The sequence below is a fragment of the Daucus carota genome, chromosome 4, assembly GCF_001625215.2.
Source record: "Daucus carota subsp. sativus chromosome 4, DH1 v3.0, whole genome shotgun sequence".
Classification (NCBI taxonomy): domain Eukaryota; kingdom Viridiplantae; phylum Streptophyta; class Magnoliopsida; order Apiales; family Apiaceae; genus Daucus; species Daucus carota.
In genome coordinates, this window is record NC_030384.2 from 48,509,464 (window position 1) to 48,650,343 (window position 140,880).

At 33.5% G+C, this 140,880-nt stretch overlaps 19 protein-coding genes, 1 long non-coding RNA gene and 1 pseudogene across 41 annotated transcripts in view; 14 read left to right on the top strand and 7 right to left on the bottom strand.

The window, feature by feature from the left end:
• Positions 1-365, top strand: part of LOC108216362 (fasciclin-like arabinogalactan protein 9) — a 921-nt gene extending 556 nt beyond the window's left edge. The window contains exon 1 of the mRNA XM_017389115.2: positions 1-365. This exon is cut by the window's left edge and continues 556 nt beyond it. Coding sequence (XP_017244604.1) covers positions 1-214 — 214 coding nt within the window. The 3' untranslated portion in view covers positions 215-365.
• A 5,943-nt stretch (positions 366-6,308) lies between these two features.
• On the top strand, positions 6,309-10,983 carry LOC108219433 (prohibitin-1, mitochondrial). Its single transcript, XM_017392886.2, has 6 exons — positions 6,309-6,447; positions 7,047-7,231; positions 7,400-7,516; positions 8,549-8,719; positions 9,831-10,043; positions 10,389-10,983. The coding sequence occupies exons 2-6, from the start codon at positions 7,055-7,057 to the stop codon at positions 10,575-10,577; spliced, it is 867 nt and encodes a 288-aa protein (XP_017248375.1). The 5' UTR covers positions 6,309-6,447; positions 7,047-7,054; the 3' UTR covers positions 10,578-10,983.
• A 4,605-nt stretch (positions 10,984-15,588) lies between these two features.
• On the top strand, positions 15,589-16,370 carry LOC108217800 (glutaredoxin-C9). Its single transcript, XM_017390690.2, has one exon. It carries the CDS (start codon positions 15,762-15,764, stop codon positions 16,170-16,172), a length of 411 nt encoding a protein of 136 aa, XP_017246179.1. The 5' UTR covers positions 15,589-15,761; the 3' UTR covers positions 16,173-16,370.
• A 5,045-nt stretch (positions 16,371-21,415) lies between these two features.
• LOC108219230 (F-box/kelch-repeat protein At3g23880-like) lies at positions 21,416-23,276 on the top strand. The gene has a single exon (XM_064091865.1). The coding sequence runs from the start codon at positions 21,623-21,625 to the stop codon at positions 22,868-22,870; it is 1,248 nt and encodes a 415-aa protein (XP_063947935.1). The 5' UTR covers positions 21,416-21,622; the 3' UTR covers positions 22,871-23,276.
• A 20-nt stretch (positions 23,277-23,296) lies between these two features.
• Positions 23,297-32,735, bottom strand: LOC135152097 (CBBY-like protein). 20 transcript variants are annotated; one of them, XM_064091870.1, is made up of 14 exons: positions 31,949-32,605; positions 31,632-31,742; positions 31,012-31,153; positions 29,679-29,727; positions 29,304-29,434; positions 29,010-29,167; positions 28,775-28,855; positions 28,136-28,386; positions 27,654-27,838; positions 27,381-27,488; positions 27,203-27,270; positions 24,511-26,436; positions 24,273-24,379; positions 23,297-24,192 (listed from the first exon to the last, which is right to left on the bottom strand). In XM_064091870.1, the coding sequence occupies exons 3-7, from the start codon at positions 31,038-31,040 to the stop codon at positions 28,851-28,853; spliced, it is 372 nt and encodes a 123-aa protein (XP_063947940.1). In that variant the 5' UTR covers positions 31,041-31,153; positions 31,632-31,742; positions 31,949-32,605; the 3' UTR covers positions 23,297-24,192; positions 24,273-24,379; positions 24,511-26,436; positions 27,203-27,270; positions 27,381-27,488; positions 27,654-27,838; positions 28,136-28,386; positions 28,775-28,850. The 20 variants fall into 20 exon arrangements, with proteins under 20 accessions (XP_063947940.1, XP_063947938.1, XP_063947943.1 ...); XM_064091868.1 differs by having other exon boundaries at positions 31,663-31,742; positions 31,949-32,604; XM_064091873.1 differs by adding an exon at positions 32,616-32,735 and having other exon boundaries at positions 31,012-32,515.
• On the top strand, positions 23,439-24,182 carry LOC108219231 (secoisolariciresinol dehydrogenase-like; annotated as a pseudogene).
• Positions 32,736-42,433: 9,698 nt separating the features above from the next.
• LOC108217903 (zinc finger protein MAGPIE) lies at positions 42,434-45,469 on the top strand. Its single transcript, XM_017390808.2, has 4 exons — positions 42,434-42,647; positions 42,745-42,873; positions 43,040-43,436; positions 44,052-45,469. The coding sequence occupies exons 2-4, from the start codon at positions 42,762-42,764 to the stop codon at positions 44,929-44,931; spliced, it is 1,389 nt and encodes a 462-aa protein (XP_017246297.1). The 5' UTR covers positions 42,434-42,647; positions 42,745-42,761; the 3' UTR covers positions 44,932-45,469.
• Positions 45,470-47,558: 2,089 nt separating this feature from the next.
• Positions 47,559-51,211, top strand: LOC108215688 (uncharacterized). The gene is made up of 2 exons (XM_017388233.2): positions 47,559-48,292; positions 50,286-51,211. The coding sequence occupies exon 1, from the start codon at positions 47,597-47,599 to the stop codon at positions 48,269-48,271; it is 675 nt and encodes a 224-aa protein (XP_017243722.1). The 5' UTR covers positions 47,559-47,596; the 3' UTR covers positions 48,272-48,292; positions 50,286-51,211.
• Positions 49,200-52,381, bottom strand: LOC108215687 (methyl jasmonate esterase 1). The gene is made up of 3 exons (XM_017388232.2): positions 51,897-52,381; positions 49,815-49,973; positions 49,200-49,631 (listed from the first exon to the last, which is right to left on the bottom strand). The coding sequence occupies exons 1-3, from the start codon at positions 52,254-52,256 to the stop codon at positions 49,350-49,352; spliced, it is 801 nt and encodes a 266-aa protein (XP_017243721.1). The 5' UTR covers positions 52,257-52,381; the 3' UTR covers positions 49,200-49,349.
• A 3,275-nt stretch (positions 52,382-55,656) lies between these two features.
• Positions 55,657-57,436, bottom strand: LOC108216370 (methyl jasmonate esterase 1). Its single transcript, XM_017389122.2, has 3 exons — positions 56,996-57,436; positions 56,579-56,743; positions 55,657-56,299 (listed from the first exon to the last, which is right to left on the bottom strand). The coding sequence occupies exons 1-3, from the start codon at positions 57,350-57,352 to the stop codon at positions 56,018-56,020; spliced, it is 804 nt and encodes a 267-aa protein (XP_017244611.1). The 5' UTR covers positions 57,353-57,436; the 3' UTR covers positions 55,657-56,017.
• A 1,268-nt stretch (positions 57,437-58,704) lies between these two features.
• Positions 58,705-59,996, bottom strand: LOC108216369 (methyl jasmonate esterase 1). Its single transcript, XM_017389121.2, has 3 exons — positions 59,468-59,996; positions 59,274-59,393; positions 58,705-59,155 (listed from the first exon to the last, which is right to left on the bottom strand). Exons 1-3 carry the CDS (start codon positions 59,894-59,896, stop codon positions 58,874-58,876), a joined length of 831 nt encoding a protein of 276 aa, XP_017244610.1. The 5' UTR covers positions 59,897-59,996; the 3' UTR covers positions 58,705-58,873.
• A 2,719-nt stretch (positions 59,997-62,715) lies between these two features.
• On the top strand, positions 62,716-75,614 carry LOC108218305 (chromatin-remodeling ATPase INO80). Its single transcript, XM_017391206.2, has 23 exons — positions 62,716-63,025; positions 63,344-63,422; positions 63,605-63,974; positions 64,108-64,543; positions 65,002-65,202; positions 65,377-65,487; positions 65,724-66,124; positions 66,252-66,360; positions 66,455-66,535; positions 66,640-66,812; positions 67,638-67,763; positions 68,403-68,564; positions 68,651-68,708; positions 69,538-69,768; positions 69,998-70,144; positions 71,241-71,801; positions 71,908-72,162; positions 72,268-72,375; positions 72,752-72,846; positions 72,975-73,131; positions 73,979-74,176; positions 74,302-74,451; positions 74,940-75,614. The coding sequence occupies exons 1-23, from the start codon at positions 62,966-62,968 to the stop codon at positions 75,168-75,170; spliced, it is 4,500 nt and encodes a 1,499-aa protein (XP_017246695.1). The 5' UTR covers positions 62,716-62,965; the 3' UTR covers positions 75,171-75,614.
• A 116-nt stretch (positions 75,615-75,730) lies between these two features.
• On the bottom strand, positions 75,731-79,392 carry LOC108218306 (receptor-like protein kinase HSL1). The gene is made up of 2 exons (XM_017391207.2): positions 76,556-79,392; positions 75,731-76,409 (listed from the first exon to the last, which is right to left on the bottom strand). Exons 1-2 carry the CDS (start codon positions 79,173-79,175, stop codon positions 76,018-76,020), a joined length of 3,012 nt encoding a protein of 1,003 aa, XP_017246696.1. The 5' UTR covers positions 79,176-79,392; the 3' UTR covers positions 75,731-76,017.
• A 3,363-nt stretch (positions 79,393-82,755) lies between these two features.
• LOC108216391 (protein DMP7) lies at positions 82,756-83,484 on the top strand. Its single transcript, XM_017389144.2, has one exon. The coding sequence runs from the start codon at positions 82,822-82,824 to the stop codon at positions 83,482-83,484; it is 663 nt and encodes a 220-aa protein (XP_017244633.1). The 5' UTR covers positions 82,756-82,821.
• A 1,496-nt stretch (positions 83,485-84,980) lies between these two features.
• LOC108216392 (uncharacterized) lies at positions 84,981-88,861 on the bottom strand. The gene is made up of 5 exons (XR_001806084.2): positions 88,662-88,861; positions 87,490-87,600; positions 86,763-87,015; positions 85,977-86,136; positions 84,981-85,752 (listed from the first exon to the last, which is right to left on the bottom strand). It is a non-coding gene; the product is annotated as an uncharacterized LOC108216392 (long non-coding RNA).
• Positions 88,862-99,444: 10,583 nt separating this feature from the next.
• Positions 99,445-103,255, top strand: LOC108215613 (probable transcription factor GLK1). Its single transcript, XM_017388127.2, has 6 exons — positions 99,445-100,156; positions 100,447-100,587; positions 101,344-101,706; positions 101,866-101,922; positions 102,095-102,199; positions 102,726-103,255. The coding sequence occupies exons 1-6, from the start codon at positions 99,686-99,688 to the stop codon at positions 102,888-102,890; spliced, it is 1,302 nt and encodes a 433-aa protein (XP_017243616.1). The 5' UTR covers positions 99,445-99,685; the 3' UTR covers positions 102,891-103,255.
• A 7,155-nt stretch (positions 103,256-110,410) lies between these two features.
• Positions 110,411-118,943, top strand: LOC108215798 (uncharacterized). Its single transcript, XM_017388372.2, has 17 exons — positions 110,411-110,695; positions 110,779-110,868; positions 110,962-111,073; positions 111,276-111,303; positions 112,047-112,145; positions 112,284-112,353; positions 112,438-112,475; positions 112,600-112,674; positions 112,774-112,869; positions 113,950-114,013; positions 115,061-115,114; positions 115,444-115,529; positions 115,618-115,678; positions 115,784-115,848; positions 116,024-116,129; positions 116,931-117,019; positions 118,484-118,943. Exons 1-17 carry the CDS (start codon positions 110,630-110,632, stop codon positions 118,644-118,646), a joined length of 1,362 nt encoding a protein of 453 aa, XP_017243861.1. The 5' UTR covers positions 110,411-110,629; the 3' UTR covers positions 118,647-118,943.
• Positions 118,944-119,618: 675 nt separating this feature from the next.
• LOC108219240 (protein NUCLEAR FUSION DEFECTIVE 6, mitochondrial-like) lies at positions 119,619-122,317 on the top strand. 3 transcript variants are annotated; one of them, XM_017392569.2, is made up of 3 exons: positions 119,619-119,842; positions 119,956-120,065; positions 121,464-121,822. In XM_017392569.2, exons 1-3 carry the CDS (start codon positions 119,691-119,693, stop codon positions 121,469-121,471), a joined length of 270 nt encoding a protein of 89 aa, XP_017248058.1. In that variant the 5' UTR covers positions 119,619-119,690; the 3' UTR covers positions 121,472-121,822. The 3 variants fall into 3 exon arrangements, with proteins under 3 accessions (XP_017248058.1, XP_017248056.1, XP_017248055.1); XM_017392567.2 differs by having other exon boundaries at positions 121,545-121,822; XM_017392566.2 differs by lacking the exon at positions 121,464-121,822 and adding an exon at positions 121,981-122,317 and having other exon boundaries at positions 119,620-119,842.
• Positions 122,318-123,619: 1,302 nt separating this feature from the next.
• On the top strand, positions 123,620-124,279 carry LOC108219239 (VQ motif-containing protein 22). The gene has a single exon (XM_017392565.2). The coding sequence runs from the start codon at positions 123,620-123,622 to the stop codon at positions 124,277-124,279; it is 660 nt and encodes a 219-aa protein (XP_017248054.2).
• A 2,210-nt stretch (positions 124,280-126,489) lies between these two features.
• LOC108216623 (nicotianamine aminotransferase 1) lies at positions 126,490-130,524 on the bottom strand. The gene is made up of 7 exons (XM_017389439.2): positions 130,124-130,524; positions 128,681-129,020; positions 128,316-128,534; positions 127,820-127,879; positions 127,185-127,340; positions 127,003-127,096; positions 126,490-126,767 (listed from the first exon to the last, which is right to left on the bottom strand). The coding sequence occupies exons 1-7, from the start codon at positions 130,390-130,392 to the stop codon at positions 126,616-126,618; spliced, it is 1,290 nt and encodes a 429-aa protein (XP_017244928.1). The 5' UTR covers positions 130,393-130,524; the 3' UTR covers positions 126,490-126,615.
• A 5,638-nt stretch (positions 130,525-136,162) lies between these two features.
• LOC108217832 (ethylene-responsive transcription factor 4) lies at positions 136,163-137,318 on the top strand. Its single transcript, XM_017390722.2, has one exon. It carries the CDS (start codon positions 136,467-136,469, stop codon positions 137,070-137,072), a length of 606 nt encoding a protein of 201 aa, XP_017246211.1. The 5' UTR covers positions 136,163-136,466; the 3' UTR covers positions 137,073-137,318.
• Positions 137,319-140,880: the final 3,562 nt, after the last annotated feature.

The following is a 140,880-nucleotide window of genomic DNA, read 5'->3' on the forward strand; positions in this document are numbered from 1 at the left end:
TGACAAGGTTTTGTTGCCGGCTGAGTTTTACGAGGCCAAGCCGCCGGCTGCGGCGCCGAAAGCGAAAGGGAAGGGGGAAGTGGAGGCGGCGCCGGCGCCGAAGCCGAGTAAGGAGAAGCCGGCGGATGATAGTAGTGATTCGGGTCGGATGATGAATGTCGGGTTTGGGTTGGTTGGTGGTGTGGGCTTGTTTTGCATGGGAATGCTTTTTTGATTTAAACATGCGTTCACTTCATTCGCCGATCACGATGAACGTACATTCATTATGTCAATAATTAGTTTTGTATTGTAACTTTATTTTTTGGTTTCGAATTGTTTGAATGTTCTTTCTAATAATATTGATTGATGCGTTTCTATTTCTTTCAGTCGCTGGAGTCTTTAGTAATTTTACTCGGTTTTAATGGTGTGTTGGTTCATAGTCTGGTTAATCAAAACTTGATCTGGCGTAAATTGAGCGAGCTCAATATGTGCTTGATTGCATATCCGGGATTAAAAAATCTTTACATAAGAGTATCTTTAAATGAGGATTTGTTGGTTAAATTGGACCGATAATATATTATGTAGAATTTGTTGAACCTGTAAGATATTATGTTGATATTATGCTTCAATGATATTTGCTATATTGATTGGTTATAATTTAAAAATAGTATGTTATCAATATTTTAAATTACTAAAATAGAATATGATCAGTTCAATATGATAATAAATGATTTGCAATCAACCAACATATTTTCTGCAGACCTGTAGAGAGACAATTTTAGCCATTTATAGGATATGGTTGGAATGTGAATTTTTCGATATTTTTTATTTTTGATATGGAAATTAATATTTCATTGCAGGATAATTTAGTTCGCGCATCTGGCATGAACACATCAATTTTTTTTAATATTAAATAATTAAGAATTGATCAAGCATTAATTAGATACATCAAAAAGATATGATAATATCCCGTTACTTAAATCTATCTTACTAGTTTTAAATATTTTTTAGCGAGAAATTAGAAAATCTTATCAAATACAGTGATTAACCAATTAAATTACTATTATAATAATAATCCCAAATTATGATTAGGTCGAAAAGTTTAGTCTGAATAATTAAAGGCTTTCATATTTATAGGTTGAAATTTCATTTTCGACGTCAAATTATCAACCAAAAATATTGATGAAAAAGATGTGGATGAATTTTGTATTCATTTTGCCGACTCAATGAAATTTCTAGAGCACCAGATTCACCCATGTCACAAAATAAAAATAAATAAATTAGGGTGATTCTAGATTCTTTGGCAATTGCAGTAAACCGAATCAAACAAATAATAATTCTGTCGTAAACCTAATATCTCTTGTCATGCATGTTGCGGGATAAAAAGACAAGTTAGATTCACATTCCAATTTCCAAACCCAAACCCATCCCCATAATTTAAGAAAGACTAGTAACTTTTGTAAATACATCCCAGACCCCAAAATAGGGTTTGATTTTGAGAACTAGAAATAAATCTCTATATATGGGGTTCCACTATTCATCCCTCATACACTATTCATCCTCAAGTTCATTGACTTTTCATTATTATTTTATTAAACATCAAGTCTTATTTTATACTTTTATGGAGATAGGGATTGAATATGGGGAATGGGATGAAAGAAATTTTTAAAAAATTATAATTTTTTTGAGAAATTACTATATTTAGTAAGTTTTTGGGGTTGAGGACTAGGGACCGGATGTGAATGCTCTTAATTGATGCTAAGTTTTGATTGCATATTTGTTTTCTTTGATAATTTTTTTTTTCAGGAGTGAATTTTTATCTTCTTAGTTAGATTTACGATAGTGGAGTTTATGATTTACTTTTTCAGGAGTGAATTTTTATCTTTTTGGGGTTTGTTTTTCTAAATCTACGATATTGGAGTTTATGATTTATTTTTTTATTCAAACGGAACTTATCATATTCGAGTGTTAATTGCTTATATTGTTTCTTCAATTATCAACTCCAATTTTTTTTCTATTTTCTTTTGTTTTCGGTTTGGTATGCTTTTGTTTCGATCTTTGGATTGTATTTTAAGATTATTTTATTTCCTTGATGAGAGCTTAGTTTTCACTTATTACAAACGAAGGTTTTGATTTGAAAAAATTTGTTCAATAGCTTAAACGATATATTCGCCGGATCACGATGAAGAGGGTATTAGTAATTCAACAGGGATGCATGAAGCGGCCGCTTATATCTGTATATATATTATCTTCAAATTATCGTTTAAATGTCATTTTATAAGAACATGTGATTATAATTTACTGTTGGTTCGTCACAATAATTGTTGTAGATGTCATATGATTTCGTATTATTAAATTAATATATTTTTTAAAAAAAAATGGAACACCGCATAAATTTTTTTTTTTTTTTTTACACATCCTTAGTTTTGATCACCTTGACTTATAATTCTTCTGTAACTTGATATTCTGAAAAATGGAATCCAATTTCACGGACACGGGTAAATTAAATAGATCGAGGCAAATTACACAGATAGAGATGGGCCTAAGCACGAGATCTCGTATCCAAATGGGTCATTTGCCCACCAGCCTAACTAGATAAATGAGTAAATGACAATTCAATGCATCTTTAAGGGCACCGCCGCACCGTCCTAATCATAAGGCATGATTTTTTTATTATTTTTTGATAAAAAGGAATCAATTCATTAATTAAAAGCCATACGACATCTACAAATATAATCGAAATTGGACAGACGCCGAATAATATCGCTGTTGAATCCTTTCTTCTTGAAGAGGCAACTAAGCGATTTGAAGATGATTTGAATATACACACTTGTTTCCATCTGATTGGTTTTCACCTGAATGTTCTGAACAATCGACCATAGATGCGATCCCATAATAACCTTCAAACCTGAATCAAACCCATGAAAATCATGCTGATCTATAACCTCGGTCATGAAAAACCATAGGTCATAGATCTATAACCATAGGTGCCGTTCTTCTGCAACGATAAGTGAAGGTTGTTTATACGGTATTAAAAAAATAAAAGTTGTTTCAAGCAAAGGTAGTTATAAACCGCTATGCGAGAGTCGACAAATCCAAACACGGGAGAAAAATATAGTTTTAACATAATATTGATAGATGATATCAATAAATTAACTATTAGTGATATATGTTTGTTGGTTATTCCTTATAATATTTGTTTTGTTAATTGGACATGTTTGTTGTTAATTTTTATACGATTTAGTTTGTATACAGTAAAATATTATTCATGTATTATAGACCTCTATAAAATGAAAATACTTATATGAAAGAGAAGCGAGGAGCGTGTAGGTGGCGCCTCTTACATCGTTCGGTTCTATTTTTCTAAGATTTTTGGATAAAAAAATATCAAAAACTGCTCCGTTATATATTATTAAAAAATAAAGGTTGTTACAAGTAAGGGTAACTATAGACCATTATCTCACGGATTAAAGTTAGATATTTTTGTGCACAATCAATCCAAAAAAAATTGGAGGAAGGTGACAATGTAAGAACATGATTACTTTTCAAAAAAAAACACAAATAAAATTAAGATCCGTCGTTCTTTAAATTGTTAATTACGTGTAGAAATTTATTTTCATTTTTTCATCATAAATTATAGTCCAATTTTGCAATTTTATATATTAGTATTGATATTAAATCAAGATTTTTATAATATAAAATTTATTTTATCCTACAAATTATATTAATTTTGAATCATTAATATACTTTTTATAGACAGCCACAAACTTATTGCATTTTACAAATATTAATTTTGAATCAGTAATATAATTTTATAGGTCGCCGCAACGCGCGGTTTCTCAACTAGTTAATAATAAAGTAAAGTTAAACGTTGATGGAAGTATCAATTAAATCGAGGATAACATATTGCAAAAATTTATATCTAAACAAACTTGCGACTTTTGGTTACAAATTTTCAATTATTTTATAAACAATAAAAAAATTGTGGTTATTGAGTCTGTTCGAAAATGTTGTTAAAAATTACTGTGATTAGAGAATATACCGATAAAAATAGAAATAATATAATTGTTTGATAACTTTTTTGATATTTATATATTTTAAATTATAATATAAAAAAATTGTGTTTTTGTTGAGATTTGATATTGAAATTTATGAAGTTTCTAATAAAAAAATAAAACAAGCTTTTTCTCAAAAATATGCAAGGACTTTCTTCTACTAAAAATAGTTGTTAAAAAATATTATTATATATTTATCGAACAATTCCTAACAAGTATTTCAGTAAAAAAAAAAAAACTATTATTGATTGATATCTTAAACCACAATCCAGGGCCGGCTCTATGTATAGGCCATTTAGGCGACGGCCTAAAGCCCCCAAATTTTTGAGGCCCCAAAAATTTAATATTATCTATGTATATAGGTATTTATATGTGTGAAAAAAATTGAAAATTAATATATAGATCCGGTAAAAAATTGTGATATAAATAATAATTTATATATGATCGGTTTTTTATAAAAATAAATAAATATAATTACTTGTATTTATTTTTTGTGCTTACATAACGATTTTTCTACTTATATATATAACCTAATAAATGTCAATCAATAATTATTTTCTTGGAAATGTAATCTAAATACATGTTGTAATTGTAAAAAAAAATAATCACAATTATCATAAAATGAGATATTGAACATTATATGTATTTTTATATCAATTTATTTTTATTTGAATTCGTTTGATTTCTAACTCTTTTTTTATGCTAACTTTTAGTTTTAATAGTACACTATTGTACATTAAAATTTTCAAATAATAACAAATTATTTGGTATAAAAGTATAGATTAAAATCATTTAAATATTAATATTAAATCTAAAATATCTATTATTGAAAGACTTTTTATTTACCTGAAAATAGTAAGTATCTTCATACTAAATCATATGTATACTTTATATCTTTATAATAAGAATACTAATATAAAGTAACATAATTTTTACGTAATGATATTAGATAAAATTAACATTTAAATATACAGCATCTTACATTTGTATGTGTAAAAGTTATTTAATGCTATGTATATAGAAACAATGTGTTGGCTTCTCTTAGAAAAGTATTTTGAGATCGTTTCATTATGAAGAGAAGACATGATTCTATTATATATTAAATAATGATTTTGTTTTATTTTTACATGTATTTGTATTTATTAGGTAATTTTATTTTGTAATGTTTAAATGATGTATAATATTTTTATTAATATGTATAATATTTTTATTAATATAAAATTTAATTTTTGAAAAAGTAAGGCCTCATTTTTGTTTTCGCTTAAGGCCTCAGAAGCCGGCCCTGCCACAATCCATATCGAAAGGTATACAAAGAAAAAGGCGCATTGGATGAATAACTAAACAGGGTTGCACACTGATCATTATCCATTTTTATTAACTTATCGCTCAAGTCACGGGTTTTTATTCATGTTAAACCGTATATTCTCAGAATATATTTTTATCTTCTGAGTTGGGCTCCTTGGAGTACAAAGATTTTGGAGTCTTTGAAGATCTATACCAATATCGTTGGATTAAAATAATCATGCATGGTGGATTTGGGAGACAAGTGGATAATATCTATAATTTAAAAAACTGTAACTAACAACCTTATACATATTTATAGAAATTGTATTATATTGTTTCTCAAGTCTTCTTCTTTTTCCTCCCATTATCAACCCGTTATTGTTCTGCATTTTGTTCCTCTTAATTCACCAATTGCAGAACAATATGAATATCTAAGTTTGAGAGACGAAAACAACTCTAAAAAATGGTGAAGGACAACATCGAGCAACAAAACAATACAATGAAGGACAACTGCGAGCAACAGAACGGAGGGAGAACAGAGAGACAAATTGAAGATAAACATGCCGGTTGCCTGGTGCCTCACGGAAAAACCAACCTCACTAATGGGGATTTTAATTGAGTGGCAGTTACAAATGATCTGTATCATGTAAACTGCATTTGCCAATATACAACCTTGCAATTTAAAAAAACTGTTAATTTTGTAACCGTTAGATTAGAAGTAAATGAACGGTAGAGATGAAGGACTCCAATACTCCAAATATATGTGGTCTCCAAGGAACTTGGACCTTTATGTTCTATATATAAAAACACCATTCCGAAAATTACAAAACAATATAAAGTATCTATTCTTTTGGAATAAAAACCACTCCTATCTACTTTGTCAATTTCAATTACAAACCAAGTTCCAATTAAAGGTCATAAACATAAGAACTAAAAAGGTCCAATGGGCCAAAAGCCAGATCTTTCAGGCCCAAATCAAGATCCGAGAACGGATAAGTCATACATCATACATTTAGTAAAGCCCGAATAATACCCTAAACCCCTTCCCCAAGCAGCTGAAGCTCTGCAAAACCCCTCTCTCTCAACCACTTCTCTCATTCACCACTTCGATCTCCCTCTAATCTCTCTCGTAAGTCTCTCCCACATCTCTCTCCTCTATTTTTCTGGAATTTTTTCATCAATTATCTTTAATTTCATCTTCAATTTTGTGCTAGATCTGTAATATGATATATAATTTGACTTGTACTTGTGTGTTTGATTGTATTTCGTTTGATTTTTAACAGTCTTTGTGTTAAAATTTGATAATATGCGATCCAGCCGTATGCGAGACTCACTGTTGATTATTACCGTGTAATTGTTTATTGTGTTTTATGAATCATTGTATAAATAAGGCTGTGATTAAAATGAGAAAATATTTGTTGTTCTGAAAAGTGTGAATGAAAATGTGTTTATTCAATAAGTTTTACGAAATTAGGGTTTATGATTTTCGAGTTTTATTTCAATTTTTGTTAGAAAATATGTTGTTGAGTGACTAAATATATGAAACGTTTTAATAGTATTATATAGTTTGATCTTTGATACTTCTTTGTTGAAGTGATTTTATTATAAATGTTTTTCGTCAGCTTGAGATTTGTTAGTTTGCCTTTTACTGTGTATATATTGTTTTAGTGAAAGCTCTTTTTATATTCTAACATTTGAATGCGGTTCATTTACTTTTATATCCATTAGGCTTGAAAATGAACTTCAGAAATGTCAAAGTTCCCAATGTTCCTGGTGGTGGCGCAGCTTCTGCTTTGCTCAAGGTTGGAGCTGTTGCAGCTCTGGGATTGTATGCAGTTGGTAACAGTCTTTATAACGTTGATGGTGGGCATCGCGCCATTGTGTTTAACCGTATAGTTGGTGTCAAAGACAAGGTATTTTCCTTGGTGTTCTATAATGGATTATAGATACATGCCTTTGTTGTTGAATTTCTTAATCCAACTTTTGTTTTGGTAATAATTTTTCTTCTCCATTGTGTACATTTTCTAATCTTAATTTGATTTGGTAATGATTTTCTCATGCTTTTCACTTCTGAGTTGTAGGTTTATCCTGAAGGAACACATTTGATGCTCCCATGGTTTGAGAGACCAATTATTTATGATGTCCGTGCCCGACCCCATCTAGTTGAGAGCACTTCTGGTAGCCGAGATCTCCAGATGGTTAGTTACTCCATATTCTAGAACTGCCTTGAGATTTTTTGAACTGTCATGATTTCCCAGCTAGTGAGACTATGCTTTGTTTTCTGGTTCTGTGCTTATTAATATATGCTATAGTCTTTTTGCTCAGCAATAAATGTTGTTTATTATAGTGTACGTTTTGCCTTCTTTGAAGCAGCTCTTGTGACCTCTATATATAAAGATGGTGATGATAATTGAAAATTTGAACCTAGTAGCCCAAATTTGTACATGCTTTTTGTGTGTTTGTTATAACCAACTGTAGTTACAAAATCTGTGCTAAAGTTTCTGGCTTCTGTTTAGTTGTGTTTTTTGTTTCAGGAACTTTGATTGAATACAATCTGTATACATATAGACCTTTTTATATAATCCATAGGATATGCATGAAATGAACTATTAATCTGTTCTAATTATTTTGGTTATGGTATTTGTTTATTTCTCTGAAATATGTTGTCTTATCATTTGAGATTAAGAGTCCGTTTGGGTGAACTTAAATAATGACTTATGGCATATAGTGACTTAATGTGATAAGTGAACGACTTAAATTGTCTGTTTGGATAATTGTATATTATATTGTGATTTATGAATTGTTAATAATGTAATAATATAAATCAATTCGAAGGTTATCCATTTGAATGATGATATTAACTTTTCATATAAAATCACAAAAATAAAATAAGTTGTTAAAAAAAGTAACTCTTACCGACTTTTGGTTTTTTAGGTCAGTTTCTGGCTTACTTTTTAACTCTAAGTCAGTTTTTGACTTGTTACACAAACATTCATTTTTTAACTTAAAGTCGAAAATGACTCTAAACTTTTGGCTTAAAGCCCAGTCTAACAGGCTCTAAGTGAACCACTCAGCAACTTTGCACAAAATGATATATACACCGGGAGAATTTTCATTTCTTTTGTGTAGTTCCCTGTACAAGGTTGTTATTGTGATATACACTGCACTGTAGTAGTTTGAAGTGTTGACTATAGCTTATTATGTCATGTAACTTATGTTCATCTTTGTAGGTCAAAATTGGTCTCCGAGTTCTTACTCGACCCATGGCAAGTCAACTTCCTACAATTTACCGAACTCTTGGGGAGAACTACAATGAAAGAGTTCTGCCTTCAATTATTCACGAAACCTTGAAAGCTGTGGTTGCCCAGTATAATGCCAGCCAACTGATAACTCAGAGAGAGGTTTGTTGCTTGTTTTGGAAATTGTAGTATTTACGCTCACTGAGTGAATGAGGCTGACATATTATTGTTCTGTTATGACTCGGAGTCTCGGACTAGGAACATACATTATAGATGATTAAGGCTCTAATCTTCTGGAAATTGACTAAATATATAGCATAAATAAATATTTCAGAACTAAACATATATTAGCTTATCAGTCAAAATGTTTCTAAATTTTAATTAGTGTATGGCATGTCAACTTAATGATTATTCGAAGCATGATCATAGTAGTTGCAGTAAAACGAGCGCGGAGTTAATTCTGTACACTTTTTAACTTGCATATTATGTAATAGTTAAAAAGTATAAAAATGTCAAAGATCTTAGTTTATATATGTCAGTTCGATATATTTTATCTTCCCATTCAAGAAAGGTTTTGCCAAGTGTTAATAATCTGTTAAAATGGTGGTTATGAGTTGACTTTGTTGGTTTTTAATAATTATAACATGAATAAGGATTGCAGGTGACAGGTGTGATGTCGTTTATAGTATAATATAAAATCTTGTTGCAAAGAGATTTCTAGTTTCATGCCGTTCACCTGGACTCCAGTATGGGTATTCAAAGTTCCACACAAGTTAAATTAGATGTATGATTCTCTGTTGGAAATTCTTTTAGGATACCTAGACATTGATCCAAATTGGGAAATGAGTGTGGGGGCTCGGAATGTATATTTGACACGAGTTTTATGGAATTTTAAGTCTCGTACAATTCCCGAATAGTGTCTACCACGAATGTGTTATGTGCAGATGTCAAACTCATAGCATAAAGGAATTATATAGATACAAGTCTTCCATGGAACTTTCTCTCTTTAAACCAGTTTTCAAAATGCCTGGTGTTTCATCTTGTACTAGATTTTTGCAAGGTGACGTGGTTGTCTTGATACGAAGGATCCGATTTAAAGATCTAACTACACCCATGTTATGGCCTGCTTGTTTGTATGACAAACTATGGAGTCGCAGCAACAAAAGTTCAATCTGGGTTTAATCAGTAATAGTGTCCCTTCATATTGGATAAAAAATTATTTAATAAGAGTGAATGTCTTTTGGTCTTTCCTACAATTTACTTACATGTGCAGGCGGTCAGTAGGGAAATACGCAAGATACTGACAGAGAGAGCTGCTAATTTCAACCTTGCCTTGGATGATGTGTCCATTACAACTCTGACTTTTGGTAGAGAATTTACTGCTGCCATTGAAGCTAAACAAGTGGCAGCACAGGAAGCTGAGAGAGCCAAGTTTGTTGTGGAAAAAGCTGAGCAAGACAAGAGAAGTGCTATTATCAGAGCACAGGTCAGAAAAACAATCTTTTAATTCATTTTGCTGAGATATTTTATAAAATGATTTTCTTTTAAAAAGAAGTGCTATTATCAGAGCACAGATCAGAAAAACAATCTTTTAATTCATTATACTGAGATATGTTATAAAATGATTTTTTTTTTAAAGTTATTGTAGCATATGTTGTCCTGATACATAACTAAGATGAATTTTCTTGAACCTGTTATTTTCTTTTTCCTTTAAGCTGGAGTTGCAGAGTTAAATAGTTTGCTTGTTTTGGTTGCAAGTGAAGTCACAGGTGTAGTGGTATGTTTTCATGTTATATACAATTGCTGAAATGTGTTACTCTAATGTTAACAGGGAGAAGCTAAGAGTGCTTCATTGATTGGACAAGCTATTTCCAGCAATCCAGCTTTTATCACCCTCAGGAAGATTGAAGCAGCTAGAGAAATTGCAAATGTGATGGCCAGTGGAAATAACAAGACCTACTTAAATTCTGGTGATCTGTTACTGAACCTTCATGGGATGGATGTTACCCCGGGTAAATGATCTAGTAGCATAAGGTCAAGACAAGTAGAAGCATAAGATTGAACTTTTAGCTGGTTTCTTTTGTTGTCTGCCAAATCTACCTTGTCCTTAAAAAACCATGAGAGTATGATGACCTATAATACTATGCCCTGTATTTCAAGTATGGGTGAATCTCTTCCAAGACTAATATTTTGTTTGGTGCTCGTGATCGATATCCATTATTGAACCTTTAATCAGTGGCACGTACACCTCGAATTATCCTTAATCATCAGTTTTTATGATTATTTTTTGTAATAAGTTCTGCTTGGAGAAGTCTTGTTTAGTCGATGTCGCTTGGGCCATTTTGTAGATCACACTGGGGATTTGAAATATAGTGGCAAGAGTTTGAACTACCACAGATTTATTTAAATCTCCATGTTTTTTCTCACGTGTTATTAGTGGTGGGGGAAGTAGAAATTTGCTTTAGTGTTGACCTCTTGGCTCTTTCTATATACTGTATTATGCAATGTGAAAGGCGAGGTCTCTATTTCTAATTTTCTATATTATTAGTTTGCATTCGAGTCAAAGTGAACATGGCCACTGTTCCTTTAAATTAGTGCTTTCTTGTTAGCATCTGATTTCTATCCTCTTCTGGATGTTTAATAAATTATGGTCCTGTGGCATATTACCCTATTTATAATAATAGTCATTTTGATTTTATTATTAGTAATTTGAGGTATAAAAATATATTTCTTTATATTATTTTTTAAATTTTGTTTTTCTGAATAGATTTTCATTATCTATATTTCTGTTCAGAAAAATAATATTTGAGAAATACTGTGTAAAAAATATATTTTATTTATCACAAATTATGAGTAAAAAACAAAACAGATATTCATTAATTATTTCTGAACAGAAGAAGTACAGTAGAATTCATGGATTTTTTGCTGTCATCTCTTTTCTGCTGGATGAGAATGTATCCATATGTAGGTCATTATTTATCTTTTGAACTGTTTTATATCAGTTTGAAACATACAGAAACTTTTGATGCCCAGAAACTGATTAATCTTCAAAACAGAAATCTTCATCAATCTACATGTTACATGTGACGTGGGGAAGACTTGGCATATCTTGCAGATATAAGATATCTTATGTATAATTGTATATACAATCCACCGGGTCACTATACTAATGAACTCAGAGCTCTGGAGGCAAAAGCTCACGTCACGTTAAATAACATTTCTGAACTGTAAACTATGATTTTTAATAGTGACTTTGTGAGTAATCTAATTGCAGCAAAATAACATTTCTGAACTTTTTTTTTTTGGAGCACATTTCTGAACTGCTAATTATGATTTTTAGTTAAGACTTTGTGAGTAATCTAATTACAGGGAGGCCAGTAATAATAATGGATAAGTTAACATGTTCAAATATGAGCAGTGGGCTACAAACATGCGCAAACATGGGTCATTTATTCGGCTTTTTATTTTTATCCCCTTGAAAATGATAATGATATAAAAATAAACTAGTGGACATATATTTAGGATAAGAGGGATGATGGAAGGCCACGTGGAGGGTCCCTTCGAAGAGATGAAGTACTATGTCACAGCACACGTCGTATGATGGGATGGCTACGATTTTGAACATTTTGTATAGTATCAATATATGTATAATTAAATGCGTAGAAGAACACGTCGCGTCTTCTAATCTAGCACCGTCCGCCACCTGCTACTGTCCTTTTTCTTTTCTTAACCTCCTCTGTGCGGTTCTTTAGAGTAACTTTTTTTTTTACCCGCAAAATTATTTTATCCATTTCTTATTTATACGGACTAATATGATGTATTTTATTTCTAAATAATTTATTATTTTCATAGTAGATTTGTTTAAATTTTTCTAGAACGAGTCGGTTAGTATATTTTTCAATCAGAGTTAAACCTATAAAATTCTTGACAGTAGAATTATAATTTAATTTAGTGACTCTTTTATAAATAATAATAACATAGCCTGTATGTGTGTGTATGCTAGTTATCTTATACAAAATAATTTTAAAATAGAAACAGTTGAGTGTGTTATCAAGATCACAAGGAGTAAAGATTAGATCCAATTTAATGTAGACCTATACAATTAAACGAAAAAGTTAAAATACAACTGTTAGAGTAAATGTAACAATAACACAAGTGCTCCACTTAAATGACGATAATACCAGGATAATGGTGAGATACTGGGGTGTTTGACTAAGTTGGGTGTTTGACTAAGTTTGGTAAGTCAGGAGTATATACTCGTTATATGAAAAATCAAGAAATGTTTTAAAAAAAATTATGAATGTTAATTTTTGTTTAAAAATTTTATTTATTTTCTAAACACTTTAATCATTTATAATTTTCAACTTATTTTTAACTTATACTTTAACTTTTTTATTTAAAAAAAACACTTATTTTAATTTGAGCCACACGCCCGATAAAATACTCCAGTAGATGGGAACTGCTTTTGGCGGGTTGAGAAATTCAACAAATTGTACTTGATAGTTAACGGTTGACCTGACAGCTTAGAGAAGATCATATTATTCAAGTAATGCACGGACCAACGTCAATCTAACCGTGTTTGTTAAATTCAACAAAATAAATAAATTCACTTGTTAATTTGATTAAAAGTGTTTGTTATATTAATCAATGATGTGTTCAAAATATGTGATATATATATAAAGAATTGGTTAAAAATTAAAGATTATATTGTAAAAGTAAAATCATGGAATCCATATTTAAACTAAAATCTTAAAGTATTGATCATAATTTTATAATATAATTTTAAATAATATTGTTGATTATTATAATTTTACTCCCTCCGTCCTCCCTCATTTCTTTACGTTGCACGTTTTAACCCACTCATTTAAGGTATAGTTCTATAATATATTTTTTAAAATTTTTTTCTCTGAATAAAAATTTGATGTCTAAACTTTTATCAAAAAAAGAAAATTTTAGAAAAAAAATTTTAAAACTATACTTCAAAATTTGTGAAAACAGTGAACGTAAACAACCCGGGGAACGGAGGGAGTATATACAATTTATCATTTATAAGTAATTTTAAACATGATTATATATAGTTGTACTGCAATCAATAAAAATTATTATTATATTGTTCATTATATATGTAGGATATGATATTTTTGGATGTTTAATTATATTGTAAAATATAAAAAGTTAAAATTGAAATTATTGTATTATATTATATGATTATATCCAATTTGATTATATTACATTTGATCAAATTTTAGAAAGGACCCCTTACTCCATGTAACTTTTCTTTATATTCAACGTTGGAAGTATGATATCATTTTTGTTAGTTTTGTAGGTAGTTTCACCAATATTAAAACTTATTTTATGTTAAAATTTTAATATATCAATAATGTGATTTTTTTTGTCCCACTTGTCTATAGTCCATGTTGGTTATCATACAAAAAATCTGGTATAATAATGTGGATCAAATTTAATAAATTTATTGGTTTTAACATGGCTTCAATGTTTTACTATGGATTGATGGTCAACCGCAGTGTTGTTGAAAACGGAAATCAGACTTAATCGATAAAGTCACGGAACAAGGATTAATTGAAGATTAATTACATCGATCGGGGATTAATCAGAGATTAATTAAAATAATCAAATACTCCCTCCGTCTCTAAATACTTTTCCTATTTGTACTTTTCACGTTTGCCAATACACACTTTTGATCGTTAATATCTTTCATTTCGTAGTAGCATTAAATATAAAAACTTCACCGTATTAAAGTGCTCGTGAATACGAATCTAACAAGATCACTCATGATTATATTTAGTTTCATAGATTAGATGTAAATTAGTAATTTGTCTCGTGTTATGAACAGTACCGACATCACAAATAAGAAAAAAAAAAAGAAATGGAGAGAGTATTTAATCAGTTCGGCGAGTTACGGAACATGGATTTTACCGATTTTTAGAACAGAGGATGAGAAAAGGAAATGGTTAAAATCATGTGATATTGTAATGATGGTAGAGTAGCAATACATGCACAGTTAAGCAACAATGTCACCGTTACTTTTCGAGTGACGCAATGGCTAGACGTATGACAGAGACGGACATAAACGACTTTTATCAGTTTATGTTTAAGAAGTTTGTTGGAAAACTTTAATGTAATTAACCAAAAACTACTTGTGTACAAAATTATAAAGGGGGTTAACAGTTAACGCCTAACTGGCAGACGGAGAATCCAAAGCTGGGGTATTTTATTTAATCAACATCATTTATGAATTTAAAAATATATATCAATTTATATGTTTAGTTTCATATTCAAAAATTTTATAGTTTGATAATTTTGCATTGTAAATAAATATTAATAAAATGATATACATATTTTCAAAGTTATAAGTTGAAAGTTTTAGATTTCCTTTTTGGGTTATATTAACTTATTAATGATTTATGAGTTATTAAAAATATAATAATAAATAAAAGTGATTTATAAGTAACTTATGTCTTATGAGGAGAAATAGTTTAAAAAAATTAATTCACTAAAATAAGTATTTCAAACTAATTTATGATTTTAAATCAATTTTTAACTTATATATATATACTGATGTATGATTTATTATACAAAAAAACATTTTTCTAACTCGAAAATAGATTTAAAATCTAAATTTTAATCTCAGCCATAAGAGGCTTTAAAAAGCTAAAAAGGATACGTCACCCTTTCAAGTTCCAAGTATGTTTGATTAGTTCTACCCACCTTACATACACTTTAGACTCCTACAGATCACATATCGTAATCTGTGGTCGCCATTTCGTCACACACACACTGTGTGCAAATATAGTATATTAAAATATTATTAGACCAAAACAAGTAAACAATTGCCCCATAAATCTAAATGCCAACCATACCATATGCATGACTCCTAATTAATTTCCACTTCTACCCCTTATTGTGTGTGGGTGACAACAGACATGAACTCATGAAGTAACATGTAATTATCACAATGACATAAGTACACGTATTCATAACTCTCCTTAATTTATGTTTTGTAATGTAACGCGTAAGCTGATGCTAACTCCCGTTGACGCCCGCCCGTTAATTCTAAGTCACCTCCCCTCTCCCCCACCCCCCTCATAATATAAATACTCGCAACCCGTATGCATAAAATTACTAAGATTAATCATCGATACAAAATAATATCGTGACATAAATATTTTATTTTTCTAGCACCATGCAGGAGGCAATTCCTTACAAGACGTGGGCATCATTTGCGGCAAACGACAGGGGGAGCAGCTCGGCGGGTACGATGAAGGGTCCGGCAAAAGCGGAGGAGTTGAAGAGGATGGTGTCGCAAAACGCCGTGATTGTGTTCGGTAAGAGCGGGTGCTGCATGATTCACGTGGTCACGCGTTTGCTTCAAGGCCAAGGTGTGAACCCAGCTGTGTACGAAATCGAGGAGAAGGATGAAAACGACGTCGTTAGTCAACTCCAGCAGATTGGCGCCGGGAAAGACGAGAAGGTGCAGCTGCCGGCGGTGTTCATCGGCGGCCGGTTGTTCGGTGGGCTGGACCGGGTCATGGCGGCCCATATTAGCGGCGAGTTGATTCCAGTGTTGAAGCAAGCCCGGGCCTTGTGGCTTTAGTCTAATTTGATTAATAATAGCTGATAGCTAGCTAATTAGTTTTCAGTTTGTTTTAGTCATCTTCTTTTAATTTAGCGAACTTTAGGTGCTTCGTTTTCATTTTATTCGAACTTTGTGCGGAAACTTTGAGGAAAATGTTTGAGATCATAATTAATTTCATGACATTTGTTGAATGATTATCGAAGATTCTACCGAACAGTGCACTTTGTTTTGTTTACGAATTCATTTGATCGAGGAAATTGCCTATAAGTTTCTTGCTGCCGACCATAGCGTGAGAATTGTCTTGGCGTGCTGTTTAATACTGTATCATTCCTTTTTAAGTCATTTTGTTCACGATGGGAGGTGGAGCTCAGTTAGCAATTCAACTTGTAAAAGATATAAAAACAAATGCCGTTAGATTCATGCACCTTGTATATGCAGAAATATGCCAGTTATAGAGATAACGTAGGTGATTAGAATGGACCAAAATTGGAAAACTGGGAGCATAAATCAAACATCAATGTTCATAAGAAATGTTCAGAGTCAAGGTTTGTTTGATTTCATTCGAATTATCTACAGAGTTGAGATACGTTTAGTTTATGAGATTCGGAACTAGCCGGGAACAATCACATGTGTATTCTTATCGATCGGTTGATACCTTATAACGTAAGTGATTATGATGGACCAAAATTGGAAAACTGTGCATAAAAGTTAACGTTAATATTCATCGAAATGTCTAGAATTAAGGTACGTTTGATTGTTCATCCGAAATGTTGAGTGAATCGAGGTACGTTAGTTTATAAGATTTGAAACCGGCTAAATATAATCATTTTATATTCGTATCAGTTGATACTTGATAACGTAAAGAAAACGTTATTTTTTCATCAACAAAATTTTTTGACGGATTTTATTTGTTTGATGAAATTTTAATTAAAAATATGTATATCGATTGATATTCAATAACGTAAAAGGGAGCGCCTCATTTTCATTAATAATGTTATTATGTCTTATTGTATGATGAACTTTTAAATTGTTTTCGTTCCTATGCTTTTCGTTCTCATTTCTATTTCGACTTTCATTAACAATCCAAACATATTTTTAGTTATAAAGTGACGAGTTCGAGCTGGACTATTAAGTCACAACAACTTTATATAGCTGTAGAAATAAAAAAACTACCTAACTTGGTATTTACAGTATTGAGCCTTAAGTATGCATTAATCCTGATTATTGTTTGCAAGAACATGATCGTTGGTTTGGGATTGAAATTCTTTTTTAGAACTATATACAAAAACTAATTTGAAGGATACAGGAGTGTCATTGTATCAAACCTTTTTTTTTTTTTTGAAACCAAACGATATCATTAAATCATCGAAACATCCGACAAGAGCGTCCCCAACAAACATGATGGAGGAGACCAGTTAATCACGAAGCTATTTAGCTCACAAGGATATCTAGCCAAAACATGGGCTGCCTTGTTTGCTTGCTTCCTAGCAAAAACTACCGACACACCTTCTCTACTATTGATTATACTCCTACATTGTTGCACCAGGTGTCCAAGCTCCAGCATATTCAAGCAGCCTTTCCTGATTGCATTGACACTAATAAGAGAATCGCTTTCGATGGTGATTGGACCTGGAGGAAAATCATCAACCCAAAGCAGGCCTTCTAGAATAGCAATTGTTTCTGCCTCTGCTACATCAACAGACCCTGCAAACCTTCTTGTTTTTCCTGCAATGTACTGCCCCCTGTCATCTCTTAGTACCAGACCTACCGAGAAATAGTTTTGCCCTTCTTTGACAGCTGCATCAACGTTCAATTTCCGAGACCCCAGCTCTGGTTTAACCCATTTCCGATCTTGCTGTTGCTTTGCTCCTCTCTGATCCAACCCAAGTGCTAACCGCTTTTTGTCTGCATCACGCCACTCCTTTATTTGGGTCAAGCTCCAATTCATGGTAACTGTTGGTGACATGAACTTGTTCTCGAAAATACGCTTGTTTCTTGCGAACCACACACCCCAAAGCACTGCAGCAACTTTACCCAGATTCTCAGCCGTATCAGAACTCAACTTGTTTACCAGCCATTCGGATACATATTCCACCTCGTTGATGTCATAGTCTAGACCCACTATACTCCAGCATTCTTGAGCAAACCGACAACCGAAGAACAAGTGTGCCAAATGCTCTATATCTCCCCCACAAATGCTGCATCCAATCGGTACTCGAACTCCTCTGTGTCGAAGTAGATATCTAACTGGGACATTGTTACGGCAAAACCTCCACAGGAATATTTTGATCTTATGAGGGACGTTTAGTCTCCAATTGTTGCTCCATCCTTTGGATTGCTGTAAATCTAGCTCACCAACATGATTTTTGTGCCACTGTTGATAACCCGTTTTCACAGTGTACTTGCCATCCTTAGAATGACACCAGGCAATCCTGTCTTTAGTACCACTGCGAGGAATACGCGTAGTCAATATGGCCTCTGCATCAACTTGGTTAAAGCATGATGTTACTTTCCCAGCATCCCATCCAGTATTGTCTTCATTAAAGAACTCACTTACTTTTGTACTCGCGTCTATACTGGTGTTGCTTTGATCGACACAGAAACTAGTTTTGTTTCTCAGCCATCTGTCAGATAGAACATTAATAGATTGACCGTCTCCAAGAACCCACCTGAGCCCTGTCTTTAGCTCTTTCTTTGCTTCCCATATACCTGACCATGTATAGCTTGATCCCCCTGTTCTTCTAGCTTGAAGCAAATGGCAGTTTGGATAATATCTGGCTTTCAACACTCGAGAAACAAGAGCATTTGGTTTGGAAATTAAGTTCCAACACTGCTTTCCCAATAGAGCTAAGTTGAACCCGTGTAGATCTCTGAAGCCTAGTCCTCCCTTAGCCTTTGACATACTCATTTTGTTCCATGCTAACCAGCGAATTGGATTATTCGTGCTCGAACTAGACTTCCACCAGTAAGCATTCATCAGTCTTTCAATCTCTTGGCACAAGCTCTTAGGAATAAGAAAACATGACATAGTATAGGCTGGTATCATCTGAGCGACATTCCGTATCATAACAGCTTTCCCTGCTCGAGATAGAAGCTTAGAGCTCCAACCTTGTATTCTCTGAAAAACTCTATCCTTTAAGTACTTAAATACCAGTTTCTTAGATCTTCCTATTAACGAAGGCAGACCTAAGTATTTGCTTTCACCAATATAATTAAACACACCCAGCTCCTGTTTTATCTCCGATTGTTTATCCCTCCGCACATTGGCACTAAAGAACACAGCCGACTTCTGAAAGTTAACTGCCTGCCCAGAGACTGCTTCATAAGAGTTCAGCACCTCTTTAATAGCTTGCGATTCAGAAGATGTAGCTTTAAAAAACAAGAAACTGTCGTCCGCAAACAATAAATGAGTCACTGCCGGAGCAGAGTTGCTAATACAGCATCCTGAAATATTACCTCTATTAGCAGCTGATTTTAAAGCCAACGATAATCCTTCTACACATAGCAAGAAGAGGTATGGTGACAGTGGATCGCCTTGTCTAAGCCCTCGTCCAGGAATGATTGCATGAGATTCTCTCTTAATTGTATGACCGGCCCATATAGAGATATCTAATATGATGGGCCAGTGATATTACAGGCCCATTCTTTAACGTAGCATGAAAACGCTGCACAAAACATTTTGCCCTCATAAAGTGCACGTAGATAAGCTTATTTGATGCGCTAATGTGATTGGACCTCCAAAGCACATAATTTCAGTCAAACAACATGTGGTTTATATCAATTCCTAATTTAAATCATCGCAATAACCTTATTTTATTCCCTTAGAAAAAACTTTATTTTAATATTATATTTTTCTATTTACTCTTAGTTAAACTGCAAGATATCTGGTTTTCAACGTGGCATTTGCAGACAGTTTAAATCAATATACTTATATAAAAGAAAATTGAGAGCCTTGTAGGTGACGCCTCTCAGATAACTCCGTTCTATTTTTCAAATTCTCTGAAATTTTCGGAAGGAGATTATTTATAAAAATAGTAGCTTCTGGAACGGAACGAGTGACTCGCCTGACGAGCTTGAAAATGAATTTGAGCCGGCGCTAGTGAGGGAGACTACCTGTGAATAGGGGATTTTTTATTCAGCCATTTGTCCACACAAAAAAGGCGGATATTTCCGTGAGTTATCAAAAATCTGTTTAAAATTATGTATATGTAATATTTTATAAAATATATTCAAAAAGAGTATATATATATATATATATATATATATATATATATATATATATATATATTTTGAAACAAAGATGTTAATTTAATAATAAAAACTCATACGGCATTTATACCGATGATCGAGTCGAACAAACAGTAAATTGCAATCTCCTGTTCTAAAAAAAAGAGACAGTTAAACGTTTTTTTGAAAAAAAATGTATATAAATATACAAGTACCCACTTCATGCATTCTCGTTAAATTACTGGTACCCTCTTCATCATGCCCTGACAGAGCTATCATATCGTTTGAGTAATTGACCAGAACAGCGATTTCATACAAATTTTTATCAACAAATCAAGACCCCAATTACGATTAAGAAGCGAAACAAAGCTCTCTCTAGTGAGAGAGAACTACCTGAATACAAATCACAAATCAAAATAGAAATAAACTGGAAACAAAAGAAAATAAAAAACTTAGATTTGACGGTCGAAACCACAAGATAAACGATTAACTATCGTATCCGCTAAGCTCCGCTTGAATCAAATAAAAAAGTAAACTGAAAGCTCCGATGACATAGATGTAGAAAAGCAAACCGAAAGAGATAAATCCTTCCTCGAGAGGAAGATTATCGAAAAAACAAATAAAATAAAACAATCAAAAGAGTTTCGGGCTTTCCACCGGTGAAAACCGATGAAAGCCCCTCGATGATGAAGACGGCTACTTCAATGACAGACTGAGTTTTAGGGTTTGGGGGAGTAAACTGGGAGGCTAATTGAGATTTGGATTATTTATAGTAAATATATTTAATATGTTTAATGTATAAATATACTTCAATTATTAATTATTTATTATGATTCGCACAAAAATTATTTTATAACATTCAATTGTTATCCAATCATTTAATTATTATTCTAAAAATATGCGTGATGGGTGTGGATTATTTAATTTTACCCGAGTTTGTTAATCAAACAAGAAATTTGAAATTCTCGGGCAGGTCGCGAATCGCCACTTCTATGCTTTTGCTGGAACCAGATTGTTTAAACAATGGACTAGGACTCGGAAACTTGCGATTCTTTTACAGAATTCTATTTTGTTTATGATTTTAGAATTGTACCTATAAATAGATCATGTGCTGTTTAGTTTTATGCATAAAAGAACGTGCATATCTATCTACCTTTGTTGAACCATATATATTCTCCTTCCAAAACCCAAGTTCTCAGAGATCGTCTTTAATTCAACCTACACACACATATATATAACCGATGTTGAAAGAAGACACCTTACCGATGTTGCCAGAAGACATCTTGTTAGAAATTCTGTACAGGCTGCCAGTTGCATCTCTTATTCGATTCAGGTCTGTTTGTAAAACATGGTATCATATTATTGCTACTCCTTCCTTCGCTAAATCTCATCTGGCATGTCAAAAAACCTCCTCCTCAAATAAGTATATCCTATACAATGATAACCATTTGTGCACTTTACTTACAAATAGTGACCCCCTCTTTGATAGTACTAAACATTCTAAACTATACTACACGCCTGAATTATTCGGGAAAGATGTCACTTGTGACAGCTGGGATTTAGAGATTCAGGGAGCTTGTCATGGACTGTTATGTCTGTCGCAGCAGTGCTATCATATTGGCAATGACATACATCTGTGGAATCCGATTTGTAGAAAAGCCAAAAAGCTTCCGCAACTTGAAATCTCAATCAAGGATAAGTTCGGTTTTAATCTGCGTGCCGGAGTGATCTTTGGATATTACTGTGACGATTACAAGGTGATAGTAATTGCTTATGTTAATAGTACATTCATTATTTCTGTTTACAGTTTGAGTACTAATAGCTGGAATACTATTCAAACAAATTTTTATCTTGAAGAAAAATACAATTATCGCTTTGTCCTTGCTACCAAGTTTGTAGATGGCACTGCATATATGTTGACATGCAACAAACTAGTCATTTGTTATGAACTGAGCAATAAGAGCATTCGAGTGATCAAGCTTCCTGAAGAATTTTGTGCATGTGGTATTACTTTGGAAGCATATGGAGAAACTATAGCTGTTTTGGGGCAGGAAAAGAGTTATCTAACCATGTGGATATTAAGAGACAAGTCGTCCTTGTCGCCCTGGGAAAAGAAATTCAATATTGCAGTGCACGAAGTTAGTAACTACCAAGCAGTGGGATTCTTGAATAATGGTAAATATCTGTTGAGGACTTTTGAATTGGAAGGAGATTCATGTGTAACTAAGTTATTTGATTCATGTGTAACTAAGTTATTTTTGTGCGACACGGAGATCCCAAACATAACAGAATTTAGATCGTTTACAGAATCAACATCCTGTTTAGGACTTCCACCAAAATATCCAACTGTACAAGGCCGCATAGACTCTAACTTTGTAGAGAGCCTTCTTCTCCTTAATGAAGATGACCTGCATCCTTTTTCGCAGACAGAGATGGATTCTACCTGCAGTTCTACCTTGTTTACGTTGCAGTGGTGCACAACCGATTAAGTTTTAATGCATTGCAGCATTGTGGAAGGAAAGAGCTAAGAAGCGACCTACAGGGCATCTTTTGCCATAGATAGAGGTATAAAATTAAGATTTATGATGTTCATGTTATCAGTGTCATGTCTACTTGTATGCTTCGCCCGTGCGCATGTAAATAATTGTTTCCTCATAAACAAATTCACGGAAATTAAAAATAAAATTGAGAGTTATATAAATATATTGTGAATTAATATAAGTTACCGTACAGTCCATTAAATCAAATCTTTTTCATTACCTTATAAATATTTAATGTATGTAATAAGACTATTTAAAATTCAATACATTCTCTTTATAACTCTTATTAAAGGGCACTCACGCTTCATTAAGCCGGCCTCTACATTGGGCGGGATGGCGAACACCGATTCACTTGCAACACCAACCACCAGAAGGTGAGTAGAAACTATGAAGTTTTAATTTATTTTCATACTATAATAAAGGCCTCTACTGCTATACATTTTTAATAAACAAACGGATTTTCTAGTGAGCACACATCAGAATTCAGATAGATCCGTAAACAAAAATTGATAATTATATGTTGCATATAGGCATTGGCGAATGCACTGCGAGGCTCTTCGTCCAGCACGGAGCAAAGGTTGTTATTGCAGACATTCAAGATTACGTTAGTCACACTGTTATCGAAGCACTAGTAAACTCAAACTCTTTTTATGTTCATTGTGATGTAACCAATGAAGAGCATATCAAACACGCTGTTGACAAAACAATCTCCCCTTACGGAAAACTCGATATCATGTTCAACAACGTAGGAGTCCCTGGTCCAAACAAACCTCGGATTCTCGACAACCTAAAGTCTGATTTTGAACATGTTCTGGCGGTCAATGTGACAGGCGTTTTCCTGGGAATGAAACACGCGGCTCGCTCAAAGTGGCTGCATAATAACCACTTCTAGCTTATGCTCGAATCTCGGTGGTGCAGCATCTCATGCTTACACGGCCTCAAAGCATGCTGTTCTAGGACTCACCAAGAACTTGGCGGTTGAGCTTGGGCAATTCGGAATACGAGTCAATTGTGTGTCCCCTTGTGGGGTTGCCACTTCGTTGGCAAAGAACGCTGTGGGGCTCAAGAGAAATGAAAATTTCAAATATATCATACATTCAGTAGCCAAAATAAAGGGTGTGACTCTCCAGACCGACGACGTATCGAATGCAGTCTGTTTCTGGCCAGTGACGAGGCCAAGTACATTCCAAATCACCAAGATGAAGCGTGAGTGACATTCCAAATCACCAAGATGATGACATTCTAAATCACCAAGATGACCACATTCTCTCCTACAACCATCATCTTTAGGTTTAATCTTTTAAATATATTAATTAACTCCTGTAATTAAATAAAGTGTTATATAACTTACTTGATGGTAGTGATTCAAAGTAACAAATGACAAATCTTTATTCAAATGCTCGTCACCCTCCAACCTCAGAAACTCCGGAGCTATTATTCCGGAATCCACAACAATAACTGTACAAAAGATCATAACATTAGACCAAACCAGAAACCGAAAAGATCAACTACAATTAAATGAATGCAAGTACATGACGTCAATTACGATGCTTACAATTTACATTAATCATATATAGTTGCTATATTACCAGGTATTTGACTCCATATTTCATCCAAAGCATTTAGTTCTCGCCCGGCATTGACTCCATGCTTGATCCAAATCATTTAGTTAAATTGGAGGAAGAATAGAATGACACACGCATAATACTTGGCCTAAGACTCCACTTAAATCAGTGACTCGGATTCATTCACCAAAATTTGAACAACCTTTCTCAGTAGGCCTTGACATATAATCTGAATATAAATATGCAAGTCCAGAACTACACTCCTATTCACTTCTATACTACACACAAGAAATAAAAAAAATGACTTTACTTATACCTTGATTCTAATCCAGATAAGTAATGGTGGAAAATTTTGAGCAAACAGCCTTTTTAAATGTCCCAACAACAGACAAAGGGTTCTAACATGATTGTACTTCCTCTAATCTACAAATGAAACATGAAAACTGGAAAAAAAAAGGTTAGAGCTTCCAAATTTTAGTTGAAAGAAAGCAATTTAAAATTCAAACAATACAGAAATCCTGAATTTGTTTTGTTTCCTGATCAGAGCAAATCAAATGACCAATTCCTTTTAAGTTGTAACAAAACACATTATTAATACTAATAAGAGTAGTGACATAAAAGGCTAAAGAATTATATTAATATGTTACATAACGATGGCTATTTTTTGAAAGATAATAAACCTACATTCCCAATTTAAAACCCTCTCGGATCTTCAAGAACACTTATGACTGCGAAAATTTAAAACACGGAGATATTTGAAAGTTGCAAATGACTTACATATATGTGTACGGTTTGTTAAAATTTGTAAAAGAAAGTGCACATAATGTCATATAGTCAGTGTTACAGAAATCGGGAATCGGACCTAATCGGTTGAGCTACCGATTCAAGGATTAATCGGAAATCGGAGATTAATCGGAAGGATTAATCGGAGTTAAAATGGGGCTTATTTTAATATTAAAATATTATTTAATATTTAGTTATTATTATATTAGCTATTTAGTAACTAATATATTTACAATATTCATAAACTCTATAATTATTCATATTTAAAGTAATATAGTATTTTAATTTTAATAATTTATCACATATACTTCGATTAGGAAATATATATAAGGATTAATCGGATTTCAAAAATCGGATCGGTGACCGACCTTGAAGGGGATTAATCGGAGATTTATCGGATAAATTGGGGATTTTTAGAACACTGCATATAGTATACATATCATATAAAATATACATGTCATAAGAAAATTCAATGAATCATATTATCAAAAACTTGGTGAATATTGACAAACAACCCACTGAAAAAGAAAAATAAGCAAACAAATAATTTCAACCCGCCATTTATGTCGTAGGACGATAAGATCTTGAAACCACCAGCACCAACGTAGCAATTCTAAAAAATAAACGTTGTTGTAAGAAGACCATAAATTTATGGAAAAAAAGACATTAGTTTCTATAAAATGAAGAGAGCATATAATACAGACTTAAAAAAGATACAACACATTTGATACCATCAAGAAAACTCACCTAAATCAGATTTGAATACCTGAGCTTGAGTTGTATCATATATTAAGGGGGAAAAAGATACAATTGGATGACAAATAAAGAAAGAAGAAGGCACAACTGATATATTGGATTCAAAATTCAAACTCATGTGTTTTGTTTGCTCTTGTGGTATTCAATTCGATAATTGGTACTCACCTGCAATCAGCTACCAAAGATGAAAATATTCAAAGTAGGACAATTTGCTGCATTTAAAATCTTGTCTCCTTGTTGAATCCATTAACAACAAACACCTCAATCACTTCTCCGGCCAAAAATGGGGGAGACAGCATCACGTGACTACTGCAAAACTCCAAGCCTTTATGTAACATAGAGCATACATCCTAAAATAGGATGTTTCCAGCAGAAAATAGTTGCCGCAGAGAGTCACATTAGTGACAAGTTCTATAAATAAGTATGAAAAATTAGGACAGGGGGTGTGTAAAAGCATTGAAAAAGGATTCAAGATTTATGCTTAAAGAGATGTTATCATATTATTGCAATATGAAAAGACCAAAAACATTGTCACTATATTTTATAAAGAAGTTGCTATAATAATTTTTTTTCGCCAAATAAAAGTTACTATAAGTTTTTGTGTATCAGTTTGTGAAAAATTGACTTTCATGGTCTTGCTTAGGCTTTTCTACTTTCCTGGGTGCGCTTTAAATTTCTAAAGGGCTTTAAATCTTTCTTAACTACACTCAAAGATTAAGATTACATTTATCTTTATCAGATGGTAAGCCCAGTGAGCCATTCCCAATAACTATCAGGCTAATGTGAATTATTGTAGTTAATCTTTTCTTTAATTTGTTTTAAACTTAGACAAAGATGTTAATCCATTACGGTCAGTTTCTGTTGTAACTCAGTTGCAACTGAGAGATGTTAAATACTCCAACACCACAGGAGTGTATAGTGATTCGTGTTCAGCAGTGACACTCATCCATGTTTCTGGTCCATAACCCATTTCATCACATAAGCTTTATATACAGAGGTGAATACAATGTAGGAATAAATTTTATTGTGTATAAAATCTGTTGCAGATCAAGTGGGAAAACAAATACTTGTAGGCTGTAGCAGATTATATACTAGTTAAAACTTTCTTACTCAAACACTTGGACTACTATCATTTAAAGCAGTGATATATATATATAAAAATCGATTAAGAGAGTACCATTGAATTGAGAAGATGCAAGGAGAAGAATAACTATCAACAACGGCAACGAGAGCAGAATTAAAAGCCTGAAACAATAAACCAATAAACAAATCAAAATCAATGAGCATCCTAGTACGATGTTTAAACATGAAGAAATCCATTTGTTGATTTATTTCATCCTTATATGAATTTATACCTAATGGATTATTTGATCCATATTGATGCAATGCGGCATGCGCCAGATGGCACTGGACGTTCCAAAAATGGGTACTCTCCCTTTCAGATCTTTTATCAAACATATACACTGCAATAAACATGCAATCACAAAGAGCATATACAATTATGTATTGAAATTAGACTGTGCACGATAATTAACCAAAAAAGCAACAGAAACAATAAGAATATATGCATGTACTATTCAAATTAAGTAAATGTACTATACACTTTTGGCTGAATTTGCTGAACTTACCAAATGAAATTCTTCAGGACAATGATCCAGTACTAAAGAGCTTTTGTCATTTTTGCAAGAAAATAAGTCTGCCGCCTAGTTTTAAGTACTAATGATCATGCCTGTGAGAACTTCTGGCATCATTAGAGGCCATTAGAGGCTAGATAGCTAAAACCCCGAAGCCCCTTTGATAGCCACTGTTACCTCTGTGATCCCAATTTGGCAATTTTCGGAAATTAAGAAACAAAACAATGAGTCAATCAATGAACCATTAACCATATAAGAGTAGCCGCATGTAATCAATTTCTGTTTATTGGTTTTAAAATATAAATACATCGTAATATTTTCTGTCATATAATGCAAATAAAAACATCAGGCCCACACAAAAATCTCTATAGTCTAATGTCAATCAAATGTGAGAATAAATTATGTGAAGGCATGAGTCACTGAGTGACATCAATTACTAAAATATCACAATTATGTGATGGATGATGATTTCTTACCTGGGCAGTAAACTTGTGTGCCTCAATTGCAGCTTCAGCACGTGCATTAACATACCTCTATTGCAAGAGATTATTATTTAGAAGAAAGAAATGTTGACACTCCTTTTTCTGCAATGACGACTCAAACACATAGAAAACAGACATTTCGATAGCTTCAGCATCTGAGAAGCTAAATACCTGGTGCTTGAATTGAAATCTTTACTCCATGACTTGGATGGCTGGAGTCCGAGCACCAAATATTATTTTGGAACCTACATTGTAAGATTCAAAGTCAATAATTTACATTGATTGTAGATATCAAATTAAAATGCTTAAAAGTATAAATAAGAATCGGAATCATGAGCATTTTTTTGAACATACAAAATAATAACAGTATAAGTATATATCATTTTCGAAAAACATTAATATTGATTTCACCTGATGAGTAGAATGGTTTAGTATCTGCCATGTGAAGTTGGTGGGAGTTGGAGTTCCGAGTGGAACTTCAGAACCAACATAAGTAAAACAATATAATTCATCTATAACATGATTTCATTTTCCATCATTTCCAAGATTTTATATTAGCTCCGTAAGGGTCATTTCTTCCTTTTATAAGAACTACAAAACCTATTAGGCTATTACACATCAAAAGTTAAGAACCTGATGAAGCATACCGCCTTCTCATTAGAAGTACTGCAAATAGCAACTTTTACTCCTTTCGCAAATGCCTGATCAATTAATCTGCAAAATTTGCATAACGGTCATATAAACCTCATCATGCCAGTGTTTTTGTTTGGTATAACAAACTGAGTATTAAATGTTATTAGATGCATCCATTATTATGTTCAATTGCATCTAATTTAACATTCAGATGTTAGATAATCCAGTAGCTTACTTTGCAACACCAGACTGTAGAGGCAGCAACTTCTTCTCAATGAGGACCATAAACAGCTCTGTCTTTCGCTTGTGAAGTGAAGCAATAAAATCCTCCGTTCTTCTTCACTCTTTGGAGCCTTTTCTGGCCACTTTGTCTTGTTAAAATAAGCGGTCATCCTAAATTATCAAACAATCACCAAAATACCTAAGATATAGATATCCATTGTTATAGTAAGGCTCTGCAGTTGATCATAAATAAAACTTTTTCAACTAAGCTAATGAAAAGAATGAACCGAATTGATTTCCTCATTACTTCTTGGCTGCAGAAACGTTAGCCATCTCAACCACTGATGTGTAACCACCAATGTTCCTAGTATTGAGCAAGACCAGTGCAGTAGAAACTCCATTTCTCGACTCCCCTGGATTGTTGCATCCATGTATAGTCTGGTAGATAACTCCAGTGAGTACATCATTTCATGCATCATGCTGCAGGTAGGAGCTCAGCACAACAATAATCAATATAAAATTGGTGGATCACAAAAGTTTTGTCCAGTTTTTAAATTACTATAGATCGGAAGATTTCTGATGTCCTTGAGAGTCATTATAAAAGAGTAAAAATAGTGAATGATACTAATATAAAAGAGTAGTTTTACAGATCAATGTAAAGTGTAATTAAAATTCTCATCACCACAATGTATGCTGGAATTGAATCCTTAATTAAGCATTTTCGGAATATCCTGCATAAAAAAAGTTGTAAACAAATATTCGTTAACAGAGCAGAACCACCAATTAAAAGCATAATGCATTTGGACATAATTAGCAGTCATATTTTATATGTTATTCATGGTGCAATTAGTTCAAGACGTTTGGTTGGCTGCTGAACTACAAAATCCTGCTATAAGCATCCTCTTACTTAACAGGATATATATTGGGATTCGGTGTGCAATGTCACTGTGCCCAAGTCCCAGATTCTGATAGTAAGTCCCAAATTTTACTATTTTGTTATCACATTGATTGTGATAGGCACATGTGGATACAAAACCAGGACCATTTCTATCTTCTAATGAAATACTAACATCTAAAATAGACCATTGGATCCCAATGAATTAAGAGATGCGGAGTTATGTTTTATCCAAGCTAGCTGTTGATGTTGATACCAATATACCAGTAGAAAATTTGTGCATGCATATGGTCAGAGATGTACACCGGTGTATAAATGCATCCATAGCTTTTCTTAAAATAATTCAGTAAATTAATAATTTCTTTTGAAAGGCCATATCTGCCAAACATTATGTTTATAAATTAGGTAATAAATAGGCATAAAGAGCAAAATAACAAAAGGAAGTGAAGTCATTTTTACTGACCAATTACATCTAAGAAAGTTGCAAATTTGTCAAATTATATGTATTCTAATCAAATTAAACATATTTTTTTACTGATATGGATAAGTAAATAGATTCTTTAAATATTTACTGAATCAAGAAATCATAGTAAAGTAAAAGTACGATATCCCAATCCAAGCTTGCCCTTGATTTCCTTGATTTGATCAAGTGAAAATGATCAGGTAATAAAGTTATATATTTATTTCTTGTAAAATTGAGTTTTGTATATTTTTTTTAAAAATAATATATATTAAATGTTGATCCACACTAAAGAATTGAGTTTTGTATCTAGGCATAAAAATTAAGTTCATATGTATAAGAAGCGTGTTCAACAATTACTTTGACCATACGAAAGAAAATAAATGAAAAGTTATATGCAATTCAGCCTATTCTTCCCTTTAGTTCATACAGAATAACACATCTAATAAACCAATATTATCATGCAAACTTATTTGTGCAGATCCCACGAATTTATAACCCAAGACAAATACAGATATCACAAAACTGTAGGTTTCCAGTACGTTCCACATTAGTTATTAAGTAAGATTTTGGAATGGCTAGAATTCACATGTTTTAATTCTATGATTAACCTTTTACAGCAGAACTATAACAGCACTTTGCAGACAATTCCATCCTCACCTGAGCCAGTATATTATGGTGTGGATCATGGTGCAATGGTGTCACCGTCCCAGCATGACCAAACCAAGTATTAATCAGCCTAAGCTCCCACCACCAGTATAACAGTAGATGGGACAACAATGTCCTTCTGTAACTCAGGTATCTGCATTAATAATAAATTAAAAGAAAAGTGAGACTGCAGACTTAAGTACCTAACTTACATGTAAATATATAGAAGTAGATTAAGTGAGAGGTTCTGTGAAATCAACTTTTCTCTGTTACAATTAAGAACATTTGACCACAAAATTAGAAACTTATATACTTGTTGCATATTAAACATAAACTCTTCATGGTATGTTTTTCTTTTCATCTATCATCTATGAGCTTATAAACATCAGAATCAAGGATCTCTTTAGTCATTTCTCTCCATGGTATGTTTTTCTTTTCAGCTGTACTGTACACCAACACACAGACCAAGATTATAAACAAATACAGACATTGGATAAATTCCTTGTACAGATCATGCAGATAGTAAAAAACATTATGTCGGACAATATATATACCACTAACAAATTTCACAACTTAGGAATTAACAGTGGAAGAAATGATTAGGTGCCCGAAATCAAGAATAACAAACATACCGCACAAAATATAAATGAAGGAACTTGTTACCATCATTGCCTGTCCTGCTGCAGCAATCACTATGTCTGCTTCACGTATGTAACTCTCTGAATCTGGAGTTCAAGACATCCCTGTGCAAAGAAATTGTGTAAATCGGGAAAGACAAAAAACGCCTCTGGTTGTGGCCATGGCCCTTCTCCAATACACAAAATCAATTTAATCCGTTTCTTTGCTGCTAATACAAACATTTAAATACAACTAATCTCTATAATCCAAATCAAACTCAAAGCTAAAGAAAAGTCAGTAAATAGAGAAATTTGCAGGCAAAGAAACCCACCTTGATCAATAATGCCCTGAATCATCATATATTTACATAATTAGGGTTTGCCCTAAGAACATCAATTAATATCTTCAAAGAAAACTCATACCAATCAAACCAACCATTAGAATCAAACAATATCTTCCAAGGGCTTTGCCCCGAATTCAAATACAAGCATTTACACAGTTTAGAGTACCAAATTCACAATAATACGAGAGATCGAGTCATTTACACAGTTTTAGGGCTTGGCCCAGAGTACCTAATTCACAATAATACGAGAGATCGAGTCATTTACACAGTTTTAGGGCTTGGCCCAGATTACTACGAGAGAGAGTCCCAATACAAGGAAGAATACGACATTTAGTCCCAGGACTAGCAAGAAAACGATCAAGAACCGATCAATTATAGAGCCTATTCAGCTCACGGATCCAAACAGCAATATCGCGCATCTTCATGTTTTACGGGCGAATACATAGATTCCCGGCCCGTAGATGAGTTGGAGGGAGAGTTGGCCGGAACCGATATCAGGGCGATGACGCACTGCCGAGTCAAATAGGGTAGCGCTCTCGAAAGCTCGTAATCAGTCTGTTTAACAACAAGTATTAAAAAATATCAAGAAAAAGAAAATATCAAGAAAATGATTTTCTCGTAAGCGTTACGGTAAATGAGAGTTAAAAAATCTTACAATGATGGAATCTCCATTGCGTGCTTTCAACATCACGACGACAAGAGAATCAGTCGTGTGGTCCCAGAGATCTTCAGCCATTTCAGGAGTGACTTCACGGACCCACTAAGAGAAATAAAATAAATGACTTTGTGAAAATTAAATACACATTAAAACGACATGTAAAATAACTACTAGTACATACTACATATATCATGTAAATGTAAATTAATATGCATGTAAATAAATCTACCTGCTTAGGAGCCGCCATTGTTTTCAGTTTGAGAACGGAGAAGATTAGAATCAAGACTTCAGTGGTGCATGCAAGATTCAGAATTATCGTGTTAGCCTGATATTAGCGTCTTCTTTCTATTTATAATAATCTTTGTGCTATCTAACGGTATTATTTCTTTAAAAAAAATTATTATATGATAAGATATTTTGGTAATATACTGAATTTTATCATTTTTTAAATTATAAAAAGATTATTATATTATATTATATTTATAGTAGAAATTTACGATAGTTAGGTCACATGATACAATAAATAAGTTAATTATATAAAATTACAAAAAAAAGGTAAAAATATAACTAAAGCATATAATTAAGAATAAAAAAAATTAAGGAGTCACTTGAAATTTTCATAAAGTTAAAGCAAAATAACAGATGTGACTGATATTATAATAAGTTGCGAAATAATAAATTTGATTGATTGAAAATTAGTTACAATTTCTTATTTGCTAGAAATAAATCAAAATTAATTAGGACAAATTAAAATTCATCGATTCGCTAAATGAATGTTGTTAAAAAAATACTAATTAATTTGCGCATAGTTAAGATTTGGAGTTTTTGTTAGAATCCATAAAAGATAGTAAGAGAATAGCTATGATTGGCTTATAATTAAAATTTTAAAAATTAAGTATAGTGGTCTAAAAGAGAAAATGCCACGTATATCATGATTTTAATAACCAATTGCCCAATATATCATTTTCATTTTGGAGTGTCCAATTTACCACTGAAACACGCATATTCCATATGCGTGCGTGATAACATCATAGTCATGTATAACCACAGTTTAATGACTTAAACTTTCCGGCACAAATTCGTGACTTACACGCACGCAAATCACTGGATACTGACAACACTCATGATTCCATATGTGAATGTTGCAGAACTTGAATAGGCACACGTCCTACTGATGCGTATGGATAAAAAAAGAGTTGAATGTGTATCTTCTTCTACTAAATGTGTATTTGTCTATCTAATTTGATCATACTTCATCACTTTCGCTATCTTGAACATGATACACGCATGCTGTATTTGCGTGTCTCCGATACTCGCATTACCTGAATGCGTGATCCAAGTGTATTTTTAAAACTATAGCTACACGTATTTCTTGTATGCGTATTTGTCTGGGTATTTAGGACATGTTTTAGGTCCGTGGTCATTATGGAAACTCTCCAATGAAAAATGGTTATAAAAGAGATTCACCCGGTCTAAAATTATGTTTTTACCTTAGAAATAAATAAAGAAAAAAAAAGAGCTCCTCTTTCGGCCCGCTCTTCCCGAAGTGAGCGAATTGCACGTATGAGATCCGTAGGAGCTAGGGATGGCACAACGGATACCTAATCCGAAATTTGAATTTTTGGATATACCAAGCCCTATTTCTGGATTTGGATGTAGATTTGATTTTTGTACCCGAATTTTTTTGGATTTAGATTTAGATATGACCTTACCGATTCGAAACTCGATCCGAACCTGAAATGCAGAAAAAACACACACACATAATATATATATATATATATATATAATATTATTTATACAACATATAGTATATTCATTTTAAATTATTTTTAATATATACATAAAACATATGTTATTTAACGTTTTTAATGAATGTGATATAATAATCTCAATATCAATGGATTACATTAAAGGAATAAGAGATTCTATTCAAGACAAATACTTCATCCATAATATTGTATAAAATTTGTTATTGAAAGACATGAGGGGATGTTTTTAAATAAAATTAATTTAGAAAAAAATTTCATTCACTATCTTCTATTCATCGTTTCGGTAAGCATATTTTCGAAACCGTCTTTTTCAAATTTGTAATTGATCAGAATAGGTGTGATAATATTTTCGAAAATCAATTTTTATTTGAATAATTAATTGAGGATGTGGAGATATTTAGTACCAAGTTTTAGAGTTACTTTAATTAATTAGGTTTTGGGTATCCATATAAGAATAAGAAATCTATGAATATTTGTTACATAATTGTACATCAATTCGAGAGGTAGGGTAAAATGTAAATAAACTTCAATCGGATGGATCATGCGCAAGTACATTTTCTCCTGGATGAATGGGACGGTCAACTTCGATATCTACTTGAACATCTTTTGTTGGATTTAGGGGATTGTGTCTTAAAAGATTTTAAAGTTCGAAAGATGCATATAAAGAAGAATAGAGTAAATACACATTAGTGAAAAGAGAAATGCATGTAAAATAAATACAGTACGTAGCATATGTAAATTAATAGTTGCGCGGCTAGTAGCGTGTTAAAGAAAATCTACAGTACTTGATTAGGAGCAGCCATATTAGTCAATTTGACAAGCTTATTGATTCAGATCTCACGAGTTCATGCAAGAAAAGTACGTGGCCTGTGCTGCGTCTCCTTCTCTCTATTTATAATAAAATGCGATGTGGTTGTTATTATTAATAACTGAATGGAAAATGAAGTAAGAGCCTGCAGCCACTATATAATTTTAGCGTCGCTTTCGAATCATCCGGTAATGGACTGGCACGTCTACGGCAGAAGTTTTTTTTTGTAATATACGTAGCATTTTTGTAAACCCGTCTTAAATTAAGATGAGAGGTTAGCTAATAAATCCAAAATCTGCAAACAAAGTCTTAATATGTTCCAAATCATAAGGTACTTAATGCGTGCAACAGATCTGATAACGTGTACGGTATATACAACATCACCGCCAAATCACAAATCAAATCAAAACTGAACTAGGTGCACCCGCATATCCTGAAGAAATAATCAAAATGGCCAAAGCTCCTCCCAAGAGCTAACAGAAGGATACGCTGTGACCAATCACATTGTCACGGAAGTGTCATGTTAATGGTTAACTCGGTATATCCTATATCTCTAAGGGTCTAAAGAAAATAGGTTTCACAGTTTTAAAAATCACTTGATACAAATATTTCAAATAAATAGAACAATTCATAATTTGTAAAATTTCTGAAAATCGCATAATAAATATTTGAGTATCTCAAAACAGAATTTAAAAATATTTTCGGAAATCAAAACCGCCAAACGGATAGCACAGAACAAATTTAGCAAATCGAGCGGATCAAAATAGGACAGATCAAAATTTTTTAATACCGAAAGGAGTAGCGCTGAATAAAAAGAATAGTTACCGTACTAATCAAAATAATTTACTTGTGAGAGGAATAGCTGAATAAATTTGGAACAAAAGTAAAACAGATTCTTTTATACTTTGGAATAAAACTGGAAAAAAAAAAGGATTTTGAAATAGATTGTGAGATAATTTTCAAAAATCAAATCAGTCAAAGTGAATTCGCGGAAGGAACATAGTAAAGGTAAAACGAATATAACGAGTTGTAACATGAATATCGCTGAATTAAACATGGTAGAATCCGTACAAAACGCTGAACAGAAAGGATCAAAACAGAGTAATCAAATTTACCTAACACTAATAAAAGCAGTGCTGAGTAAAAGAGAACGAAATCCGTACCTCGAAAATAGCACACTCAAAGACTAACGAACCTCGCAAGGGACCATGTAAACTCTCGAACCCCGACTTTATCTTAAACTCCAAATATCTCCATGATTTCAATCTGCTCAGACCAATAATCGACTGTTTTGACCCTCTAAAAGATGTTTTATGGAAAAACTCGAAACACAGAAGTCGTAGAGAACGAAAAGACCTTTCCGAAAAGGTAAGGATCACCAAAAAAAGGAGTTATAACGAATCGGGAATTAAATAAAACGTCCGCTGATTCAGAACTAAAAGAGAAAACAGGATCTGATTAAGTTTTGTAATTTTGAGAATAGTTCGAAACATAATCTGAGAAAACATTATGAACGAAAGTTGTAGGAAATAAAAAGAGTTTTCCGAAACATCAAAAATCATCGAATTCCGATACGAATTGAATTTGCTACGAATTTTACAAGATGTGAATATAGCCCTACGAATTTTTATAATAAATACGTAGAGAATGTTGGGTGGCTCTCAAAAGTGTATATAAAAATGAGGAAACACAATCAATATATATAATCTTGAAACCCTAATTCTAGACCTATCCATTATCCGAATACGAGTCTTATCCATATTCTAACTCCATCATCTTGGTTCAATTTTAAATCCTAATTATAATCCAATTTTAATCCCCTTTTTTATTAATACTAATTTATTAATATTATTCTAAAAATTACCAGATATCACGTTCTACCCTCCTTAAAAAGAATTTGATTCCCAAATTCCAAATCCTCCCAAATCTGCTCTCCAAAACCCATTTAAAGACAAAATACATAACTAATACTCCCTCTGTCCCTCTCATTTGTTTACAGTTACTATTTTGGGATGTCCCTCTTATTTCTTTACATTACCATAAATAGTAAGTTTTCTCATCATTACACCCACTATCTTCCCCCACTATCTCATATTTAACAATAAAAACTACTATTACACCCACTAATTTCCTCCACTATCTCAAGTCTATTATTAAATATTGATAGGTCCCACCACTTTACCCACTTTTCATCTAACTTTACTCATTTTTCATACATTGTCTTGGTCTCCGTGTCCCCCTCCAATGTAAACAATTGAGGGGGACGGAGGGAGTAATTCCCCACTCTTAATTATTATCAAAACTACGTATATTACATTTTCACTTTGCAAATAAAATATGCAGAGATTTTGAATAAACAGGAATTTGAATATGCTCTTCATATAATCAATAAATATCCTTAAAGATATAGGTTAAGTTATGGTAAATATGTTGTGCTAAATTTAAAAAAAAAATTACGAGGTAATTCTTTGTCGTACCATGACGAAGAATATATGAATGCTGAATGGACCTAATAAATCTCCGGAGTTCAACATGTTCCCTCCGTCCTTTTTCAATTGTCACATATGATTTTTGATTAAATCATACATGATTTATTTGGGCTGAACTTTATGCAAATAAAATAGGCATTTGGAATATTTGTTAATCTATCAAATTGAAATCTAAAATTTTTAAATTATGAATATGACCTATATTAAGTAAATAAAATTTACTCATTATATTATATTCACATGAAATTTATTTTCTGCAACCGTTTTGAATCATTTTAGTCTATTTGGTTTATCTTATTAGAAATAAGTTATTTATTTGTGAAAAAATATATTACTTCATGCATATGATGATATTAACACAAATTATCCTCTAAAAAAGAAAGTCATCGACGTGCATACTTCTTTAAATTATTTATATGACATATGTTTCTATAATTTATTATACCATCAATATATCTAAAAACCTTCTGTCAAAAAAAAAAAAATATATCTAAAAACCACAAGTGTTTATATGAAATGTGGGTTAAGAAAAGCGCAGCACATTTAAATGACACTGGAATATATCTGCACATGTCACAACAACTTTATATAGCTGTAGAATTGAAAAAACTACCTAACTTGGTATTTACAGTATTGAGCCTTAAGTATGCATTAATCCTGATTATTGTTTGCAAGAACATGACCGTTGGTTTGGGATTAAAATTCTTTTTCAGAACTATATACAAAAACTAATTTGAAGGATACAGGAGTGTCATTGTGCCAAACCTATGAGTTGCATGAGATTATCTCTTAATTGTATGACCAGCCCATATAGAGAAATCTAATATGATGGGCCAGTGATTTACAGGCCCATTCTTTATCGTAGCATGAAAATGCTGCACAAAACATTTTGCCCTCATAAAATGTACGTAGATGAGCTTTATTGATGCGCTAATGTGATTGGACCTCCAACGCACATAATTTCAGTCAAACAACATGTGGTTTATATCAATTCCTAATTTAACCTATCATCGCAATAACCTTATTTTATTCCCTTTGAAAAAACTTTATTTTATTATTATATTTTTCTATTTACTCCTAGTTAAACTGCAAGATATCTGGTTTTCCACGTGGCATTTGCAGACCGCTTAAATGGTTAAATAATAATAATACAGCGATGTGGTGGTTATTATTAATAACTGAATGGAAAATGAAGTAAGAGTCTGCCGCCACTATACTCCTTCCGTCCCTCTCATTTCTTTACCGTTACTATTTTGGGATGTCCCTCTCATTTCTTTACGTTACCATAAATAGTAAGTTTTTTCATCATTACACCCACTATCTTCTCCCACTATCTCATATTTAACAATAAAAACTACTATTACACCCACTACTTTCCTTCACTATCTCAAATCTATTATTAAATATTGATGGGTCCCACCACTTTATTCACTTTTCACCTAACTTTACTCATTTTTCATACATTGTCTTGGTCTCCGTGTCCCCCTCCAAAGTAAACAATTGAGGGGGACGGAGGGAGTATAATTTTAGCGTCGCTTTCGAATCATCCGGTAATGGACTGGCACGTCTACGGCAGAAAGTTGTGTTTTTTACTTTGCAAATAAAAAATGCAGATTTTGAATAAACAGGTATTTGAAAATGCTCTTCATATAATCAATAAATATCTTTAAAGATATAGCTTAAGTTAGGGTAAATATGTTGTGATATATATAAAAATTTTCCCGAGCTGATTCTTTGTCGGACGAAGGATATATGATTGCTGAATGGACGTAATAAATCTCTAGGCTTCAACCATCCTCTCTCGTCCCTTGTCACATTTGATTTTTGATTAAATTATACATGATCTGTTTTGCTTTTGATTAAATCATACATATCTGTTTGGGCTGAAATTTATGCGAATAAACTTGGTCAATTTTGAAATCCTAGGCAAAATTTGGAATATTTGTTAATCTATAAACTGAAATCTAAAAATTTTAAATTATAAATATGACCTATGTTAAGTAAATAAAATTTACTCATTATATTATATTCACATGAAATTTATTTTCCACAACAATTTTCAATCATTTTAGTCTATTTGGTATATCTTATTAGAAATAAGTTATTTATTTGTGAAAAAATATATTACTCCATGCAAATAATGATATTTAACACAAATTATCCTTTAAAAAAGAAAGTCATCGTCGTGCATACTTCTTTCAAATATTTATATGACATATCTCTATTTTGTTTCTACAATTTACTATACCATCAAAATATCTAACAATCATAATTATATGAAATGTGTGTAAACAAAAGTGCAGCACATATAAATGACACCGGAATATATCTGCACATGTCTCTGTGACTACAACTCATTTAGGTAATTTGATGATAAATCGGAAACATGCATGTCCACTTCTTGGCATCTGCAAAACATTTGAGTTCTTGTTTCAATTAGTTACTTCATAACAAGCAATTAGAGTACTAAATTATAGGAGTAAGCTTCATCTCAGTCTCACAGTAAAAGACACCAAAGAAACAAACATACCCTTATTGACAATACTTTACTTTTCCCAAAACCCTAGATCTATCTATTACATGTTGTTTTTATCTTAGCTCATATAGGTACATGTAAAAACAGCTATCTCTCACTCTATAGTGTATATATAAAAGAATTTGTGCCTCGACCGAGAGATCTTTATATGCATCTGAGAGAATCTTTCTTAGGTATTGAAAGTTGAAGCTTTTGAAGGTGTTGGAGAAGGGGAGAATATTCTTGTTTCACCAAGCTTCAACAGCTAAACTCCAAAGTTTATATAGTAAACAAATTTAGAAAGCAAAACATCATTAGATTATGATTAAGGGTTACCAGGAAAAGTCAGCCCACAAGTAGACGACCACCCCCACTTCCAAAAATTCACTGTCTTTGTCAGTTGGCTGTCCTTTTACCAGTTTCTTCATTATTTTTTCCTAAATCTGCACAATGTACATTACCAAGAATATAGCTTCATGCTCGTAAGATAGTATCATGTACAAATCCAGGTTCTTCTCACAAATTATTTTCTTCATAGCGGACAATTAGACCCTATTTCTTCATCAAAACCTAAGTCGATTAAGTTATGATTTTGAAGCATTATTCAAAAGAGTAGTGCTAGCTACATGAATAAAAATGAATACAAAATTCTACATAAAATTACATGACAATTGATGTGAGATGTTTTAATTCATGCTATTTATGTGAATACACCAGACCTATTCCAATTACAACTTAACACATGATATTCTGTAATTCTGCGAAAGATTATGTACCCAAATTTTGTACATGAGACATTTTTCTATTCAAAATAAAATATAAATGAACAAACATTGGAGTGTGAGAACTCAAACTTGATATCACTCCTTTAAACCCAGCCCTGATACATATCATGTTAAGTATTAAGTTAGATAAAATTCCGATTGAATCATATATTATTTAACAATTATTTGTTAGATCTAGCTCCATTATGTAAATATTGGATCAAATAGAACACTTACCTCATATAGATAATGAGCTGCATATCTCGATCTTTCACTCTGAGAGCCATTCTTTTCTGAAATTATTTTTCTGACTAAATTATATACCAGTATACCACAACAGATATTCTCAATGAGCCCGGGCTCGGCTACACATATATTTATTCACAAGCACATATAATTTCTCAATTTTCCACGTTAATTTTCGTCGTTTCTGTTGGATTTGCCTTCTTTGTTGACAGGTGGGCACGTGCATGGTGTTTTCCTTTACACTTTCTCTAAAAGAAAAAAAAAATACTGTACATCTAGAACAAATTACCTTGACTAGCCAATAATTAAGATACGGTCATAATATTTTAATTTACTTAATAAGATCACCGGAGATATAGATGCGAACCAAGCATCAATCTATCATCATAGAATATGACAATATGCTATCGCTTCAACTTTCAGAGATAGTCAGATAGATAATGTTTTGAAACCAATATGCTTTTTGATTTAACACCTCAAAAATTCCATTTTTGATTAGAAATAGATTTGTAATCAATTCGTAGTGTTCATGATAAGATTAAACGTCTATCTGATTAGACTGAAAAATCCAGATAACTACGACGTCTTAATTCTTTTCCAGAACAATTTGAGCGTGCCGCAGTTGTTTTTTTAGTAAATCGTAATGTGATTCGATGGCGCTACAACTCAACGATGGGCTGAACTTTAACTCGCATGATACAAAATTTTACCTAATTTAACTCGTGTAACTAAATTTAACAAATGGATCGGAGTTCGAGTATACGATTTATACTGAGTTATGTATCAACTCAGTTAAACTTGTCATACTGGATTTAGGTCTTCTCGGCCTAGTTCATGCAGGTTGGTCTTAATAGATTAGCTGTGGTCGTGTGGCTGCCTTTTTCTTCTTCTATGTCTATAATTTCTCTTTTTATTTTCCACATACTAATAATCTAGCATGTAGCTGATATATTCACATAATTTCTTGGAAGATAGGAAAAAAAATGAAATGAAACAAAAAGGTGAAGAAATTATGGGATAATCATTCCAAGGGGAAAGGTATGGAGGGTAACTTTTGTGCAGGGCTCATCATATTTGTCATCATGCACCTCGATCATCGGCCACCTCCTTCAACTTTCACTTTTCACTGTCTCCCATGAAATATTATTTTTTATTCGGACCAAAAGCAAGTTAAAGACTTCACTATGACTACAAAACAATCCAGCCATCCATTTCTCATCACATAGTCGATCTCTTACAGTCTTGATACTTAATTAGGTACTACTTATTCTCTGCTGTTTTCTCTTAATATCATTTCTTAACACTCCCCTTGATTTGAGAGAGACAGGCAGAGAGAGAGAGAGAGAGAGTGGAGATAGAGAGAGAGAGAGAGAGAGAGAGAGAGAGTTCTTGAGGTATCAGCTTCTGAAGCTAGCTAGGGTTGACAGAATAACAAAAGGTACTCTATCTTTGATTGCCTTTCTAGAGGTACTCTTTGATTTCATATACTTTGTATGTACAAACTTATCTAAGCTGATACTTTATCTTTCTTGCAGAAGAAAACAAGCTGAAGATGTTAGAACAAATGGCAGATGAAGCGATCTCCAGTAGTTTCATCCAAAACCAAATTGATGAAAGCAATCCTCCTCCTGCTAAGAAGAAAAGAAATCTCCCAGGCACCCCGGGCAAGCCTCGCAACTCTCTCTTCGTTCTTTATTTGTTCAAGTCAATTCTTTTCAACCGACTGATATATATATATATGATCTAATCACCTATATGCTTAGAATTGATAAATAGAGATCGATAGATGTTCATGTACTTATCTTAGTGTAATATTAATATTCATAACAGATCCGGAAGCCGAAGTCATCGCCTTGTCACCGAAGACTCTCATGGCAACCAACAGATTCTTATGTGAGATATGTGGGAAGGGGTTTCAAAGAGATCAAAATTTGCAGCTCCACAGGCGAGGCCACAATTTACCATGGAAGCTGAAGCAAAGGACTAGCAAGGAAGTGCGTAAGCGCGTTTACGTGTGCCCTGAGAAGAGCTGTGTCCACAACCATCCTTCAAGGGCTCTCGGAGACCTCACTGGGATCAAGAAACACTATTGCCGAAAGCATGGGGAGAAGAAGTGGAAGTGTGAGAAGTGCGCCAAGCGATACGCTGTGCAGTCAGATTGGAAAGCACACTCGAAAACCTGCGGCACTAGGGAATACAAATGTGATTGTGGCACTATATTCTCCAGGCAATCATCTATAATTCTATATACATCTCCTTCGTCTAAGTTTTATTGAATTATGATAATTTATTTATTTATTTATGCTAACTACCTAGCTATATATATGAAGATATGCACATAATCTAACATAAATCCAAGACTAGAAGCTATAGGTAAGCAGTTATTAATCATGGCACACAGTGTGTGTGTGTGTTTTTACTTCAACTTTCTTCTGTTAAGTGTGACCAAGCTCTGATACCATGTTAAGTGACCGATTCTCCAAAAACCTTAAGGTGTTAGGAGGAACGCTTACCAGGATCATATTGTATTCTAACATTTTCTGTTAATATTGTTGTTCTTGAAGAGCCTTACAAGATTTATATTGAATCAGGGTGTTTTTAATGTGTGGACACAAGTAAAGAGAGAGGGTCCTAGTATTGTGTGAAGGGTCAAGAAATTTGAATCATCAGGCCTATAATATATCTTTAAATATTTCTTGGCAGTTGTTCAAGACGATATCTAGCTAGCTATGTAGTATCATGCTAATTAAATAATCTATAAATTTCTCGTATTTTGTTATGGACAACTGCTGCTGCTGGAATAATATTATTTGAAATTAAATCCATCTCTGGTGATTTGCAGGCGTGATAGCTTCATCACCCACAGAGCATTTTGTGAAGCTCTAGCCGAAGAAACGGCCAGAGTCACAGCTGCAACATCCAGCATCAACAATTCAACGTTGCCGAATATGAATTATCATTTCATGGGATCCGCTTCGCTAGGCCAAAACACAGCACAGCATTTCAGTTCTATATTTGAGCCAGTTATCTCAAACAACCATGAGATATTCACTGATCCAATCCGACAAGCTGGACTTTCGTTGTGGATGGGCCACGACAGCACACAAAGTAGTCACACCGCGCCCATGAACAATAATCTCCAGCCATTGTTCAGTGATCCGAAATCAAATTATCAGTTCAATTGGGCTAGTACTGGAAACAATAGGATCAGTATCCCTAGTCCTTTTGACGAACATCAAACGACTAGTATTGCAAGCAGTACAAATGCACTTCCAGTAGTGAATAAGGATGTTGGAAATCAACTAGTGAGCATTCCTTCCTTGTACAGCAGCCAGAACATGACGGACCAATGCACACACTCTGCAACTATGTCTGCGACAGCATTACTTCAGAAAGCTGCACAGATTGGTGCAACTTCCACGGATCCATCGTTCTTGGAAAGCATTGGATTAAAGCGTAGTAACATGAATCATGTCCAAGATGGGAGCAAGTTCTTTGGATTATTTGGCACAAATTTAATGACAACAACCAATCTTGGAATTAGTACCACTGCTGATCAGGTTAATGAACATCTCTCAAATCTGAATCATCATCTGTATCCCTCAAAGCGGCGACACATACAACAGGATCAAGACAGTTCTGGATCAGGCGAGACAAGAGATTTTCTAGGTGTGGGTGCACGATCAATCTGCCATACACCTTCAATTAACGGATGGATTTGATCTTATCCGGTACTTCTTGCTGAAGTCAATAAAGTCTTGACTGAAAACAACTAGTTGAAGTCAGATATCAGCTAGTTGTGACATGGAAAGCAAAATTTACAAGGTTTGCATAGAAGAAAAAGGGTAATGATCTTAAGTTGAGTGCATGGTGGTTCGATCATGGGACCTAAAAGTTGTGCTTTAAGAAAACCTATCTTGGAGGTAAAGAATATTAGAGATCCATGCATATTCTCCTAAACCCTAAATCATGAAGCTGTTACATTTACTTTAAGGGGTGGTGGATAGCTTTTTGTTTTTTCATTAAAGAAAGTGAGTAGTGGGACTGGGGGCAAAGCAAGAGAAGTCCTTTTGAACTCAATTATTGCTTTTTTATATCTTTCAATCTGCTTTTCAATTGTTTTCTTTTCAGCTCCTTGGAATATAAAATAAATTTCAGTGGCAAATTATAAAGGCTGGATTCTTCTTTGATCAATAGCCTTAGCCCTAACTGATCACCTACTTTTAGTTCTTATATATAGCTTTAGTTCTTTTCTTCGCCCTGCTGCTAGCAACTTGTACAATGTGTATGATCTGCAAGTCTGCAACTTCTATTTTTCACTGGTTTCTGATATCGTAAACTTGTAATCAACTCAAGAGCAATGTCTTCGGGTAAAATTTATAGACAGATGTGATATTCAATTAGTGTACAGAGTGATCCAACAATTTCTCCAGGAATCAAATTAAACTTTTGCAAAACAGACAGATTTTCGCAGTTTTCCACATCTAGCAAATATAGTGGAAGCTGAAATGACCCGTGCACGTAGCTCTGTCCATTTTAGGATATGTGACTCTCATGGACAATCTATAACTGCAGTCTGCACAAGTACGATTCAACATAAGCATAATTATGTGTGTGCCTCAGTCTGCGTAATTGGTCCATTTTTATGCTTGATTGAACTCTGGTATAGTGGTATGTGTCTTAAGTGTGGTCCTCTGTCAGTGGACGCTCTCGTGTGCAGACCCCCCTTTAATTTGAGGGTGTTGGCCTGGGTGTCACATATTTGATGAAGATGACCTCAAATATATACCAGTGCCGGAGAAGATGCCTGACATATCATTTTGTAATCCAAAATGCTAAATCGTACGACGTTTATCCTCTTTTCCTTGTTAACCGACACAATCTAGCGTTTTGAGATACTAAATGTTATTTCATGTAGCGTTTTACTCCTGAAACGTCATATTGTGTTACATTTTGCAGTGATTTTTAGACCTAAACGCAACACATTCTAGCGTTTTCTTTCAAAAATCAAAATACTAGATAATCCGACGTTAATAAATGGTATTTTGAGTCATTTCCGTCAACTCTACTATTGTGGAATTACTCGTGTGTTTTGTAGCATATGGACCTTTTCTCTTAATTTGAAACTTATTCAGATACAGTAGTATTGTCACTGTAGGAGTATCATCTGATCATACAGCATGTAGCTAGGCTAGCTAGTACAAGTGACAACATATAAAATACAAACACCACTTTTGATTTCCTCTGAATTCTGATGATGAGGTTGATTTAGAATTAGTGGAAACAACACAATCCAAGGGCTCAGATGCAGCAAAACCTGCAATAAGAACTACAATGTGGACGTTTGCAATGCGGGCTGGCTTTTTATTATTAAAGAGGATGTTGATACAACTCCACTAGGCCAAAATTGCATGGCCTGTAAAGTATATATGAGACTGATGAATGCACAATTGCATATATATATGGGTCATGGCTGACTTTTCCTAGTCCATCTATTTGCAATATGTTATCTTGTATTTAGCCACACACATTGGAGAAAAAGTAGTAGTGTCTTTTTACATTATTGCAGATTCATATCTATTGACTATCCTACTCATAAGAATAGCAAAGTACGAGGGTTTTTGGTTTTGTTCATAGTGGAAATAAATAAAGTTTTTCTTCAAAAATATTTGAGTCACAATTTTTTAATAAATCGGGTTTTAAAAGAGAGCGGGTGATGAGTAATCAACTTAAACAGCTCCCTAACTGTTGGACCCCGGAAGTGAACCACTTGTATTTTCAAAATCTTATTCAACAAGTTGAGTAGAAAGAGTATGGCTCAAACATGAACTTGCAGTGATTTGTTATAAAATTAAAAGAACGATCTTTTGAATGAGATGATAGTTCAAAAGATCACTTGGGCTTATTAAAATTGAATGAGTACGCTGAAGCTATATATCGGTGGTCCTCGAGATCTTCGCTTCGATTCTCATTTATATCAAATTTAAGTATCGAACTGATATTATGATTATAACATAGTTTAATTTTAAAAAAAATTATCAGATTGTTCTTCTACATCTGATTCCACGATCTGTGCACAGTTTATAATTTTTATATTATATAATAATTATACAGGTGATTTGTTCTCGAGGTGTATTACAGAATCGCAAGCAATCAAATGCACCAAACCTAAAAGTTGTCGACCACTTCAAATAATACCAACACGTCCCCAATAGTGGCCCACCAATAATATATTCCTTTGGGTCCAAATATATCCGCTTATAATTTTGACTTGGGCTGTTACTGTAGGCCTGTAGAAGAGGCCCAACTCATACACACCTCACTAGTCCATAACTCACAAAAACATAACGTTAATTAGATTCCACTACTGAGTTAAAATTTTAAAAAATGAAATTCACAAAATCACCGGCGATTGATCTAACGGTCCGCGATGCCCATCTCTCAATCCAACAAGACAACGCTTCTATGCACGTTGGCACCTCCGTGTGGCCCTGCTCACTCGTCGTCGTTAAGTTCGCCGAGCGGTGGACTTCTCCGACCGCCGTGATCGACGGCGCCGTCAATCCCTACGCCGATCTTCTCGATTTTCGCAATAAACGCGCCGTCGAGTTAGGCACCGGTTGCGGCGTTGCCGGAATGGGATTATACCTACTTGGTCTGAACGACGTCGTTTTGACGGATATAGCTCCAGTTATGCCGGCCCTAAAGCATAATCTCAAAAGAAACAAGCCTGTATTGGGCCGGATGTTAAAAATGGCCCAATTGTACTGGACCAACGCTGACCAAATTAAAGCGCTAAGCCCACCGTTCGACTTTGTCATAGCTACTGACGTGGTTTATATTGAGGAAACGGTGGGCCCGCTCATCGATGCCATGTCAGCGCTGGTAGCTGACAACGGCGTCGTTTTGTTGGGGTATCAGTTGAGGTCACCGGAGGCAGACACGCTGTTCTGGGAAATGTGTCCGAGAGTTTTCAATGTTGAGAAGGTCCCACATGAGCATTTGCATAGTGAGTATGCTTATGAGGAAGCTGATGTTTATGTGTTAAGGAAGAAATTGTAATTCACTGTCTGATTATTACAGGTGAATTTATCAATTTTGTTGGTATTTTTAATCTATGATATGCAATGTATTGTTACTAAATGTTTGAGTACGAGAATTAGGTTCATGTTTTCAAGTCCTGTACTGTATTATTATGATATACAATGTTAAATTTGTATTCAGTATTTGTATGTAAATGCTTGTGTCAAATGCTTATGTTTTTTTTTTCTAATTGCGTATCAAGCTGGTTTAGTTGCTGATTATGCAATCGTATTGTTTGCACAACTATAATCATGGACGGATCTGACGAGAGACACGAGGATACTTGTCCCTTCTAAATCTTTTTGATATATTCTCACCATTCTAAATTTTATAAAATTATAACGACTTCACAAAATTTGAAAATATTCGAGTAGTCTACTGCCCCAAAGAAAATAATTATAAATCCGCCGCTGATTATAATTTTTTAGTTTAGGACTACGAGTAATGAATCTCATGCTGATCTAGTGCTAATAGATTATTAAACGAGCTAGCATATCCTTAATGATTGATTTGAGGTTATGTGATAGAACTAAGACATGCTAGAACTAAGACCCCTTGGACTCTTCTTCTGTATCCAATTTCCTTCTTGCGTTTTGCTTCTTTCTCTAGGCACTTCTTTCTTTTCAAGTTCTTACTGGCCTCCAGTGTGTTGATGTTGTATTCGGTGTGATACGGTGATGTGATATTAGTGGTGGAGGTTTGTGGTTTGATTCTGGGGGGACAAGATAATCTACTGATGAATGTTAGAGGTTACTGATTAGAGGTTTGATTCTCGTGAGGATTTATTGAAACAAATATTGAATCAGTAAAACTTTATTTTGATTAATAAGTCCTTATTTCTGGAAATTATGAATATATTTATGGAGATAAGCCACTTATTTGTAAATAAAGAATGTTTAGCCTGTACTAAATAATTAATTCTAAAATATATAATATAAATATGAAAATTCTCCGAAATAAATCCGTATTTTGATCTAAAATGGTCGGACAAACATACCCTAGCTGTAAGGCATATAAATCCTTGCTTATTCAAATACTTGTTCATGATATGATTCTGTTACATTTCCTGAGCAACCGCCTGCAGAACTGAGGCTAGTTCTTGAGGCTTGGAAAACATGGCCATATGATCGGCTCCACTTATCTCCTTCACATCCTGTGGTGGATAATTAGCAATAGATGCCTTCTGAGTCTCCTCAGTAATTATCAAGTCTTCTTTGCATACAATGTATACTCGACGAGTGGATCCATAGTTTCTGTCCGTAAGTTCAGCCTCCTTTTGCGACAAGTCATCTCTAAAGATTGGAAATGGCCTAAGTAATGACATTGCAAGAGTCAAGTCCTGCACGAGCGATAAACCATTGTCAATATATTATCTTTCCTGTCAGAAGAAGATAGTAGAGCAACTGCTGTGGTCCATACTGAGATGTTATTCAAACTATATATGCAAAATCTAACCACAAGTTAGTAGTTGGCAGGCTCCTACTTAGATGAAGTAGATGAGTGATAGAAAACTAGATTATACCTCTGGCGGAGAAAGTTGATACAAGGCGCATTTCATAAAGTTGGGGCCAAAGAGGACTGAACTCGAATCTGGTCCATTCTCAAACATAAATTTGCTGTCTTGAAACGCACCAGCTTCTGCGAAGCGTTTGCCATTTTTGTCTGGCTGCAGATCGAATACCTGCAATACATTTGGATCCAGGAAATGCATATGAGTTTGGAAAACTAATTTTGCTGATGCAACTAAACTGATTATCAGAACTGTAGTCAAGTTTATGTATTTTTTGTTATAGCTGTTCAGAAACCTTTCATTGAACTATAAACTTTTTTCTTCTCCTCACTAACGTTCCCTTGTGAGAGAATAATATAAGCATGTACTTTGCAGTCTACCTTATTTGGTATCTAAATTATTTATATCTTATTTGATATCAAAGAAGTAACTTAACCTATAATATATAATTTGCAATCTGCGTGGACTTGGCAACATGTGCAGGACAAATCAGCAACCTCTAACAGATCAATCAAGTCCCCAGGCTCATTCAACTCAAGAGTTCCAACAGAGGCAGCTCAAAGAAAGAAAATGGGACCAAAGGCTTGCAATACTCAAGTTCAGGCTTGGAAGCATGAGTGCGGATGCGGGGGTGCAGGTTCGTATTACGGGAATACGAGAATTCGTTAAATTCAAAAATATGAGGATATGGGTGCGGGGATATGACAATATTTAAATATTATATATTATATATATATAACTCAAATTACCACTGTCAGCATAAACCTAAAGTAAACTGCTCTATTTTCTCCTAATGAGAACTAATAATAGACTAATATTATAGATAATATATATAACTCATTTATTGATCGCTCTGAGGTCCTGGAAGATCTTAACAGATCTTCAGTGTTTGTCACAGTTTACACATGTTACATATGTAGTCACAGGTTCATCAGCACTCCGAGTATGCATCTGGTAACAAGTGCACTCATCTATTCCAACGAGTGCACCTGAAGTATTTTGACTATTTAACTTGAAGCTTTAAAAAAATTTGCTAAAAATAACGAAAAATGCCACTCCCACACCCCAATCCCCGCACCTCTGTATCCCCATCTCTGACTCTTCCGATGCGTATCCTATACACATTCCGTGCACCCTGCGCTGTGAAGTATCCTCTACACAGTTCTTCATGGCATATATGGCATTGAAGTATCCTTGCTTTCTAGAGTTTAGGCAAAGAAAAAGCCAACTATGATGGACATACTTAGATGTCCTCATCATGGTCTTTCATTTAAGGTCCATAGGTAGACAGACTTACAGCCAAGCACCACGAATGATGGACATATTTAGATGTCCTCGTCAAGGTCCACAGTTAGGAGTTCTCATTGTGAATGATGGACAAACTTAGATGTCTCAGCCATGTTCAAGTCAGACAAGCTCATCTAAATCTCCTTTGAAAAAGGGTGGCAAAATGATTTTTTCCTAGAAGTAAATTGAGGAAATAGAGTTTGAACAATTGCTTTTTTATCAAGTGTCATCTAGCTTATTTGTAATCTATTTTGATGAACAATTTGTAGTATGTTCTCAAGTTACTAACTGAATCATAAAAATTAATGGTATAGTTAACAGAACTTAAATTCTAATGCCAAACTAATGTTAGTGACAAAAAGAAAAGTTTATAATCTAGTGACAGGTTTCTAAAAAGATAAATAGTTGAGTGATAATAAAATTCATTTCCCCTTATATATTTGGCTTTCTAGGATTCTTTTAAAAGATAAAAAAGACTGTTTGTGATTCAAATTCAGATCCAGTTAAGTCACTTAAATCAGTCTCTTCAACTTATATTAATGTGCCTGAGATACCGTTAGATGGTTAACATTTTACAGAGCCTTGAACTATAAGCCGCTAGATAGATCTTAATTTAGAGTAGAAAGTTAGACTTAAGTTCCCTCTTGAACATATGATGCTAGATGAGTAGGTTTGTAATAAAGGCCACTTAGCGGATCTAACTTCAGTGTAAAAACCGAAAAAGCTTGAACTCTGAGAGTTATACTTAGAAAGCCGTAGCAGACAAGACCACCTAGCAAAACTACCTTTATACAGTGAAATACATACCTGCTGATAAAGTTGATGAAGATTGAAATTAGCTGGATTGGGCATGAAAGCAGTGACATAAACAACTGCAGCAATGCTCTTTGTGAACTTCTCTGCAGCAACTGAAATAGCAATCCCTCCCATGCTATGTCCAACCAGGATCACCTTTTCTTCAGGCTGCAGCGCTGCCAGAAACTCCATCAGTGGTTCCAACTGGTCGGATAAAGTAGTCATCTGGTGCCGCTGTTTCGGATTGATGCCAGCACCACCAAGGTCCAAGGCCGTGACCTTGTGACCTGCAGACTTCAGTAGGGTTGCCACCTTGTACCAGCACCAACTTCCATGACAAGCACCATGAACTAGCACAAAATGACTTGCCATTTGCAATTCTGGATTTACAAGGTAACCGTTCTATCAAATTTATAGATAAATTGGTTACATGAGCTTCAGCACTCCAATAATTTATAATTTAAAGTAATACTCCCTCCGTCCCAATAAATTGGATACAGTTTCCTTTTTGGGACGTACCACCAATTATATACATTCCAAAAGTAGTAAATTTTTATAATATAAAACATCACTACACCAACTACTTTCCTATTTCCTCCACTATCTCCATTCTATAATAATATAAACATTATTACACCCACTACTTACCTCAACTATCTCAAATCTACTATTAAATATAAATGGGTCCCACCACTATACCCATTTTTCATCTAACTTTACTCATTTCCTACACAATTTCTTGGTCTCTGTGTCCGAACCATTTGTATACAAATAGCTGGGACGAGGGAGTATAGTTTAGTCAGTATTTTCTCCTGGAAAATGATCGTATATTTTTGACTACAAGAATCAAGATATACAGTCTAGACCACTAATTTTTAAAATAAAGTGTATGTCCATGAACACTAATAACTATTTTTTTTTAAGGTCTACTTGTAAATGAATTGTATTTTTCAGGAAAGTTTTTAATTAGGTGGAAGAGTTTTATTAGAAAATTTATTTTTGTCATTATTAATGAAATGAGAGAATTAATATGAATATACTATCCACTCGAAAGTGATTGTTACTGCGCGCTCACGAACCCAAGACAGACTAAAAAAACTGAAATAAAATAATACTACTAGTACAATATCTAGTTGGTTGTATCGAAACCGATGCAGTATTGTGATAAGGAAATTGACGTAGACTGAGAGAAAGAAAGTTCAATACGACAGCACACATTCTGGGTATCTGACTGATGTACCTGTCTACATAATTGGTTTGATTTTTCTTCGCTTCAGAAATCAGACTATTGATACAGTACCAACTATAGTAAGCATTGAATTCAAATAACAACATTTTATAAACATGTCAATGGAGGACTGCCTCCACTGAAGTTTGTGTTTAGACATTTCGGGAAGTACTGATTAATCACTTAATCATAGTTTGGCTTCAACTCTTGCAAATACTACCGGTTTTTTGTTTTATCCATTAATATATATTTTATACATTCTATCTTATAATCTTTTTTTCTTTTTTTTTTTTTGTAAAAATTTGGACTCCAACCTTTGAATTGGAGCAACTTATCCATCAATCCCACCATTTGATTATGTGACATGTAAAAGTAATGCAATGGCATGAGAGTTGGTCCGTGATATGTAAAAGCTGATAGTTGGTCCTTAGCACTGAACTTGCTCTAAAAAAGTTCTATGACTCGTTTGATTTTATTTTTCTGTCTTCCTTGAATAAAAGGGTTTTTCTATTATTAACACCCATTTTTTATTTAAATGAAAAAAAATTAATTATATAGATTTTTGAGTTGTTACTGATCATGGTGACTTGAGATGACTCATGACTTAAAATGATTTATGTGATAATCCGAAAGTTTAAAATATATGTTTGGATAATTTTGACTTATTAATTACTTATTAGTTATTAAAAAATAAAAAAATAAAAATTTATAATTAATTTATGTTTTATGAGTAACTTTTGTCAAAAGAAAAAAAGAAAATTAATTCATTGGAAAAATTACATCAAACTAACTTTTGGCTTTTAGTCAGTTTTTAACTCATTTCCAACTTTAAATCGAATTCTGACTTAATTACACAAGCAGACATTTTTCAGCTAACAAACAGACTCCGGACCTTGTTAAAATCTAAAATTTTCTTATTACTTAAATATTAATATTATAATAATACAAATTCTTTAATTTTTATTATTTTACATTTCGTTTCGAAAATTGAACACTTACAAAAATTTCTTAAAATTAAAAAAATTTCTACGAGCCCAATTTAATTTGAGTCATGTTTTTTTTACAGAATTTGAACCATGTTTGATGGGACTAAAATGTACTCGGCTCTCTTAAATTCGGGTCGAGTAGTACTTCTAGAAGTCTAAAACTATGTGGCCCGATCAGCTCTAGTCTGATCTGGTCGTGACGAGAATCTTTTTGTCAAAACGAATCAAATTTGTTCCAAATCAAATTGGAGTGTGTTTCTTTTCTGGGAAAAAAAAATGGATTGAATCTTCAAATTCGAAAATTTTGTAATCTCTCTAGTTGTGTTCATCAATTAAAAGCAAATCGTTTGTAAATTGTAATACTTGCGCATTAACGATAATAACATTAGTCAATTATCAAACACATAGATGATTTGCTATTAATAACATATGACAAAAAAAAAAAAAAACATATGCAATATTATTGAACTATGAACAAAAGAGAGATGTATATGTAACCAAACATTCAAAACCGGAGAGGTATTGATAAAAAATGTAGACAGATATAATTAGAAAACGCACAAGAAAAGCGTGATGCGATAATTGAGTTTTACGTGTACCTGTGAGAGAGCTATGCGAGAGAATTGGTAAAAAAGGGATTTTATATGGAGTATATATAATTATTTTGTGTGAAGTATTAATTCTGCTTTTAATTTTCTGGCTTGCGATCCAAAATTATAATATTATTTATGAATCAAATAAATTACTCCCTCCGTCCCCTTTTACATGTCCACTATGGAAAAAAAAATTTGTCCCAAATTACTTGTCCACTTCTCTTTTCAAAGCAACTTTTTGTATGTTTTTTCAAAAAGTAACAACTTCCAATGTTTGACTAGCATATATATATATACACAATTCTATCTAATTCATTACATTTATTAGAGATATGTATGAAAACAAGATATCCAACTAACATTTTCTTAAGATGCGTTATTTTTTCAAAAGGGACAAGTAAAAAGGGACGGAGGGAGTATTTTGTAGCACTTTATTTTGAGATGTATTCAATGTGGATTCTTTCGTTTTTTTGATTCAGGAGCCAAGCATATTCAGTTTATATTACTCAGTGAGGATTTTAAATGCTCCTTAATAATCTGGATTAATTAATCAGAATCTGAACTATAGTTAAAAATCTAACGATATTTAATTGAATTACTTGGAATGTATTAATTTGGATGATAGTAAAAAACCATTTTAAATATAAAATTATGGATATGAGGGATTTAATAGTGTATTTTGTGCATATGAAAACCTTTTCACGAATAATGAGATTTTTAAGGAACTGCTCTCAAATTCCAGTCCATGTACACTCATTCGCATTTTCATTAAATTTCGTGTAAAATTAGAGTGTATTCATGTGAGATTTTAATGAATTACTACCTCCATCCCAAATTAGATGGCCCCGTTGACTTTGGGCACGTAACTTTAGGTGCATTGACCGTCTACTTTCGAAATTTATTTTTTTATTTTTTCTTTTGTAAATAAAAATTTCATATTTAAATATTTATTTGCAAAAATAAAATTTTAAAAATAAATCATGTAACTATGCGGTCAATGAACCTTAAATTGTGTGCCCAAAGTCAACGGGGCCATCTAATTTGGGATGGAGGGAATATTTCTAATCCATATATTTATTGGATTAAATTTCCAGTCCAACACCTAACAGAAAGATACCCTACAGAAAGAATTATGATGCGTAAAAGTGTAACGTAATGCATTACAGGATAATCTCACCAAAGACATTTTAAATACCGATAAATATAAATAACTTTTTGATTGCAAAATGCAAATCTATCAACGTGTCTCAAATTCTCAGGCCCCGGCTTCTTATTTGATCATGATCAAAAGGTTGTCCTCAGTTATTCTTTCATGAGATGATTCGGTTACATTTCCTCGGAAACAACCTGCAGAAGTGAGTCCAGTTCTTGAGGCTTGGAAAACATTACCATATGATCAGAATCACTTATCTCTTTCACATCCTGAGGTGGATAATCCAGAATAATTTCCCTTTGAATCTTCTCGGGTATTATCAAGTCTCCTTGACTCACTATGTAAACTCGGCGTATGGATCCATAACCTTTGTTTGTAAGTTCAGCCGCCTTTAGAGACGCATGGTCTCGAAAAATTGGCATTGGTCTAACTAATGACGATGCAAGTGTCAGATCCTGTACAAACCATCAATCATTCTTAGTGCAGTTTCGGTTAATTATGCGTGAACAAATAAAATTTCTAATCGATGTGGCCTAGAGAAATACTTGAATCATCAAAAGGCAAACAGAATTTTTTTAGCATAGGCCAAGAGCAGGGCCGGCTATTAACTTGTGCAGATAGTTTTTTTTTTTTTTTTAAAAGAGCCCGAAATTTAAGTTTAGCACATGTCTCTTTTATGATTGAGTCGGGCCTGGTTAAAAGTGAGGTGCTGACTAAACTCAGATTAACTATACCTCCGGTGGAGAAAGTTGATACAAGGTGGATCTGAGAATGTTGGGTCTGAAGAGGAACGAACTTGAATCTTCTCTTTCCTCAAACGTGAATCTGCTGTCCTGGAAATTTAATACGCCAGCTTCGGTGACTTGTTTGTCATTGCTGTCTGGCTGTGAGTTGAACAACTACAAAAGATAGAGACAGGGTACGCGAACTAAAGTTAGGGGGTCTTCACGGAAATAACTTATCTACTCTTTTAGTATAGATTTAAGGTATGCATACATCCACCAGCATAAATTTGGTTTGGCTTAAATTGCAAATTGAAAATTAACAGAGACTTTGAGATCCGTCTAGATTTTTCATAAGGAATCGGTGGATCTAATATTAGGGTGTGATCAAAGATTTGTTACTAGGCAGTTTTAGTCCAAAATAGATACCTGCCGATAAAATTGATGAAGATTGAAATCAGGATTAGGCATGAAAGCAGCGACAAAAACAGCTGCAGCAACATTTTTTGTAAACTTTTCTGCAGCAATTGAAACTGCGATCCCACCCATGCTGTGTCCCACCAGGATCACCTTTTCTTCTGGCTGCAGGGCCGCCATAAGCTCCATCAGTGGCTCTAACTGGTCAGCTAAAGTAGTCAGCTGGTGGCGCTGCTTCGGGTTGATTCCAGCACCACCAAGGTCCACGGCCGTGACCGTGTGACCTGCAGACTTGAGCAATGTGGCCACCTTGTACCAACACCAGCTTCCGTGACACGCGCCATGAACCAGCACAAAGTGACTAGCCATTTGCAGTTCTGGATATTCGAGGTAACCTTTTTTTTTTATATATCAAATTTAAAAGTAGATATGATAAAGTAGGTATTGACGAGTAGGTAAAACTAAGGTGTCTAATTATATTTGTACTGATAAAGTCCATTTATTATGATAAAGGAGGTCAATAACGATTAGATAAAGTAGGTAAAATGATTAAAGTGACGGAAAAATACAAATCACTATAAACATGCAATACATATGTTTAAGGTGTATTAAGCATTTTAACCGATAGTTCATATCTCCTGTAAAGTTCATGCTCTGGTTTTTTTCTACACTGAAATCTGTATAGAATAATATCGTTGTTGGGATCGGAATAAAATATACTATTATAATCACATTGAAGTCCAATGATATCTTTCTGGAGATGATTTGGTTACATCAACAGTCTGCAGAACTGAGGCCAGTGCTTGAGGCTTGCAAAACATGACCATATGATCAGAGCCACTCTTTCTGAGGGAGATAATTATGGATGATCTCTATTTACACTTTTTCAGATACTAACAGGTCCTGTTTGCTCACTTTGTAAACTCGACTAATGGATCCATATTTCTGGTGAGTGAGTTAAGCCTTCTTAAGAGACGCTTCATCCCCAAAAACTGGAAATGGCCTTATCAATGACAATGCTAGTGTCAAGTCCTGTACAAATAACTAAATCATCATTAATATTATCTAGTCTATTATTGTCCCTTCAAAAGAAGATAAAATTTTCAGATGATGTGGTCCTTTAGATAAGTACCAGGATATTGTCTAAACGTTTGGGGGAAAGATAGTTGCCTACTCACCATGGTGAGTGTACCTTCCGTGAAGAGAGTTGATATGAGTTAGATTCCATAGATTTGGGTATCACTCAACATGGTGAGTGTACCTTCCGTGCATTCTTATGGTCATTGCAAAACATCCACCTAAGTGCCTCCTTTGTAGCATGTGCTTTAACGATCTGTTCTAGCCTTTAAAGACACATCTGTTCTAAAATCTGAAATGGTCTTTAGTCAATGACAATGCAAGTGAGAAATCCTCTCCAAGATTTCAGTCATTGTTAATATGTCGTCCTTTCCAGGGGAAGAAGATGAAATTCCCAACTGATATGGTCCATGTAATTGATAATGATCAGATATTTGTTTGTATATTTCATAATCCTTAAATCATGTAGCGAACTAAATGTGAGGTTCAGAGATATGTTCGTGGAAAAGGTCTGTATCAGCCTCTCTAGCCATCATCAGTGACCTGGGAGAAGGTCCAGCAGGGTCTCTGTTACCCCCTAAACTCTTGAGATAATGTATTGTATATATGGTGTCTATATTGCCCAGCGTCGGTAGTTTGTTGAGTTTGGATGTAATAGTTTGATGCAGAAGGAATCAAACTCATGCTAGCAAATCGATGAAATTCAGCAATATAGTACTAATATTCTTTTCATCAAATAGCTTCATGTTCTACAATACTTTATTCTGTTCAATCATGTAATTAAACAAATACAAATAGATTAAGATGATTCAGTTACATCTCCTCAGCAACAGTCTGCAGAAGTGATGATAGTTCTTGAGGCTTTGAAAACATGACCATATGATCAGAACCACTTACTTTTTTCACATCCTGAGGTGGATAATCACTGATGATTTCCTTCTGCATCCTCTCAGTAAATATCAAATCTCTTTCGCTCACTATAAACACTCGACGTATAGATCCATATTTCTTGATGGTGAGTTGAGCCGCCTTTAGAGACCCTTCATCTCTAAAAATTGGAACTGGTCTTATCAATGACAATGCTAGTGTCAAGTCCTGTACAAGAAATATATCATTACTAAATTCTCTACTTTTGTCCCTCCCATGACAAAAAGAAAACATTTCACAGATAGTTCGCCTACTGAACTAAGTCATGAACATGAAGCATGCATACCTCTGGTGGAGAGAGTTGATATAACTTGGATTTCAGAAATTTGGGTCCGAAAAACAGTGAACTTGAACCCGCTCCTGTCTCAAATGTAAAATTGCTGTCTCCAAATTGCGATGGATGCAACTTGAACATCAACAAAGAATATTAGAGATTATTTAAATATTTATTGTGACAACCTAAACATAAAAAATATGCACCTGCTGATAATATTGAAGAATATTGAAACCAGGCTTGGGCATGGAAGCAGTGACATAGACAGCTGCAGCAACATTCTTGGTAAACTTCTCTGCAGCAACTGAAATAGCAATCCCACCTTGGCTATGTCCAACCAAGACCACCTTTTCTTCTGGCTGCAGCGCCATCATAATCCCCATCAATGGCTCTAAGTAGACGGATAAAGTAGTCATCTGATTGAGCTGTTTCGGGTTGATCCCAGCACTACCAAGGTCCACAGTTGTGACCATGTGACCTGCTGATTTCAGGAGAGTGGCCACCTTGTACCAGCACCAACTCCCATGACAAGCGCCATGAACTAGCACAAAATGACTTGCTGTACTGACTGTGAGTTGCAGAGAGACCATAAAAAAAATGAACAGGGTGAACTTGCAGAGAAGGTTTCTAACCATTGTAGTAGTTGAAAACAAATTTTACATCTTCTGTCTAGAATAGACATGTAACGACTCTAAGAGCCTGAGTCTCTGGCTGACTAACTAGCAAAGTAACTTGACAATAAGGAAGACTTTTCATACTTGACTCTTGAGGCTATATAACCTTGACTAACTGTAACAAAATTGATGGCATATGACATAAACTTTAAAATCGAAAACTGAAATCACATTACGAAATAAAAAATTTAAATAAAAAACATGTGGGGATAATGTTACAGTGACAATGATGAAATAATTTTACTAATAATTTAACAGGCTACAAAAATTAATTGATTTAAGTCTATTCACATTTGTTCACACATGAACTAATTATGTATAATTTGTTTTATGAGATATAATTTATTATTCTTAATTCTTAAGTTTATAAATACATGCCTGGCTAATCAGCACAGACTATAGTAATATTTAATAAATATTATATAATTTTTATTTGTAATTGATAAAAAAATAAACTAGACTAATGAAAGTCACTCGCTCACTTACATTCAAACAAGTTCTAATTGATTAGAAGATATAAAGCCCAGAGACTCTGGACCTCTTGGTCCACGACAGAAGCCCACAAAAATCATCATCCCACAGGGCCAATAACAACAGAATATTACCATACTTTCCACAAACTTTGTTATTTAAAAAAATACTCTTTTTTTATTATAAAAAAGAAAAAGAATATACTTTTTACAAACTTAATCTTAATGGGACTAACAAACACAAGCACAGACTCTAGGAGTAATACTTCAATCATGTTACCTGCACCAAAATTTAAAATAATAATTATTTATCTTTTTTTTAAATATTTTTATTTAGAGATCGACATTAATTACATTTATACGATAAATTATAAAGCATTCATTAAATGCGCAAACCAGGTCGTCTAACATTGCTACGAGTCAAAGGGCTTAAGTCATTCTTGGAGATATTTGTACAAATAAATACTCCCTCTGTCCCAGTCAATTGTATACGTTTCTTTTTCACTGCTCGACACGCTTTCTAAGGCTCTTATAAAACATAGTTCCGCAACTTATTTTTAATATTTTCTTTTTTTGTATAAAAATATAAATGTTATACTTTTATACAAAAAAAGAAAATCTTAAAAATAATTTACAGAACTATACTATATTGAAGCATTAAAGTCCGTGCCGCGCCCCCGTCCCCCAATGTATACTATTGACTGGGACGGAGGGAGTACAAATAAGAGATTTTCGTTTTCCAGAAATGATGACAAACATCGAAATGGAATGGTACGGAGGTAAAAGGCAGTTTACGCAACACAGAGAACTATTTTAGGGTTAGGATGTCGTACACTGAGGGTTCCATTTATCTAATGCTGTTGGGATATATTATTTCATTTACGTGTAGAGTGAAATTTTAAAATTATTAATCTATTATATTATTGATAAACATTTTAAATTAAATTATAACACAAAGTATCATTGTTAAGTATAATATATAATTTATATTATAGTTTGAACAAAATACTAGATAACATATATATATATATATCATCATGCTTTGTGTTAATTAACAATAATATTTTGCCATATTTGTAAAATAGTGTTTTTAAATATTTTCAAATATTTCAATAAACAATTTATATATCTTAATAATTGAAAATTTATAATTTATAAAATTAGATAATATATTTTACACGTTTCAATAGCGTAGTGTATACATTTTTTTTGTTAAAATTAATATACTAATTGATTAGTTATTGTATATATTTAATAAAATAAATAATTAACTAATATAATCATATTTGTATTTAAATTACTATTTTCTAAAAAAATTCATACATTTTAAAGACAAACCTATATATATTATTATTGTTTATTTAAAACACTAATTAATCAGACATGATATTATTTGTTTAATAAATATAAACGTAAAACCAATTAGTTAGATATTTTATTTCTCACTTAATAGAAATTAATGGAGTAACATATTATATTCTCTTATCTATGTGTAATATAATATAGTATACTATAACATAATACGTTGGTAAAAAATTTATTTTTTAAAAGTATTATTATGTTACAAAAGCTGTGATGAGAGAAATTGTTTACAGATTTATTAACAACAGCTCTTCTTAGCAAAAAAATGTTGTTAACAATGTAAAAGGCTTTAGAACTCAGAGAAAAAAACACTCAGCCCCATTAATGCATTCTTCTCATCTACAAAGAGTTTTAGAACACATGGAAAAAAAACCTCAACCTCATTAATGCATTCTTCTTATCTACAAATATAGCCAACTTTGTCAAATCTTGCAAGATATTCGTAACAAATTTCATTTCATTTATTACCATGTTGTTAAAGTAATATATTCTATTTATAATATTTTAAAACATTAATGACATATTATATTTAACAAATAGCTAACCAATATATTCAAAATTATCAAAGTACATTAATACAATATCTTTATGAGTATGCGACAAATCTATTTTAATCAACTAATTTTAGCGAATTCCGTTACTCATTATTTTATGTGATAATTAAAGTATTTTATAGCATTGCTAGTGAATGAAAACAACTTCTTATATTTCTCTTTGAGCTATGTCCATGTTACATTTTATTTGGCTGTAAATATTTTCTAGGTTTTTAAAATTCTGGTTCTCAGTTTTCTCAAAGTTGAACCCTTAATAAAATATTTCAGCAAAACATTATTTTTCTAGGCTAGAGAAGATACAACAAAGTCACTATTTCTAAAACCGCAATTCACACTCCGTCTGAGAGGAAGCGCGCAGGTTAACCAGTACCAACTCTTAAAAGCTCACATTAGCAAGCCGCTAACATGCACCCTCCTGCGTATGATCTTCTTCTCGACACTTTCTCTCTCTATATCTACATCCTTCTTCTTTATCTTACGTGGCCCACTGCCTCTCTCCTCTTTGGGCTAACTAGGGTTCCCCTTTTTATTTTTATCATATCTCTCTCGCTAGCTCTCTCTCCATCTCTCCCTCAAAATACACACAATCCCCCATCTCCCAATGCTATTTCACACGGTACTAGGTGCTCTCTCCACAAATTAACATGGACGCGAAACGACAGTCTAGGAACTCGATTGCTTACTCCAATTTGTTCAATCTTGAGGTATATTGCACGAATTTTAGCTCTTTTTATGTGTTTTTCTGTTTGATTTGTGTGAATTTGAAGTGGGGTTGGTTTGTTTTCAAGTTAGGGTTTTGATTTGGGTTAATTTGAAGTGGGGTTGATTTAGTTTTCGTAAAGTTAGGGTTTGGGATTTTTATTGATTAGGTATCTTGAGTTTGATTAAATTATGGGCAGGCTTTTGAATTATAATTTGTTTATGTAGTTGTTTATTCCGAGTTTGATGTAAATTTGAGTATTTGGGTGTGTTGTTGATCGTGTGTATTGATTTTAATTGAGTTTTTGTTACTTGTGTTGTAGCCTTTGATGAACTTTCAAATGCCAAGACAAGATGATGACTTTGATTATTATGGAAATAGTAGTGATGATGATAGCCGAGGTGGGAATTTTGTCCTTTTTGTAATTTATGGTTTTGTGATTGAATCTATATTTATTAATCAATGCATGTTGGATAAAAATATTAAAATGTATTAATTCGTAGTAACTTCACCTTGTATTGGTATTGTGTGTGCTGGTTTTATTTATGTGTATTGGCTTGGATTGCATCTATGCTACAAATAGGTGGAGCTATGACAGAACGCACAAATGGAAAAGCGTCTGCAAATAAAAAGAGGCGAAGTGCCTATAGTAGTGATGAGGATGGAAATTATGGTACATACATCTCAGAGGAGCAGTATAGAACAATGCTTGGAGAACATGTTCAGAGATACAAGAGGCGGAGAAATAATTCCTCTCCAAATCCAGGGCCAACTCGCACTGTGATGCCTGTTTTAAAAGGTAGCTTAGGACCAAAGGAAAGGAAGTCGGGAAATGAGTCCCGAGTAGGATCGCGCAAGATGGAATCCAATTCTGAGTATTTAGCCGATATGATCAATCAAAAGCCTGGGAAGTATAATGAAAGAGAGTTTGCATCAGAGTATAAAATTAATAGGTTAGTTTCTTATGAGTCTGTTTTTCTTTTCCATTTTATAAGATTTTAATATCGATATTAGTGTTTTGGCGATTGAGGTCTGGTAGGTTTAGATTTTGGACATATATCTTAAAGTGCTTTGAAAATTCCACAGAACTGTCTACGAACCAGCATATTTGGATATTGGTGAAAGCATTGCTTACAGGATACCTCAAACTTATGAAAAGCTTGCGGCTTCTCTAAAGTTACCAACCACATCAGAGATTCGGGTGGATGAGTTTTACCTCAAAGGCACTCTTGATCTAGGGTCGTTGGCTGCAATGATGGCTGCTGACAAAAGGGCAGGACAAAGAAGTCGAGCTGGGATTGGAGAGTCAAAACCCCAGTATGAATCTCTCCAGGCAAGATTGAAATCCCAGGCAGCTAACAATTCAATTCCCAAATTTAGTCTGAAAGTGAAGGATGTTTCATTGGATGCATCTTCTATTCCCGAGGGAGCAGCTGGAGGGATAAGACGATCTATCATGTCTGAGGGTGGTCACTTGCAGGTTTACTATGTAAAAGTGTTAGAGAAAGGAGACACTTATGAGGTTAGTATTCACACTTGTCATAAAAAAGACTGCCTATGAAGTATGAACCCTATATAATATCAGACTACAGAACTTAATGGGGCTGGTCGTCGGGGCAAAATTGTCATATTATTTTTTATATTGCTATTAGATATAATGACCAAGGTTTGATCTCTCCTAACCACAAAAATATTACTTAATGTTATGCATGTTTTTTTAACGTAAAACAAAAAAAAAATACAAAAATAATATTATAATATTTTTATACTATGTTTGTAACTAATAATAATAATATAAGTGTACAACAAGTAAAATTGAATATATGATAATACAATCACAAATTTTATTAAATATAATTTCATGAAAAAATATATGTTTAAAATTACCTGTGCATTGAACGGGATACAAGCTAGTATACTTAATGCATGGGGTGTGGGATTTGTTTGTCAGTTGATCAGTTTTGAACTTGTTTGGTGCAGATCATTGAACGTAGTCTCCCACAGAAAGAAAAGGTGAAAAAGGATGCCTCTATGATCGAGAAGGAGGAAGCAGAAAAGATTGGTAAATATTGGGTAAACATTGTACGAAAAGACATTCCAAAACATCATAGGATTTTCACTAATTTCCACCGGAAGCAGCTAACGGATGCCAAAAGGTTTTCTGAAATATGTCAGAGAGAGGTATATATTAACTCGTAGCCCATGGGTTTGTATGGGCACACTAACTGTATGGAATTAGGTGCACATTTCTCGCCGTAGGGTTTTAATAATTTTTTAATCTTCAGTATGGCCCAGTGTTTTTTTTTATTTTGTCAGCATATTTTCCCATAATCTAAGTTCAGGTCTTGCATTTAGGTAAAAATGAAGGTGAGCAGATCACTTAAATTGATGAGGGGTGCTGCAATTCGTACAAGGAAACTGGCTAGGGACATGCTGATATTTTGGAAGAGAGTGGACAAGGAAATGGTAAAAATCCATTTTCTTTGATATTATGTGATTTCTTAGATCAATAGTTTGGTTATTATTCCAATCATATTAATTTGAATCGGTAAGTTGTGTATATATATGCACATGCTTGTGTCCCAGCAGATAATAAACACGTAAGAGTTCACTTATTACTAGATACTCTTTCAAATGCCATAATGAACAGTTTTTTTGTATCCATATTGTATGAATTTTTTGAGTAGTAATTTCTACTATAGGCCGAAGTTAGGAGGAGGGAGGAAAAAGAAGCTGCAGAAGCCCTGAAGAGGGAACAAGAGCTTCGTGAAGCTAAAAGACAACAGCAGCGGCTCAATTTTTTGCTATCGCAAACGGAATTATACAGCCACTTCATGCAGAACAAGGCCACTTCACAAGCCTCCGAGATTCCAAATGACCAGGAAGCTCTAATGAATTCTTCAGAAGCTGCGCCTGTAGCTGTAGAGGAAGAAGATCCAATAGAAGCTGAGTTAAAACTGGAGGCTCTAAAAGCTGCTCAGGATGCAGTTTCTAAACAGAAAAAGATAACAAGTGCATTTGATGATGATTGTTTGAAGCTTCGGCAAGCTGCACCTGAAGAAGCTCCAATTGCAGGGTCTAGTAACATAGATTTATTACATCCGTAAGTTGTTCAGTTCTTTTATATCTTTCCTATTTGAAAATGTTAAAATTAATAGTAAATTTATCTTAATAATGTTAAGATAAATAATCTGTGAACTTCTTTGAAATACTTTATGCGGGTTTTTTAGCTCAACTATGCCCGTAGCATCCTCAGTGCAAACGCCTGAACTGTTTAAAGGCTCTCTGAAAGGCTATCAGCTAAAAGGTCTCCAGTGGCTGGTCAATTGTTATGAGCAGGTAAAATGTCACTATATAACTATCTTTGTTAACTTTAAGTCTATAACGAAGGCTTTTGTTTTCTGTTTACTTTATGGGGGTTCTATTTTTCCAGGGTTTAAATGGAATCTTGGCTGACGAGATGGGACTGGGAAAGACAATCCAAGCTATGGCATTTTTGGCTCATTTGGCAGAAGTGACCATCTCTTTTCAAGAACTTTTTATGAGCATCTCCATTGAGTATTGAAACAAGCATGTTTTTTTTTGGCCGACTAAATTAACATATACTTTCATTTGCAGGAGAAGAATATTTGGGGCCCTTTCCTTGTTGTTGCACCTGCTTCAGTCTTAAACAACTGGGCTGATGAAATCAGTCGGTTTTGCCCTGACCTCAAAACTCTCCCATATTGGGGCGGGCCTCAAGAACGAGCTATAATTAGAAAGAACATAAATCCAAAGCGTCTATATCGCAAGTAAATGCCCTTATATGATATAATTGTGAAAGTGTTTCCATAGATCTGAGATATATAGTTGTGGGTAGAAATACAGCCACAAACGTATTGTTAAGAGCTGTGACAAGCGCATGCAACAATTTTTTTCTGTCGACATCTGAGCTTACATAATTTCTGGGGTAGTATAATTGTGCACACATTTCAATATCTGTTGTGAATTAAACCTAAATGTGCCAATATATATTACCACTCATTCTTAGATGTCTCAGTAATGAAAATTACTAGGTCATTACTTGCTTTTTATCCACATAAAAGTCAGGATGTTCTGCTAGAAAATGTTTTTACATATCAGGTAATTTTAGGTGTGCATATTTTTTTTTGATTTGAATACTACACATGTATTAGACTCAGATGTTACTCATAATTGAGAAATTTTGTCTACAATTCCTAGGGTACTGAAATCTCGTGATTAATGTTATCTTTTATGTTTTATAGTTTCTTTTGTGTCATACAGGATTTGTCTATCGGAAAAGGTTAAGTATGTGGATGGGAAACAGTAGGAATCTACTGCCATAATAGAAATACATGTTTGCATATATATTGTTATGATGGTAATCTGCTTTTAGAAGAAATTAAATGCTTTCTCTTGGTCAAAGGGGTGCTTTTGACCGACTATTTGAGTTCTTCTTGTTACATTTTAATCCATTAAGGAAAGCTTCACAGTAAAGCTCTAGAGTTTCCTTCATGTACTGTATTTGTGCTTTAAGTCTAGAATGAAGCATTGCAACCAATTTAACGTTCCTAACTTTATTAGTTGCTCATCAGTGCTCACTTTTATTTTTTCAGAGATGCTGGGTTTCATATTCTCATTACTAATTATCAGATGCTAGTGTCTGATGAGAAACACTTGCGTAGTATTAAATGGCAATATATGGTATTGGATGAAGCCCAAGCAATCAAAAGTTCCCAAAGGTATCGAACCCTGTTTTTTTATTATGTTTATTAAGATTCCAATTGATATATACAGAAAAGTAATAATTTATAGAACATTAGCTGTTTATATGTTTTCATGTCTATAATGGGTCTGTCGAGGACCCTGGGCAGAAGGATTGTGAAAACAACGGCTGTCTTTTCACTATTAGAAGCACGGTCATGATATCTAAATTGTTGCTTCACGTCAAAAGTTGTACCAAATGGAAGTGTCCCAAGTTTTAAAACTTAATATTAAATGATCTGTATTGCCTTCGTCTTTTAAAACAGAAAGCAACTTGTGTGGCCCTCTGCCTCACTTTCATCCTACAATAATTGGTTCCAGGAAAAAGAGATAAAGAGGGAGAGAGAGTTAACGTTGAATAAATGCTTTATATGAAATTCTGTACATGTAAGTATGTGATATGTGGGACCCTTTCTCTCTGTTCCTTGTGCTGTTAGCTTACCATATTAAATACTGGTGAAATACTACCAATTGGTTATAGGTAACAATTTAACAATCTGTGTTACATTACCTTACTCGGTACTTTCGACGAGCTTATGTCTCTGACTCTACTGCATAACAGTTTTATGTCTATCATGCTCTGAATTCTTACAGCAGTGTTCTACTCTGTTTCACAGTATAAGATGGAAGACACTACTCAGCTTTAAATGTCGAAATAGGTTGCTCTTGACTGGCACACCCATTCAGAATAACATGGCTGAGCTATGGGCCCTCTTGCATTTTATTATGCCAACTCTTTTCGACAGCCATGAACAATTTAATGAGTGGTTTTCGAAAGGGTACTTTCTTGATATATTTTTTGTTTGCATCTTATTCGTTTTGAATATGACCTGGGAATCTCATAAATTTTGCTGTCTATAACTAGAATCGAGAATCATGCGGAACATGGTGGAACTTTGAATGAGCACCAGCTTAACAGATTGGTATGAACTTCAATTGGACTGATCTCTTAACATCAAATCAACATTTTTTTTATTTCATATGTATCGGAGTTTTGCATCAGTCAGAATATTCTGAGTGATAAAATACAGGATTGTCTTATTCTGGCATCATACTAGATTTAGTTTTTTATTTTGCCCTAAGGTCTAGAATGTGACATAACTGTATATATACACACCCGAAGTATGTATAGTCGTTGGCCATTAGACGGATTAAACATTTAATTATATGTATTACTATTGGTTATTTTTTATATGAAGAAGTGTAGTTATACTACTGAAATATTGTATACAAAATTCAAAAAACATGTATATAGTGCACTATACATATATGTACGCGGGCATGTTTGTAAAGATTGAAAGAAGAAAAGGATAATAATAAAATAACCTGATAGAATACTTTTTAATAAATTCTTTGGCAGGAGATGATATTTTCCTTTCAGATCGTTGTAGATTGTTTTACTTGTGACAGTAATGTCTACAAACATTAATTTTTATTACTAACTTATGACTGGACGATGTCAGAAATATATTTGTCTGGGTCAAAAAGAAATCAGCTGTATATTAGGCAACCCTAAGCGGGTTTAGGCGACCCTAAGCGTCACCTATGCCTTGAAAACTAAGGCGGGTTGCACGCCTAGCCATTTTCTGTCGCCTAGGCAATGCCTTCACAACTGTGTTATAATATTTTGTGCTTGTGTTGCTAGTCAAGATGGTGTTATAATTTCATGCTTGTATTATACATTCACGTACTTGAGGTCTATGCTTGCATGTGTGTAATCTTTTTCTTGTTTTCTTTTGGCTTCTTAAATAGCATGCAATTCTTAAGCCATTCATGCTCCGGCGGATCAAGAAGGATGTTATGACTGAGTTGACTGGGAAAACTGAAATCACGGTGCATTGCAAGTTGAGTTCTCGACAACAAGCTTTTTATCAAGCAATAAAGAACAACATTTCTCTTGCTGAGTTGTTTGACAGCAACCATGGACGTCTGAATGAGAAAAGAATTTTGAACCTTATGAATATTGTAATCCAGTTGAGGAAGGTATATTTTTTTTATTGCTCATTAGTCTCTGCATATATAGATTCTTTAGGTAAAATTAATGGATGTGCTCGACTGCTAGTCCAGTCCTAAAAGGTCATTTCGCCATCTGAATGGCCCAATTTAGTATGAGCTGGAGAATCCCTCATCATACATAAATTTGGATGTGCCATTTGCAGGGGTTTTAGACATTTTGTTTTTAGCAATTGATATGTTTACCATTTAATTTCAGGTATGTAACCATCCCGAGTTATTTGAGAGAAATGAGGGAAATACGTACCTCTATTTTGGAGACATTCCAAATTCACTGGTACCAGCTCCCTTTGGAGAGTTGGAAGATGTTTACTACTCTGGTAGCCGAAGTCCTATCACATACAAGGTATAATGTGAACATTTATTGAGTTTTTTTTTTTGTCTTCTTTGACAGTCAATAGGATATGACGGAACCCCCCCCCCCCCCCCCCCCCCCCCCCCCACCTGCCCACCAATACACACACATCATGTATCATCATTTGCACAGGAATTGATCTGTCACTTACAAGTGGCAGAAACTTAAAGCTTTCTGAAGTTACTCAAATTGTCTGTTTTTTTTAGAAAATCTGCAATTTGTAGCTTTTACATCTTATCAGGAAAGTTAATAATAAAGAATTCCTAATATTAACCTCTCTTGAAGCTTCAACTTATACTAGCTTTTGACCTGTGCAAAGCAAGGTGGAGATAAATTACTTTTAATATATTTTGTTTATTAAGAATATAACTTGTCTTATTAATATTTTAATAGAATCTATTAATGTGCTTTATATTTGATAATAATATTTCTAAGGATTACTATTAAATATTTCATTAAATCAGTAATTAAATTATTATATATAGAGGTGCAAAGTGATTTTATGCATGTTATTCAGTTTATTAGCTTAATTAGTAGCTTCAAATTATAAAAAAACTTCCATGGTAAAATTTTCAGTTTTTTGGTCGATTTAGCTCTTGTACGTTTAAGTCAAGTCACTTGCATTTTTATTTTGAAATTTTAATTGTGTTCTATTTTTTGGTTTGGCCCAGTCGGAAAATTTACCAACATGTTTGGCGAGTTGCTGTAGCATTACATATAGTAGCACCGTAATAAAAGAGACAGAGCACGTAGGTGGGGAGAGTATGATTTTGCAAGGAGTCTAATTAATTTATGTCGAGTCTTTATTATTCGCAAGGAGCCTTATTAATTTAAGTTAAGTCTTTATTATTATAGACACTTTGTGCTAACGTACCAACCAAGTATACCCTATTTCGATTATAATAGTATAGTGTAGATATCCCAGTCTGTATTTAGCAAAGACTTGTCTGCTTTTCTCACAACATTGACAAAATGGCCGTTACTCTTACAATTGATTCAAGGTGGAACTTCATACCATTCTTTATGGTTCCTAATTGTTATTTTTATGGTTCCTAATTTTTATTGATGATCTCTTTGATCCATACAGATACCAAAGATGGTATACCGCGAATTTATCCGTTCTTCAGGTGCCTTTTCATCAGCAGCAAGGCATGTTGAAAGCAGAGAATTTATTGAGAAGCATTTTAATATCTTTTCCCCTGTAAACGTTTTCCGATCCATGTTTGCACAAGGGAACAATTTAAATGCGGCCTTTGCTGGAAGTGGGACTTTTGGTTTTGCTCATTTGATTGATCTATCAGCAACAGAGATTGCGTTTCTGGCAACTGGGTCCTTTATGGAGAGAGTACTGTTTACAATTATGAACTGGGATCGTAAATATCTTGACGGTATGTTAGATATGTTTATGGAAGCTGAAAGTGATGATTCCATTTGCAGTCAGATCGGGGGCGATAAAGTAAGGGCAGTCACACGAATGTTGCTTCTCCCCTCAAAGGCAGAGACAACATTACTTAGTAGGAGGCTTGCTACTGGTCCCTGGGATGTGCCAAATGAAGCTTTAGTATTGTCTCATCAGGATAGGCTTTTATCGAATATCAGACTGCTTCATTCAGCATATTCTTTCATTCCCACAACCAGAGCACCACCAGTAAGTGTTTTGCATATTCTTTTATTACTTATAATTTTGGATTTATTAAGAGTACTTAAACTTTATTCTGACATTGAGGGTTTTTGTTGTTGTGTGTGTTTGATAGATAAGTGCTCACTGCTCAGACAGAAATTTTGCTTATAAAATGCTTGAAGAATTACATAACCCATGGCTTAAGAGGTTATTAGTTGGATTTGCTCGCACATCTGACTATAATGGTCCTAGGAAGCCGACTGCTCACCATTTGATACAAGAAATCGACTCTCAGCTACCTGTTACACAACCTGCTCTTCAACTGACATACAATATTTTTGGGTCATGTCCACCAATGCAAAGTTTTGATCCTGCAAAGATGCTTACTGTATGACCAATCATTTCTTCAGCTTCTTTCGATTTAATGAACTAAATATTATATGCATCTTTGAAGTGCTAGCTAAACTTATAACCTTATAATGTGGTCTCTTAGGACTCGGGGAAGCTCCAAACTTTGGACATACTATTAAAACGTTTGCGAGCTGGAAATCATCGAGTCCTTCTGTTTGCGCAGATGACAAAAATGTTAAATATTCTGGAGGTATTACAAAATTCTTTTTGGTGTTAGACAGTCTGGGTTTTATGGTATATTTGTAATAAATCTGCAAGTTACAAAAGTCCATCAAAATTATGTCAAATGAAGGAAAAATATAACAACCTCTGACAATGCAATTTCATCGATGTAGTTTCGTCATCTGTTGAAATGAATAAAGTATATTTTATTCATTTATATGTCTGTTTTATGCCACGTGAAGATTACATATTCATTATTATAGTATACTAGTTTTGATTTTTACTGTACCTTTCAGTTACCGTTTACTTCTTTTTATATATTTTTTTTGAAAGATATCTGAAAAGAAGTAATTTGTATTGAAAGGCAATGCATCTCTTGAATCTTACCTTCAACTTTTCTGCAGGACTATATGAATTACAGGAAATACAGATATCTAAGGCTTGATGGTTCATCCACAATAATGGATCGCCGGGACATGGTTAGGGATTTCCAGCTTCGGTAGGGCAATTGTTTTACTGTATCGTTTTCTTTTCAGAGCTTGAATTAAGATGTTCAAATTTTGTTTTCTGCATTGTGGGTATATATGTAGTAAATTACTAAGCAGATCTAATGTGGATTTCTTGTAGGAGCGATATTTTTGTTTTCTTGTTGAGCACAAGAGCCGGAGGACTTGGTATCAACTTGACAGCTGCTGACACTGTAATTTTCTATGAAAGTGACTGGAATCCAACACTGGATTTACAAGCAATGGATAGAGCTCATCGCTTGGGTCAGACTAAGGATGTTAGTTCCTCCTAACTAATCATATGAGCTTGTGTATTAGCCTTCTGCTTGGCATTATTTTGTAGCTTTTGCTACAGTCTATTTAGCCTTATATATTATTAATAGGAAGTGGTGTAGCATAGATGAATACGTATGATGTTTGCGTTCTAATGTTTGCTCTTGCTTTAGTTATACTTCATGTCCTTCAGTTCAGTATTGCAATAGATCTCACCTGGGGGGAATAATTTGAACAACTGATATTAAATATAACATATAGGCCCTGTTTGGGGATTAGTGGTTAGCTGTTAGCGGATTGAATCAGATGTTTTGACTAGCTGATTGAAGTAGATGTTTTGACTAGCGGATTGAATTAGCTGTTTCTCGTAAAATTGTTTAGGAAATAGCTGATTGATTAGCTTTTTCTGACACAAACCAAAACCTCTAACCCAAAAAGCTCCTCAAAGTAGCTTTTTCAAACTTAGCTTTTTGGATCCAAACCTCTATTTCAATCGGCTAACTACCAAACACTAATTTTAGCGGATTCTAGTGGTCAAACCTCTAAAAACACCTCAAACCTCTAATTTTGCTCCAAACCTCTAACTTCCAAACAGGGCCATAATCTATCTATGCTTCTGGATTTTTTAGAACTTCAGGGTCATCCTGGAACGACTCACGGTTTTTCCTTGTTTTGGCATAGCCTTACCTTTGGAATCATCATATAAATATATGCTGTCCTGTATTATTTATGTCAAAAGTGAGTTGAATATTATATATTTATATTTATAGGGTTGTCTTTTCACCACTAAGGTTTAGCCTTTGCTCATTAATTCTGGCTATGCATGTAAGCAGTGTTTTTTTTGGGTGTTAGGTTACCGTTTATCGTTTGATTTGTAAAGAAACAGTCGAAGAGAAAATTCTGCAGAGAGCTAGTCAGAAAAGCACTGTGCAACAGCTCGTTATGACAGGTGGACATGTACAAGGTGACCTTTTGGCTCCTGAGGACGTTCTTTCTTTGCTAATTGATGATGCTCAGTTAGAGCGGAAGATCAGAGAAATTCCGTTACAGGTGAGCAAAGTAGTTCTAATGTTAACCTCTTGAAATGCAAGTAGACGTGCCCAGCTTTTAAGCAAATTCATTTTGATTACCTGAATTTTTACCATATGATTACTCAATGCATTTCACTTTATCAGGCTAGGGACAGGCAAAAGAAGAAATCTGGAACAAGGGGTATAAGAATTGACGCTGAGGGTGATGCATCTCTTGAAGATCTTACAAACTCTGAATCTCAGGTCAATGGATCTCAACCCTCTCAGGATCCTGAGAAAGAAAAGTCTACAAAGGTACCAAATACAATGTACATTTTTGGGTTTTGATGTCTGAGCTTACAAGTGATAAGTACTTACCATATCATGAACAAGCATAAATTTGATGTTAGTGTAGAGGTACTAGCAGAAGATGACAAAAATCATGCTAATATGCTCCAAAGGTGTCTGTTGTGTTTTAAAGTAATTTGCTTGTTATCACCATGTTCCAAATCTGCATGTCCTTATAATCTCTAATTAAATGTTTTCAGAATCAGCCGGAAGGAAGATATTTAATGTCAAACGAGTAGTATTGTTTTGGTGTTTTGTTTCGATATAAAATAAATGGGTTTTTTATTTACCTCATTATCAGAGGTAGTACATTCATTGTTTAAAAATAGTATATCTGCACTTTGTGAAAGTGTATTGGGGTGTGATTCTGCTAGTATTTGTTCTGATGGTCAGTGGTTGGAGTTGCAACTCCCTTCAAAAACATGTTCTTACATTAAGAGGTTGTCAATGTGCAGAGGAAATCAACATCTGACAAGCCAGTGCCTCCAAAACCCAAGTCTAAAAAGGGTGGTTCGAGAAACAGCGACACATCATCCCCGGCTTTAATACCTCTAGAGAATGAAGGTGATGATCCCTTACAAAATTCGGATTCACAGCACAGATCTAAGAGGCCAAAGAGGCCTACGAAGAGTGTTAATGAGAATTTAGAACCAGCATTTGTTGCTTCTCCATCTTTGGCAGACTGAGTGTACAGAGAAGCATTCTACACCTGAAGTGAGTGCTGCTCGTTTCTAAATTACAGTCGATGAAGATTCCAGAGAGCAAGTTTAAGTTTTCAAGGCTCGACTTGTCTGCTCAGTGATATCGTAGGCAGAGAATCTACCATTCTTTAATCAGTGCCTGTTCCCTGAAGGATTGTTTTTGGTGACTATGTATTATTAGAGAAAGTTGCAGGACTTAGCGCCGTTCTTAGGTACAACTCCAGTTGCTGGACGGGAACATCATGGGAGGATGTAAAATTAGCGTTGTATAGATTTTTTAAAAGAGGCTTCCAGATGACTGGGATGCTGTATTACGTAAATTCAGTTCTATGTATATATGTTTAATTTGTTTACTCACCTGCTGGTGGATGACAAAAATAGAGTTTAAAGAGAGCATTTTAATATTGCAATTCAATGTTTTTATTCGCATTCGAAATTTCCAAGCATGAAGACGACGACAAGAGAGTACAAGGCTGGCCTCATTTAAGCTTTGAAAGATTTCAATATATTAAGCTGCCGTTATTGTAAACCAAGACACGTTCAACTTTAAATAATATACACATTTTTATACATGACTTATTGCCGAACGAGAATGACAAAAGCTACTTAACGAAGATGGTACTCAAGAGGCCAGGACAAATGGACATCTGCACTAATTTCAAATACTAGTTCCAAATAAAACATAATCTACACTAGAGCTTCTACGTCTCTATTCTCTCCTGTCATGTTACGGGTTGCTGCAGTTTTCGATTTTTTCGGTCCAAATGATATCATCAGTGCTCAATGTAGCTTCCGCGGAGTTCTGTTAACCAAAGATGGTGTGCTCATGACCTTACACTAAGCTTGTTTGATCAGAAACATCTTCGTAGTAGTACAGGGAGAGCTGCGCGTCCTCCTTTGTGGCTTTCGGCTTCGGGTCTGTTGCTGCTTCTTGAAGCATTTTAACTACTCTTCTCATAGAAGGGCGATTGATTGGAAGGGGACTAATGCAAGCTATACCAATGTCGAGAACCTTGCATATTTGTTCTTTGTAATGGCAGTCGAGATTTGGGTCGATTACATGATCAACTCCTTTCTGGTCTACGGTGCTGCATACCCATGTTGCCAAGTCTTTCTCCCCGAGTTGCTGGTCGATTGCTGGTTTCCCTGTTACTAACTCAAGAATGACTACTCCGAAGCTATATGTATCGCTCTTCTCGTTGACTCTGAGCGTATACGCGTATTCTGCAAAAGAGTTCATAATAAATTTCTCAAAAACTGAACAAGACTCAACACAAAAATGACATTCTAGGCAAATTTCGCGAAACTGATTAATAATGGGAAATAAATAGATGAACATGGAGAGCTGGTCTTAGACCAAAGCGCCATACCTGGTGCAATGTAACCACAAGAACCAGCGATCACCGACATGGATTCTGCCCCTTTGTTGATCACTTTAATGAACTTAGCAACGCCAAAATCAGCGATTCTAGCACCAAAGTCCTCATCTAACAATATATTATTGGATTTAACATCTCTGTGAACGATCGGGGGATCACAATCATGATGCAAATACGAGAGCCCTTCTGCAGCGTCCAAAGCTATCTTTAACCTAGTCGGCCAATCCAACATTCCGCCCTTGGTAGAATGCAACACATCACCTAAGCTTCCATTGGGCATATACTCGTAAACCAGAAGCTTATTCTTTCCTGCATTGCAGCAACACCACAGTCTCACGATATTCTTATGCCTAATTCGTCCAAGCGTCTCTACTTCACTTTCAAACTCATCTTTCATGGAATCAACACTACTATAGCTGTCATCTCGAACTGATCTTTCCCAGAGCTTTTTGACTGCAACGACCTCACCATTACCGAGCATTGCCTTGTATACTTTCCCTGAAGCCCCGATTCCAATCACATTATCTTCCTTGAGGCAATCCACAATGTCTAACTCGCTAAAACTCAACTTATGAAAGGATCTCCACTTCACCACAAGCGTCTTGTGCTTGATTTTCTTGAACTTTCTATACTTCAACAAAAACCAGACAAAGCCCACCACGAGAACCACGCCAGCAATGACAAAAATGAAAACAAGCACCCAAGAATTGCCTGGATTCTTATGACGCCTGTGTTTAGGGCAAAGACCAAGAAGATCATCATCACCGCACAAGCCTGGATTGCCCATAAAGCTATCCTTGTAAACCTCTTTAGCATACATAGAAGGGATATCTCCAGTGAGCTGATTATTCGACAAATTCAGCTTATTAAGCTTCAAATTTTGCAGCCCATCTGGAATTTTTCCGGATAAACTATTCCCTGAAAGATCAAGATAATTAAGCACAGGCAATTCACCAATTTCATCTGGAATTTTACCAGACAACCTGTTGTTTGCCAAATTAAGCTCATTGAGCTCTTTCAAACCTCGAATTCTCACAGAAATCTCACCGGATATCTCATTATTATTAAGATCAAGCCTCCATAACTTACGCAGACTAAACAAACCCTCCGGAACACTTCCACTAAATCTATTATCATTAGCAGAAAATTCAATCAAATTTCCTACTGATCCAATTTCACTTGGAATACCACCTGAAAATCGGTTTTTCGCAATCATAAGCGTGGAAAGATTAGATGCACCAGATATGATGTGTGAAATATTCCCAGAAAATGAATTCTGATGAAGATCAAGCAAGTAAACATGAGGCAAACCCCACAAACTAACCGGAACTTCACCGGAAAATCGATTATTTCCAAACCTGACACGGCTTAAACTCCTGCACTGACCTATACTCTCCGGAATGCTACCGGAAAACATATTATCTAACAAAATCAGTTCATCTAAAACCCCCTTTTCGCAAATACTTTCCGGAATTCTCCCGGAGAAAAAATTCCCTGTGACATCAATTGTTTTAAGGGGCGAGTTCTTACCGAGTTGACTCGGTAATGACCCCGTGAGCCTGTTGTCGAATATTCTGAGCTCATATAAGTTGGGAGACATGGCTATGCTCTCTGGTAACAAACCCTCCAGCTGGTTTTGATACAAACTTAAGGACTCGAGTGGTAACTGAGTCAACTCGTCCGGGATTGTCCCGGTGAACTTGTTCATTGACCCATCAAATCGCCTCAAGGCCGTCAAGTTTGACCAACCGGGTATCAACTCTCCGGTGAATGAGTTGTTGAAAAGCTCAATTTGGATGAGATTAGTGAGTTGAAAGATCCAACTCGGTATCGGCCCGGTAAGCTTATTACTCGACACGTCGAGATCAGTGAGTTGACTCAGTCGGTTAAAACTATCAGGAATGTCACCAAAAAGGTTATTCCCACTGACCCATATGCTTTCCAAGCTCGAAATGTTACCGAGTTCCGGAGCGAGTCGACTCGGTGAAAACGGGTTGTAAGCGAGTTGAAGCATCTTTACCGTCCTCAAGTCACCAAGCTCCTTCGGAATGGTACCTGTGAGCAGATTGGCGCTTAAAATCAGCGTCTCAATCGCCGGGAAGCTCCCGAAACTCGCCGGAATCTCGCCGGAAAAACTATTGCCGGAGAGACTGAGATACACAAGCTTCGGGAGAGAGGCGAGAGCAGGAGGAAGTGGGCCCTCGAGGAGATTCTCAGAGAGATCAAGATAGGTGAGATGAACACACCTCGAGATGATCGCGTCAGAGAGAGTCGAGTTGATGAAGTTGTCCGAGAGAGACAGCGAGGAGAGAGATGAAAGGCGGCAGAGAATGGCGGGAAAAGGCCCATCGAGAGAGAGAGAATCGAGAGAGACTTCAGTAACTACCGAGTTATCATTACAAGTGACTCCAGTCCAGTTGCATGGGAAATCATGTCTGGGATTCCAGTCAGAGAGAGATGAAGGGTCAGAGAGATCTTGCTTAGCTCTAAGGAGATAGAGCCCTTCTTGATTCAGACACTCAGCTTGAAGTGGCAAGTTTGATGTAACTACTAGTAATGATGTGAAGACTAGTAGAAGTGAATGTAGTGGAGAGTGATTATGTTTCATCATGTAAGAAATGATTGAAGTCTAGTTCTATGTTAATGCACTTGGTTTGGTTTTATGATGATTTGGTGGTTGTGATTTTGGGTGGAAAATATGAAAAAATGCTGGAAAGCAGCATTTTGAGGCTTTGTTTTTCAGTTGGAGAATGAAGACTTGAGAAGTTGAGAAGAGCTAGAGTGTAAGTCAGGTAATAGGTCCCTACTGGCCTCATTGGTAACAACATGAGATTTATTTATGTATGGTTTTATGTATGTATAAGGGGCAGGATGTACGGCTACTTGTTTGCCCAATACTACGTATCATTTGTCTTTCGTCAAAATCCTGATTAATCGAAATTAATTATTAATAATTATAAAATGATACTCCCTCCGTTTCTTTTTTCTTTTCCTGTTTGTGATGTCGGTACTGTTCATAACATGAGACAAATTACTAATTTAAATCTAATCTATAAAACTAAATATAGTCATGAGTGATCTTGTTAGATTCGTATTCACGAGTACTTTAATATGGTGAAATTTTTATATTTAATAAAACTACAAAATGAAAGATATTAACGATCAAAAGTGTGTGTTGGCAAACGTGAAAAATACAAACAGGAAAAGTATTTAGGGACGGGGGGAGTATGTTATTTTGTTTATCTGTTGTTTTAGTGTTTAAAGATAAAAATTGACTTATCAATGAAGAAATAAGGATAAAGATTAAGTAAAGATTAGTTGGATTAATAAGAGATTAATCAGATAATTAAATCAAATAATCAAAATTTTAATTAATTAAAAAAATATGAAACAAGGATTAAATAATGATAAATCAAATTAACCACCAATTTTAAGGTGATAACTAATTTCTGTTATTATTTTTACTGATCATGACTCATCAGACCGAGATCAGAAATTGCTGGTAGCCTATAAGATGTTGACAATGGCCCTGTTTGGGAGTTAGCTGTTAGCGGTTAGCTGTAGCTGATTGAATGAGCTGTTTTGACTAGCTGATTGAATTAGCTGTTTTGACTAGCTGATTGAAATTAGCTGTTTTGGAAAAAAGTGTTTGGTAAATAGCTGATTGAATTAGCTGTTTGTACTTTATCCAGACACATTGCCAATCATCTAATTGAAAAAGCTCCTCCTATTAGCTTTTTCAAAATTAGCTTTTTGGATCCAAAAAGCTATTTCAATAAGCTAACTACCAAACACATCCATTAGCTTTTTCATTTGGTCAAACATCTAATTTGATCCAAAAAGCTAATTTCATCTCAAAAAGCTAACTTCCAAACACCCCCAATACATTTTCCGAATTTTCTAAAAGGCTGAATTAGAAGTTTAGAACCATCTACAAATTGCAGTGATGCTAGTTAAATTCTCGAATAGGATATATTCATGTGCTGAAGTTGAATAACTTTGATTTTAGTTGAAATTTTACATCTGTGTACATTTTTTCGGTGATTGTAATTAAAAGGAAAAGTAGCTCAATGGCCCAGATTCTCCTCGAGTACTTGTGTGTGTGGTCAAACAAATGCAAATTGTTTGAAAGGCATAGAATGTAGGCCAAATTACTAGAAATCGAGTCATAATTTAATACTTTATTCTTTAGTTGTTGATTGCTGGGACCTATTATGTTGACTGAAAGAGTATTAAACCACAAGCCTCTTTGACCCAAGTATAAACAACAACGCTTTTAAGCCAACTATTCCTTCTCTCTTATTCCGTTTCCTTGTTTCCATACAATTTTTCATTACACATATTATAAAATTATTTATAAAATATAATTTTATAATCTAATTTTAAAAATATTTATTTTTAAAAACTTAAGTATTATATTATATTATTTAGAGGAAATGATATATAGATTATAAATTTATAATTTTTAAAATCTTAAAATATGTGATGGGTCCTCCCTCTCAAACACTCAAATTCCACGGAGCCATGGTCCATGGAGGAAATTTTTTTACCTTGTCAGATCGTTAACTATGAGCATAGTGTGCACATATATATATTTATTGTACGTCTGCTATTTCGGTGCGATTTTATCTTTTACGTCACAAACTGGATTCACTTGTCGCATGAGATCAAGACACTATAAATAAAAGTGAATAATTTAAAGGAAATTTATCAAAAATATCATTTTTTTAATTTTTTTGCGATTTTATTATTTTTTGAAAAAAATTGCAAAAATACTAAGTTTTTAGAAATTATTTACAAAAATACGGTCTGCAACTAGATATAACCAGATGCAATTTCACTTAACAAGCCTGCAAGGGTTGCAAATATGATTGCATCTAGTTGCAAGTTGCAAGTATGGTTGCATATGGTTGCATACAGTATTTTCGTAAATTTTTCAAAAGTATGATATTTTTGCAAAATAGTTAAAAAAGATTTAGTATTTTTGCAAAAATAATTTTGAACTTAGGTATTTATGAGAAAACCTCTAATTTAAATAATGTTATTCTAAAAGATCTCAGCGCTAATATTTTAAAAATCTTTTCAAACATGTTATTTTGTATTGTATAATATCTTTCAGGAAATTGTATAATAAAATTGATTAAACTAATAAAATTTAACGACCAGTGAAAATTGAATGGACAATGCAGTGTTGTGTGCTCGAATATGATTCATTGATACAAGAAGACATTATGATGATTATGCATGTGTAGTAGGATTCCGTTGCAAGTTTTGATAAATTTATAATATCAAGACTTAATTTGAATTAAACGAGCGTTTGAAATGGATGAAATACTAATTAAAATGGGTGAAATACTAATTTAAAGGAGCGTTTGAAATGGATGAATTTTAGATTTTTTTTTCCTTAAAAAAATGTAAATGATAAATTTTTATTTTAAAAAAAACAGAAAAATAATTTAAACAATTTTGTCTGTAACATAAAAATTAAGGTGACTAATAATTTAGAAGGCGCTAAGCATAAAGCTTATATAAAAAAGGAATTTTCAGCAGAGACATCTTCGCAAATGCTCTTGCTGCCTATAATTCTATGATCCACGGTGAGATGAGGTGTGCAGTTGTCAAGCTGGTGCCTAATTTAGGGGAACTAAATATTTAAGCACGTTTCCGGTTTAATCAAGATTCTATATTTCTATTTTCTATACATTCAAGGTGTACCTATCAAATTTAGACCTACTAATTTTTGACATATCTGCTATTCTTTTGCCAGCACAGTAATACAGTTTTACCTAATCTATCAGCCACAATTTCAACCAAGGTATTTGAATGTTTAAACAATTTCAAGCCTAACAGCTAGGCTTTGCCAACTTTAATCCTGTTCCAACAAGAATTTAAGACTTCAACAGCTAACCCTTCTCGCCATCCCATCCATAATCCAATTAAAGAAATTAAATCAAAGAAAACTTGCTAAATATAGTTTAATAACACTGGCTTAAGAATAAGTTTCAAGTCATGAATGCAACTTCAATGCATGCATTACTAAACTTGAAACTTCCTTTGCTTTTTTAGGACTAAACATAGTTGTTAATACAGAGCATACAATGTATACTTAACTGGATGATCTAATGAATTGTTTATATGTGAATGCCGATGCTAGAGGAAGCATTGGTTTATCGATAATTTTGGGAAATAAGTTTGGTTCGAATCTTGAAATTTTGAGGTGATAAGACTTAGAAAGGTAGCTAAAACACAAGTGAGCCATGAATAATAATGTTATTGAGAATGGAACTGGAACAAATAACCTTACCACCATCGAAGAGCAGCTACAGCCTTTATTAGATGATCATCAGTTACCAGGTACCCAGGAAAAACCGCGAAAAACACCAGCTCAGAAGGTCATGCGAAAAACATTCAAGAGAACAGCACTCTTAGCCAATCTCCTCCCAACAGGCTCAGTCCTGGCGTTTAATATTTTATCTCCTGCATTCACGCATGAAGGAACCTGTCCTACCGTTGTCAATAAAACCTTGACTCTAGTCCTTTTAGGCCTCTGTACCGTCTCTTGCTTCTTTCTTTGCTTCACGGACAGCTTCAGGGACGAAAGAGGGAAAGTCCGGTATGGAATTGCTACAATCAATGGGTTGTGGATTGTTGATTGTTCGGTGAAGGTTCCTCCTGAGGACGGAGAAAAGTATAGGATCCGATTTCTTGATTTTGTCCATGGCTTCATGTCGATGCTGGTTTTTGGAGCAGTGGCATTGTTTGATCAGAATACAGTAAAGTGTTTATATCCAATGCCAACAGAAGAAGAGAAGGAGCTACTCGCGACATTGCCCCTTGCAGTAGGTCTCATTTGCAGCATGTTCTTTATTTGTTTTCCAAGCCAGCGGCATGGAATTGGATTTCCCCTTTCTCGACATTAGAGGAGAGAAGGATTCAAATGTATTTCAGGAAAATGTGACATATATGATCCAAAATTATAATATATTTTCATGAACTGCGACATCAATTGCAAATATAGAGATGATCATTTTATAGAACCTACAGGATTGAAACTATGTTTAAATATTATGCAAAAACACCATAATCTTATGAAACTGGACAAAAGTAATTTATAATACTTCCACCATACCTTTGAATTTTTAACTCCGTGATCCAGGGTTCACATCTATCAACATATTAGCCTCGGGTTCTACTTTCTCAAGCTCATCCATGCTTCATCTTCATCTACAAAGACCTTCCTGTGTACACCAAAATGTAAATGATTCTACATTTCATGCTTAGCAATATGCAATGTGGATTTTATTTATTCATCTTCTACATATTATTATTACACCAAAATAAAATTCAAATTCATAAATAGCTAATATAGTTGGAATCATTTGGCGAAAGTTATTATTGTTTAACTATGTCATCCCATGTAAAAGGCTTAGTGTTTTATTCCCTAAATCGCGAAGCCAGAACATAACAAGCCAATACAGTAACCTTAGTGGCATAGAGGTTCAATAAAAGGTATGGAACAGTAGCCCACGCTATATAGGCTGTAAAAGTGTAACATAAGGCCGGAGAGCACAATGATGCAGAGTGAAAGAAAAACAAAATTATTCAGATACACATCTTGTATTAATTACTTAAAACAAGGAGTAAACTGAAAGGTTGCAATTTGAAAGGTATAATCCTAGATAATGAGAAAGAACTTGAGCGTAAATTCGGGTTCATATTTGTGAAGGACAGAAGGAGTCACGTGTGCTGAAAATTCATCAAGAAATACAACAGAAAATAACATGTGTGCCACGGTAGGTACATTACAGTAAACTAACGTAAACATCACTTTTATATCCAATTAACTAAAGATATTAATAACCTGTTCTAACTGCCGGATGGCTCTTCAATTCATTCTATTGTTGCTTGTTAATTTTTGAGATGAGTCGCTTCAGTTCTAAATTCCTCAAGCTCAACCTTCATTTTATGATTTTCAGACTCTATTTCAATCAATTTTTACATGTTTCTCCTGCATAAAGTATAAACCAAAGGCATGTTTGTCAGCAAGCACATCTCTAATGCTCGGGGGATCTGAATTCTGTAAGCCTAGGCATACTTGTTGTGATTACAAAATCACTGAAAGAAAATCAAAAATAAATAAAAATACCAATAATTATATTAACATACCAATTGAATCTATGCATATAGTGATTACAACCTAGTTTAGATATACTCGGTTCATTATTCAAAAGCCTGCTGAGCTTAACCATACCTGTGAATTTTTTACTCCGTGGTCCTGGAAACCTGATTTGAGAGGTGTTTCAAATTAGCATCCACTGGCTCACATCTATCAACAATTTCAACTTCAGTTTCTTCTTTATCAAGTTCATCCATCCCAGAGTATAATTTATCTTAATCTACAAGACTTTTCCTGGGAAACCAAAATGTAAATGATTCTATATTTCATGATCAGCAATAACCGCAATGTGGATTTTGTATATTTATCTTCTACATAACAGAATAATACAACCAATTAGATTTCAAATTCATAAATAGCTAATATAGTTGGATTTTCATTTGGTGAAAATTATTATTGCATTTGACTATGTCAACCCATGTAAAGGTTTAGTGTTTTATTCCCTAAACCGCAAGGCAGAACTTAACAAGCAAATACAGTAACACTAGTGGCATAGAGGTTTTAGTAAATTAAAGGTATGGGACAGTAGCCCACACTATATAGACTGTAAAAGTGTAACATAAGGCTGGAATGCACAATGATGCCGAGTGAAAGAAAAACAAAATTATTAGATATACATCTTGTATAAATACTTGAAAACAAGGAATTACTTAAAAGTTTCAATTTGATAGTTATGATCCTAGATTATGAGAAATAACTTGAGCGTGAACTCAGGTTCATGTTTGTGCAGGAATCATTGTGCTGACAATTCAGCAAGTAATACAGCAGAAAATAGCATGTGTGCCATGGTAGGTACATTACAGCAAATTAATGCAAATGTCACTTTTATATTTAGTTATATATAGATATTCATGTCCAGGATTAACATGTTCTAACTTCCGGATGGGCTCTTCAAGTCAGTCTACTGTTGCTTGTTGATTTTTCAGATGAGTCGCTTCAGTTCTATATTCCTCAAGCTCAACCTTCATTTACGATTTCCGGACCCTATTTCAGCCAATTTAATGTCTCTCTCCTACATGAACCAAAGCTATGTACTTCAGCAGATGCTCGGCGGATTTAAATTCTATAAACCTGGGCATACTTGTTTGGATTCCAAAATCACTAAAAGAAAATTAATAAAAATACAAAAACCAATAACTATAGAAACATGCGAATTGGATCAATGCATATAGTGATTAAAACCTAGTTTAGAGATACTCAGTTCACTATTCCAAAATCCGGTGAGCTTAACCATACCTTTGAATTTTTTTACTCTGTGATCCAAGGAAACCTGATTTACGAGGTCTTTCAGATCAGCATCCTCTGGCTCGCATCTATCAACATTTTCAGCCTCGGGTTCATCTTTCTCAAGTTCATCTATCCCGGAGAATACTTCATCTTCATCTACAAGACCTTCCTGTGTACACCAAAGTGTAAGTGATTGTACATTTCTTGATCAGCAGCATGCATTGTGGATTTTATGTATTTATCTTTTACATATAAATACAACAAATTAGGCAATTACAAATTCAATATCATAAAAAAGCTAATTCTGTTGAAATTATTTAATGAAATTTATTATTGCATTTAACTATATCCTCTCATGTGAAAGGTTTAATGTTCTATTCCTTAAATCGCAAAGGCAGAACTTAACAAGCCAATACAGTAATACCAGTAACATAGTGGTTCTAGTAAATTAAAGGTCTAGAACAGTAGCCCACACCATATAGATTGTAAAATTGCAACATAAGGCTCGATAGCACCATGATGCATAGTGAAGGAAAAACAAAATTATAAGATACACGTCTTGTATAGTTACTTGAAAACAAGGAATAATCTTAATAGTTGGAAATTGAAAGTTATGATCCTGGATTACGAGAAAGAACTTTTGCATGAACTCTAGTTCATATTTGTGCAGGAATCATTTGTGCTGAGAATTCAACAGAAAATAATGTGTTCCATGGTAGGTACAATTAAAAGCAAATTAATGCAAATGTCACTTTTTTATTTAATTAACTAAAGATATTCATGTCCTGGAATAACCTTTTGTTCTAACTGCCGGATCCACTCTTCAAGTCATTCTATTGTTGCTTGTTGATTTTTCAGAGGAGTTGCTCCAGTTCTAAATTCCTCAAGCTGCTCAACCTTCATTTTACGATTTGCAGACTCTACCTCAGGCAATTTTTCATCTTTCTCCAGCATAAACCGAAGCCATGTTTACCAGCAAGCACATCTCTGATGCTCGGGAGATTTGAATTTTATAAAACTAAGCATACTTGTTGGGATTTCATAATCACTGAAAGAAGATAAAAAAAAATAAATTAAAATAGAAAGGTAAGATAGTAAGTAGGGATGGAAGCAAAAAAAAAATAGTAGCTATGCATATATTAAATTTTTAGAGCCCAAGTATCTAACTATGTATCAAGCCCTTCAAAATACTTGTCAAGCCCATCCTAGTTTAGGTTTCTGGTTCCATCCCTGACAGTAAGTGCAATATACTACTCATAGCAATTAAAGAAAGAATTGGATAAGCATATGGAGCCTCATAAAGCTTTAGGTAGAATTAGGAGACATTTTCTCCAAATTCTGCTCTTTTGGTAAGGTTATCAAACTCTTCTTAATAACCCTTTACTAAAGTGTTGAACATTCTCAACTTTTCTGCTGATGCTTTCTTAAACCCTGTCATCGAGAAAGCGTTTAAATCTTCATTTGCTTTTCATTTCTGCGGTAACTAAAGCAATGAAACTAGTATAGAATAAAACGTGAAAACCTCAGGTGCTCTCTGCTAGTTTCCGTCTATTCTTCTGGCTGTTCTCATGATTCTCGGCAATCTTAAGTCCTTGTTCATGAAGCACTCTTCTTTCCTTCTCCAAACCAAACCCTGAAAGAATCATATCTACACACATTACTGTTCCATAACAAGTTTTTCATATTATATCTTCATCAATACACATGCTCTTCTAGGCACATACAGAAGACAAAAATAGACCAAATTCAGTTTATTACGAAAAACAAACCCTCAGTGCAAATGTACTAGATTCACTAAATATATAAAACGAAATCGAACCTGTAACATAGTTTGTAATAAACTGACAATTATTAGCCTAAAATACCTTTGCCTAAACAAACCTTGAAAATTGCACTATATACATTCAGCTCTGATTTGTACTCAGCATTAATAGGCTAAATTAGTTAGAATTACCACACACAGACATGTGTACCAAGTACTCCCTCCGTCCCTTTTTATCTGTCAATTTTGGAAAAAAAAACACATACCAAGGAATAATTGATTGTATAAATTTTTTCATTAAATATCTCTAATTAATATCTTGAAAATGGTAGAATACTCCTACTTTATATCTTGAAAACATGAATTCAACCAAGTTTTAAATAAGTCAAGCTTTGAAAATTGAAATTATGGAGATATATTTGAAAAACTATCATTAAATTAGTTTTGAAAGTATAAATGGACAGATAAATAGGGACAAATTTTTACTTTCAAAGTAGACAGATAAATAGGGACGGAGGGAGTAATTCACAAGGTTAGCATATAACTTGCATGAGTTAGACAATACAAAAAAGTTAGAATATAATATGACATTTATAAACTCTCCTACACCCGAGGTTTTAGAGCGGTAATATCAGACCTTAGACTCACGAGAGACTCGGGTTCGACTCTCTACACTTCCGGTATTCTTATAATTTGTTATGCACATGGAAGAAATAGACTACAAACCTAAATACAAATATCCAATTACTGATTTACACATGAGTTCAAACCTAAAACGCAATTTAGTATATGATAATGACTAAATAAAATTAAAACACTCATGAGCGTATATATATACATAAATATAAATGAATTAAGTTAAAACACTACGAGACTAGTACATTAAATCACATAATTATAACTACATACATAACTATTAATATAAGTTATACCTTCCCGGAAATTAGTGACAGAAGGAACGGTAGACGATGAAGACTCTGTTGCTTCACTGCTAATCTCTTTGCTATTTGTTTGGTTTCTCATACGGGGCAATTTGATTTTGGTACTGTTTGGGGTTGCTGTTGCACACAACAACAGCAGCTTTTTGCTGAAAAGCAGGTGAAAAACGGTTTGGTAAATCTAAAACCAGCTTTTCTGAGCTGAAAAGCTGCTTTTAGGAAAAGCAGGTCCTCCCATGCTTTTGGAAAAAGCTGTTTTCAGCTTTTGCAGAAAGCTGTTACAAATTTCAATATCAAACCTCACCAAAAAAATTATTATTTTTATATTATAACTCAAAATAAGCAAATATCAAAAAAATTACCAAACAGTTATCTGATTTCTATAACAGCACTTTTTTTACCAGCATTTTTTCTGACCACACAGCAATTTCTAACCACACTCCCAAACGGACCATTTGTTTGTACAGAATTTGACCGGAAGTTTGTAGGTTTTATTCGGGTCGGGTTATTGGAGAACTTCCGTTTCTTGAATCTCGACTGCTGATTATATTTTTTCTTTTTCAAAAAAATTATTGAAAATATAATATAAAATTTTGACATCTTTTCAGAATATATGTAGTATTTTAATCACATTAGTAATATAAAAAATCAAGAATCGAACATAATGAATGAAAATATTGTTCACCATATATCGGGATTGATTAAAATAATTAACGATATATTTTATTTATAACAATCAATCATCAATATATATATATAAAGGAGGATGCGGACGTCTCTCGAATCGCTCGATTCAGTCTTCTAATTTTTCTTAAATTTCGGATAGAAAATATAGTTATAATTCAAAAAATCATGTTTAAGAATTCTAAAGAAGATACAATTCTTTTCTTATCGAATTCTAAAGATGATACAATTCTTTTCTTTTTTATTTAATATTTTTTATTGAATTCTAAAGATAACATAATTCTTTTCTTATTTAGTAATCCTAAAAGAAATAAGATTATGTTTAAAAAATTAGGTTCAAAGATTCCAAAAATTAATACAGTTCTTTTCTTTTTGGATTCTAAAGATAATACAACTTTTTTCTTATTTAGAAATCCTAAGTTGGATTATATTTATTTAAACTAACAATCATATATAAAATACTATTTATATTTAAGATTTGTAGAGTAATACGTACAATTTTTATTTTCAATTTAGTCTCATAATTTTTTTTTAAATTTCCTATAGAAATAAAGGACTGCAAAGATAATAATCATTAAAAAACACTAATAGCAAAAAAATTAGAACCATAAAAGAGTAATAATTTTTAGGTAATAAATAGGAATCATAAAATAAAAATAATTAACAAAAAAAATAGGATATAAAAAATAGGAAATATATATTGATTTTATAATAATGTAAATGATTTTTTATTAGTGTTGCGTTTGACGGGCATGGGAGGCGGCCCAAACCAATTTTTATTTAAATAATAATAAATTTTCTATTAGTATTATGTTTGACGGGAAAGTGACTAATATAATTTTTTTATCTATGTTATAATATTTGTTTTTTAAAATGGTACCACAATTCAAAATAATTTTTATCCAATTATAGTTATAATTTAAAAAATCAACTTGAAGGATTTCAAAAGTTAATATAATTCTTTTTTTTTTCGGATTCTAGAGGTAATACAATTTTTTTATTATCTAGGAATGCCAAAAGAAATATGATTATATTTATTTAAACTAATAATCATAGATAAAATACAATTTATATTTAAGATTTGTAAGGTAATACGTACAATTTTTATTTCCGATTTAGTCTTATTCTTTTCTTATTGAGTTCCAAATGTAATACAATTCTAAAAAATCATATTGAAGAATTCTAAAGGTAATACAATTCTTTTTTTATTGGATAGAAAATATAATTATAATTTAAAAAATCAGGTTCAAAGATTCTAAAACTAATACAATTCTTTTCTTATTGGATTCCAATAATAATACAATTTATATATCTAAAAATTAATTTTCTTAATTTTAAAATAGAAAACAAAATTAAGAATTGTTCGAATATTGTCAAGGCTGAGATATCAACCTTCAAAAAGAGGATGAAGTACGTTTTTGTCTTCACAAGCAGCAAAAATAATTGTAATGCCAAGGAAACAACTGTTTTTTATGAACATAGTTCGTGAGGCTTTAAGTTCAATCCTAGAAAAGATTTCACTATCCACAGAATACACTCCAAGAACATCTCCAAACAAAAGGCGTAAGATTTCTTTGTATGAATTAATCTTCAATCTTATCTTCATGAGAATGTTAGTCTGGACTTTGCGGTAAAATTATGATTCAAAAAATCAGGTTTAAGGATTCAAAAAGATTGTAATACAATTTATATATCAAAAATTTAATTTTCTTAAATTTAATATAGAAAATATTATTAAGAATTGTTCAATTTCGTCTTATAATTTCTTTAAATTTCAAATTGAAAATAAAATTATCATCTAAAAATTAGGTTCAAGTATTATAAAGGTGAAAGGATATTAAAGATAATACAATTATTTTTCTTATTTGGAAATGATAAAAGGAATAGGATTTTATTTATTCAAAATAGGTGACGTGGAATTGTTCAAACTAATATTTAAATTATAATGTTTTGTTATTAGTATTGTGTTTGACAAAAGAGAGGCTCAAACTAATTTTGATCTAAATTATAATATTTAATTTTGTCATAAAAATAATAATTATGGATTAATATTGTCTTTAACAGGTGGGCGGTTCAAACTAATTTTACTATTAGCATTGTGTTTGACGGGATGATCACTTAAATAATTTTTTATACTAATCGTAATATTTTTTTATACTAATCGAATTCTAAAGATGATACAATTCTTTTCTTTTTTATTTAATATTTTTTATTGAATTCTAAAGATAACATAATTCTTTTCTTATTTAGTAATCCTAAAAGAAATAAGATTATGTTTAAAAAATTAGGTTCAAAGATTCCAAAAATTAATACAGTTCTTTTCTTTTTGGATTCTAAAGATAATACAATTTTTTTCTTATTTAGAAATACTAAGTTGGATTATATTTATTTAAACTAACAATCATATATAAAATACTATTTATATTTAAGATTTGTAGAGTAATACGTACAATTTTTATTTTCAATTTAGTCTCATAATTTTTTTTTAAATTTCCTATAGAAATAAAGGACTGCAAAGATAATAATCATTAAAAAACACAAATAGCAAAAAAATTAGAACCATAAAAGAGTAATAATTTTTAGGTAATAAATAGGAATCATAAAATAAAAATAATTAACAAAAAAAATAGGATATAAAAAATAGGAAATATATATTGATTTTATAATAATGTAAATGATTTTTTATTAGTGTTGCGTTTGACGGGCATGGGAGGCGGCCCAAACCAATTTTTATTTAAATAATAATAAATTTTCTATTAGTATTATGTTTGACGGGAAAGTGGCTAATATAATTTTTTTATCTATGTTATAATATTTGTTTTTTAAAATGGTACCACAATTCAAAATAATTTTTATCCAATTATAGTTATAATTTAAAAAATCAACTTGAAGGATTTCAAAAGTTAATATAATTCTTTTTTTTTTTCGGATTCTAGAGGTAATACAATTTTTTTATTATCTAGGAATGCCAAAAGAAATATGATTATATTTATTTAAACTAATAATCATAGATAAAATACAATTTATATTTAAGATTTGTAAGGTAATACGTATAATTTTTATTTCCGATTTAGTCTTATTCTTTTCTTATTGAGTTCCAAATGTAATACAATTCTAAAAAATCATATTGAAGAATTCTAAAGGTAATACAATTCTTTTTTTATTGGATAGAAAATATAATTATAATTTAAAAAATCAGGTTCAAAGATTCTAAAGCTAATACAATTCTTTTCTTATTGGATTCCAATAATAATACAATTTATATATCTAAAAATTAATTTTCTTAATTTTAAAATAGAAAACAAAATTAAGAATTGTTCGAATATTGTCAAGGCTGAGATATCAACCTTCAAAAAGAGGATGAAGTACGTTTTTGTCTTCACAAGCAGCAAAAATAATTGTAATGCCAAGGAAACAACTGTTTTTTATGAACATAGTTCGTGAGGCTTTAAGTTCAATCCTAGAAAAGATTTCACTATCCACAGAATACACTCCAAGAACATCTCCAAACAAAAGACGTAAGATTTCTTTGTATGAATTAATCTTCAATCTTATCTTCATGAGAATGTTAGTCTGGACTTTGCGGTAAAATTATGATTCAAAAAATCAGGTTTAAGGATTCAAAAAGATTGTAATACAATTTATATATCAAAAATTTAATTTTCTTAAATTTAATATAGAAAATATTATTAAGAATTGTTCAATTTCGTCTTATAATTTCTTTAAATTTCAAATTGAAAATAAAATTATCGTCTAAAAATTAGGTTCAAGTATTATAAAGGTGAAAGGATATTAAAGATAATACAATTATTTTTCTTATTTGGAAATGATAAAAGGAATAGGATTTTATTTATTCAAAATAGGTGACGTGGAATTGTTCAAACTAATATTTAAATTATAATGTTTTGTTATTAGTATTGTGTTTGACAAGAGAGAGGCTCAAACTAATTTTGATCTAAATTATAATATTTAATTTTGTCATAAAAATAATAATTATGGATTAATATTGTCTTTAACAGGTGGGCGGTTCAAACTAATTTTACTATTAGCATTGTGTTTGACGGGATGACCACTTAAATAATTTTTTATACTAATCGTAATATTTTTTTATTAGTGATATGCTTAAGAGGAAGATGACTCGGCATAATTTTTATTCTATTATAATACTAATTCGTATCAAAATTTATAACGCCCCCGCGAAGCGTGGCTTTATTCACTATAATCCAAAAAACCAGGTTCAAGAATTCTAAAAGTAATACAATTATTTTGTTATTGAATTCTAAATATGATAAAATTCTTTTCTTATTTAGTAATTCTAAAAGGAATATAATTATATTTATTTAAAATAATAATAATAGATAAAATATAATTTATATTTAAAATTTGTAAGGTAATATGTACAATTCTTATTTTCTATAAGATATAAGATATATAAAATTATTATTACAATTTTTTTTTATTTTCGATTTAGTCTTATAATTTTCTTAAATTTCGAATAGAAAATAAAGGATTGTAAAGATAATAATCATTAAAAAAACTCATAGCAAAAAAATTAGAAACATAAAAGAATAATAATTTTTAACTAATAAATAGGAATCAAAAAATAAAAATAAATAACAAATAAAATAATATATATATAATAGGAATCATATATTGATTTTTTTTATTTTTTTTAACGTAATTGATTTTATGATAATGTAAATAATTCTTGATTAGTATTGTGTTTGACGGACACGGGAGGCGGCCCAAACTAATTTTTATCTAAATAATAATAAATTTTCTATTAGTATTATGTTTGACATGAAAGTAGCTAAAATAATTTTTTATCTATGTTATAATATTATTATTTTTTGTTAAAACGGGACCACAGTTTAAAATACTTTTTATCCAATTATAATCTTTAATTTTATCATAATTAGAATAATTTTTATTACTATTATGTTTTCTTATTAATAGTATATTTGACAAGGTAGCGGCTCAAACTAATTTCGATCTAAATTATAATATTTAATTTTATCATAAAAATAATAATTATGGATTAATATTGTTTTTGACGGGAGGGTGTTCGAACTAATTTTATTATTTGTACTGTGTTTGACCGAATGACCACTTAAAAAAAATTTATGCCAATTATAATATTTTTTATTTGTGATACGTTTAACAGGAAGATGACTCAAAATAAAAATGCTATTATAATACGGATTCATATTAAAATTTATCACGCCGCCGCGAAACGCGGCTTTTTTACCTAGTTTAAATAAATAAAACAAAATATATTTAAAATATAGTTAATGAATATAACCATATCATCAAAATAATTAATGTGCTGCAATTCTGCCAAACACGTTCTAAACATCCTAAACATGTTTTTTTAACTAAGAGAATTAAGAAAATAATAAGAAAGACGAACCGAGTTAACTTTTTTTAAAGAAAAATAATTTAATAATGAAAAGTAATACATCATCTACCGATATAATCGAAATTGAACATACTCATAATCATATCATATCGTTGTTGCATCCTTCCTTCTTCGGCAGGCAACCCAACCCATAATCATATTGCTGTTGAATCTTCGTTCATTCTTCAATAGACAACCCAACGATTTTTTGAAGAGATTTGTAATATTGTGATACTCCCAATATTATTTTAAGCAATCGATCATAAATACATCACTATACAAACTTTTATCATTGAATCAACATCATGAAAAACCCGTAGATCTGTAATATCGGATATGATGAACACACAAAACCCAAAAAAAACCAAACTCTCACATAAGCAAAGACCAAACAAAACACAAATAAATTGAAAAAAAAAGACCAAAAAATTAACTAATAATAATAAATGAGAAGACCGGGCTTTCCACCGGTCAAAGCCGGGAGCCCTCAGAAAGAGACGCGGCTAGTGAAGTTTAGGGTTACGCGGAGAATTTTATTTTTCACAATGTAAAACTTCCTCTGAACCGAGTTAATTTTGATTTCTAGTATAAAATTACTATACTTAACTTCGTTAAAAAAAATTACCTTACTTAACGATAGTCGAAAGAGAGCCCGGACTATTTCCATTTCACTTCCGTTTATAAATCTAAATAAATGATATCAGTTTCTTAATTATTAAATTTTCTACCTCATCAACACCAAATCAACACCTTTTGTTCTTGATAAGAGAATGTGAAATTGCACTGATAGACTATTTAATTATTTATACAAAATTACATAGAAAACATATTAAATATCCTTCAAAAATGAATGACACGATATTATACGAAAGACGGTACGTCGGTGGACATGTGTCGGCTGCCCTACCATTTCCGAAGACAAAAATGAAGTTTCAGTAAAGGACCACACAGTAAAAACAAAAATAAGAAAGTTAAAATATTGAAAAAGCATATCCTACAACAGCTAATCTGAATCAGGTATCTTCCTTTATACTATGTCTTTTGCGATTTGTATTTGAGTAATAATTCCGAAAGAAATCTTGTACTTGATTATTTCTGTAGGGAAGGAAATAAAGAAAGTAACAAACTATATGACTATATGAGTAAGTTTGGATTGTCATGGAAATTGGGAATGAGAACTAAGTGAATCGAAATGGGACGTGAGAGATTTGAGTATCCTAAAGAGAACCTAAGGAATTTAGCAAAAGGAGAGTAAGAAATGGCTTATTAGTTATCCTATTCTATTTCAGGTCACAGAATTATTAATTCAAATATATAGATTTAAAATTTCGATTCTCGTTAATAAAGCTCATTATCTATGAACCGAACTTTACGTATATTCCATCAAACAACATAGACGGGGATATATGAATAGAAAGTAGAAACGTTACAGAAGATCATAGCTCCCTTTACAGGTCACAGCAGAGGACTGTTCATGTCGATATAGAAAGCAGAAATATAATGCTGTGAGTCCCTTTGGAGTTTGGAATGACATAAATGGTGGAAGTATAATTGAAGTAAAATAAGAACGATTTTTCTAATGTGTGCCCATGGGCACACAATAAGCACAAAATTTTATAATTTTTCTATGTTTTGATTGGTTTACACTCAGCTCCTTTAATAATGATAGCTCCCTGCATTCACATCAACCACACCAATGAAAACACACCAAATTTATGAATTTCCGTACTTAATATGTGCCCACACGCTATACAAACCCAAATAAGAAAATGAGTTGAAGATCTACACGGCCTAGACTGATCAATTATTGACCAATGACCATGCACTAGGTCGTCCGGTCCAGCAGTTTGGATTTTTTTGGAGGGGACCTCTGTGCGAAAATGCCTGTCAGTGAAAATGAAAAATGAATACAGAAAGCCAAGTGATGATTGATGCTGAAACTTGGATTATGATATTTTATAATATAGTATTAATAATACATACAGAAGAGAGAGAGATTGATTTTCCCAGACACATACATATTCACCATTAATGGCATCATGGAAGAACAATTATGAACACATTTTTGAAGGTCCCAGCTTTGTTGTATATGCAAGGTCGTATTCAATCATAAGTCTATGACATCTATGTCCTTTTTTAATGAACTGCCAAATGTTTTATCACACAGTGACTTGTTGAATGTGGAGTAATTTTAACTGTTTACAAAATGGCATCTGCGTAGTACATGCAATATTTTTCATCCAGTAAAAAATTTTAGAGTAAATGATAAAATGGTGGCCGTAGTTTTCCAAATTTTACAAGATGGTGGCTGAACTTTAAAAACTACATAATGGTGGCTGGAGTTTACTTCCGTCTTTTAAAAAGGTGGCCGCCGTGAACCTCCGTTAATTTTCATCCGTTAAGTCCAAAAAATAAAAGAATAAACGACAAAGTGGTGGCTGTAGTTTTTCAAATTTTACAAAATGTTGGCTGGATTTCCACCATTTTGTCGTTTATTCTTTTATTTTTTGGAGTTAACGGAAGAAAATTAACGGAATTTCACGGCAGCCACTTTTTTAAAAGGCGGAAGTAAACTCCGGCCACCATTATGTAATTTTTAAAGTCCAGCCACCATCTTGTAAAATTCGAAAAACTACGGCCACCACTTTGTCATTTACTCAAAATTTTATTCCCCAACCCGATTTAATTTGGTGCGTCAAGTCCACCTGTCTTATTTCTGGCGAGGACGGTAAGCTAAATCAGAGCTCTAGAGTATTTGAAAAAAACAATGCAAACAAATGAAAAAACAAATCAAGTGGTCCTCTCGAATTAAGCTATATCTGTGTATAAACACTCGCTGCGAATTGCGAATTTATGGTGTATGTTAACTTTACAAAAGACCCAGAGATCGTGACTCTGTGCATATCAATTCAGTTGCACTATCCTTATTAAGATAATTAAATATAAAAATAATAGTAATCTTGTATGATGCGCATCAAGTGTGAAATTATATGGTTTCAGAAAAAAAAAAGTGTGAAATTATATCAAAATGGTTTGTAAATTTAGTATCATAACATGGCGATAAAAGTAATATCGTTACATGTTACAATAACAAAAAAACAGTGTTATAAATAATGAAAATTAGAATTAATACTATTTAGGTATTAAGCAAATAATCCGGAATTAATCAGACTAATTAACTGGGATATTAATCAAATATAACAAACTAATATAACAATATAAGATTAACATTTACTTTATTAAACGTATTATACTAGTTTTAAAGAATATATTATGATTAATTGAGTTAAAAAATCAAATCAATATAATATTTTGTAATCATTAATCAGGTGGTTAATCAATCAAATTATAGCAATTTTTAAAATTATATTAAAAAAAGTACTGATATCGTTATGCTGAATAGTCTTAGGGTCTTATCCATATAGCTAACTAGGTTTCTATTTATGAAGCTCAGTCTCGTTGAATTAGCACCAAAACACAGCCTAGCCTGCAAAGTCGGTTCATTGTGCAGATAAGATCAAGGTCGCCATAGTTGAACTGTCAACTATCGTCTTGATTCATACACTATACAAATTCTTATCAACCACAAAATGCTTGACAATTAGTAGATAATGCCAATTGCCATACTAATAATCTTTAACGCATTGATTGCAGAAACTAATCAAGATTTACTGAATAGGAGAAATATCTATCAGGACCTGCGTAGGATTATCCAGTACGTAGTCAAGAGTATCCATCTCTGACCCACTCGGAGCATCTCCAACCATATAAATCCCTTAGCTAAATAGTGAGTTGGCATTCCAAATATAAAAAATTTAGCCAAACATGTTTAAAAAATCATACTCAACCACGTGAACCTGTTGTCTATAATTTTAGTCAAGCTCTTATGGATAATTATATTTGTCGAACCTCTACAAGTCTGTAGGATGATTGCACATCATTTATTACCATATTGATTGATATATTCTATTTTAACAAACTAAAATATTAATAACATTCTATTTTTAAATTATATCCAACTAATATAGCCAATACCATTGAAATACAATGTCTTACCGCAAATTTTACATAATGTCTTACAGGTTCAATATAGTCATGATTATAGCCAACACCAACACCGTTGGAAATGCTCTTACGAACAGTAATTATACAGACTCATTCATCGTAATAATTCATATGTGATCTTTCTGTTAGAAAATAAAATTATAATAAGATTCGAATTTTTTATGATGAACATCGTCGTAATCTCCTGCGTTTACATACTTTAATTTTATATTTTTTGACCAAAAAAAATTACTCCCATAATCTGTGACTTGCCAGGGATCCAAGAATCCGGGTCCGAAAGACATGCTCTTCTGTTTCTACTGTACACTGCCGTGTTTTCTCAACTTGCAAATAGATGAAGATAGAGAAATTAGTAGAGTCTCATTCTGACTGTATAATTGTCTACCTTTCACATCAACAGTTGGATATATATCTATCCCCATTCTTCACTTCTCTCTCTTTCACGAGCAATATGCTTTCACAGATTTTTTTTCAAACTTCAAAAAAAGGCTATCCACAAGTACTTTCGAACTGTTAAATAAAATATATAAAGATAAAATATATAAAGACTCACACAAGCATTTTTACAATAATACATGTAAAGACAAATAAACATACAGCAAGCAAAAACAAAAACATAAATACAAGTCTGTTAGCCCCCAGAATAAGTTGTGGTGGAAATTCGTTCTCTCCACGCTCCACTTCACTTGTTACAATATTTACACTGTCCTCAACATATTAACAATAATACCAGCTCTCATAACTTCCATTGATAAGCACTTGCTAGAGATTTTATTTTTTTTACACAGCTCTTTGTTATTTGCATGCATCTATCTATATATATAGTGTGTGTTTGTGTAGAAAGGGTTTTTTGAAAGTGATAATTTGGATTATGCTTGCTGTGGCACCTTTGAGGAACCCTAGAGATGAAGCAGCTGGAGAGCCTAGGTTTTCGATCATCGATGATGAGTTTCCGGACTTATCGGGTGATCATTTGCTCGATAGTATTGATTTTGATGACCTTTTCATTGGCATGGAAGATGAAGATGTGTTACCGTCTTTGGAGATTGAATCTGATGATATTTTTGCGGAATTTAATTCTGTTAGTGGAGGAGATGAGTCGGAGACTAATGCAACATCCTTGTATGTTGAAAATTTTGATAATATCAGCTCGAGAAGTTACAATCAGGAGGAGGATAAAGTTTCGGGTTCGGATTTCGGATCAGGTTCGGGCAGATTGAATCAAGGGGAGCAAATACGGAACAAGAGCGACGAGATTAATGTTTCAGCAAAAGTTCCAACTAAGGAGGAAGCGAAAAGAAAAAAATCATCTAAGAATCATCAAGGCAAGAGAAAAGTGAAGGTAATTAGACCTACTAAACACTTATACTTGTATACTACACTGTTATAAATCTCTGATCTTCTTCTCATCTTTACAGTACTTGTTAGTTGAAGCATCTATTTCACGAGAATCACGGGCTGTGTCGTACTTTTATATACAAGATTTTATTTGCATTCTTGAATCCGAAAATTATGTCATAGAAACTGGTATAGCTTTGAATTACTAGAGCGTTACTGTTGATACATAATCCGGATTAATGGATGAATATATGTGTACAATGATTGAAGCAATCTCGAAACGTGTGTCGACAGGTTGATTGGACGCCAGAACTGCACAGAAGGTTTGTGCAAGCAGTGGAGCAGCTAGGTGTGGATAAGGCAGTCCCTTCAAGAATCTTGGAGCTTATGGAAATTCATTGTCTCACCCGTCATAACATTGCCAGTCATCTTCAGGTACATACACCCCTCTATCCCTTCCTAATTGTAGTTTAGAAGTTTCATTATTAAGAAAGCATACGATCTTATACTTTTTCAGCTTATAAATTTCAGATTCACATTGCCTTGATAATTGTTTGGTTGCCCAAGACCAGAAAATAAAGCTAGATATACAATTTACCTATATATAGACTTGTTTGCCTGCACAGAATATGTGTCTTGTGGTACTAGCTATATAGCTTCTTGATTCAGAATAAGACAGTGTACACTCACATGATTTCTGAAAACATATTGTAGACAAATGATGTACCAGATCATTTTTTAACAGCCTTCTTTTTTAAATAAGTCTAAGTGTAAAAGTAGGGTTTCAGTGCATGTTCATATACACATCCACATACAAACAAAAGCAACAGAAGATGATTAATTACTAGGATTATAAATTAAAATTTGAGCAATATGGAGTTTCTTTATGTGTAAACTGCGCACATTATATATAATAGAAATAGAATTAAGGTTTCTCAATTATGGAATATGGGATTTTAATTCGGTTAATGTGAATGTGATTCTAATGCGTTTTTATGATGAAACGTATCTACAGAAGTTAAATTTAGTTAATGGCCGGTAACAATGTCTTAGCCCTTTTTTTTAATTTCTGTGATATCTTAAAGTATAGTACTGCAATTTTAATTTATACGTATGCTTGAAAGCTCTGAAAGTGGAGAACTATATATAATTCTATGATGTCAACTGATCTAAACTAAATTAATCATACAGAAGTACAGATCTCATCGGAAACATTTGTTAGCACGAGAAGCAGAAGCTGCTAGTTGGACTCAGAGACGACAAGCTTACGGTGCTGCTTCAGAAGGTGGCGGATGCAAGAGGGAAATGAATAGTACCAGTCCTTGGCTTGCACCCACCTTAGGATTTCCTCCTAATAATATTCCTCATCATTTTCGACCCTTACATGTATGGGGTCATCCTTCGATGGAGCAACCCTTGATGCATGTCTGGCCTCCTAAACACTTAGCCCCTTCCCCTTCTCCGCCCTCACCTATGTGGCCACCGGTGACCGCATCTCCTCACCTTCCACAACCGCCGCCTAACCCTTCATTCTGGAATTCACGCTATCAACGGGTATGATGTTATGTTCTCCGCTCATTTGACTTACCTTATAAGTAACTTAAATATTCTAATCCATGTATGTCTAGTTGAAATAAGTGGAGAACACCCACTTATGTATTATTAGTTTTATTCTGAACGATCTTTCTTAATCGGGCAAATTCTGATATTCAGAACGGACATTCCAAAATCCCAAGAAATCACTGTTTCGCACCATCAATGGCATCCCCGGTAAGACTCTCTCTCTCTCCCCTTTCCTCTCCCTCTCCCTCTCCCTCTCACATTATATATTATAAATTATATGCATGAATATTGTCTTAACTGGTGCCTGGTGGCATTATTGAATTGACCGTGTATGGATGTCTTTTGTGGACGCATTATTGACTTGACACGGTGCATGCAGAGATTTGCAGCAGCAGCAGCACCGGTCCCCGGCATTCCACCACATGCAATGTACAAAGTAGACCCCGTTTCTGCTCCCCCTCGCCCTCCTTTCGACTTCCACCCGGTACACATCAGACAAACTTCATCACTTAATTAAATTTTTTCCGGTTTCTTATAATTTGTTCGATAATCTAAGAAAAATGTTTGGTATATAGAATTGTGTACATAATTTTGACCCCTCAACATTCCACATTAATTGTCATGTTATTATATATGTACAAATTTTTTGTATACAATTATATACACCTAACACTACTCATAATCTAAATACGTTAGCTGTCAAGAAGAACTTAATTAGAATTGGATCATATATTCAGCCGGTTTGGAAAAACTTTATGAACTTATTTTTAGAAAAACATTCAGCCGGTTTGGAAAAACTTTATGAACTTATTTTTAGAAAAACAGTTTTTCTATGGTGTGCCCATGAGCACGCGAAAAATTTTGTGCTTAGATATTTTGATTGGCTCCTCTCTCTTGATAATGGTGGACCCCCTGCAAATACATCAACCACACCAATCAAAATCTCTAGACAAACCGTTAGAAAAAAAGTACATATTTACATACTGAAAACTGATTTGTATGTCTGACAGTCCAAGGAAAGCATAGATGCAGCAATCGGAGATGTTTTATCGAAGCCATGGCTGCCGCTTCCTCTCGGACTAAAACCACCGTCTACCGACAGTGTAGTAGGGGAGCTGCACCGTCAAGGTGTGGATAATATTCCTCCTGGCGGTGCTTGTGCCTCCACAACTTAATTCAACCCAACTGGATCTTCAGTTTTTTTCCGGGAGTTTTGCAGCCTGAAGAGTTAACTGAAGTCCCTCAATTTGACGACATGTCCTGCATTCAATTTAGATGCGTTGATCATCTGAAAGTGCAACCTTTTCATATCATTTCACTTGTTTGCTACTATGAGTATACTAGTACTTGTTGGCTGTTGCCATACACCATGTTATTTGCATATCTTAGCAAATGACCAATAAATTCGGTACTTTTTATGCACATTGTTCTTCTTTCAAAATCGGGGAACACGCAATAATAAGTATAAAATATTCAAGTTTTGTATGAAGGTATTTATTTCTTCAAAAAGAAAAACAAGTATAAAATATTTTTTATTTTATACTCGTTTATATTATAACATGTTCTCATAGATTTTTTTATTCTAAATAAAATATATTATTTTAGACAAAATTTTTAATTAGTCTTCTGATGATTTAATTTTTAACAAAGTATTCAATATGTTAAATAAAAAAATAATTTAACACAATCAATAAAAATTATCAACTCAAACATACTTATTAAATATTTAAAATTTATTTTAATTAAAAATGCAAACTATTCGAATATAATTTAGGTATAAGAGAATTTAGAGTAGAGAAATGATTTATTTATTTATTTATTTTTTTGAGCAAAAGAAATCATTTATTTATTAGTTAAAAATATTAGCATCACAAATAAACTCTTATTATTTTAGTTTGGGATAAAGTGTTTTCCCCTAATTTAACCTCGTTGCCTTTATCTACTTTTCACCAAGAAAAACTCGAGAGAATGGCATCAAAATACTCTGCTTACATCTGTTTTAATAAAACTTCCTGTTATGAAATAATATATGTAGAAAGATAATTGAGAGAGCTAGATAAGAGATAAAGGAGTAGATTTCATTGTATTATCATATGGCTATACAAATGGCCTTTATATAGGATTACAAGTGTCAGTTACAAGCAACTCAAAGATCTAGCTAGTGAAAAGCCAAAAGTCTAGTAACTGAAAAGCCAAAGGACATCCACATAAATATATTATTTATAACACTCCCCCTTGGATGTCCGTCAAATGAAATAATGTCTTGTTATAGCCTTCCTGGAAAAACCTTTTGGGAGAAAAACCAAGAGAAGGAACAAAAACATTTATTTCATGATGTGCACGTGATGCTGCCTCGTTAAAAACCTTTCCAAGAAAACCCAGTGGGAAAAACCATGGATAAGGGAAAAAGAGTGCAGCGTGCATTTGCTCCCCCTCATGATTATATCAAATAATATCTCTGAGTTGATGAGCTCCTTTGTTCCAGAACTTTTGCCTTCAATGAGTTGTGTAGCTATCATCATAAGCAGTCAGTGGAGCTTTCAAATATATAGTTGATGGAGTTCCCATCCTTGTACTAACATCATGCCTCATTAAAACCTTACTAGGAAAAACCCGGTGGGAAAAACCCTAGTGAAGGAAAAAGAGTACATGTGTTCTACATAGTTTAAAATAATGTCTCCCCCTCATTTTAACATAACTACAAGATGTCCCGAAGTTTGCGCATTCCAATCTTGTGTACTAACTTCTCGAAAGAAGATGTTGGAAGTGCTTTTGTAAACAAATCTGCTGGATTTTCACATGAGCGAATTTGACAAACATTAATATCTCCCCTCTGCTGAAGTTCGTGAGTGAAGAAGAATTTCGGATCAATGTGCTTTGTTCGATCTCCTTTAATGTAGCCTTCCCTGGTCTGAGTGATACATGCTTCATTATCTTCGTAAAGAATAGTAGGAGTTCCTTTATTAACTGAAAGACCACATGATTCTCGAATATGATGGACCAAAGACCTTAGCCACACGCATTCCCGGCTAGTTTCATGTAGTGCCAATAATTCAGCATGATTCGAAGAAGTTGCTGCAAGAGTCTGCTTTGTAGACCTCCAAGATATTGCGGTATCACCATATGTGAATACATAACCTGTTTGAGATCTACCTTTGTGGGGATCAGACCGATATCCAGCATCTGCATAACCAACTAATTCAATTTTTGAGTCTTTAGAATAAAACAAACCCATATCCATTGTTCCTCGAAGATATCTAAATATTTGTTTCACGCCAGTCCAATGTCTTTGAGTTGGAGCAGAACTATGTCTTGCCAAAAGGTTAACAGGAAATGCAATATCGGGACGTGTACAATTGGCAAGATACATTAGTGCACCAATGACACTAAGATATGGTACTTCAGGACCAAGAAGTTCTTCTCCCTTTTCTCTTGGGCGAAATGGATCTTTATTCTTTTCTAAGGATCGTACAACCATAGGTGTACTCACAGGATATGCCTTATCCGTAATAAACCGTTTAAGAATCTTTTCAATATATGAAGATTGGTGGACAAAGATTCCTTTAGTTAAATGTTCAACTTGAAAACCAAGACAGAGTTTTGTTTTACCCAAGTCTTTCATTTCAAACTCTCTTTTCAAATATCCAATCGTCTCATGAAATTCATTTGGGGTTCCAATGATGTTTAAATCATCAACATATACTGCAATGATAGTAAACCCCAATTTTGTCCTTTTAATAAAAACACATGGACATATTACATTATTGGTATATCCATCTTTCAAAAGATATTCACTGAGACGATTGTACCACATACGACCCGACTGTTTCAATCTGTATAATGATCTCTGTAATTTAATTGAGTAAATCTCTCGGGGTCTTGAACTATATGTTTCAGGCATTTTTAACCCATCAGGGATTTTCATGTAAATGTCACTATCAAGTGATCCATACAAGTAGGCAGTTACAACATCCATTAAATTCATTCGGAGCCCTTCTAGAATTGATAAACTTATTAAAAATCTGAATGTTGTTGCATCCATTACCGGGGAATAAGTTTCTTCGTAATCGATTCCCGGTCTTTGTCAGAAGCCTTGAGCAACAAGGCGTGCCTTATATCTCACAATTTCATTTTTCTCATTTCTTTTACGCACAAATACCCATCTATATCCGACGGGTTTTATACCTGCAGGTGTTTGGACAATAGGTCCAAAAACTTGGCGTTTTTCAAGTGATTTCAGTTCAGCTTCAATAGCTTCTTTCCATTTTGGCCAATCATTTCTTCTTTTACATTCATAGATCGATCTAGGTTCATGATCCTCGATTTCCTCAGAAATGTCAAGTGCAGCTGCATATGCAAATATATCATCCATGACAATTTCTTTTCTGTTCCACCTCTTTCCTGAAATGACATAATTTATCGAGATCTCTTCATTGTCAACAATTTCAGGTGTTTGATCATCTTTGGAAGACGTCTCTTCAGTGATCAATTCTACGATGTCATTTGATGTTCCAGCTTTATTATCAAGTCTCCTTGTTTTTCTTGGAGTTTTATCCTTGGATCCAATAGGTCTGCCACGCTTCAGGCGTGCTTTAGACTCATTTGCTAGCATGATTTTATTATCTTCTTCAGGAAGTTTAATCTTACAAGGAACATTAACAGCTGGTATATGTGACTTTGTCACATTTTTGACATCAGTAAATGAATCAGGCAATCTATTTGCGACTTCTTGTAGGTGGATAATCTTTTGAACTTCAAGTTCACATTGATTTGTACGAGGATCATAATGAGACAGGGATACTGCATTCCACAAAATTTCTTGCTTTTCTTTTTCAAATTTTGTCTTATCTCCCCCTAATGCAGGAAAAACTGTCTTATCAAATTGACAATCGGCAAATCTTGCCGTGAATAAATCACCAGTCTTGGGCTCCAAATATTTAATAATTGAGGGAGAATCAAATCCAATATATACCCCTAATCTTCTTTGGGGTCCCATTTTTGTTCGTTGGGGAGGGGATATTGGAACATAAACAGCACACCCAAAAATTTTCAAGTGAGAGATATTTGGTTCTTGACCATTTACCAGTTGCAGTGGGGAATATTTATGATAAGAAGTCGGTCTTAACCGAACTAAAGAAGCCGCATGTAATATTGCATGTCCCCAGGCAGTAGTTGGTAAATTTGTTCTCATAAGTAATGGTCTCGCAATTAGTTGTAGCCTTTTAATGAAAGACTCGGCAAGACCATTTTGAGTGTGTGTGTGTGGGCAATAGAATGCTCCACTTCAATCCCAATAGACATACAATAATCTTTAAAAGATTGGGATGTAAATTCTCCTGCATTGTCCAATCGTATTTTCTTTATATTATAATCAGGAAATTGTGCTCGTAATCGAATTATTTGAGCAAGGAGTCGTGCAAAAGCAACATTACGAGTGGACAATAAACTAACGTGTGACCATCTTGTTGATGCATCAATGAGTACCATAAAGTACTGAAATGGCCCACTAGATGGGGTAATTGGTCCACATATATCTCCTTGAATTCGCTCCAAAAATTTTGGGCATTCAATGGCAACTTTTAGAGGAGATGGTTTTGTTATCAATTTTCCTTGAATACAAGCAACACATGAAAAATCTTTGGACAATGGAACAATTTTATTTTTGAGCGGATGTCCATTTGAATTTTCAATAATTCTTCGCATCATTGTTGAACCCGGATGGCCTAAACGATCATACCATATAATAAAATTTTTTCGGGTCAACAGAACTTTTATTAATAGTCATATGTGACTCAACTGGATTTATGAAAGTATAATATAATCCAGAATTATATGATGGGAGTTTTTCTATCACATGTTTTCTCCCCGAGACTATAGTTGTGATACATAAATATTCATTATCACGTTCATTTGTCGTCTCAATATGATAGCCATTGTGGCGTATATCGTTAAAGCTCAAAAGATTTCTTTTTGATCGGGGGGAAAACATTGCATTTTCAATCAATAAACATGCACCATTAGGTAGCATTATACTTGCTCTTCCAGAGCCTTCAATTATATCTGATGCACCCGATATTGTATTAACATTAGCTTTGGCTAATGTTAGATGCGAAAAATATGCTTTATTTTTCAAAATTGTATGTGTTGTTGCACTATCCGCCAAACAAAATGATTCTTCATCTTTCATTTCACATAATGAAAGGCTACCGGCCATATTTCTTCAAAAGAAAAATATATAAATATTTTACAAAATATAATATTTGAAATAATTTAAACAGAAGGAGATTTCATAATATATACTCAAGCAATCATTTCAGAGTTCGAACATAAATAATTTTATATTCAGTAAGCAAAGCAAGGCTTTTAAATATATGATTTAATTATCGCCACCATCAAATTCGATCATCTCCACATTCCCATCTTCAAAGAAATCACTAATTCCGATGTGATCCTTTAAGGTATCACGTTTTTCTTTGGTTTCTCCTCATTTTTCCTCCAATTCTAGAGGTGAGCATTTTTATTTTATTAAAAATGGAGAAACTGTGGTAATCATGACCTCGACCATGCCCAAAACCACAATCACGGGCATGTCCATGACCACGTCAAAAGGTCTTATTATTTTTTTTACACTCATGAATAGACACAACATTCACTTCAGGGAATGGTGTTGAACCAATCGGGTCCATGGTTTTGTTCGTCAAGGAGCAATACTTAAAATAAGCTCAGAATATTTTGTGAATCCACGTTCACGATATTGTTGATGAAAGAGCATGTTATTGACGGGGAATGTGGAGTTTGTTTTCTCCAACATATCTTTATCAGTGATATTCTCGCCACACAACTTTAGTGGGGATGTAATTTTAAACATTGCAAAGTTATACTTGCTCTCACTTTTATAGTCTTGCAAGCGCAAGTGATGCCAATCATAGCGAGCCTCGGGAAGTATCACTTCCGGTTTTTTTTTTGTGTTGTCATATTTTTCTTTCAGATCCATCCAAAGAGTGTGGATCTTTTCAAAAAAAAAAAATCATAGCCTTTGCTTTATCTTACTCAGAGGCCTTATTTTCCTCATTTATTGTGTCACCAAGGCTCATGGCACTTAGATGGATTTCCACATCCAAAATTTATATCAAGTAATATTTTTTCCTTTTTTCGGGTGACATAAAGTACATTGAACTCAAGTTTTATAAGATTTGATATTTCAAATACTAAAACAAATTATCTAGAGAGTAAACATCAAGGTAAGATTTTAATAAATTTATTATGTATATCACAAATAGGTCTATACTAATTAACCAAACATCCTATTTGTGATAAATACCAAAAACACATACTCAAAAATCACATGCTCAAATATCTTAAATCTCCCAAATTAAGAATAATATCAAGAATAACCTCAAAACATATTAATCCAATATCATAAATCAAAGAATAGCAATTTACTCTATGATAAGTCATAATTCTATGATAAAATCAAATCTGATCAGTTTCAAAGAATGTCAATTTACTCTATGAAGACGATTTTATCTGGAAAAGTATAAAACACGAAAAACGTAGAATATTCCGAGATCTTTTCAGAATGGTAAGGCTCGTTAAAAACGAACAAGTAACGAATTCAGAAAACGAATATTTGTGGACTGCAGATGCAAAATCAGCTTCTGATTATGATAGTATTTTGATATTTAAGACATCGAAATCACAGAAGATCGAAATGGAGTGTAAAGACAAAAAGTAGATATCGAAAAGAGGTTTCCAGAATGGTATTGCTCATAATATTTGGAAAAATATTCAATTTACTATGAATTTTAGAAGTGACAGCATATCAACTTGAATCATACAATCAGATTACACAAAATGCAGATTTTGACATACTTATGAGCATATTTTAGAAATATGCGAAGAAGATCAAAAGACCTTTGCAACAAATATAAGATCAATGTATTCCGATGAACAATAAACTAAATACGAAATTTATAAGATTCAAACACATAATAAGCACATAAAGATCATACTATTGCAAGTAAAGCAAAGTAAGCTACAAGAAGTGTACTTACTTGATGGACCAAGCGAAATAACAAGATTTTCGTAGAATCCTTCTACTTCTTGGATTTCCAATACCTATTTACACTATCGTGCTGATAACGTGTTATGAAATAATATATGTAGAAAGATAATTGAGAGAGCTAGATAAGAGATAAAGGAGTAGATTTCATTGTATTATCATATGGCTATACAAATGGCCTTTATATAGGATTACAAGTGTCAGTTACAAGCAACTCAAAGATCTAGCTAGTGAAAAGCCAAAAGTCTAGTAACTGAAAAGCCAAAGGACATCCACATAAATATATTATTTATAACACTTCCACATTTTTCCAAAAAAAGAATTTTTTCCCCCAAAATCTTTGAAATTGTTCGGAGGCCGAACTGGTTCTTTATAACAACCGGACTTTGGAAGCCTCGAAGGGACTATCCAAATACATCTCTCTTAAATGGGCCTACAAATATCAAAGCCCTCAGCCCTGTATAGTTGAAGGGACTAACCAAATCCATCTCTCTTAAATGGGCCTACAAATATCAAAACCCTCAGCCCTGTATAGTTGTAGGGACTAACTAAATCCATCTCTCCTAAATGGGCCTACACACATCAAAGCCCTTTATAATTATATATCTCAGCCCGCTCCCGTTTCTCCAACCCGTCCGCACAATCTGCATCCCCAACGTCTACTCCTATTTTTCTTTTTCAAGAAAAGGGTTTATTAATTATAACTTATAAGCAGCTTCATCTTCTAGGGTTTATCATTCATCTTCTCCGCACAATCTGCATCCTCAACGTCTACTCCTATTTTTCTTTTTCAAGAAAAGGTTTATTAATTATAACTTATAGGGTTTATCATTCATCTTCTCGCTGTTAACAATGAAAGTCAAGGTAATCTCACGCTCTACTGATGAGTTCACGCGCGAGAGAAGCAACGACCTCCAGGTACATATACATACAAATACGCGCTCTTCAATTGTATGTATAGGTTTGTTACAATTGTATCTAATTTTTCGGTGTTGTTTTAGAGAGTGTTTCACAACTTCGATCCTAATTTGAGAACTCAAGAGAAGGCGGTTGAGTATGTTAGAGCTCTCAATGCCGCCAAATTAGAGAAGGTGATTTTACTTTTTTTTTTATAATTAATTAAATAGATATTATGTTTTGGTGTTTGTTTGAAAATTTGTGTTGATTTGGATTGTTGTTGTTAGGTTTTTGCGAGGCCGTTTATCGGAGCAATGGATGGACATATTGATGCAGTGACATGTATGGCTAAAAATCCGAATAATTTGAAAGGATTATTTTCTGGTTCTGCTGACGGAGGTATATTGTTCGTAAAACTGGATTTTATCCTAGCTGCCTTTAGTTTAATTGTGAATAATGAGATGTTTGGATATTCTATATAGTATTGTTGTATGTTGTAGTTAGCGGAAGCTCATACGTGATTTTATTTGGAATAATAATTTTGGAAATTCTAAGGAAAAGCAGAAGAGTTAACATTGGTTTTGGTTTTGTTTTGCCGCAGATATTCGTCTCTGGGATCTAGCTAACAGGTATTTTGACATTGACTCCTACTGCTGACTTGTTAAATTTGTATATGTTGAGATCAAAACCAGTATCAATCGAGTATTCTGTATTTCATTTTTAAAGCTTATGTTCCAATTGATACTCTATAATATTAATTGCATCTACTTTATGATCTCTATATTATACTTAGTATAGCATAAGGGTACATCAAGGACTTGTTATTGTAGGGAACGATTGCTTTTACCAGCTTATTCCTCAGTTGTTTAGTGATACCATTGGGTTATTGGCTGCCATATGTATATGCTGTGTGTCTGTGGTCTGCTAGTCAGGGACAAGAACTCTAAAGATAGTGTAAAATTGTATAGGCTTTGTAGTGATGTGTACAATTACTGAACATCCATCAGAAAAATTCGATTTTACCGTTTCTCTCACTCTAATCAACTGAATTTTCTCTCATAAGCATCATCTTTGTCAATTTTCCTAGGATAGTAGGATTTGACCTTATTTTGCGTGTAATGTATGTGCATCACCTTGTAAATGTCGTTTATATGTGCCATGCATAATATAACCTTATATAGTAGACGTATAAAGTTTTCGTCTGTACACTCAGTAATTAGCTTTCAAATGTGATGCTGATGCTGGTTATAGGCATTTGTTCAATAAACAAGTTCTTTCACAGAATTTCGAGAACAAGTGATGTTATTACATATAGATCAGACACAGTTCTCCATAACAATATTCATTCTCCTGATGTTTTTAATCAATATAGGCGAACAGTTTGTCACTTTCCTGGTCACCAGGGTGCAGTTAAGGGTGTAACAGTATCCACAGATGGCCGGATACTTGTATCATGTGGGAGCGATTCAAGGTAGGCCTAAACTTTTATAAACTGAAGGTGGCATGAAAGTAAATTTTATTTTCATCATCTAGTAATATACATCTGTCATATTGTATTCGCATTAATATGATTCTTTCTGTAGCTAACTTGTGAATATAATTGTTCCAGTGTCAAACTCTGGAGTATCCCTACTGATACTGTTATGGATACGGAAGACTCTTCGAGTGACACTCCGAAGGTTGTTGGTGTTTTTTTTGCGCCTAATGTCAGAAGTAAATAACCATTGCAGCCTTTGTTTTAATACTGTGTTTTATAATTTCAGCCATTGGCAGACTATGTCAGGACAAATCCAAATTTCAGGTACTTTATTATTTAAAATTTATGTGAAAATATATGGCATTTGTTATACTCTGTATATACTTGTTCTTAAGATTTCCACCCTCTGTGTTGCTATTTGTTGATTCCATTTTTTTCCTTCTTAAAGGGCCGTTGATCACCAATGGGATGGTGACCTCTTTGCCACAGCTGGTGCTCAAGTGGACATATGGGACCATAACAGGTTTGTTGGCCTATATGTTTTTGCGCCACATGTTTTTTATTTGTTTAGGTATGCCTGCCTCACATGAGAACTCAAATTGGTAACTTGTGGTCCGAATAGGTCTCAGCCAGTAAACAGTTTCGAATGGGGAGTAGATACAGTGATATCAGTTCGGTTCAATCCCGGTGAACCAAATATACTTGCAACATCGGCTAGGTATGTGCAGCCATTCAAAGTTTTAGCAACAATTAGTATTTCTGATTTCTGAAACTATACCTATTTTTTCCTTACTTCGTATCTTTCTTAGATGCTGTCCTTCACCAACAAAGCATATTCATAATTACAAATTTATAACATACAAACAAAAGGATAACATGGAAACAGTCACTTTTGGACATTAATCTCTAGAAACAAGTTGTTTTGATGCCTTGTAAATCATCTTGAACTGGGTTGCTTAAAGGTGACGTGTCCAGTTTTTATATGTAGGATCTGACTCGCATCCCATACACACACTTACGTCATGTTCGGTCGATACCGATATGAGGGCAAACCTGAAGAGTCCTTGTAACAGAGTACCACATTGATTTTAATATTAAATATAATTAGTCAATCCAACAGCACCGGAGTAAAATCATCTTAGTGATTGTCTGTTATGTAATTTTCCCCGTAAACTGTAAAAAATAAAATTTATTAGTTATTACCAAAGCCACATTGCGTCACGGAAACAATTGATGCTTGCTGATTAATAGTCATCTATAATGCACGACTTGTGCAAATTGTCAGAATCCTTTTATTACTGTATAGCTCCTCAGCACAAGCCTTTTGTTCTATCAGATAGTGCCACTTTCAGTTGTTGCTGCATTGGTATATATTATTATCGCCGTCTGTTTTGGATGTGGGCGGTGAATGTTTTTTGCAAGTAAACTTGTACAACTCACCTTATGTTTATTTCTGAAGGCCTTTAATCCTCCCTTTCTAAGGGCATAGAAATATGTAAATGATCCTTATTTAGGAATTTTTTAGCACGTCTTAGGTTTTTGGTGTATCTGCACTGGTATCTTATGGGAAAAGTTTCTAGAGTATGGATGGATGAAAAGTGATGTCACAAGAAAGGCTGAAACAGAGACAAGCATCAGCATATTTTAATGCCTGTAGAATCATAAATCTGAATTTGTTATGTGAATTGTTTGTGCAACTTTGCAAATTGGTTGTGCTTCTTGGTATTGATATTTGATCCTACTGTTGTGTATTATGTTTGACACATTTACCAATTTGGTTCTCTGCTTGTTCTTGTAGTGATCGTAGCATAGTAGTATATGATTTGCGGATGTCATCACCAGCAAGAAAGCTTATCATGCAGGTAACTGCAGTATTTTTAGTCACAGAAGAACTCAGTCTTTTGTTTTTTCTCAAAATAATATATTATATCTGCCTAGAATTGTAACATGTGCCATGTGGAAATTTGAGTTTATATTGAAACTCTAGCTGGAAAGTGTTGCATGCAACTAACTAATTGCTCTTTGTTCAAACCATGAGTTACAGCTTCCAATTTCAATAACATTTTGGAAACTGAAAACATTGATCAGATGAGTCACCACTTATTGCTCGTGCATCTCTTTTTCTGATATGCTAGTTACATTAGACCTTTGAGCAACAGATGGTGAAAGGCATAGATATTCTTGATCTATTATCTAAAATATATCAAGAATTCCAAACACGTTGGCGAACTAAGAAATATATATCTTGTTATGATTCTGATTGAAGTATGGCTTAAAGGTGTGAGGTTCAACCCCGAAGGATTGGGAATCAGTCTCGGCTTAAAGTGACTACTTCTTGCTCTTTTGTAGCATGCTGGTAGGATTGTGCCATTTTCTACGAAATTGGGTGGAAAAACCAAAAAAAGCCAAGCCATTACTTTTGAAACCACTTCAGGCTTTTGGAAGAAAGCGTCTCACCGAACAATGGCTGGAATACCTCATGCCAAATCATATAAAAACGTTTACCAGTGTAAAAATATTGTGTATCTGTTAATATCAATACCAAGAAGCACAACCAATTTAAGTATTTTACTATTTTATGTTAATCTTTTTATACTATACAGGAAAATGAATTAGGAAGTTAACTTAAAATTACTAGAAGAAAATTGCATAGGATTTGTAGCTGTCTGTTCATTGCAATTCAGTTTTACTTAAAGCTCTTGCCCCTTTGTTTACAATTAGATTGAAATATGTGTTGCAAAGTATTTACCCTTATAGTTGTTATCTGGCACTTGAAAAAACTGGAATAAAGAAGATTGATTGCAAATCATCTAGATGTACTACATTTTGGTGATCTGCAGCTGTATGGTATAAATAGTTTTCAACTTACTTTTGCACACTCTAAGCGGTTCTGTATTTTCTGCTTACAGACAAGAACCAATTCAATAGCTTGGAATCCCAGGGAACCAATGAATTTTACAGCTGTAAGTGAAATTCTAAATTATCTTTTTTGGCAGTGTCTCTAGTTTATATTGCTCTTCTTCCCCTCTCCTGCTTTGGTACTCTTTTTTTTTTTCCTTCTATTTCATTCTAACCATAGCCCTGAAAAGCACACAAGAAGCTTGAAAGGTGTCAGAATTTGATATACTGGGACCGGACAAAATGTTGGAATATGTGTCCATTATAGTGATATTTTGAAAATCATCAAATACATATTCTTATTATATTCTATTGCTATTCTGCGCACTTGCACAATCTTTTCAATTCTGCTTAAAAAAATAATAATCTGAATTTCAATATTTGAAATTTTTAGGCAAATGAAGATTGCAATTGCTACAGCTATGATGCCAGAAAGTTAACCGAAGCCAAGTGTGTTCATAAAGATCATGTTTCTGCAGTGTAAGATTTTATTCTAAAGACATGTTTTATCTTTATTGCTAGAATTTACTGTTAGCATCAGAACATGATATCTTCTGATCATGTGCAGGATGGATATTGATTACTCACCAACTGGTCGGGAATTCGTGACAGGATCTTATGATAGAACAGTTAGTAACATCTTCTTTGAAATATTGAATCGGTTCTGCTCTAGATTCCTGTTATACTATTGCTTAAAGACATATTCATAATCTTGTAATAATTACCTCGTGTAGGTGAGGATTTTTGAATATAATGCTGGTCATAGCAGAGAAATCTATCATACAAAGAGAATGCAGAGGTTTGCCTAGCGATAAGATCTTATAATTTTTTTTAGTAGGCCTGTTATTGTTTCATGTGACTTTTCTGAATCAACTACCTGCAGTGTTAAGTAGTAAATTTGTGGATTATTGGATAGCTCTCATTTACTATAGTAGTTGATTAACTGCTTGCTGGCTTTGACTTTTTGTGAACAGGGTATTTTGTGTGAAGTTCAGTGGTGATGCAACTTATGTGATTTCCGGAAGTGATGACACTAACCTTCGACTTTGGAAGGCTAATGCATCTGAACAACTGGGAGTTGTAAGATTCTCCACTTGATGATATCATACTTTTTAGTTCACGGTTAGGGTAGCAAGATTCTGTCTTTTGCATATTCAGAGATTGTATATTTCATGACAGCATGATTTTGACATGCATTATATTTACTTCACATGCATCACCAATACCTTTGCTTATTGTTGGTTGGACTAGTAGTTCCTTATGTGGCTTGTTTCTTTTCTGGTTCTGAGTTTGGTAGTAATTCCTGCCTGTCCTGCAAAATTGTCCTTATCCATTTACCGTATTAATAGTGCTGCATTCACATAGTAACTTGAGGCAAGATAGTTTAGACAGCGAAAGTTCTTATTTTTGTGGCTATGTAGCATTGTGGAACATGCTAAGCAAAAGATACGTTGAAGGTTGAAGACACGTGTAGTTAATTGGTTGCTTATCAAGAAAGTATGGAAGGGAGTACATGTTTACATATATTTCTGTTATATCTTGGAAGTTGTTAGCAGATAAGAAGCTTTAACTCTCCATTTTCTAAAGACTATTTTAAGCATTTATTTAACTCTTATAAGCAGTGTTATCAGGGTACAAGAACCATTTACGTTTCACTCTTTGGCAGATGGGGAATGTTTTTATTTTCTAGCTGGGTCGATTTAGGATGTGTGTGCTGGGAAAGGGGAATACCAATAAACAAAATTGAAATTATATTTTTGGTTCTAAAAGTACTGAATTTATGAAAGTTGTTAGAAATGCTTAAGCGTGTACCAACATTGTCCTAATGTCTTTAATTCCAGTAGGTTAAACTATATAAGTCTAAATGCTACCATTTCGCAGCTTCTGCCAAGGGAACGTAAACAACATGACTATCGGGAGGCTGTTAAGAATCGTTACAAGCACCTTCCTGAAGTGAAGCGTATTGTGAGGTAAACTTTTGAGCTTAATGTAAATTCACTGTATGCCTTTAAAGCTTATGCTTGATTTAATTATTTACTGTATATTATAAAGGTGTTAAGTATGGCTTAAAATCGAATCAGTATTGTTTAGAAAAAAAGATGGACTAGTATTATGAAATAAGATGTTAACAAGATGTCAAATACAGGGATACAGTATTGAACTTAGAAAGCTTGTGCTTTCTAAATTTAAGATGACTGAAGAAGCTACTCTTGAGCTTGTTGTGATTGTACAGCATTGACAAACATCCAGGACCGGCTCAACATTAAGGCCAACTAAGCGGTTGCTTAGGGCCCCCAACCCTAAAAAGGGCCTCAAAATTTATAAAATTATATATATTGAGATAATAATAATTAAATTTTTATTTATAAATATGAAAAAAATAAATATGAATTATTGTACTTTAAAAAGATAATATATATAACATGAAATATTAATAAATATAAATAAGATTAATTAAAAAGAATGAGAATTAAATGAATCAAATGATTTTAAATTTTTTAGTCATATGTGTATTAAGTACTTACTAAATGTAATAAAATTTATTATCTTAATATATAATATTTAGTTTTCATAAATTTTACATTATTATAAATTATATGATTTCTATTTTTTGTGTTTTGGTACTTTTTTAATGTTTAATTAATTTAAATGTTACATTAATGTACAAATAAACCTAATAATAAATAAAAAGAACAACATATGAAATGTTATATAAATTTTGTGTAAAATGTAAATATAATCAATTATAATTTTATCATAGATAATTTTTGTGCATAATTATTTTATAATAATCTAAAATATATATTATTTTAAATAAAAAATACTTTTTATATAGAGAAAAGGCCTCTTGTTCAAGTCTGCTTAGGGTCTCAAATTTAGTTGAGCCGGCCCTGCAAACATCGCTTTGCAACTTTGCACGAACAGCTAAAGCACAGGCTGCACAGCCTTTAAGTCTGCAAGTGGCTTGATTCTGAGAAATCTGACATGCTATACTTTAAACAGTCATGTTATCCATATTAGCACTACAAAATAAATGCCATATCGTCTGGTCAATCTCTCTTGAAAAACCTCTTATTGTGTTGACCCCCCCCCCCCCCCCCCCCCCCCCCCCCCACACACACACACACCACCCCGATCCTTATCCTTTGTCGTTGTTCCCTTGTAATATTACTTTTTTTAGTTTGCATAATATTAGTTATTGTATAGTTTGTATGGGTCATTTTATCCTAGCATTGTGACTGCTAGGGAAGTTCCAATAGCAGCAGTGCATCTAGTACATTATACTAGTAGCAGTATCGGTTCACCGTATATTAAAATTTGAACGAGAATTAAGGACTTAAATCTTTATTTGCTTGGATACCTTGTGGAATACAAGTTGCAGATATCGACATTTTTGAATTGACAATTTTTCAATCTTTGTGACGATTGTGCAGACATAGACACCTACCAAAACCAATATACAAGGCATCAGCTCTTAGAAGAACTATGCAGGAAGCAGAGAAGAGAAAAGAAGATAGAAGAAGAGCACATAGTGCCCCGGGGAGCATGCCAAAAGAATCTGTCCGTAAGAGAAGAATTATTAAAGAAATTGAATGAGTATCTTTGTTACTTTGCAGTAGGCTACCAGCGGCAGGGAGTCCTTGATGTGAGTAGACCTTGTAAGATCTTCCGCAAGACCTTGTAAGATCTACTGGGTAAGCTGGGCTTTAATGTGCAACGGGGCATTCAAATTTTGGTTGATTAGCAAGCAGCTTGAAAACAAGGTTGGATATGATATAAATTTGTAGCTTTAATCTAAAATTTAATGTAATCTTTTTAACAAATATTTACGTTTTTAAAGACAGATCTGTTTTCTGTATCATTGAAGAAAATATGTAACATTGATTTCTTTTTGATGTCACTATGAAAAATGTATAAAACTAAAAAGGGTACAATATTGTTTATTATGAATGGTAATGTGTGTGAAAAAAATGAAATGGATGGCATCAGTCAACGGGGAAGAATGAAATTGAGCTGTCTGGGTTTAGGGATATCAGGAAGATCGCCAGATTGGTATGAATCAATACTGAAGTTAAAATTTTATTATTTTATTTTGTAAGGGAAGTTAAAATTTTATTTAAACAGTGGTTGTGCTTTGGTAACGTTGCTAAAATTTTGTATAATTTTTTGTAAAATGGAAGTAACCATTTTAGCTTTTGGCATGAAAACTATAAAATTAATTAAAATTATATTTTATACATAATTGGGTTAAAAAAAAAAAGGTAATAGCGCTATGGTCACTATAAAGAATTTGAAATTAAAATATAAATAATCAAAAAATCCGTCAATAATACAATGCTGATAATCAGGATGAGTATAATAAGAATTTAAAATTTAATATTATATAAAATTGAAGTAGGATAGTGGATTGGATAAAAATATAAAAAAACAGAAATTAAATATTGAAAACATTCTAATGAAGTCAACTATGAAAACGTATTTAATGTAATAAAGAAAAGATTTATAAAACATAATCAAGAATTAAAAATTGAAAATTGAAAATAAAATAAAGAGCGCAGCACAGTGAAGGCTAGGGTTTAGGCAAAGGCAGAATACAAAAACAATCTCTCCTCCGTATTTTGTAGGGAGTCACCAGGAGCCATGTCTGGAGCCGCAGCTAGATCCGCAGCTCGATCCATTTTCCAAGCCGCCGCTTCTCGTGGCGGCGCGGCTAGGTTCGCTTCAAGCGCCAAAGCTTCCCGCTCTCCATTTCGCACGTCCACCAGAACGCCTCTCGCCAATCGTCTCTTCAGGTCATTTTATACTCATTAGATGAATTTTACTTTATTTTAATTATGATTATGCGATTTTATTAGTTATTTTATGTGTTTGTGTGCTGATTAGTTAACTTGTTTAATTTATGAAGCTGTCCTTGTGAATTGAGTTCGATGCAGCCGTTCCACACTGCCACTGCTTCCGCTTTGATGACTTCGATGCTCACGCTCTCGCGGCGTGGTTACGGTTGGCTTCCTGAAGGTATTCTATGCCTCTAGTTATAAGCCTGTATGTTTTAATTATTTTTTGAGTGCACAATTGACATTCATTTCGTAAACTGAGTTTTTGTTGAATTCTGTTTTCCGCGTAGTAAAATTGTATTGCACAGTTAATGTGAGATAACAATGAGATATACAGATTATGTTTAATTATTTAGGAAGTTAACCTCTTACTCGTGTGGAATATGTATGTATGTTTGTTGGAGTGTTCACATTGTTGAGACGCAAGATAAATGCACTACATATAGCATATGTAAAGCTCACCTGCAGTAACGTAATTAACTTGGCAAAAGAGTATCATTATTCGGTTTTTGTTATTAGTCAATATATGATTCTACATAACATGGACCAGTAGTTCCACTTCCACAATGGAGCGGTCTTCCTGACTGGGAACCATAATTTACAAGGTCCCGTATAAGGTGTTAACAACTATAATAATTTCGATTCCAGTGGATGTTACATAGTTTCCTCTTGGTTAGGGATTATATCCCAAATTATATCTGTTATAGCTATGCATTGTATTAGTTATTAGCAAGGAGATGACGTGTTCTACATTGGCCTCTTTTCCCGGTTCCAGACTTTACATGTTAACTCTTTTAAATTGGATAGACTTTAGTAATTAAGTTTTATTGCGTCGTTTAAAATTTTTTAGGCTAGCAACCACATTGGTATTAGGATTTTGCATTCTTGTCCTGTTTGTCTGTGCACCGTCAGTAATTTGAGCTCTCTATTCCAGTAAAAGTTGCCTAACCATCTGGTTTTCTCTTTTTTTAGGTATCTAACAAAACTTTAAGACTTTCCCTTGCTGTCCTGTTTCTCTTTTGAACTATTTATGTGGTGAGTTATATTTCATGCAATATTGTCTGGACCACCATTACATTGGTAACTATGTTAAGATTTCCCCGCTGGTATGCTAAATCTTTAATATCTGCTAATGGATGTTGAATTCGGGTGTTGGCCCTTTTGGGCATAATTTAAAGTAAAAGGCCCTAAAATAGCACAATTTAGATAAATAGCCCTCTGAGGAACACCAAGACGCAAGTTGAATAACGTTCTAGGAAAATGCAATTTTTAGGTAGGTTTATGCTGGTCAAACTCAAGTGTTACTTGATTAATGTAAGGAAAAAAGGTAAACCCAAATTTGTGTTATCTGAAAATTAGAAATAAAGAACATAAAATGAGCAGAAGCCCAATAAAATTTGTTGTGTTTTGTTGGTGTTATTTTGGGGGAGGGAGGATTTTTTTTAGTAGTGTTTTTTTGGGGCATTGGTAAAATTGTGCTAAAAGAACCCTTACGAGTAAAGAAACTTTATGCGAAGATGAGGAATTTTCACCTCTTAGTTATCAGTATTAAATGATGAGAATTTGATTATTTTTGCAGATCTCTAAGAATTCAGTCAGTTTCCATTCTTTTCGCCCACTTTTAACGAAGTTCAACGTGCTTTAATCTTCCCTGTTGTAGGCATTGACAAGACTAGATGAAGTTCGAGATGCAACTTTGGAATAAAATAAATTTGTGATTTTTTGAAGTTTTTTTATACCCTAGATTGCTGTTTAAATTGAATTCTATTCAAGTTCAGTATTAAAGCACATGTTTGATGACAAAAGCACAGTCATCTTTTATAGATCTTGTTCAAGTATATGTTAAGATATACATGATTATGTAGCCTTCTCTATCGAATAGCTTTAAATGGTTTATTGTTTGTATGAACCTTTCAATATCTCTGCACTTTTTCTGAATCGTATATTAGCCTCTATTAGCTGTACAGAATTTCCCCTAGTATGTCGACCTATGACTAAATTTCAATTGATTCAAATGTGTTATTCGGTCAAGTTTAGACCCAAATAAAACTCATCCTCTGCAATATGATTATTAATTATTATCTTTATGCAATCAGGTTGCAATGATGATATGTGATATTATTCAGAGGATTCGGGCAGTATTTCATGTAATAATTCGGTCACTGTAAGACCTGCCAGCTAATTACATTTCAAACTCTGAACGTGCTGCAGAATTTTCAAATGTTCTCATCTTCTTAGTATATGATATACTAGTTGTTCTTTTGCTACCAAGACCGGTGAATGAATTTAATGATTTTTTTACCCGAATAGTGTTGCAAATTGTGTGTACCTTTTCATTTCGTCAAACTGCTACTGATGGTTTAAAAGAGCGGTAACGTACATGCCGTAGTTTACGGTTAATGTTCAGGAGCAATAGTTCTTTCTGGGTTGTCCTATTTTGATTTTTCACCTATTAATCATGTGGCTCACCTCATGCATTCAAAACACGTGGGATAGAATGACTACATTTGTTTTGCTCATCCATTTAGAAGCTGCGTTCAAATTTACCCTACTCATAGCTTTATATATGTTCTTTCTTTTTCAAATATATAATGTTCGATAAGATTCGGTATTCATTAGTTTTTTGAAGTTAGGGACTTGGGTTAATAGTGCTTTTCCAATATAGTAGTTTCCTCATATTTTAATCTCTGATACAAGCCGTACAAAATTAGCTCTGTTTTGAGAAAAACCTATCCATCTGTCTTCTTCTTGCTAGAAAGATAGAGACAGTGCGGGGGTTCACAATTTCTCATTTGACGGGATCCCTATTGTTGACTATGAGCGTTTGACTAATCTTTATGTTGATTTTTAGTTCCTAATAGCAACCTCACATTATTCATATTTGGAGACAAACTTTATCAGTATATGTTAAACATGATTAGTTTCCTTCATTAGACAAAGCGAAGGGAAGAAACGATTCTATAAGCCTGATCTCAACAAAAAGAACTTCGCGCTTGTCCTTGGTCAATCGCGCTATAAATAACTTTATCAGTACATGATAAGCATCTTCAACAAATTCCAGAACAGTGCATAATCTTTGTCAAAATAGCTCTCAGTTGCATTAATGTATTGATTTTTGCTGGCTGCAACTGTTGTTATAGAAGTAGTTGATTTATCACCTGATTAGTCTCGGTTACGTAGCTCGCCGAACTGATTAATTGAAGTTTCGATTAATCTCCAATCAATGTAATTAATTTTCAATCAATCTAATTTCTGATTAATCCTTTTTTCGTGTTTTCGTGTGTTTACCGATTAAGTCTGATTTCTGTTCTTTACGAGACTAAGTGTAATTTATATATTAACTAGTGTCTGAGTTCACTGGAATTTACAAGGCAATCCACCGGGTTGCTTCCTTGTGAATAAGACCTATAGAAATGCAACGAAAAGGAGGTCATCAATCTGGGTCACCTGCCACCACCACGAGTTTCTTTGTATAAATCATCATCACATCATCTTTGCTTGTTGCCTGTTGCTTCCTGGAACCAACTTATCCCGCCTCCTATTCTGTAGACCACTTCCAGATAAAAACTACCCCCACAATATGCCAAATCTATTTCGCCTAATATCACGTGATCCTCACGTGACCTATTCCCTCCTCAAAAGTCTTTATAATTGACCTAACCTTCCTATATCTACACAAATAAATACTCACTATTCTTTCCTTCTTTCTTAAGCCCCCATCCTATGAGCCAAACCATGTCAAGCCCTGGCAATAACTGGGATTTCTATCAGCACAATGCTCCTGCCAAGCCCGTGGGTTTGTTCTCTAGCAACCAAGTCTCCGATGCGACAACCGTGACCGCGACCCACATCGGTTCAGCTAGTGGTGGCGGCGGCTTGAGCCCAGAAGGCCGTGTGGCAAAACCTGTCAGGAAAAGATCCAGGGCTTCCAGGAGAACTCCTACCACCTTACTCAATACCGATACCGCCAACTTCAGAGCCATGGTTCAGCAGTTCACTGGTGGCTCATTGGCTCCATTTGCTTCAGGTGCTTCAAGCACCAGCTCTTACCCTATTGCTACTAATTTCAGCCTGGGGATCGGGACTGGCCAGCAATATGGTAACCCTAATGCAGGCATGATTCCTAGACCAGGGTACAATATTCTACAAGTCCAGCAACAGCTGCATCAACAACAACAACAGCAACAACATCAATTCATGTTCTCAAAGAATGACAACCCAAGTGATGATGATCATCATGCCTATCTCCGGGGGCTCGAAAGATCCTCAATACCTCACATGGAGTCTTCTGGCGGTGTCGATTTTCGCTTAGACGGTGTCTCCTCATCTGTGCCTCCAATAATCAGGTCTTCTTCCTCCAGCCAGAATCTAAGCGAGGACAACTACATGTTATAATTAGAAATTAAAGACACGAGGCATGGTTAAAGATTGAAGGAGGGTTAGTTTCTGCATGACTTGTTGAAAGGAAAAGCATTGACCAATGTAAATATGGTTCCTCTCCATCTAGCATCAAGTAGCTACTATTTAACACTTTTGTATCATTTTCTGTTTGTTCGATGATCACACTTTATCTTTAAGTATCTGGTTTTTTGATATGTTTTATTTTTAATATATCTTAAAAATATTTGAAAATATTATCCATTTTCCAGATAATTTTCGAGTGAGCGAGAATCGAGCATATGATGGTCATTCTTGCTTGATGATATTTTAGTATGTGGACATGCTAACTTCCCAGCTGTATTGCAGATCAATCCGGTTTTCACGAATTTAATCACCGGAATAAATCCTTCTGTATATTTATAAAATTGGTTTCAACGTGTTTCAGCTCGATCTAGTATGTTTCACGGTATGGATTATGGATCCCACTTGGTCAAAATATTGGAACTTGATGAACAGACATATTTAAGTTTTATTAATTTATAATTATGTTTATTTGAATTTTACTATAGGCTGGTGTGCTAAACACGTTGTGAATTTCAAATATTCTGAATTGATGGGAGTATGGAGTGGGTTGGGTAGATGGGCTGAATGGGAGCTACGTTTGGGCCCCCACCATCACTATCAGAAGAAAATTCTTCTTCTAGAATCTCTGTTAATTTTAAATTGACCGTCTTTTATGGACTATATTCTGCATTAAATCATTACGATATTTTGTATGCCTTGCACGTGGCGCTTTCTTCAATTTAATTAAAAGAGGGATGTTTAAATTTGGTTTTTACTATCCCTTTATTCCGACTAGTTTTTTTAAGAAAATTATGTTCCCTCTGAATTTTTATATTCCAAAATTATCAGAAATAATATATTTTATAATTCAAATTTATCTGCATCCACTATTTTATTCCATCATATTCATTTTATACTTTAAATATTATTAAATTCTATCATTTTATCCGTTTTGTCTCTAATCCAAATTGACGAGACAAGGGAGTAATTTTTAAATATGTCATATTATTAATTGGGATGGCAACGGGTCGGATCGGAATTGGTTTTTTGAGATCCAGACCTGATCCATTATATTTCGGTTCGGTTCGGGTTCGGGTAAAAATGAAGATCCAGATCCGATCTGTCGGGTTTTTTCGGATTTCGATTCAGATTCGGGTCTAATTCAGATACTTAAAAAATTAAAATCAAATAAAAATCAAAAATAATATATCTATAAAAAAATGTGATGATTGATTTTTTTTAAAATTTAGAAATTTTAAAAAATGTTTTACAAGTTTCATTTAATACAATAAACACGCGAAACATGTTAACTTAATTGTATACAATCACTCAACTTATCATTTATATTTTATTAAATTTAGATTTTTTTTATTGCACAATAATTGAGAAAAATAAAATATCGATGAAATGAATATAAATTATGTATTGCGCATATAAAATTAAGTAAAAGTGTTAATATTCATACCTAATAATTCATAATATTTCAATATATATACTCTACATTAACATGTAACATATATATACATATAATATTTATATCGGGTTTTTATCGGGTTCGGTTCGGGTTTAACTCGGGTTTCTGGTCGGGTCTCGGTTCGGAATAGCTGAGATCCAGATCCAAACTTTTTCGGGTCTAAAAATATGATCCAGATCCAAAAAAACCGGGTTCGGGTAGATCCAATCAGACCAAAACAGATTGGGTGTCCATCAGATCGGATAAAACTGCCATCCCCATTATTAATTTAATTTATAAAATAATCTCCCTTGGAAAACAGGTAATAATTAATAAAACAAGCTGATTAATCATACGTCTACAGGTGGCCAGGTGGGGAGGTGGTCGCCAGAAATGCCACAGTTCTCGTTCTGTTCAGCTCATAATTGATTTATGAATTTGAAAATGTACGTAATTTTGATTTTATAAATAATTTTTAAGTGTTGGTCAAAATGAGCCACATTCTAAATCTATGAGTAGTAGGATATCATTATTTGAAAGATGAATAAATTAGGACTTAACATATCATTTATATATTGATGCATCGTACATTTTATGATTATTAATGCGGATGCATCAGACATTTCAATTAATATTAATGCTCTCCCACACACATATTTCATTTCAGTTCAAGTAATCCGCGAGTCGCTCCACCATTTTGTACATCTAAATTTTGAATTATGAAAACAGATTTATGGAATAATCACAGTCCTTGAGCTAGTAGATTCTGAGCTAGCACAAGTCTGAATCTGATAAGAGCAAACTTGGTGTTCGACATAATAGATAAAATTCTGTCCTATAAGCTTACAATCTGATCCTCGTCAGCTTCGCCTTGCTTCTTAGCATGCCTCAGATAGAAGGCTTTCATTCTCTCAAGACCATCTTCCAGAGCTGCCGGATCAACAGCAAAAGTAATGCGAAGCCAATTCTTAAGCCCTACCGCGGCCCCTGCAAGACACAACAGACAATGAGCACCCTTTATCCAGTAAATAGTCGTATTGACAACTAGATGCATCAAGTGCGCTTAGTTAATTGAACCAATATATTTCAATATTTTTGAAGCATGACAAAAACTTTGATTCAAAGCAAGTGTCGACTTTTCTTTTGAGGTTGTCATTCTAAAAACTGTATCTAGCCATTCTAAATATGAAACAGGAGGGTTTCTGTACATAAATAGTTATACCTGGAAGCACGACTACCGACTCTTCTCTAGCTAACTTGATACAAAAATCCATATCGTCATGTATGTCCTCCAACAGTGACAGGTTTAGTTTCACCTGCAATAAATGTTCTCAAGTATTTGGATATTCTCGACTTTAAAGATTTCTTATCATCAAAATCACAATAAGAATTTTATTTACTTACCATGCAAGACATGGCTCCTTCTGGTTTCTGAGGGCAAGTCAGGCAAGGAATTTCCTCAAGTTTAGTGTAGAACACATCCACAGCCTCTTTAAGTATTTCGATGGTATTAGAAAAGAAGCCATTTGTTGTTTTCTCAAGGATTTGTGGTAATGCTCCCTGAAAAATAGACCATGTTATGAGCTTATTTGGTCATTTCTTGCGTTATTAGTCCAAAATATGAATGGGCTTCATAGAGCTTTGGCATTCTTAGTTTTAGGAGAAAATTAAACTTATAAATACAAATGTACAAAACTTAATTTTGTTCAACCAATAAGCTTTAATAATTCTGTTCAACTTATGTTAATAAGCTTTAATTCACAATTTTATTTACAATCATAACTAATACTTAATAATTTTAGTAATGCTAAACAAACTTTAAGCATCCCAAATCAGACCAGGCCAGTTAGCTTCCCAAAATATTTAGGATTAGGTGTTATGAGCTTATAGAGCAAAGACTCTAATTGTTGTCAGAAATTAGATATTTATGCCGTGTAATTTGTATATTGCCTGCTACCTAAATAGTACAGAAACAGATAGAATCAACAATGAATGGAGTACATAACAGATATTATAGCTAATCCAGAGGAGCCATGTACCTGAATGAAAGTTGGAGGTTCAGCGCTGATGCTGATATAGCTCTTGATAGATTCAACAAGCTAATCCAAAATAAAAAATAAAAGAATAAATCAATGTTAGTTTCACTGGAAACGAATCTTATTGTACAGTAAAAGTTGCAGTGTGAAGCTTCTTGTGGAAGTTCATATTATGACATGGAAATTAATGTCAATCACCTCCAGCAAGAAGTCAGTTGTGTCCACTACACAGTTAAGTGCATAAATAGAGGTATATTTGCTTTATCAAAATTTATTGTGATTATTTTCCATATACAAAATAAAGATGGCAGCGTCACAGAGTAGCATGACAGATTGACAGAAAGGAGGAAATAGGTATCTGTGGAAAAAGGATCACAACATTTTTCCACCAGAAGAAAATAGTGTATTTTTCCCCATATGACAATTGTGCAGAATGTGCGTTATAGGGATTTATATGTTTAAGAGAGGTAGAGACTAGAGACTAGAGTCTAGAGAGAACCCCATGTTTCTGCAAAATGTCATTTGGATCATTTATTGCAATCCATCCGAGTCGCCAACCAGGGACAATCCATCTTTTTGACAGTGACCCTAGAGTAAGAACAGGTGTGATAGTTCCAAACACTCCTCCTGGGACAAATGGGTTGCTTCCAAAACATAGGTGATTATATACTTCATCTGCAATTACAAGAATTCCAAGCCTTCTTGCAGTCTCTGCAACCTTTTGTATAAAGAGATGATATCAAGACTAAGAACAAATAGGTCAGATTAAGATTTAAAAAGGAAACAATCTCAGCCCAAGCTAGTAAGTTAAAAAATGGATTAATGGAAGTATTTAATTAACTTATATATATCAGTCCAACTCACCTGTTTTAGGTGTTCATGTGTGAAAACGTTTCCACAGGGATTTCCTGGGTTGACGATAACTATGGCAACAGTATTATCATCTGCGAGTGCTCCCACACTGTCAAGGTCAACCTCCCAACCTTTTTCTGGCAGAAGATTGAAGTGCCTAACCTCTACATTGCTAAAGGCAGCACGAGCTTCATATACTGGATAGCCTGGTCTTGGAATTAATATATTGGCACCAGGCCGAGCAAGAACTGATAAAATAACTTCAATTGCGTGATTGGCACCGACTGTCAGAAAAATGTCCTCAGCAGATAATTTATATGGAAGATTCAAAGATAGATGATCTGCAACTGACCTGTGTAATGTTTAAAATTTATACATACAAAAACAGCAGTTAGCTGAGAAAGATTGTTCGAACATGCAAGTGATGTAACAAAAGCATAGCATATCTTTTGATGGTGGTCAGATGACTCAGATCCATAAAATGACCCCCCCCCCCCCTCCCTCTAATACAAGTATTATGCACTTATCATGCCGGTGCAAAGTACGCTGGATATTGTATGAAATCCTCTGGGGCACAAACTTGGTACACTAATAGTGACAATACATAATTTTGTGAATCAGTCCAAAGGCACTTCTATAGGTCTGCAGAAATTTATGGTGGAAGAAGTTTCGATGATGTGGAATTCAATTCTTTTTTTTTGTTTGAGAATCCAAGGATTTAATCATTTAAATCAAATTCCTGGAGGAACACTATGCAATCTTTATGCATAGGAGCAATTTACATACAAAGTGCAGATATGGAGTCTATTAAGCTCCATCGTACAAGCTTATATTCAAAACATAAAAAAAGACAAAAATATTACAATCACCAGCATCTTAATAGTGGTCCGATCACAGTGAGCAGAAAAAGATTAAAAAAATGACCTCTTTTATCGATGTTTGTTCACATTAACTTATTTTCTCAGTAATTTACGTTGCTATCTAGGTATAACAGGACAGGCGTAATGTCTCAAATCACGGCCTCCACATTCCCTCATTGGCAAGGGAAGAGTTTTCACCACTAGATTATCCCTAAATCCTCGATACCACATCTTTTTTTACCAAAAGTGAAGTGTTTCAATCATTAATGTTTTGACAAGAAGCAATTGGGCATGACTCATCAACAAGTCCTCATCAATGAACAAGTCTTTCTCAATCACAATTGCTTGTCAAAACACAAACAAATTATACTAAATATCACGTTCTCTTGGAAAAACCACAAACCTAAGGAACAAAATCAATTTTATTCAACAATTTAACCACAAACTCAATTAACTCTACAAATATACCATCCGTCCATCCCTATTAACAACACTCCAATCATAAATGCACCAATTTCATATTAAAAATTAAATTTATTTAAATTCAATAACTGTGTGTTTGTGTGTGTGTGTGTGTTTGTGTGTGTGTTTCTACCTCCTTGCCGCAGAAATCCCAGCAGCAGGGCCATAACAGTTAAACTTGGCAGAACGAATGGCCTCCACAACAGAATCTTCAGCCACAGGTGCAGTTTTAAAGCAAGAAAATGAAGATGGGTCACCATGGCCCAATGGAATAATGGGCCTGGCCCCATCATTTCTCAGATTCTCCATAACAGTCCCAAGAACACCTCTCACGGTTAATTTCGAGGCCTCGTCCAAAACTCTGTTACCTCGAAACCCCCATTTCACTAATCCTCCCTTCATCTTCTTCGAAAGCTCACACTGCTTGATTTACTCTGATACACTTCACAAATATATTTATAAATTAATTCAAAAGATCAATTAAATTTGTGAATGAAAGAGTGAGGGTTTGTTGGTACAGAACTACTCCCTCCGTTTCAAAATACATGTCCACTTTAGAAAAAAATATTTGTTTCAAAATACTTGTCCACTTCAACTTTCAATGTAAATTTATATTTCCAAAATCAACTCTCCTTCACATATTACTAATTTATATTTCCAAGATCAACCATACACCACATATTATGTTCAATTAATGACTTAAAACACCTCTTTTTTCTCACAATCCACTTTTCTTAAACTATGTGATTTTTTTAAAGTGGACATGTAATTTGAAACGGAGGGAGTACAGATGTTTAAGTGCATGTTGATGTACAAGTGTATAGACATGAGTGACCGCACGTGGGAAGCTGTCAGTACCTTAAAATTAAGAGAAAGTCTATTTTTTTATTTTGGCTTATTTGCATTTCTTTTTCTTTTCTTTAAAATCTTATTCAAGTTGAATGGACCGGATCTTTTTGGGCCCGGCTTTAATCATTTTTTGATAAATGTGAAGTTTTCTTTTTTTTTGAAGAAAAGAAAATAATTCATTAAATAATAGCCATACGGCATCTACAAGAATGATCGAATCGAACAAACATAGAAAAAATTAACATGCCTGTCTTCATAGCCAAGATGAGACAAATAAGCGATGTTGAAATTGACGATGGTACATGTATAGATCCTTGCTCTGTGTTCATCATCTTTTTCAAAAACTCCGTTTGAACTATCAACCACAAATGCAATTCCCGAAAGCTTTTATCGATGAATCCAAACCAACTCTCACAAAAGAGGAGAGAAAATCACACACTCTCACCAGGGAGAGAAATCAAACTATAATCAAAATAAACTAGAGAAAATCCAACTAAAAACTAAAGCAATTAGATCTGCACCACGACACGTAAGAGATAATCGATCCACCCACAAATCCAAAAAACCCTCTGGAAGCGAATAAGAACGAAAATCAAAAGTTCCGGTGATATAGATCTAAGAAACTTTCCCTCTTGAAGAAGGAGATTTATTAAGAAAATCAATGGAAGAAGCAAGAACAATAAGAAAATGCCCTTCCTGACAGGAAGGGCAACGGGTCGGGTCGGGTCGGGTTTCTTGAGATCCAGACCCGATCCATTATATTTCGGGTCGGTTCGGGTCCGGGTCTGGAAAATGAAGATCCAGATCCGATCCATCGGATTTTTTCGGGTTTCGGTTCGGGTCCGGGTCTAATTCGGGTCTTAAAAAAAAATTATAAATCTATAAAAAAATTGTGATGATTGATTTTTTTAAATTTAGGAATATAAAAAAGGTTTTTACAAGTATCGTTTAGTATAATAAACACGTGAAACATGTAACTTAATTGTATACAATCATTCAACTTATCATTTATATTTTATATTTTTATTATATTTACATTTTTGAATGCACAATAATTGAGAAAAATATTAATGAAATGAATATAAATTCTATATTGGGCATATAAAATTAAGTAAAATGTTAATATTCATATATACCTTATAATTCATAGTATTTCAATATATATACTTTACATTAAACATAATACATATATATATATATATATATATATATATAATATTTGCATCGGGTTTTTATCGGGTTTCGGGTTCGGATCGGGTTTAAATCGGGTTTCGGGTTTCGGGTCGGGTCTCGGTTCGGAATACCTGAGATCCAGATCCAGATCCAAACTCTTTCGGGTCTAAAAATAAGACCCAGATCCAGATCCAGATCCAAAAAAATCGGGTTCGGGTAGACCCAATCGGGTCGGAACGGGTCGGGTATCCATCGGGTCGGGTAAAACTGCCATCCCTACTTCCTGTACCGCTTCACTCCCTTTAGTTTTCAGTGAACTGTTGAGAAAAAAAATAATAATAATAAACTTTTATTCAGAAAAAACAAATTATAAAATTATGTTTTAAGACATGTGGGATGGAAATTTTGTGGAACAAAGAAGTAATATTTATTAGAATAAATTTGTATATTTATATCACATATTTATCCTTTTAAATAAGTAAAAGTATATCTTCCTTATAAATAGATGTTTTATTTAATATAGTATAGTAATTTTTTTATATTTATTTAAATATATAATATTATTAATATAAATCTTAAGTTAATCCCTTCAATTTTTTTTGGGCCTTGAACTAGACGACTTCCTTCGTAGAATTGGACTCCTAGTGGTTCACGAGTATTTGGCAAAAAGGTAGAATGGGCTATCGGAAGCTCATAATAGAAGCCATAAAACCAGTTTCTTTGCCTAACAGATTCTTTCTAAATTGCGGCTAATATTAAATAAATAATATTATTTTTATTTTTATTATCTGCTTTTATATTTTTCTATCTTAATACGGAGTTTTTATATTTTGAAACTGTAAAATATTTCATGTATTATTGATATAAGTTCTTGTATTTTGAATCGTATTTTATAAGACGATTCCGATTAACAATGTACTCTCGAATCTTATTTTGCAGGATTGCTTTCTAGTTATCATTTGTTTAACTTTCGAGACCTCGGGGCTAGAAATAGATTTTTCATATGGATAAATAATTGGAAATACTAATTTTATTTTTTAACAATAATATCAAATAGAATGTAAAATTGGATCGTTCACGAACAAACTCAAGTTTAGGTCGATTTGCTTAGAACTTGAGGTTTGAGCATTAAAAAATGCTTTTAAAAAAAAGAGCTCAAGATCAACTTCAGTTGTAAAACTTAAAATTTATGTATATTAGTTTATTGATATTTTGATCACACTAAGTTGAAGTTGTAATGTAAATATTCAATTCGTGAATCCCTCACATATTTTATTAATGTTTGAGATTTATATTTAAGCATAAATAGATATTTAGTGGGATTTAATTGAATGAACTTGGAGTTTTATTTATCAAATTTAAGTATAATATTAATAAGTTGTTTCAAAACAAGTTCGACCTTGACATGACTATTAAGTGTTTGATAATAGAACTCGAGCGTATCTCAATTTCTTAATGAACTCGACCTCGACCTTGACAATAAACACATATTTCATGTTGCAAGAAATCTCGACTCAGTTCGTTGAGAAAAAGACACAGACTTGTTTCTACTAAATCTGAGCTAGATTCGATTTATGAAAAAATCTAACCTTACATAAGTCAAAATAAAATCAAAATCTGTGATAATGTATTACGAATTTAACAAGATTGAGGTACTTATTTATAATTTTGAATGACGGTGATATTACAAATTTTCAATTATTTCTTCTTAGTACATTATAAATAATTTTCAAAAACAGTCATGTTGTTGTTTTGCTGTTTGCTACTTGATTGATATCAACGAATAGCTTGCGAATATGACGTGCTAATTAGCTATGAGTTTTTTTGGATTCATATTATTTAAGTTTCGCGGATATAAGATTTTTACGCCGACATATTTTATCAACTATTATGTAATTTAACACATTACGTGATCAAGGTAGGGCGAATAGTTGGTGAATATGGTGTACATGTTATTTTCGTCAATATCTTGGATTTATGTTATTTAAGCTTACAGCCGCCAAATTTTTTACGCCGACATTTTTATCAGTTATTTTATAACTTAGCATGTTACGTGGTAATCAAGGCAGGGCTTATTAACCATCTGAACCCTACATTACGTATTTTTTTGAAGATATAAATTATCCCCTATATTTATTGTCATATATGTATATACGTGTGTTTTTTTAGAGACGTTATCAAACACCAATTAGTATCACATCCATATATCTTTGTATAAATATTTGTACAAATCCTTTTTTACTACAATTATTCGAATTAATTGTACACATTCATAACCTGTTTCTTGTCCAAAAAGAACCTCATTGTTTTTGTTTTGGGAAACAAGAAACTAAAAATATTTAAGCAAACTTTATCGAGATGTACGAGTGAAATAATAAAAAGAACATGTAGTTGAAGTATAGCAAAAGTTATTTAAATATAGTGAAAATATGGAATGAAGCGTCCCAGTCAATGTAATACATCAGTACATGATCACTTTATAAGTATAAATAATATTATTTCTTATATCCTATTTAATTGTATATTTTTTTCTCAAAATCTGACACACATTTTAAGATAAATATAAAATTTGTTTTCATAATTTATTTTTAACTTTTTTTCTTTTATATATTAAAGTTCAAACATTGAAATTTTATTTAGTAGAAAAAAGATTAAAATAATCTATGTAATTATAATTTAACGGGGTGTTAAAATGTGTGTCGAGTCCTCATGTATACTTTTAGATGAGACGAAGTGATAATAAGTATATCAACAAATCATCATGATATTTTGGCTGAGTTGATGGACTTTTGCTTTATCCAATTTACTGTATTTTGGCTAATATAATTCGATTCGTTTCCGAATTTATTATCAAAATTTGATTCATTAAGCTAAGGGGTGAGCATCGGGCGGTTTGGGCGGTTTGGAGGGTCTAAACCAAACCAAACCGAAATATTCGGTTTTTCAAAAAATCCAAAACCAAACCATTATGTTTAAAATCCAAACCAAACCAATCCGTTTAAAACGGTTCGGTTCGGTTTGGTTTCGGTTTAAACCATTTTTTATATATAAAACAAAGTTAGCAACAAAATTAAATTTTAACATGAAAAATAAGGAATGAAAAATTCAATTATATTTTCTATTTAATCATATTTAAAGAGGATACAAGAATATATTAGCTTGACAAATAAAAAGAGACGGAAGAAAATAAAAAAAATGTGGTTCGGTTCGGATTTATCGGTTGGTTTGGAGGTAAAAACCGAAACCAAACCGAAATAATTTGGTTTTTATAATTTGAAACCATAACCAAACCAAACCGTTATTAAACTGTTAAATTCGGTTTGGACGGATTGGATCAGCCGATTTCGGTCGGTTTGGAGAATTTTTGCTCACCCGTTGAGATGGGACATAAAACTGGCTTTTACCTCACAATATCATAGATCGATATCAGAGATCGACAGTGTGTACATTATTAGAGTAATGCTATGTAGCTCTTGTTTCCAATTATTTTATTTTTTCAAAAATAACGTGACAAATAGATGAATAGTTTATATGCATACTGAGAGCCGCTCTCATTGTCAATAGTGTGAGTGAAATCAATCATATACTATCAAAAGAAAATGAAAAAAAATTGAAATTAGATTTTGAAATACCTAAAATTTTTGTCAGTATTAATCCCGAAAGCCCAAAGAGATAAAGATCGTTTGATTTTGACTTATAAACAATTTATTCAGCCTAAAAATGATGTCACGAATTTAGGTGGGATGATTTATAACTCCAAAATCCTAACTTAAAGACGATGTCGAATTTAGGTGGGATTATTTATAATTCCAAAATACATTGATATCAGTTCTATATATAATTGTAGATAATGACTACTAGATGTACAAATAAATCATAATCTTTTAAGAACATATTCGTGAATAATGCAAGTTATTGAGTTTATACATGAACTTTAATTTAATTTCCAATTTCAAAACTTTATCTAATTTTTCAGAGAAAAACTTCATTACTTCATCGAAATTGTGATATTCAAAACAAGTCATTTATAATTTAACTCAAACAATTCAAACTAAAACAAAAATAATTAATAAATATTTTCTCCGTTCTCACTCGACCAAATTCAATGTATTTACCAATCCATGCGTTTTAAGTGAGGTACAAAGTGTAGATAACCATAAGGATATGGAAGAGGATTTAAGTAACCGTCTAAAATCCAAAAAAATAAGTTGAGAGGAGGATAGGCAGCAGGAAAGCATTTAAGAGCGTGACGTAGTAATAAACGCCACTCCGCCCAACAGCCGCTACTCCACGTAGCACCCCCATGACCCCACCCCCCTTGACTAGTTTACTAGGGCGGCGCCTCCTTAACCGCAAACTCCCCCTCTTTACTCCCCCTCCTCCTATATAAACACCCCTCCTCGCTACAGTACTAATCATCTCAACTCTTATCAGTCCTTTTAGTATTTGTCATTATGGTAGGACCAGTTGTTCAGGAGCAAGTGGGGCCCAAGGCGGAGCAGGTGGGGCCCGACGTGGAGGAGGTGCATTACCGTGGCGTGAGGAAGCGGCCGTGGGGGCGCTACGCGGCGGAGATTCGTGATCCGTACAAGAAGTGCCGCGTGTGGCTGGGGAGCTTTCATACTGCTGAGGATGCGGCGCGTGCGTATGATGCTGCGGCTATCAGGTTTCGGGGAGCCAGGGCGAAGACCAACTTTGCGCCGGTTCGTCAGAGCCCTGCGAGGAGCTCGGTGGAGAATTCGGCGAGCGGGGGGAGTGTGGGTGTCCACGCGCTTCCCCGGGTTGGTGTCACGCGCCGCCTGGCTGCTGGGTTTCCGGTGACGACTCCGTGTCATCCTGTGGTGGACCCGAGGGTGTTCTGTCAGTTCGTTTACCCTCCGGGGATGATGTGCAATGTGGTGCATCCTATCCCGAACGCCTGGCGTGCGGGAGGGGTGCATGGCGGCGCGTTGAGTGACTCGGGCTCGTCGTCTGTGGTGGATGGTCTTCACAGGAGCAGTGGTTCCACCAGCAAGGAACTGAACCTTGAGCTCACTCTGGCTCCTCCTTCAGGATATTAGCTTAGCTAGATTAGAGTGTTGAGTAACTGTTTAATTAGTAGTTAAGATGAATTTGTGAATAGTTGAACTCCTTTTAATTATGTTGTTTCAGTTAAAATTAAACACAGGGCATAACATCATCATGCTGGGTTTTATTAGTTGTAAACAGCATAGCTTCATGCTAATGCTATTATCTGGTTTTTTCAGTTATGAACACAGGCAAGGCATGACTTCGTCGTGCTAATTGCTGGGTTTTTTAGGTGAAAACATTCGTGCCATTGTTGCGTGAATCTGGACTTGATTTTATGTTTTATTCTAAATTTTATGTTTAATTCTTGGTCATCGGAAAAATTAACTCCTGCACCTAGAATTTGATAAACTCTGACGTGTTGGAGGCCTCTTAGTTTTGTTCTTTTATCCGCTCTTGTGAACCGGCGATAAGGTCAAATCTTGTACTCTTGCCTGGAGATAACGCTTCTCATGTGAAAGAAGTTGTTTTTGTAAAGCATCTTTTCGAGAAACCGACATGGTTAGTTACTAGTTAATTATATATTTTTAACTTAAAATGTATAATAGTTATGTAAGTGCCATTTTTTAAATTTTAGATAAGTATTGTATAGTATAATAAGAAAATTTAAAATTTAGACCAATAAACTTTGGATATCAAATATTAAAAGCCATGTTAATTACAATTTACAAACAAGATATGGGCTTGTCTAATTTATCTTATTTTTCAGAATTAAATCGTTTATCTTTTTAAATATCTGGAAAATAATACACACACATATATATATATTTTTAAAAAATGTGAGATTTATTTTTGCATATATAAAATACAAATATTTATTATATTAATATCAATATTAATACAAATATGATCTACATACACTTTTTATAAATAAATGATTTATTTAAAAACCTAATAATAAAATAACAAAAACATATATATATTTCATAGTATTTAACTCTCTATCTTTATATACAGGTGTGGGTCATTACTAAAAAGAGACATTCTTAAAACATAAATAAAATAAGACCATCAATTTTAGAATCATCTAAAATTTAAATTAAATTTTAATCTTGAGATAATTAACTTTTTATTATATTATACATAATAATACTCAAATATCTAACATGTTTAATAATAAATATGTATTCAAAATAACATAATTTTATGTAAAATTGATCGTACAGAATATATACATATGATTCAGTGCTGAATTCTACACTAGATCGTATAATATAATAATTTATATTATATAATATAGATAAATTTGAATATCAGATTTTATATATTATTTCTAATAGGTGTTTATCTATATAATTACAATATTAACATATCGACTTCTAATCAACTTTTGTTTTTCATTCTGGAATGCAACCTTGTGTATGTATATTACTTTTATTCAAAATATTAATCCTAATTTAACTTTACATATATGAACTAAATCTTTTTTATCAATTCTTTTTAAAAAATTTAATTTAGAAGTTGAAGTATTAAATTACAGTTAAAAAATAGTGAATAATTATAAAATTATTCAATCAATGTCTTTTATAATACATACTCATAAATTTAAATATTAACTAGACCACATTTTCAAAATGCAGGTGATAATTCTTTTTTACACCAACAATAAAATTTTGTTTACTATAAAAACTTTTGTTTATTGTAAAACAAAGCTAAAATGTGCAACTAACTAAAGAATTGGTAAAATAACAGGGCTATACATTTCTTTTAAAATTTGCAAGACTTCTTTTTTTATTTGCAAGACTGCAGTACAGGAAGAAATAAACAGATTAAGACGATCTATTGCCGTCCTTTAAAATAATTGAACTCACAAAAGAATAAAGCCGATGTTGCCGATTTGGCAGGTCGTCACATTTTCTTAACCGTCGTGGTATGTGGTGCAATCAGATTATCAAAACTTATCCTCGTGTTTCTCACCCCCAATTAGCGGCGGCACCATTAGACATGTGACTGCATGACATTTGCCACGACCATTGTTAGCCTCTGCTCTTTATCTTTAGTTGCTAACTTGCTATGTATCGTCTGGTCACCAGTTTCGTTAGAACAATATATGTATTTTATTGTTACAGGTAAGCTTTTTAAGATTCCGGTATTGCTCTCTTAAACAGTGATAAAACTTTCTTTTCATTAAAGAAACAGATAAAATTTTATTATTAAAATTAAAAACACCGTTTATGACTAGCAAATTTATTTCAAAATCTACATTTAAAAAGAAGCACGCTATATTTTTGGAAAAAACTGCATTTTAACTTTTGAGGGAAACAATCAAAATAAAAATATTATTTTTTATATTATAACTCATATATGAAAATATCAAAAAAAAATTATCAGACAATTATATGATTTTACAATAGTTATTAATTGTATTCCTAAACATACCTTAAATCTGTCTTAAATCTGTCTTGAGACATTAATGGATATAGTCATACATATTCTCGCTTTAAGACTCGTTTTGAATCTAAAAATAATAATTATTTTCATATTTATAATTAAATAAAAGAATTAAATCCTGGCAAGCAAGCGAAATCGATGGAGACTCTTACTTATATTTACGGTTGTCAACTATTTGTCGAACATCATTTGCATCATCTCATGGGTATATATCCACCGTTTGACCACCAAACTCTTCACTTGTCAAAGCTTTAGTTTTCCATGGGAGTAGCTGCATAAATTGCATTCCTTCGTTGTGGTATGTGGCCACAACATGCGAAGCTTCCATATTGCCCATCTATTTTGTATCTTCCATTTGCTTTGGCGTTCCCGCACATCATCAATAATGTTTACATTTCAGTAAACCAAAACCAATACGTGGAAAAACATCACCCGAAATGTTTTTTTACAAAATTCGAATGAGGGTAAATATCTCGAACACATGTCAAACATCATGTGTACTTAGCTGAAAGCAAACCACAACATGAAAGTACTTTAGTCATAATTAAGCAGACCCATCTTGTACACAAAGTTTCTTTCTCCGGTTCATATAATTGACAATATTGAGAGTCTTTTGTAACCGAGACAAAGGTCTCCAACAGCCTTTATGATTTGCAAACCTCTGGTAGACTAATATGTAAAGGTCACGTTGACCAATCTCCCTCTAGCTAAATAATCTCATGCAATTGCTTAACGGTAGGGGTGCCCGCGGGTCGGGTTGGGCGGATTATAGGTTAAACCCTAACCCAACCTATTTAGTTTGGTTTTTTTAATTTTTAACCCAACTAAAGTTCGGTTTAAATTTCATCGGGTTGGGTCGGTTAGGATTTATTTCGGTTTGGGTCGGTTTGGGTCGGGTAGAATGGGTTACTAGAAAATAAGTGTGAGGTAAGGTCACTTAGTTTTGTAATTTCACAATTTTTTCGATACAAGTCGAGCTCATTATCGAGTTTGTTTGCCAATAGCTTAGTTCTTATTAAGCGGAACTCATGATTCGTTCAAAATAGAAATTGTTTCACGCATTTATTATAAATTTAAGTAATATGTGATATATTTTTAGTTTAGATAGAAAGACACCTAAAATTATTTTAGTAAAAACAAATAAAATATATGAAAATTAAATAAAATATGCGGGTCGGGTTAGAATGGGCGGGTTATAAGCAAAACCCTAACCCAACCCATTTAAATCGGTTTTAATAATTTTCAACCCAATCAAAATTCGGGTTAAATATTTTCGGGTTGGTTTAGGGTCGGGTTGGGTCGGTTCGATCGGTTTGGACGGGTTTTGATAACCCATGGGCACCCCTACTTAACGTGATACGAACATGGGTCATTTTCGATAGTTTGATCACAAATGTCGTTAACTTAATT

What these genes read in the sequence shown, in the direction of transcription:
- LOC108217903 (XM_017390808.2), top strand. Translation starts at nt 42,762, where the DNA reads ATGTTAGAACAAATGGCAGATGAAGCGATCTCCAGTAGTTTCATCCAA. An exon ending in AAATCTCCCAGGCACCCCGG is followed by an intron (nt 42,874 to 43,039) that starts GCAAGCCTCGCA and finishes TATTCATAACAG; the next exon opens with ATCCGGAAGCCGAAGTCATC. An exon ending in TGTGGCACTATATTCTCCAG is followed by an intron (nt 43,437 to 44,051) that starts GCAATCATCTAT and finishes GGTGATTTGCAG; the next exon opens with GCGTGATAGCTTCATCACCC.
- LOC108219240 (XM_017392567.2), top strand. Translation starts at nt 119,691, where the DNA reads ATGTCTGGAGCCGCAGCTAGATCCGCAGCTCGATCCATTTTCCAAGCC. An exon ending in CTCGCCAATCGTCTCTTCAG is followed by an intron (nt 119,843 to 119,955) that starts GTCATTTTATAC and finishes TAATTTATGAAG; the next exon opens with CTGTCCTTGTGAATTGAGTT. An exon ending in TTACGGTTGGCTTCCTGAAG is followed by an intron (nt 120,066 to 121,544) that starts GTATTCTATGCC and finishes TCCCTGTTGTAG; the next exon opens with GCATTGACAAGACTAGATGA.
- LOC108218306 (XM_017391207.2), bottom strand. Translation starts at nt 79,175, where the DNA reads ATGATGAAACATAATCACTCTCCACTACATTCACTTCTACTAGTCTTC. An exon ending in TTGTGGTTACATTGCACCAG is followed by an intron (nt 76,410 to 76,555) that starts GTATGGCGCTTT and finishes ACTCTTTTGCAG; the next exon opens with AATACGCGTATACGCTCAGA.
- LOC108215687 (XM_017388232.2), bottom strand. Translation starts at nt 52,256, where the DNA reads ATGGCAAGTCATTTTGTGCTAGTTCATGGTGCTTGTCATGGAAGTTGG. An exon ending in TTCATCAACTTTATCAGCAG is followed by an intron (nt 49,974 to 51,896) that starts GTATGTATTTCA and finishes AATGTATTGCAG; the next exon opens with GTATTCGATCTGCAGCCAGA. An exon ending in ATCAACTTTCTCCGCCAGAG is followed by an intron (nt 49,632 to 49,814) that starts GTATAATCTAGT and finishes TCGCTCGTGCAG; the next exon opens with GACTTGACTCTTGCAATGTC.
- LOC108219239 (XM_017392565.2), top strand. Translation starts at nt 123,620, where the DNA reads ATGTCAAGCCCTGGCAATAACTGGGATTTCTATCAGCACAATGCTCCT.
- LOC108215798 (XM_017388372.2), top strand. Translation starts at nt 110,630, where the DNA reads ATGAAAGTCAAGGTAATCTCACGCTCTACTGATGAGTTCACGCGCGAG. An exon ending in CAAGAAAGCTTATCATGCAG is followed by an intron (nt 114,014 to 115,060) that starts GTAACTGCAGTA and finishes TTCTGCTTACAG; the next exon opens with ACAAGAACCAATTCAATAGC. An exon ending in CAGGATCTTATGATAGAACA is followed by an intron (nt 115,679 to 115,783) that starts GTTAGTAACATC and finishes TACCTCGTGTAG; the next exon opens with GTGAGGATTTTTGAATATAA.
- LOC108215688 (XM_017388233.2), top strand. Translation starts at nt 47,597, where the DNA reads ATGAAATTCACAAAATCACCGGCGATTGATCTAACGGTCCGCGATGCC.
- LOC135152097 (XM_064091873.1), bottom strand. Translation starts at nt 31,040, where the DNA reads ATGATCCACACCATAATATACTGGCTCAG. An exon ending in ACCATAATATACTGGCTCAG is followed by an intron (nt 29,728 to 31,011) that starts GTGAGGATGGAA and finishes TTTTTTATGCAG; the next exon opens with GATATTCCGAAAATGCTTAA. An exon ending in AACGTTTCTGCAGCCAAGAA is followed by an intron (nt 29,168 to 29,303) that starts GTAATGAGGAAA and finishes TTGATAATTTAG; the next exon opens with GATGACCGCTTATTTTAACA.
- LOC108218305 (XM_017391206.2), top strand. Translation starts at nt 62,966, where the DNA reads ATGGACGCGAAACGACAGTCTAGGAACTCGATTGCTTACTCCAATTTG. An exon ending in TTGTAATCCAGTTGAGGAAG is followed by an intron (nt 69,769 to 69,997) that starts GTATATTTTTTT and finishes ATTTAATTTCAG; the next exon opens with GTATGTAACCATCCCGAGTT. An exon ending in GTTAGGGATTTCCAGCTTCG is followed by an intron (nt 72,847 to 72,974) that starts GTAGGGCAATTG and finishes GATTTCTTGTAG; the next exon opens with GAGCGATATTTTTGTTTTCT.
- LOC108219230 (XM_064091865.1), top strand. Translation starts at nt 21,623, where the DNA reads ATGTTGAAAGAAGACACCTTACCGATGTTGCCAGAAGACATCTTGTTA.
- LOC108217800 (XM_017390690.2), top strand. Translation starts at nt 15,762, where the DNA reads ATGCAGGAGGCAATTCCTTACAAGACGTGGGCATCATTTGCGGCAAAC.
- LOC108216370 (XM_017389122.2), bottom strand. Translation starts at nt 57,352, where the DNA reads ATGGCTAGTCACTTTGTGCTGGTTCATGGCGCGTGTCACGGAAGCTGG. An exon ending in TTCATCAATTTTATCGGCAG is followed by an intron (nt 56,744 to 56,995) that starts GTATCTATTTTG and finishes TATCTTTTGTAG; the next exon opens with TTGTTCAACTCACAGCCAGA. An exon ending in ATCAACTTTCTCCACCGGAG is followed by an intron (nt 56,300 to 56,578) that starts GTATAGTTAATC and finishes TGGTTTGTACAG; the next exon opens with GATCTGACACTTGCATCGTC.
- LOC108216623 (XM_017389439.2), bottom strand. Translation starts at nt 130,392, where the DNA reads ATGAAGGGAGGATTAGTGAAATGGGGGTTTCGAGGTAACAGAGTTTTG. An exon ending in GGGATTTCTGCGGCAAGGAG is followed by an intron (nt 129,021 to 130,123) that starts GTAGAAACACAC and finishes AACATTACACAG; the next exon opens with GTCAGTTGCAGATCATCTAT. An exon ending in ACATTTTGCAGAAACATGGG is followed by an intron (nt 127,880 to 128,315) that starts GTTCTCTCTAGA and finishes ATTTTGGATTAG; the next exon opens with CTTGTTGAATCTATCAAGAG.
- LOC108216369 (XM_017389121.2), bottom strand. Translation starts at nt 59,896, where the DNA reads ATGGTTAGAAACCTTCTCTGCAAGTTCACCCTGTTCATTTTTTTTATG. An exon ending in TTCTTCAATATTATCAGCAG is followed by an intron (nt 59,394 to 59,467) that starts GTGCATATTTTT and finishes TTGATGTTCAAG; the next exon opens with TTGCATCCATCGCAATTTGG. An exon ending in ATCAACTCTCTCCACCAGAG is followed by an intron (nt 59,156 to 59,273) that starts GTATGCATGCTT and finishes TTTCTTGTACAG; the next exon opens with GACTTGACACTAGCATTGTC.
- LOC108219433 (XM_017392886.2), top strand. Translation starts at nt 7,055, where the DNA reads ATGAACTTCAGAAATGTCAAAGTTCCCAATGTTCCTGGTGGTGGCGCA. An exon ending in GTAGCCGAGATCTCCAGATG is followed by an intron (nt 7,517 to 8,548) that starts GTTAGTTACTCC and finishes TCATCTTTGTAG; the next exon opens with GTCAAAATTGGTCTCCGAGT. An exon ending in AACTGATAACTCAGAGAGAG is followed by an intron (nt 8,720 to 9,830) that starts GTTTGTTGCTTG and finishes TTACATGTGCAG; the next exon opens with GCGGTCAGTAGGGAAATACG.
- LOC108217832 (XM_017390722.2), top strand. Translation starts at nt 136,467, where the DNA reads ATGGTAGGACCAGTTGTTCAGGAGCAAGTGGGGCCCAAGGCGGAGCAG.
- LOC108215613 (XM_017388127.2), top strand. Translation starts at nt 99,686, where the DNA reads ATGCTTGCTGTGGCACCTTTGAGGAACCCTAGAGATGAAGCAGCTGGA. An exon ending in GGAATTCACGCTATCAACGG is followed by an intron (nt 101,707 to 101,865) that starts GTATGATGTTAT and finishes TCTGATATTCAG; the next exon opens with AACGGACATTCCAAAATCCC. An exon ending in CACCATCAATGGCATCCCCG is followed by an intron (nt 101,923 to 102,094) that starts GTAAGACTCTCT and finishes CGGTGCATGCAG; the next exon opens with AGATTTGCAGCAGCAGCAGC.
- LOC108216391 (XM_017389144.2), top strand. Translation starts at nt 82,822, where the DNA reads ATGAATAATAATGTTATTGAGAATGGAACTGGAACAAATAACCTTACC.